At 44.9% G+C, this 144,179-nt stretch overlaps 1 protein-coding gene and 1 long non-coding RNA gene across 4 annotated transcripts; both read right to left on the bottom strand.

The window, feature by feature from the left end:
* Nucleotides 1-29,642: 29,642 nt before the first annotated feature.
* On the bottom strand, nt 29,643-87,201 carry LOC143768231 (uncharacterized). Its single transcript, XM_077256924.1, has 10 exons — nt 87,149-87,201; nt 66,958-67,107; nt 66,651-66,830; nt 49,579-49,728; nt 49,270-49,449; nt 38,859-38,904; nt 32,134-32,262; nt 31,162-31,428; nt 29,993-30,058; nt 29,643-29,668 (listed from the first exon to the last, which is right to left on the bottom strand). Exons 1-10 carry the CDS (start codon nt 87,173-87,175, stop codon nt 29,643-29,645), a joined length of 1,221 nt encoding a protein of 406 aa, XP_077113039.1. The 5' UTR covers nt 87,176-87,201.
* LOC143766555 (uncharacterized) lies at nt 76,342-82,029 on the bottom strand. 3 transcript variants are annotated; one of them, XR_013213591.1, is made up of 4 exons: nt 81,894-82,029; nt 78,983-79,085; nt 78,780-78,890; nt 76,342-78,604 (listed from the first exon to the last, which is right to left on the bottom strand). It is a non-coding gene; the product is annotated as an uncharacterized LOC143766555 (long non-coding RNA). The 3 variants fall into 3 exon arrangements; XR_013213592.1 differs by lacking the exon at nt 81,894-82,029 and having other exon boundaries at nt 76,342-77,674; nt 77,869-78,604; nt 78,983-79,276; XR_013213590.1 differs by lacking the exon at nt 81,894-82,029 and having other exon boundaries at nt 78,983-79,276.
* Nucleotides 87,202-144,179: the final 56,978 nt, after the last annotated feature.

Below are 144,179 nucleotides of genomic sequence, written 5' to 3'. Positions count from 1 at the left end.
AGCTCTGGTGGTGGTGAGGCGGCAGCTCGGGTGGTGGTGAGGCGGCAGAATGGTTATTGTAGGCTGTAAGCTATCCTGAAGAGATGGGTTTTCAGGTTCTATTTGAATGACCCCAGGGTGGTGGATAATCGGACTTGCTGAGGCGTGGAATTCCAGAGGATGGGGGATATTTGGGACAAATCTTGGAGGCAGTTGTGTGAGGATCAAATAAGTGTGGAGGAGAGTAGGTGGTCTTGGGAGGATCAAAGATTACGTGAGGGAAGATATTGGGAGATTAGTTAAGAGATATAGGGAGGGGACAGGTTGTGGATGGCTTTGTAGCTCAGTGTTAGTAGTTTGAACTGAATTCTTTGGGGAATTGGGAGCCAGTGGAGGGATTTTCAGAGGAGAGAAACAGGGGAGTAGCTAGGAGAGAGGTGGATTAGTTTGATAGTAAAGTTGAGGACAGACTGGAGTGGTGCAAGAGAGTTGGCGGGGAGGCCACAGATGAGGGTGTTGCAGTAATCGAGGCGGGAGATGATGAAAGCATGCACAAGAATTTTAGTAGATTGAGGGCTGAGGAAGGGAAGGATTCTGGAAATATTTATGAGTTGGAGGGGACAGGAGGTGGCAAGAGTTTGGATGTGTGGTTTGAAGGACAGGGTAGAGTCGAGAGTTACTCTGAGGCAGTGGATTTCAGGTGCGGAAGAGAGAGTGATGACGTTTACCATAATAGATAGATCGGGTAGGGAAGAAAAATGAGATGGAGGGAAGATGATGAGATGAGTTTTGCCTACATTGAGTTTTACGAAGCGAGAGGTGAAGGTGGATATGGCTGATAGACACTCCAGGATTCTGGACAGCAGAGAGGTGACATCTGGGCCAGAGAGGTAGATCTGAGTGTCGCCCGCATACAGGTGGTACTGGAAGTCATGGGACTTTATGAGTTGTCCTAGGCCAAGGGTATAGATGGAAAAAAGTAGGGGCCCCAGGACAGAGCCTTGAGGGACTTCAACAGAGAGAGAGCAGGATGAGGAGGTAGTGTGGGAGTGGGAAATGCTAAATGTGTGGTCAGAAAGGTAAGAGGCGATCCAGGACAGGGCAAGGTCTTTGATGTCAAGGGAAGAATCTGTAGCAGTAGGCAGTGGTCGACTGTGTCAAAGGCAGAGGACAGTTCGAGGAGGAGGAGGATGATGGAGAACGGTCTGTTAGCTTTGGCTGTAAGTCATTAGTAATTTTAGTCAGGGCAGTTTCAGTGGAGTGGTGGGGGCAGAAGCCAGATTGGAGGTTGTCAAGGAGAGAGTTAGATGAGAGGTGGGAGGAAAGTTGAGCATGGACATGCTGCTCAAGGAATTGGTAGCAATTAGGCTAGGTTCACATTGCTTGTGCAGTGCTTTAGTGCAGTCCGTTCAACTCATACGCTGACGGACTGCGCTAACGCAAGTGCCGACTTTGGCACAGCACTAGCGGAGATGGAGCATCTGCTAGCTCCATCTGCGCTAGCAGTGATGGACCCAGAAACGCTACAGCCCGAGTCTCTGGTCCGTCACTCAATGACGGCACATCGCCTAGCGCACGCCCATTTTTTGTGAAAAAAACGCACCTAAACCTGCGTTTTTGGTGAAGCTTCTTTCCTGCCAAGAAGATCAGGTTTTGCTGTGTGAACTTACCCTTAGATGTAATAAAAAGTGGAGAGAATAAGAGTGATAGTTGCATTAGATGCAGAGAAGGAGTTTGATAAGGTAAAGTGGAACAGGTACTAGACAAAGTAGGTATGACAAGTAATTTCAGAAACTTTGTAAGAGTCTTGTATATAAATCCGACGGTAAAAATTAAAACCTCTGAACCTCTAGGAGTGTCCTTTGTGAATGTTTATATTTGATTTAACACTTGAACCCTTGGCACACTACTTGGAACAACAGAGAGAATTTGAAGGGATAAGAGGAGAGATTTGTCAGAAGTATTAGATCTCTTAGAAATTTATGTTAGATTTTCAGGCTTCACCTTCAATAAAAGTAAATTTAGAAAATTCTACAATTGTCAGAAAAAGATAGAAATGAGTGCTAGAAGGCTGTGTGGTACTCTTGTAGGGTGCTCAAATAGGGTTCCACTCCATAAATAGAAAAAAGGGAATTTGGCACTCCAGCAAGAGATGCTGAAATCATAAATTTTATTTTTATTTATTTTTTATGTAGCACTAACATATTCCGCAGCGCTTTACAGTTTTGCACACATTGTCATCGCTGTCCCCAATGGGGCTCACAATCTAAATTCCCTATCAGAATGTCTTTGGAATGTGGGAGGAAACCAGAGTGCCCGGAGGAAACCCACGCAAACACGGAGAGAACATACAAATTCTTTGCAGATGTAGTCCTTGGTGGGGTTTGAACCCTTACCCAGGACTCCAGCGCTGCAAGGCTGCAGTGCTAACCACTGAGCCAATATAAATTTATTGCACATAAAAAAATAATCCACTTATGTAATTGACGTTTCGCCCTATAAAATTATATATATATATATATATATATATATATATATATATATATATATATATAGTTATAAGGGTGCATACAATATAAACTAATCTCATATGCGATATACTATAGAGGTAGAAAAATTGGAGAACCTAGGAGATAATTATATAGTACATAGCAGAAAGTAGCAGGCAAAATAGATTATCAGTGCAACTCCAGATCGATCGTCAACATTGTAAATACGTAGAGGATACAATTAAAATTACGTCACGGCTTGCTGTGATCGGTCGCGTCGCGGCCACATGGGCAGCACGCGAGCAATCACAAGCCATGACGTCACGGGAGGCTGGAAACGCGCGCATTTTAAGCAAAGAACGCTGCCGGTTCCCTCGGTGAGGTCCAGGCTGCGTCGGAGAGGTGAGTATAGCAACATTTTTTATTTTAATTCTTTATTTTACACATTAATGTTGTTTCGATACCGATACCCGATACCACAAAAGTATCGGATCTCGGTATCGGAATTCCGATACCCGCAAGTATCGGCCGATACCCGATACTTGCAGTATCGGAATGCTCAACACTAATGGTGACCTAAACAATGGTGAGTATCGCCCTTAGGTATCATACTAGTGAGAGACCAGAACGAACAAGTATAGTAAGATCACATGAGCGATCTTTCGCAATGTTCATTTTTGTTATTTTCTGTAAAGTAGTTAAAAATGATATACATTTCTCTTCATGTTTTGAATTAGAAAACAGTGTGCAATGTTCCCAATGCTGGAAATCAAAACTAGTATGAAGATTTTGTGATTAACTCATGTTTTTGAACACACTGCTATTATTTTCAACACTACTGTATTGAGGTCATATGATAGGCAAATAGAGGGAGAGGAAATTGGGGGAAAAATCCTAGTAGCGTGGAAGGTAGTACAGAAGAACATTTTCAGTGAGGTTTGGAGGGACGCATAGTTTAGGATCATGCATAGAGTAATCCTGGCCTTTAATATACCAATATACAAAAATACGAGAAATCTTCTGACACATTGTCCATAATACCGCAGCAAACACGCGATCAAAAACACACCCAAGAGAATTTGTTATATTAATAAATATAAAAAGACTTTATTTAGAAAATTGTCAGGATAGGAGACATAGGGGAAGCAAGGCTCATACCGTTTCACACATGTTTGGAAACGCAAGGGTGCACGCCATGAAAATGGCATTGAATATGCAGAGGAATACAAAGTAATTCATGCTCGAAGTATATGCAGACAATATGATCCTCTACGCTGTCACAGGCAACTATACTAACATTTCCTGAATAGTTGTAAAACATATAATATACAATTTACCTGGACCACGCAGGAATCAATCCCACCACAGCGTGCACCCGCCCCGACGCGCGTTTCGGCGTGATGGCCTTTTTCAAGGGGTAATGTGATAGGGGAACGGGGTAAGTATAAAAAGAGACCAACCACCAATAATAAGTTACCATGTGGTCACATGATCATTCTGCACCAATCATGATAGATCAACAAATCACGCCTATGTTTGCTGCCCGCGTACGTAATATATAGATCATGTGATGTATCTACATCACATCCTAGCGACACGCCGTCTGCTTAATGTGACGCGTGCGTAGCTACGGTGGCCTAAGACACAAGTCGGCGCCGGCGTCACGCGCACGGCGTGAGAACACCATGGCAACTGAGACGCCGGAAGCCGACAAGCGTACAGGGGCCTGTAGCACGCATGCGTACAAGCTAGATGCAGTGCCGCAATGTAGAGAAAGGATAATATGGCAGCTGCGCGACGATCATAAATCAGATGAAAAAAGCAAATCTGGTAAGTATATGCAGCAATACAAGGCAATAAAAAGAATACAAATATCTTCATGGTGATCATAAGAAATGGCACAAAACAATTTAGTCAATATAGTATAAGCTGAACTACAGGGGTGGGACATATAACATAAGCATTCGAAACAATTGATATGCATAATAAAACATCAATGATAAGAAATTACCAACGGACACTGACAAGAAAAAGAAAACATCATAATAAGAAATATAATATAACATATTTAATACTAAAATAAGTCCATATGAAATAGTAATAGGCTATATTATTCCCAACAGGTGAATATATGATGATTCATCAGCATCCGATTTCTTGTAGTCCTAAAATGCCAGATGGAAGAGAAAAATTCATATGTCCAGAATTCCCATCATCCAGGAAAACTACCAGTGGAAAAACAACAAAAGGTGGTGGGTACTGGGTAAGAAGAATAAAATAATATTAAAACCATAGAAAGTGACAAACATGTGTAAATGAATAATCATTGAGAAACGAGAAAGACCAGTTCCACTACAAGAATGGAACAAAACTGATTGTTTCGTTTAGCCCTTTTGGATAGACGGTGTCCAATGCCCAGATCCATCTTGTCTCACAGCATGATAATTTTTGTTTCAGGCCACCCCCCGAATATTCGGGGTGATCATATCAATTCCCCTTATCAGCAAAGAGCTGTCACACCCATGGAATTGTTTGAAATGCTGTGGTAATGTCCTAAGCGTGGTTACATCATCATGATCGGCCGCCTCCTGGATCCCCAACACGTGCTCGCGAATACGCACCTTCAATTGGCGAGAAGTCATCCCAATGTAGATCAATTTACATGGACATAAAGCAAAGTAAACTACATATCGGGACGTGCATGTAATATGTTTTCTGATCTCATAAGTTCTCGTCTCTGCTGAATTGAAGAATGTCGTAGTGTGAGCCACGCTGGGGCAGGCGACGCACCGACCACAAGGAGTGCAACCACGCCTAGGACGCCCGCTATCAAGGAAGGTAGGCCTAGGTTCATAATGGTAATGGCTGTGTACAAGATGGTCTCTGAGATTTTTGGCCCGTCTGATGGTAATATTAGGTGTAGGGGAGAGTAATTGACTTAAAACAGAATCATATAATCTTGTAAAAAGCACAAAGTTTATTAAAGAGCTAAAATTACAGGCATATAACCATGGTGTACAAAGAAGGGGGGCACAAACACACCCACTACATACTAACACCCATAACAATGCATAGCCACGGGATTCATATGGCAAAGAGTAGATGGCACATATGTAAATAATCAAAGCGTATCCAGGGATGGACACAAACAGTAGAAAGGTACAAAAGACTGCTCAAATACTAATACCCCCCTGGATGAAGCGCCCTAAGTGTAACATATTATCCCTACACACCATATCCAGCTAAGCTGGAGAACACCATAATATAATAATAAATGTCCGGTAAAATTACCTATATAAAGTGCGGTGCAGGTATCACCAATACCCGTGGTGCCACGTGCGCCCCGACGCGCGTTTCGGTCTCCTTTTTCAAGGGGCCGCACCATATACACGCTGTCCCCAGATTTTATAGTTGCCGGCTGCTGCAGAAAGCCGCGCAACCGGAAGTGACGTACCACGCCCCCGGAAGTGACGCGTGCTGTTGCCCAGTCAACAACAACGCCAGCTGGCATCGGCGTCACAGAGAGGCGGAGCACCTCCTTCTCACTACAGACGCCGAGAGCCAACAGGCGTGGCAGCAAGTGGACAACACACGCGTCAGGGGCAGGAACAAAGAGGCAATCCGTACGCATACACGCCCCCAATGTGACTAATATAACAACACAGGAATAGATTACCATACGGCAAGTATAATACATACAAAGGAATCCCAGAAACAAAGTAACACAGATGTAGTAATTAGAAAACATGCATTGTAAGCTTTACAACAAAAGGGATATATAAAGATGGTATATCTTCCAGATCACTTTGTTCTCTCCATTGTTATTCCATACACTTGCCGGTTGGAACACCATATATATGAAACGAAACAACTAGAAATAAAAATAAAAATAGAAATAAAGATAACAGTTAAAAACACACACATAAAACTGCAATAATGGGCAGTAGTAACAAGTGGGATTATACATTTGGGCAGCAGTTACAGGAATGGAGCATAGCTAATATATTCATTGAGTCCAGATGGATGGACTGTTCCCAACGTCCATATCCACCTGGACTCTAATTGGGCTAGCCTCTTCGTCATATTTCCTCCCCGAATATCCATATCCAGCATATCGATCCCCTTACATCTAAGTAGATCCCCATTACAACCGTGGTATTGTCTAAAGTGCCGTGGGATCGTTTTTAATGCTGTAATATCTTCTGCTGTTGCCGCCGCCACAATACCCAGAACGTGCTCCCGAATCCTAATTTTTAGCGGTCTAGTGGTCATGCCCACATAGATTTTCCGACATGGGCATATCGCATAGTAAATCACGTATCTACTATTGCACGTAATCCGTTTTTTAATCAAAAATGTACGTGACCCTTCTTGATTCTCAAACCTATCAGCCCGGTCAATATTAGTACAAGCCACACATCGGTTGCACGGAAAACAACCGTTAGGTGGTTTGACCTGATCCAAGAATGTGCTACCAGGCACCCCGGTGTAATGGCTTCGGACCAAGTGATCTCTTAAATTCCTAGATCTCCTGGCAGCAATAGCTGCCCTATCAGGTATGAATCTTGAGATCACCGGGTCCGCTTTGAGAATATGCCATGACTTATTGAGTATACCCCGCATTAGACCAAACTGTGAATGGTAATCCGTCACAAATCTCACCAAATCCTGATTTTTTTCTTTTGATTGTTTTGGACCATATAGCAATGCATCTCGAGATGCATATTTAGCCCTATTAAAGACTTTCTTAATCCTGCGGTTACTAAACCCGCGTTCACGCAATCTCTGCTTGAGGTCATCGGCTTGTACATGAAATTCCTCATCGCTTGAGCACAATCTGCGCAGACGGAGGAATTGCCCGGTGGGGACGGACTGGATCATGTGGCCCGGATGGGAGGAGGCCGCATGCAACAGCATGTTCGTAGAGGTCGGCTTGCGATAAATGTTTGTTTGTACCTCCCCCTTCTCATCCTTCCGCAGTAGCACATCCAAAAATTCAATGGCCGTTGAATCATATTTGTATGTAATAAAGATATTCAATTGATTATCATTAAGAGACGACATAAATGTTTCAAGGTCATCCCTTGTTCCCTGCCAGATTAGCAAAATGTCGTCGATGTACCGTGCCCAGGACAGGACACGGCACACCGGCGACGGCTGATCTGGCAGGGGGAGGTCCCTCTCCCACAGCCCCAGGAACAGGTTGGCGTAAGCCGGGGCAAAGGATGCCCCCATCTCTGTTCCCTGGAGCTGCAGGAAAAAGGACCCCTTAAATACAAAAAAGTTATGTGTTAAGGTAAATCTTAACAATTCAACGACCAATTTCTGAATGTCCACCGGGAGATTGGACATGCTAAGGAAAACCTCAGTGGCATGGATCCCGTCATCATGGCGAATGCTCGTATACAGGGATTCCACGTCCCCAGTTACAAATATCATGTCATCCTCAAGCTGTAGACCGTCTACTCTCCTCAGCAGTTCACCCGTATCCTTCAAAAATGACGGCAGCCCCTCCACAATCGGTTGCAACTTGGAATCGATCCAGCGATTCACGTGTTCTAGATAATTCCCCCTCCCTGAAATAATTGGGCGTCCGGGGGGAGTCTGCGCGTCCTTGTGGATTTTTGGTAACAGGTAAAATGTAGGGATAGTGGGTTCTGACACAATTAACGCAGTTGCCAGTTCCTTAGTTATAGTACCCAATTCCCTCGCCTGATTGATAATTAGATGCAGTTGTGTGGTAAAGGAGGACAATGGGTTAAATGTTAGTTTTTTGTAACATATGCTGTTGTTCAATTGCCGAAAGGCCTCCTTTTCATAGAGTGCCTTAGGCCAAATAACCACATTGCCCCTCTTATCTGCAGGATTATATACCACATCCACTATATCCCGTAGGGCGCGCAGACGCCCCCTCTCCTCCCTTGTGAGATTGTCTCTATATATATGTAGAGGGATCTCCATAAATCCCTTAGAGACGATCTGCACAAACAGATCTACATTTGAACAAGATGATAGGGGGGGAAATCTCTTAGATTTAGCACGTATAGATGATGGTACTATGTCCAATGCCCAGATCCATCTTGTCTCACAGCATGATAATTTTTGTTTCAGGCCACCCCCCGAATATTCGGGGTGATCATATCAATTCCCCTTATCAGCAAAGAGCTGTCACACCCATGGAATTGTTTGAAATGCTGTGGTAATGTCCTAAGCGTGGTTACATCATCATGATCGGCATGTGGTGGAACCGCACATTTCTGGACAAATACCTGACTAAAAAAATGATCCCTAGAGGTCTTCGTGTAAGGGTAGTTCCAACTTTCCCGGTGGAGGACGAGGGTTTTGTGGCCCGGTGGGAGGCGGCCTGCAACGGATGTTCACAGATATTTATGCAATTGCTAAGTGAGCATAATAACAGCATAATATCGCAATTGGACATAAACATTGGGAAAATTGAGGAGGAGCTGAAATCTATTGGTACGGTGGAGAAATTAAATACCTTTCATAGCCAATTGGATAAGACATTGGAGTCTGTAGTCAAAAAGATCCAGACTACCCAACTTAATAAATTAAGTAGGGATCGGAAAGACTATGAAAATCAGGCCGTTTATATGTGGCGTACATCAAATGTGCATGGCCGTCGGCTGACACGTCCCCCGTCGCAGACTTCTATGTCATCGTCAAGTGACGTCTCTGAGATATCTGGGCCATCTACAGCCACTAGATCGGGATCCATAAGACGTAATCAGAATGACTATACATTTCATCCTTATAAACGTTATGACCGATCCCCTGTGGCGACCAGATATAAGAACAAGGTAATTAATCTGAGTAAACACACCTTTTCAGAAGTTGACCTATGTATATTAGAGAAGGGCCTGTCTTTTTCCCCAGCAGCTAGCTTTGATGCATTTTCAGCGGTCAAGGATTTACATTTATTTGCCCGTTCTTTAATTTTTAAGAAATATTTTTTTGATGGCAACCTCTCCCAACTTTTTCCCACAGAAGAAGAGCAAGTAGCTCTACGTGTCCTGGAGGAATTAGCTATCGAGCATGATACCCCAGAAGGAGGTATAGTACCATCATCTATACGTGCTAAATCTAAGAGATTTCCCCCCCTATCATCTTGTTCAAATGTAGATCTGTTTGTGCAGATCGTCTCTAAGGGATTTATGGAGATCCCTCTACATATATATAGAGACAATCTCACAAGGGAGGAGAGGGGGCGTCTGCGCGCCCTACGGGATATAGTGGATGTGGTATATAAACCTGCAGATAAGGGGGGCAATGTGGTTATTTGGCCTAAGGCACTCTATGAAAAGGAGGCCTTTCGGCAATTGAACAACAGCATATGTTACAAAAAACTAACATTTAACCCATTGTCCTCCTTTACCACACAACTGCATCTAATTATCAATCAGGCGAGGGAATTGGGTACTATAACTAAGGAACTGGCAACTGCGTTAATTGTGTCAGAACCCACTATCCCTACATTTTACCTGTTACCAAAAATCCACAAGGACGCGCAGACTCCCCCCGGACGCCCAATTATTTCAGGGAGGGGGAATTATCTAGAACACGTGAATCGCTGGATCGATTCCAAGTTGCAACCGATTGTGGAGGGGCTGCCGTCATTTTTGAAGGATACGGGTGAACTGCTGAGGAGAGTAGACGGTCTACAGCTTGAGGATGACATGATATTTGTAACTGGGGACGTGGAATCCCTGTATACGAGCATTCGCCATGATGACGGGATCCATGCCACTGAGGTTTTCCTTAGCATGTCCAATCTCCCGGTGGACATTCAGAAATTGGTCGTTGAATTGTTAAGATTTACCTTAACACATAACTTTTTTGTATTTAAGGGGTCCTTTTTCCTGCAGCTCCAGGGAACAGAGATGGGGGCATCCTTTGCCCCGGCTTACGCCAACCTGTTCCTGGGGCTGTGGGAGAGGGACCTCCCCCTGCCAGATCAGCCGTCGCCGGTGTGCCGTGTCCTGTCCTGGGCACGGTACATCGACGACATTTTGCTAATCTGGCAGGGAACAAGGGATGACCTTGAAACATTTATGTCGTCTCTTAATGATAATCAATTGAATATCTTTATTACATACAAATATGATTCAACGGCCATTGAATTTTTGGATGTGCTACTGCGGAAGGATGAGAAGGGGGAGGTACAAACAAACATTTATCGCAAGCCGACCTCTACGAACATGCTGTTGCATGCGGCCTCCTCCCATCCGGGCCACATGATCCAGTCCGTCCCCACCGGGCAATTCCTCCGTCTGCGCAGATTGTGCTCAAGCGATGAGGAATTTCATGTACAAGCCGATGACCTCAAGCAGAGATTGCGTGAACGCGGGTTTAGTAACCGCAGGATTAAGAAAGCCTTTAATAGGGCTAAATATGCATCTCGAGATGCATTGCTATATGGTCCAAAACAATCAAAAGAAAAAAATCAGGATTTGGTGAGATTTGTGACGGATTACCATTCACAGTTTGGTCTAATGCGGGGTATACTCAATAAGTCATGGCATATTCTCAAAGCGGACCCGGTGATCTCAAGATTCATACCTGATAGGGCAGCTATTGCTGCCAGGAGATCTAGGAATTTAAGAGATCACTTGGTCCGAAGCCATTACACCGGGGTGCCTGGTAGCACATTCTTGGATCAGGTCAAACCACCTAACGGTTGTTTTCCGTGCAACCGATGTGTGGCTTGTACTAATATTGACCGGGCTGATAGGTTTGAGAATCAAGAAGGGTCACGTACATTTTTGATTAAAAAACGGATTACGTGCAATAGTAGATACGTGATTTACTATGCGATATGCCCATGTCGGAAAATCTATGTGGGCATGACCACTAGACCGCTAAAAATTAGGATTCGGGAGCACATTCTGGGTATTGTGGCGGCGGCAACAGCAGAAGATATTACAGCATTAAAAACGATCCCACGGCACTTTAGACAATACCACGGTTGTAATGGGGATCTACTTAGATGTAAGGGGATCGATATGCTGGATATGGATATTCGGGGAGGAAATATGACGAAGAGGCTAGCCCAATTAGAGTCCAGGTGGATATGGACGTTGGGAACAGTCCATCCATCTGGACTCAATGAATATATTAGCTATGCTCCATTCCTGTAACTGCTGCCCAAATGTATAATCCCACTTGTTACTACTGCCCATTATTGCAGTTTTATGTGTGTGTTTTTAACTGTTATCTTTATTTCTATTTTTATTTTTATTTCTAGTTGTTTCGTTTCATATATATGGTGTTCCAACCGGCAAGTGTATGGAATAACAATGGAGAGAACAAAGTGATCTGGAAGATATGCCATCTTTATATATCCCTTTTGTTGTAAAGCTTACAATGCATGTTTTCTAATTACTACATCTGTGTTACTTTGTTTCTGGGATTCCTTTGTATGTATTATACTTGCCGTATGGTAATCTATTCCTGTGTTGTTATATTAGTCACATTGGGGGCGTGTATGCGTACGGATTGCCTCTTTGTTCCTGCCCCTGACGCGTGTGTTGTCCACTTGCTGCCACGCCTGTTGGCTCTCGGCGTCTGTAGTGAGAAGGAGGTGCTCCGCCTCTCTGTGACGCCGATGCCAGCTGGCGTTGTTGTTGACTGGGCAACAGCACGCGTCACTTCCGGGGGCGTGGTACGTCACTTCCGGTTGCGCGGCTTTCTGCAGCAGCCGGCAACTATAAAATCTGGGGACAGCGTGTATATGGTGCGGCCCCTTGAAAAAGGAGACCGAAACGCGCGTCGGGGCGCACGTGGCACCACGGGTATTGGTGATACCTGCACCGCACTTTATATAGGTAATTTTACCGGACATTTATTATTATATTATGGTGTTCTCCAGCTTAGCTGGATATGGTGTGTAGGGATAATATGTTACACTTAGGGCGCTTCATCCAGGGGGGTATTAGTATTTGAGCAGTCTTTTGTACCTTTCTACTGTTTGTGTCCATCCCTGGATACGCTTTGATTATTTACATATGTGCCATCTACTCTTTGCCATATGAATCCCGTGGCTATGCATTGTTATGGGTGTTAGTATGTAGTGGGTGTGTTTGTGCCCCCCTTCTTTGTACACCATGGTTATATGCCTGTAATTTTAGCTCTTTAATAAACTTTGTGCTTTTTACAAGATTATATGGCCTTTTGATCATCGTTTTTTGGTTTTCTTTATATGATAGTTGGTGATAGGCTTTCAGTCCTATTATTGATAACATGGTATAGTTACACTTTATATATTTATGAATTAACATCAGGTTGTTATATTTACCATGTTGTGTTGTCATATTTATCTCTATTTAAAACAGAATCAGTCTGAAGGATGGGCATGCCCTCTGGAGGCAACTTTTCATCCGGGAGAATTGGGCATGATAATTAGTAATAAATCTTATTTTGTCACTTTTACGGACCTTCTGTTTATATAGTAAGGATTGACGTGACGAATACCTCGCTCTATTAAAAGCTCTTTTAACCACTCTGCCACTATACCCCCTTTCACGGAATCTCTCACAAAGATCCCATGCATTCCGTTGAAATTCATCATCGCTGGAACAGATTCTGTGAAGACGCAGAAACTGGCCAACGGGGATAGAGTCAATCAGAGGCTTGGGGTGGGCGGAGGAGGCGTGGAGCAACATATTGGTGGACGTTTCCTTTCTGAAGATTGTTGTCTGTAAGATATCATCCTGACCTCTCCATACTTTATCATCAAGGAAATCAACCGCATTATCATCACAATGGTAAGTGATATGAATATTCCTATCATTCTGGTTGATCTCCTCCATGAATTCCCTTAGTTGTCCCAAGTTCCCCTGCCAGATCAGGAAAATGTCGTCGATGTACCGCACCCAAAAGGGGATGCGGTCCATCGACACACTCCGATCTGACAGGGGGAGGTCCCTCTCCCACAGCCCCAGGAACAAGTTGGCATAGGACGGGGCAAAAGAAGCCCCCATCGCTGTGCCCTGGAGCTGCAGGAAGGACCCCTTAAAGGTAAAAAAGTTATGGGTAAGGGAAAATAAAAGGAGCTCCAGGATGAGTTCAACAATCCCCAGAGGTAGATTGGACATACTCAAAAAATATTTAGTCGCTGCCAAACCATCCGTATGTTTAATGTTGGTGTACAGGGATTCAACATCACCTGTCACCAACATAGTCTCAGGTTCAATCTGAAGGCCATCCACCCTCTTCAGGAACTCCCCCGTATCCAGGAGAAACGAAGGAAGGCCTTCAACTAAAGGTTGTAACTTGGAGTCAATCCAACAATTGACTTTTACGAGGTAATTGCCTGAGCCAGAGATGATCGGACGTCCCGGGGGGGCCTCGATGTTTTTATGTATCTTGGGGAGAAGATACTTGGTGGAAATAGTGGGTTCTTGTACTTGTAGTGCTGAAGCCAATTCCCTTGTAATTATCTCATTATGAACAGCAACATTCAGAATTTTGGATAATTGACCCTGTTGTGGATTCTGTTTGTGGGCTCCCTCTGGTGGTTACTGCTGGTACTGGGTGACTTTGGTGGGTTGCGGCCTCTGGTTTCCACCTGTCCATCAGAGGCTGGGTGTTTCCTATTTTACCTGGCCTTTCTGTCATTCCCTTGCCGGCTATCAATGTATTCAGATGTGCTCTGTTTGGTTCCTGACTGCCTGCTCCCAGATCTTTCAGGATAAGCTAAGTGTTGATTTTCAGTTGTTTGGTTTTTTGTCCAGCTTGCTTATTATGACTCTATGCTAGCTGGTAGCTCTAGTGGGCTGAGGTTCTCCCCATGTGCCATGAGTTGGCACATGGGTTCTTGTAATCTCAGGATGGTTTTTGATTAGGGTTTTTTGCTGACCGCTCAGACCCCTTTTGTATCATTCTGCTTTCTAGTTACAGCGGGCCTCAATTTGCTAAACCTATATTCATCTCTATGTGCGTGCCTTCCTCTCATTTCACCGTCAATACATGTGGGGGGCAACTATACCTTTTGGGGTTCATTCCTCTGGAGGCAAGTGAGGTCTTTATTTCCTCTGCAGTGCTAGTTAGCTCTTAGGCTGGTGCGTGGCGTCTAGAACCAACGTAGGCACGCTCCCTGGCTATCTCTAGTTGTGTTTGTCAGGAGTAGGGCAGCGGTCAGCCCAGGTTCCATCACCCTAGAGCTCGTCCGTTATTTTGCATTACTTTGCTTGTCCCTTGCTATCCCTAGCCATTGGGATTCATGACAGTATAGCCGGCCCACAAAGTGTTAATTGTTTGGGCTGAAGCAGGAGAAAAAGAAGTGTTTAAGGGAATTTTTTTTTTTTTTTTTTTTCCTTCAGAGTTTTGCTGCCTAGCCCTTAATTGCTGTCTAGCTGCTTCTTACCTCCTCTTAACCCTTGAATGGCTCTGATCTTAGCTGTTTAACATGGATGTCCAGAGTTTGGCCTCCAGCCTGAGTAATCTCACTGTAAAAGTTCAAAACATACAGGATTTTGTTGTTCACACTCCCATGTCTGAACCTAGAATTCCTATTCCAGAGTTCTTTTCTGGAGATAGATCTACCTTCCTGAATTTCAGGAACAATTGTAAATTGTTTCTTTCTTTAAAATCTCGCTCCTCTGGAGACCCTGCTCAACAAGTCAAGATTGTAATATCTTTCCTGCGGGGCGACCCTCAGAATTGGGCATTTGCATTGGCACCAGGGGATCCTGCATTGCTCAGTGTGGATGCGTTTTTTCTGGCACTGGGATTGCTTTATGAGGAACCTAACCTGGAGATTCAGGCTGAAAAGGCTTTATTAGCCCTCTCTCAGGGGCATGATGAAGCGGAAATATATTGTCAAAAATTTCGGAAATGGTCGGTGCTTACTCAGTGGAATGAGTGCGCCCTGGCTGCAAACTTCAGAAATGGTCTTTCTGAGGCCATTAAGGATATTATGGTGGGGTTCCCTGCGCCTACAGGTCTGAATGAGTCTATGGCTATGGCCATTCAGATTGATCGGCGTTTACGGGAGCGCAAACCTGTGCACCAGTTGGCGGTGTCTTCTGAACAGGCACCTGAGACTATGCAATGTGATAGAATTCAGTCCAGAAGTGAACGGCAAAATTATAGGCGGAAAAATGGATTGTGTTTTTATTGTGGTGATTCAGCTCATGTTATATCAGCATGCTCTAAACGCACAAAAAGGGTTGATAAATCTTTTGCCATTGGTACTCTGCAGCCTAAGTTCATTTTGTCTGTGACTCTGATTTGTTCACTGTCTTCCATTTCCGTCGATGCCTATGTGGATTCGGGCGCTGCCCTGAGTCTTATGGATTGGTCATTTGCTAAACGCTGTGGTTTTAGTCTGGAGCCTCTGGAAGTTCCTATTCCTCTGAAGGGAATTGACTCTACACCATTGGCTATGAATAAACCGCAGTATTGGACACAAGTGACCATGCGCATGACTCCCGTTCATCAGGAGGTGATTCGCTTCCTTGTACTGTATAATTTACATGATGTACTAGTGCTTGGTCTGCCATGGTTACAAACTCATAATCCTGTCCTGGATTGGAAAACAATGTCTGTGTTAAGCTGGGGATGTCAGGGGGTTCATGATAATGCACCTCTGATTTCAATCGCTTCATCTACTCCTTCTGAGATCCCTGCGTTTTTGTCTGACTATAGGGATGTTTTTGAGGAGCCTAAGCTCAATTCGCTCCCTCCTCATAGAGATTGTGACTGTGCTATAGAATTAATTCCTGGCAGTAAGTTCCCTAAGGGTCGTTTATTTAATCTGTCACTGCCAGAGCATACTGCTATGCGGAATTATATTAAGGAGTCCTTGGAAAAGGGACATATTCGTCCATCTTCGTCCCCTCTGGGAGCAGGTTTTTTCTTCGTGGCAAAAAAAGATGGTTCCCTGAGGCCTTGTATAGATTATCGCCTTCTGAATAAGATTACAGTCAAATATCAGTATCCATTGCCATTATTGACTGATTTGTTTGCTTGCATTAAGGGGGCTAGGTGGTTCACTAAGATAGATCTTCGCGGTGCGTATAATCTTGTGCGGATAAAACAGGGTGATGAGTGGAAAACCGCATTTAATACGCCTGAGGGCCATTTTGAGTATTTGGTAATGCCTTTTGGACTCTCCAATGCTCCGTCAGTCTTTCAGTCCTTTATGCACAATATTTTCCGTGAATATCTGGATAAGTTTATGATTGTGTATTTGGATGATATTTTGGTGTTTTCTGATGACTGGGAGTCTCATGTTCTACAGGTCAGGAAGGTGTTTCAGGTTCTGCGGGCCAATTCTCTGTTTGTGAAGGGCTCAAAGTGTCTCTTCGGAGTCCAGAAGATTTCTTTTTTGGGGTACATTTTTTCTCCTTCTACTATTGAGATGGATTCCGTCAAGGTTCAGGCGATTTGTGACTGGACACAACCTACATCTGTTAAGAGTCTTCAGAAGTTCTTGGGGTTTGCTAATTTTTATCGTCGGTTCATTGCTAATTTTTCCAGTATTGTTAAACCTTTGACTGATTTGACTAAAAAGGGTGCTGATGTTGCTAATTGGTCTCCTGAGGCTGTGGAGGCCTTTCAGGAACTTAAGCGCCGGTTTTCTTCTGCTCCTGTGTTGTGTCAACCAGATGTTTCACTTCCTTTTCAGGTTGAGGTTGATGCTTCCGAGATTGGAGCGGGGGCGGTTTTGTCACAGAGAAGTTCTAATGGCTCGGTGATGAAGCCATGTGCATTCTTCTCTAGAAAATTCTCGCCCGCCGAGCGCAATTATGATGTGGGTAATCGGGAGCTTTTGGCCATGAAGTGGGCATTTGAGGAGTGGCGTCATTGGCTTGAGGGTGCTAGACATCGTGTGGTGGTCTTGACTGATCACAAGAATCTCATTTACCTTGAGTCTGCCAGGCGTTTGAATCCTAGACGGGCTCGTTGGTCGTTGTTTTTTTCTCGTTTCAATTTTGTGGTTTCATACCTGCCAGGTTCAAAGAATGTGAAGGCAGATGCTCTTTCCAGGAGTTTTGTGCCTGACTCTCCTGGAGACTCTGGGCCTACTGGTATCCTTAGGGATGGGGTAATATTGTCCGCCGTATCCCCAGACTTGCGACGTGCATTGCAGGAGTTTCAGGCGGATAAACCTGATCGTTGTCCACCAGAAAGACTGTTTGTTCCGGATGATTGGACCAGTAGAGTCATCTCCGAGGTCCATTCTTCTGTGTTGGCTGGTCATCCTGGAATATTTGGTACTAGAGACTTGGTGGCCAGGTCTTTTTGGTGGCCTTCCTTGTCTAGGGATGTGCGCACCTTTGTGCAGTCTTGTGAAGTGTGTGCTCGGGCTAAGCCTTGCTGTTCTCGGGCCAGTGGGTTGTTGTTATCCTTGCCCATCCCGAAGAGGCCTTGGACGCACATTTCCATGGATTTTATTTCTGATCTCCCGGTTTCACAGAAAATGTCCGTTATCTGGGTTGTGTGTGACCGCTTTTCTAAGATGGTTCATTTGGTGCCCTTGCCTAAGTTGCCTTCCTCCTCTGAGTTGGTCCCTTTATTTTTTCAGAACGTGGTTCGTTTGCATGGGATTCCGGAGAATATCGTTTCTGACAGGGGATCCCAGTTTGTGTCTAGATTTTGGCGGACGTTTTGTGCCAAGATGGGCATTGATTTGTCTTTCTCGTCTGCATTCCATCCTCAGACGAATGGCCAGACGGAGCGAACTAATCAGACCTTGGAAACTTATTTGAGGTGTTTTGTTTCTGCTGATCAAGATGACTGGGTTGCTTTTTTGCCACTGGCCGAATTTGCCCTTAATAATCGGGCTAGTTCTGCCACTTTAGTCTCTCCTTTTTTTTGTAATTCGGGGTTTCATCCTCGTTTTTCCTCTGGTCAGGTGGAGTCTTCGGATTGTCCTGGAGTGGACGTGGTGGTGGACAGGCTACATCAGATTTGGAATCAGGTGGTGGACAATTTGAAGTTATCTCAGGAGAAGACTCAGCAGTTTGCTAATCGCCGTCGCCGCGTGGGTCCCCGACTTCTTGTTGGGGATTTGGTGTGGTTATCTTCTCGTTTTGTCCCTATGAAGGTCTCTTCTCCTAAGTTCAAGCCTCGGTTCATCGGTCCTTATAGGATCTCGGAGATTCTTAACCCTGTATCTTTTCGTTTGGATCTCCCAGCATCGTTTGCTATTCATAATGTGTTCCATCGGTCGTTGTTGCGGAGGTATGAGGTGCCCGTTGTTCCTTCGGTTGAGCCTCCTGCTCCGGTGCTGGTGGAGGGAGAATTGGAGTATGTTGTTGAGAAGATCTTGGATTCTCATGTTTCCAGACGTAAACTCCAGTATTTGGTTAAGTGGAAGGGTTATGGTCAGGAGGATAATTCCTGGGTGGTCGCCTCCGATGTTCATGCGACTGATTTGGTCCGCGCCTTCCATAGAGCTCATCCTGATCGCCCTGGGGGTTCTCGTGAGGGTTCGGTGACCCCTCCTCAAGGGGGGGTACTGTTGTGGATTCTGTTTGTGGGCTCCCTCTGGTGGTTACTGCTGGTACTGGGTGACTTTGGTGGGTTGCGGCCTCTGGTTTCCACCTGTCCATCAGAGGCTGGGTGTTTCCTATTTTACCTGGCCTTTCTGTCATTCCCTTGCCGGCTATCAATGTATTCAGATGTGCTCTGTTTGGTTCCTGACTGCCTGCTCCCAGATCTTTCAGGATAAGCTAAGTGCTGATTTTCAGTTGTTTGGTTTTTTGTCCAGCTTGCTTATTATGACTCTATGCTAGCTGGTAGCTCTAGTGGGCTGAGGTTCTCCCCATGTGCCATGAATTGGCACATGGGTTCTTGTAATCTCAGGATGGTTTTTGATTAGGGTTTTTTGCTGACCGCTCAGACCCCTTTTGTATCATTCTGCTTTCTAGTTACAGCGGGCCTCAATTTGCTAAACCTATATTCATCTCTATGTGCGTGCCTTCCTCTCATTTCACCGTCAATACATGTGGGGGGCAACTATACCTTTTGGGGTTCATTCCTCTGGAGGCAAGTGAGGTCTTTATTTCCTCTGCAGTGCTAGTTAGCTCTTAGGCTGGTGCGTGGCGTCTAGAACCAACGTAGGCACGCTCCCTGGCTATCTCTAGTTGTGTTTGTCAGGAGTAGGGCAGCGGTCAGCCCAGGTTCCATCACCCTAGAGCTCGTCCGTTATTTTGCATTACTTTGCTTGTCCCTTGCTATCCCTAGCCATTGGGATTCATGACAGTATAGCCGGCCCACAAAGTGTTAATTGTTTGGGCTGAAGCAGGAGAAAAAGAAGTGTTTAAGGGAATTTTTTTTTTTTTTTTTTTTCCTTCAGAGTTTTGCTGCCTAGCCCTTAATTGCTGTCTAGCTGCTTCTTACCTCCTCTTAACCCTTGAATGGCTCTGATCTTAGCTGTTTAACATGGATGTCCAGAGTTTGGCCTCCAGCCTGAGTAATCTCACTGTAAAAGTTCAAAACATACAGGATTTTGTTGTTCACACTCCCATGTCTGAACCTAGAATTCCTATTCCAGAGTTCTTTTCTGGAGATAGATCTACCTTCCTGAATTTCAGGAACAATTGTAAATTGTTTCTTTCTTTAAAATCTCGCTCCTCTGGAGACCCTGCTCAACAAGTCAAGATTGTAATATCTTTCCTGCGGGGCGACCCTCAGAATTGGGCATTTGCATTGGCACCAGGGGATCCTGCATTGCTCAGTGTGGATGCGTTTTTTCTGGCACTGGGATTGCTTTATGAGGAACCTAACCTGGAGATTCAGGCTGAAAAGGCTTTATTAGCCCTCTCTCAGGGGCATGATGAAGCGGAAATATATTGTCAAAAATTTCGGAAATGGTCGGTGCTTACTCAGTGGAATGAGTGCGCCCTGGCTGCAAACTTCAGAAATGGTCTTTCTGAGGCCATTAAGGATATTATGGTGGGGTTCCCTGCGCCTACAGGTCTGAATGAGTCTATGGCTATGGCCATTCAGATTGATCGGCGTTTACGGGAGCGCAAACCTGTGCACCAGTTGGCGGTGTCTTCTGAACAGGCACCTGAGACTATGCAATGTGATAGAATTCAGTCCAGAAGTGAACGGCAAAATTATAGGCGGAAAAATGGATTGTGTTTTTATTGTGGTGATTCAGCTCATGTTATATCAGCATGCTCTAAACGCACAAAAAGGGTTGATAAATCTTTTGCCATTGGTACTCTGCAGCCTAAGTTCATTTTGTCTGTGACTCTGATTTGTTCACTGTCTTCCATTTCCGTCGATGCCTATGTGGATTCGGGCGCTGCCCTGAGTCTTATGGATTGGTCATTTGCTAAACGCTGCGGTTTTAGTCTGGAGCCTCTGGAAGTTCCTATTCCTCTGAAGGGAATTGACTCTACACCATTGGCTATGAATAAACCGCAGTATTGGACACAAGTGACCATGCGCATGACTCCCGTTCATCAGGAGGTGATTCGCTTCCTTGTACTGTATAATTTACATGATGTACTAGTGCTTGGTCTGCCATGGTTACAAACTCATAATCCTGTCCTGGATTGGAAAACAATGTCTGTGTTAAGCTGGGGATGTCAGGGGGTTCATGATAATGCACCTCTGATTTCAATCGCTTCATCTACTCCTTCTGAGATCCCTGCGTTTTTGTCTGACTATAGGGATGTTTTTGAGGAGCCTAAGCTCAATTCGCTCCCTCCTCATAGAGATTGTGACTGTGCTATAGAATTAATTCCTGGCAGTAAGTTCCCTAAGGGTCGTTTATTTAATCTGTCACTGCCAGAGCATACTGCTATGCGGAATTATATTAAGGAGTCCTTGGAAAAGGGACATATTCGTCCATCTTCGTCCCCTCTGGGAGCAGGTTTTTTCTTCGTGGCAAAAAAAGATGGTTCCCTGAGGCCTTGTATAGATTATCGCCTTCTGAATAAGATTACAGTCAAATATCAGTATCCATTGCCATTATTGACTGATTTGTTTGCTTGCATTAAGGGGGCTAGGTGGTTCACTAAGATAGATCTTCGCGGTGCGTATAATCTTGTGCGGATAAAACAGGGTGATGAGTGGAAAACCGCATTTAATACGCCTGAGGGCCATTTTGAGTATTTGGTAATGCCTTTTGGACTCTCCAATGCTCCGTCAGTCTTTCAGTCCTTTATGCACAATATTTTCCGTGAATATCTGGATAAGTTTATGATTGTGTATTTGGATGATATTTTGGTGTTTTCTGATGACTGGGAGTCTCATGTTCTACAGGTCAGGAAGGTGTTTCAGGTTCTGCGGGCCAATTCTCTGTTTGTGAAGGGCTCAAAGTGTCTCTTCGGAGTCCAGAAGATTTCTTTTTTGGGGTACATTTTTTCTCCTTCTACTATTGAGATGGATTCCGTCAAGGTTCAGGCGATTTGTGACTGGACACAACCTACATCTGTTAAGAGTCTTCAGAAGTTCTTGGGGTTTGCTAATTTTTATCGTTGGTTCATTGCTAATTTTTCCAGTATTGTTAAACCTTTGACTGATTTGACTAAAAAGGGTGCTGATGTTGCTAATTGGTCTCCTGCGGCTGTGGAGGCCTTTCAGGAACTTAAGCGCCGGTTTTCTTCTGCTCCTGTGTTGTGTCAACCAGATGTTTCACTTCCTTTTCAGGTTGAGGTTGATGCTTCCGAGATTGGAGCGGGGGCGGTTTTGTCACAGAGAAGTTCTAATGGCTCGGTGATGAAGCCATGTGCATTCTTCTCTAGAAAATTCTCGCCCGCCGAGCGCAATTATGATGTGGGTAATCGGGAGCTTTTGGCCATGAAGTGGGCATTTGAGGAGTGGCGTCATTGGCTTGAGGGTGCTAGACATCGTGTGGTGGTCTTGACTGATCACAAGAATCTCATTTACCTTGAGTCTGCCAGGCGTTTGAATCCTAGACGGGCTCGTTGGTCGTTGTTTTTTTCTCGTTTCAATTTTGTGGTTTCATACCTGCCAGGTTCAAAGAATGTGAAGGCAGATGCTCTTTCCAGGAGTTTTGTGCCTGACTCTCCTGGAGACTCTGGGCCTACTGGTATCCTTAGGGATGGGGTAATATTGTCCGCCGTATCCCCAGACTTGCGACGTGCATTGCAGGAGTTTCAGGCGGATAAACCTGATCGTTGTCCACCAGAAAGACTGTTTGTTCCGGATGATTGGACCAGTAGAGTCATCTCCGAGGTCCATTCTTCTGTGTTGGCTGGTCATCCTGGAATATTTGGTACTAGAGACTTGGTGGCCAGGTCTTTTTGGTGGCCTTCCTTGTCTAGGGATGTGCGCACCTTTGTGCAGTCTTGTGAAGTGTGTGCTCGGGCTAAGCCTTGCTGTTCTCGGGCCAGTGGGTTGTTGTTATCCTTGCCCATCCCGAAGAGGCCTTGGACGCACATTTCCATGGATTTTATTTCTGATCTCCCGGTTTCACAGAAAATGTCCGTTATCTGGGTTGTGTGTGACCGCTTTTCTAAGATGGTTCATTTGGTGCCCTTGCCTAAGTTGCCTTCCTCCTCTGAGTTGGTCCCTTTATTTTTTCAGAACGTGGTTCGTTTGCATGGGATTCCGGAGAATATCGTTTCTGACAGGGGATCCCAGTTTGTGTCTAGATTTTGGTGGACGTTTTGTGCCAAGATGGGCATTGATTTGTCTTTCTCGTCTGCATTCCATCCTCAGACGAATGGCCAGACGGAGCGAACTAATCAGACCTTGGAAACTTATTTGAGGTGTTTTGTTTCTGCTGATCAAGATGACTGGGTTGCTTTTTTGCCACTGGCCGAATTTGCCCTTAATAATCGGGCTAGTTCTGCCACTTTAGAGTCTCCTTTTTTTTGTAATTCGGGGTTTCATCCTCGTTTTTCCTCTGGTCAGGTGGAGTCTTCGGATTGTCCTGGAGTGGACGTGGTGGTGGACAGGCTACATCAGATTTGGAATCAGGTGGTGGACAATTTGAAGTTATCTCAGGAGAAGACTCAGCAGTTTGCTAATCGCCGTCGCCGCGTGGGTCCCCGACTTCTTGTTGGGGATTTGGTGTGGTTATCTTCTCGTTTTGTCCCTATGAAGGTCTCTTCTCCTAAGTTCAAGCCTCGGTTCATCGGTCCTTATAGGATCTCGGAGATTCTTAACCCTGTATCTTTTCGTTTGGATCTCCCAGCATCGTTTGCTATTCATAATGTGTTCCATCGGTCGTTGTTGCGGAGGTATGAGGTGCCCGTTGTTCCTTCGGTTGAGCCTCCTGCTCCGGTGCTGGTGGAGGGAGAATTGGAGTATGTTGTTGAGAAGATCTTGGATTCTCGTGTTTCCAGACGTAAACTCCAGTATTTGGTTAAGTGGAAGGGTTATGGTCAGGAGGATAATTCCTGGGTGGTCGCCTCCGATGTTCATGCGACTGATTTGGTCCGCGCCTTCCATAGAGCTCATCCTGATCGCCCTGGGGGTTCTCGTGAGGGTTCGGTGACCCCTCCTCAAGGGGGGGTACTGTTGTGGATTCTGTTTGTGGGCTCCCTCTGGTGGTTACTGCTGGTACTGGGTGACTTTGGTGGGTTGCGGCCTCTGGTTTCCACCTGTCCATCAGAGGCTGGGTGTTTCCTATTTTACCTGGCCTTTCTGTCATTCCCTTGCCGGCTATCAATGTATTCAGATGTGCTCTGTTTGGTTCCTGACTGCCTGCTCCCAGATCTTTCAGGATAAGCTAAGTGCTGATTTTCAGTTGTTTGGTTTTTTGTCCAGCTTGCTTATTATGACTCTATGCTAGCTGGTAGCTCTAGTGGGCTGAGGTTCTCCCCATGTGCCATGAATTGGCACATGGGTTCTTGTAATCTCAGGATGGTTTTTGATTAGGGTTTTTTGCTGACCGCTCAGACCCCTTTTGTATCATTCTGCTTTCTAGTTACAGCGGGCCTCAATTTGCTAAACCTATATTCATCTCTATGTGCGTGCCTTCCTCTCATTTCACCGTCAATACATGTGGGGGGCAACTATACCTTTTGGGGTTCATTCCTCTGGAGGCAAGTGAGGTCTTTATTTCCTCTGCAGTGCTAGTTAGCTCTTAGGCTGGTGCGTGGCGTCTAGAACCAACGTAGGCACGCTCCCTGGCTATCTCTAGTTGTGTTTGTCAGGAGTAGGGCAGCGGTCAGCCCAGGTTCCATCACCCTAGAGCTCGTCCGTTATTTTGCATTACTTTGCTTGTCCCTTGCTATCCCTAGCCATTGGGATTCATGACAGTATAGCCGGCCCACAAAGTGTTAATTGTTTGGGCTGAAGCAGGAGAAAAAGAAGTGTTTAAGGGAATTTTTTTTTTTTTTTTCCTTCAGAGTTTTGCTGCCTAGCCCTTAATTGCTGTCTAGCTGCTTCTTACCTCCTCTTAACCCTTGAATGGCTCTGATCTTAGCTGTTTAACATGGATGTCCAGAGTTTGGCCTCCAGCCTGAGTAATCTCACTGTAAAAGTTCAAAACATACAGGATTTTGTTGTTCACACTCCCATGTCTGAACCTAGAATTCCTATTCCAGAGTTCTTTTCTGGAGATAGATCTACCTTCCTGAATTTCAGGAACAATTGTAAATTGTTTCTTTCTTTAAAATCTCGCTCCTCTGGAGACCCTGCTCAACAAGTCAAGATTGTAATATCTTTCCTGCGGGGCGACCCTCAGAATTGGGCATTTGCATTGGCACCAGGGGATCCTGCATTGCTCAGTGTGGATGCGTTTTTTCTGGCACTGGGATTGCTTTAGGAGGAACCTAACCTGGAGATTCAGGCTGAAAAGGCTTTATTAGCCCTCTCTCAGGGGCATGATGAAGCGGAAATATATTGTCAAAAATTTCGGAAATGGTCGGTGCTTACTCAGTGGAATGAGTGCGCCCTGGCTGCAAACTTCAGAAATGGTCTTTCTGAGGCCATTAAGGATATTATGGTGGGGTTCCCTGCGCCTACAGGTCTGAATGAGTCTATGGCTTTGGCCATTCAGATTGATCAGCGTTTACGGGAGCGCAAACCTGTGCACCAGTTGGCGGTGTCTTCTGAACCGGCACCTGAGACTATGCAATGTGATAGAATTCAGTCCAGAAGTGAACGGCAAAATTATAGGCGGAAAAATGGATTGTGTTTTTATTGTGGTGATTCAGCTCATGTTATATCAGCATGCTCTAAACGCACAAAAAGGGTTGATAAATCTTTTGCCATTGGTACTCTGCAGGCTAAGTTCATTTTGTCTGTGACTCTGATTTGTTCACTGTCTTCCATTTCCGTCGATGCCTATGTGGATTCGGGCGCTGCCCTGAGTCTTATGGATTGGTCATTTGCTAAACGCTGCGGTTTTAGTCTGGAGCCTCTGGAAGTTCCTATTCCTCTGAAGGGAATTGACTCTACACCATTGGCTATGAATAAACCGCAGTATTGGACACAAGTGACCATGCGCATGACTCCCGTTCATCAGGAGGTGATTCGCTTCCTTGTACTGTATAATTTACATGATGTACTAGTGCTTGGTCTGCCATGGTTACAAACTCATAATCCTGTCCTGGATTGGAAAACAATGTCTGTGTTAAGCTGGGGATGTCAGGGGGTTCATGATAATGCACCTCTGATTTCAATCGCTTCATCTACTCCTTCTGAGATCCCTGCGTTTTTGTCTGACTATAGGGATGTTTTTGAGGAGCCTAAGCTCAATTCGCTCCCTCCTCATAGAGATTGTGACTGTGCTATAGAATTAATTCCTGGCAGTAAGTTCCCTAAGGGTCGTTTATTTAATCTGTCACTGCCAGAGCATACTGCTATGCGGAATTATATTAAGGAGTCCTTGGAAAAGGGACATATTCGTCCATCTTCGTCCCCTCTGGGAGCAGGTTTTTTCTTCGTGGCAAAAAAAGATGGTTCCCTGAGGCCTTGTATAGATTATCGCCTTCTGAATAAGATTACAGTCAAATATCAGTATCCATTGCCATTATTGACTGATTTGTTTGCTTGCATTAAGGGGGCTAGGTGGTTCACTAAGATAGATCTTCGCGGTGCGTATAATCTTGTGCGGATAAAACAGGGTGATGAGTGGAAAACCGCATTTAATACGCCTGAGGGCCATTTTGAGTATTTGGTAATGCCTTTTGGACTCTCCAATGCTCCGTCAGTCTTTCAGTCCTTTATGCACAATATTTTCCGTGAATATCTGGATAAGTTTATGATTGTGTATTTGGATGATATTTTGGTGTTTTCTGATGACTGGGAGTCTCATGTTCTACAGGTCAGGAAGGTGTTTCAGGTTCTGCGGGCCAATTCTCTGTTTGTGAAGGGCTCAAAGTGTCTCTTCGGAGTCCAGAAGATTTCTTTTTTGGGGTACATTTTTTCTCCTTCTACTATTGAGATGGATTCCGTCAAGGTTCAGGCGATTTGTGACTGGACACAACCTACATCTGTTAAGAGTCTTCAGAAGTTCTTGGGGTTTGCTAATTTTTATCGTCGGTTCATTGCTAATTTTTCCAGTATTGTTAAACCTTTGACTGATTTGACTAAAAAGGGTGCTGATGTTGCTAATTGGTCTCCTGCGGCTGTGGAGGCCTTTCAGGAACTTAAGCGCCGGTTTTCTTCTGCTCCTGTGTTGTGTCAACCAGATGTTTCACTTCCTTTTCAGGTTGAGGTTGATGCTTCCGAGATTGGAGCGGGGGCGGTTTTGTCACAGAGAAGTTCTAATGGCTCGGTGATGAAGCCATGTGCATTCTTCTCTAGAAAATTCTCGCCCGCCGAGCGCAATTATGATGTGGGTAATCGGGAGCTTTTGGCCATGAAGTGGGCATTTGAGGAGTGGCGTCATTGGCTTGAGGGTGCTAGACATCGTGTGGTGGTCTTGACTGATCACAAGAATCTCATTTACCTTGAGTCTGCCAGGCGTTTGAATCCTAGACGGGCTCGTTGGTCGTTGTTTTTTTCTCGTTTCAATTTTGTGGTTTCATACCTGCCAGGTTCAAAGAATGTGAAGGCAGATGCTCTTTCCAGGAGTTTTGTGCCTGACTCTCCTGGAGACTCTGGGCCTACTGGTATCCTTAGGGATGGGGTAATATTGTCCGCCGTATCCCCAGACTTGCGACGTGCATTGCAGGAGTTTCAGGCGGATAAACCTGATCGTTGTCCACCAGAAAGACTGTTTGTTCCGGATGATTGGACCAGTAGAGTCATCTCCGAGGTCCATTCTTCTGTGTTGGCTGGTCATCCTGGAATATTTGGTACTAGAGACTTGGTGGCCAGGTCTTTTTGGTGGCCTTCCTTGTCTAGGGATGTGCGCACCTTTGTGCAGTCTTGTGAAGTGTGTGCTCGGGCTAAGCCTTGCTGTTCTCGGGCCAGTGGGTTGTTGTTATCCTTGCCCATCCCGAAGAGGCCTTGGACGCACATTTCCATGGATTTTATTTCTGATCTCCCGGTTTCACAGAAAATGTCCGTTATCTGGGTTGTGTGTGACCGCTTTTCTAAGATGGTTCATTTGGTGCCCTTGCCTAAGTTGCCTTCCTCCTCTGAGTTGGTCCCTTTATTTTTTCAGAACGTGGTTCGTTTGCATGGGATTCCGGAGAATATCGTTTCTGACAGGGGATCCCAGTTTGTGTCTAGATTTTGGCGGACGTTTTGTGCCAAGATGGGCATTGATTTGTCTTTCTCGTCTGCATTCCATCCTCAGACGAATGGCCAGACGGAGCGAACTAATCAGACCTTGGAAACTTATTTGAGGTGTTTGGTTTCTGCTGATCAAGATGACTGGGTTGCTTTTTTGCCACTGGCCGAATTTGCCCTTAATAATCGGGCTAGTTCTGCCACTTTAGTCTCTCCTTTTTTTTGTAATTCGGGGTTTCATCCTCGTTTTTCCTCTGGTCAGGTGGAGTCTTCGGATTGTCCTGGAGTGGACGTGGTGGTGGACAGGCTACATCAGATTTGGAATCAGGTGGTGGACAATTTGAAGTTATCTCAGGAGAAGACTCAGCAGTTTGCTAATCGCCGTCGCCGCGTGGGTCCCCGACTTCTTGTTGGGGATTTGGTGTGGTTATCTTCTCGTTTTGTCCCTATGAAGGTCTCTTCTCCTAAGTTCAAGCCTCGGTTCATCGGTCCTTATAGGATCTCGGAGATTCTTAACCCTGTATCTTTTCGTTTGGATCTCCCAGCATCGTTTGCTATTCATAATGTGTTCCATCGGTCGTTGTTGCGGAGGTATGAGGTGCCCGTTGTTCCTTCGGTTGAGCCTCCTGCTCCGGTGCTGGTGGAGGGAGAATTGGAGTATGTTGTTGAGAAGATCTTGGATTCTCGTGTTTCCAGACGTAAACTCCAGTATTTGGTTAAGTGGAAGGGTTATGGTCAGGAGGATAATTCCTGGGTGGTCGCCTCCGATGTTCATGCGACTGATTTGGTCCGCGCCTTCCATAGAGCTCATCCTGATCGCCCTGGGGGTTCTCGTGAGGGTTCGGTGACCCCTCCTCAAGGGGGGGGTACTGTTGTGGATTCTGTTTGTGGGCTCCCTCTGGTGGTTACTGCTGGTACTGGGTGACTTTGGTGGGTTGCGGCCTCTGGTTTCCACCTGTCCATCAGAGGCTGGGTGTTTCCTATTTTACCTGGCCTTTCTGTCATTCCCTTGCCGGCTATCAATGTATTCAGATGTGCTCTGTTTGGTTCCTGACTGCCTGCTCCCAGATCTTTCAGGATAAGCTAAGTGCTGATTTTCAGTTGTTTGGTTTTTTGTCCAGCTTGCTTATTATGACTCTATGCTAGCTGGTAGCTCTAGTGGGCTGAGGTTCTCCCCATGTGCCATGAGTTGGCACATGGGTTCTTGTAATCTCAGGATGGTTTTTGATTAGGGTTTTTTGCTGACCGCTCAGACCCCTTTTGTATCATTCTGCTTTCTAGTTACAGCGGGCCTCAATTTGCTAAACCTATATTCATCTCTATGTGCGTGCCTTCCTCTCATTTCACCGTCAATACATGTGGGGGGCAACTATACCTTTTGGGGTTCATTCCTCTGGAGGCAAGTGAGGTCTTTATTTCCTCTGCAGTGCTAGTTAGCTCTTAGGCTGGTGCGTGGCGTCTAGAACCAACGTAGGCACGCTCCCTGGCTATCTCTAGTTGTGTTTGTCAGGAGTAGGGCAGCGGTCAGCCCAGATTCCATCACCCTAGAGCTCGTCCGTTATTTTGCATTACTTTGCTTGTCCCTTGCTATCCCTAGCCATTGGGATTCATGACATGACCTATAAAGGATGAAAATGGGTTAAAAGTCAAACGTCTATAACATACTTTATTGTTTAGCTGTCTAAAAGCTTCTTTTTCATAAAGGGACGTAGGCCAGATCACAATATTGCCTCCTTTATCGGCTGGCTTCAGCACTACATCCGGAAGCCCCCGCAGGACCTCCAATCTCTCCCGCTCAGCTCTTGTAAGGTTGTCTCTGGTGACACCCCTCGGGATATTCATAAAATCCCTAGTCACAACCTGTACAAACATGTCAATTGGTGCACATATTGATAATGGGGGAAATTTTTTGGATTTAACTCTTATTGATGAAGGAATCTTACCTCCTTCACCAAGTCTGTGCTCCATAGCCAATTCCTCCAAATCTTGAAGTGCTAATTGTTCCTCCTCTGTGGGGAATAAATTTTGCAAGTGAGGATCAAAAAAATGTCTCTTAAACAAGAGGTTTCTGGCAAATAAGTGCAATTCGTTAATTGCCGTGAAGGTATCGAAACCTGATGTCGGTGAAAACGAGAGACCTCTACTTAGCAACGACAAATCAGTATCGGTTAGAACATGGGAACTCAAATTAATTACCTGATTATTCTTTTTACGTTCGGGTAACCTAGCTGGAGTCCGCTTATAAGGATGGAAATTGGTGTCTCTATTCCTCTTAGGCCTTGCTCCGGACCTTGTCATCATTGAGGAGGTTGACCACTCAGATGAATCGCTCATATTGGAGAGTGAACTTTCTGACGGTGCCCCTACCAGTCTGGGGCCCTGAGAGTTATTCTTCCTCCAAAAGTATACACTCTTATTGGCAAAATCAGTTGTATCCCTTTTAAAATTTGGATCAAAAAAATCCGGCACTCAAATTGTCTGCAATTAAGATTTATTTAAATGCAATCCAAAATTCATGACGTTTCGGTCAATGACTTTGACCTTCTTCAGACGGATTGCTGTACTGGAAAGAGAATCAGCTGTGAACGGCGCGTGGTAAAGGATATGCTCCTGTAGAAAGTACTACTTTCTACAGGAGCATATCCTTTACCACGCGCCGTTCACAGCTGATTCTCTTTCCAGTACAGCAATCCGTCTGAGGAAGGTCAAAGTCATTGACCGAAACGTCATGAATTTTGGATTGCATTTAAATAAATCTTAATTGCAGACAATTTGAGTGCCGGATTTTTTTGATTTATATGGAAAAGGGAGTGGTATCCCTCTCCGAGCACCACCCGGTTACAGAGTGACGTGCATTATATTTTTTTATTTTTTTTAAATTTGGAAGCCTGAGTATCATGGATTCTTTTAACACATGAATCCAAACTCTTCTCAATTTTGGATTCATAGCCCCCGATTTTTTCTGCTGGGCATTTGGCCTTAAAGTTCTGTTCTACTTCATCAATCCTTTTATCCAAATCTAAAATAGACTTGGTATTAAGATCCACCAATAGTTGCATCAAAGTAAACGAGCATGTACCACACGCCTCCTCCCATTTTGAAATAAAATCACCATCCTCCACAGGGAAGGCCGGGATAACCCGGACCCTCAAGCCTCTAGGAATGAGTCTATTAGAGATGTATCTCTCCAGAAATGCACGGTTCCACCAAAGTCTGGTTCGATTGATCAATAGTCTCTCAATATCAAGGGCCTGATTTTCCACAGTTTGGTCTACTGATGGTTGTGACCCTGCTTCACCAACTCCGAATACCTGATCAATTTGGCATAGCCAAGCCTTGTCTTTGGCCCGGAAATCCATGTCCCAGAAGAACAAAAAGCCTGTGCAAAACACAGCAAGAATACAACATAACACCTTCACAAGACACATGCCCACATCAAATTCATTACCTATAATAGAAAATACTATATTGTATTGTGGGCCAACTAATAGGATGTTGTGGGGTAATCTCAACTTTATGATACAAAAAACCGCAGCAAACACGCGATCAAAAACACACCCACTACGACACAGCACTACGACATTCTTCAATTCAGCAGAGACGAGAACTTATGAGATCAGAAAACATATTACATGCACGTCCCGATATGTAGTTTACTTTGCTTTATGTCCATGTAAATTGATCTACATTGGGATGACTTCTCGCCAATTGAAGGTGCGTATTCGCGAGCACGTGTTTGGGATCCAGGAGGCGGCCGATCATGATGATGTAACCACGCTTAGGACATTACCACGGCATTTCAAACAATTCCATGGGTGTGACAGCTCTTTGCTGATAAGGGGAATTGATATGATCACCCCGAATATTCGGGGGGGTGGCCTGAAACAAAAATTATCATGCTGTGAGACAAGATGGATCTGGGCATTGGACACCGTCTATCCAAAAGGGCTAAACGAAACAATCAGTTTTGTTCCATTCTTGTAGTGGAACTGGTCTTTCTCGTTTCTCAATGATTATTCATTTACACATGTTTGTCACTTTCTATGGTTTTAATATTATTTTATTCTTCTTACCCAGTACCCACCACCTTTTGTTGTTTTTCCACTGGTAGTTTTCCTGGATGATGGGAATTCTGGACATATGAATTTTTCTCTTCCATCTGGCATTTTAGGACTACAAGAAATCGGATGCTGATGAATCATCATATATTCACCTGTTGGGAATAATATAGCCTATTACTATTTAATATGGACTTATTTTAGTATTAAATGTTATATTATATTTCTTATTATGATGTTTTCTTTTTCTTGTCAGTGTCCGTTGGTAATTTCTTATCATTGATGTTCTATTATGCATATCAATTGTTTCGAATGCTTATATGTCCCACCCCTGTAGTTCAGCTTATACTATATTGACTAAATTGTTTTGTGCCATTTCTTATGATCACCATGATGATATTTGTATTCTTTTTATTGCCTTGTATTGCTGCATATACTTACCAGATTTGCTTTTTTCATCTGATTTATGATCACCGCGCAGCTGCCATATTATCCTCTCTCTACATTGCGGCACTGCATCTAGCTTGTACGCATGCGTGCTACAGGCCCCTGTACGCTTGTCGGCTTCCCAGTTGCCATGGTGTTCTCACGCCGTGCGCGTGACGCCGGCGCCGACTTGTGTCTTAGGCCACCGTAGCTACGCACGCGTCACATTAAGCAGACGGCGTGTCGCTAGGATGTGATGTAGATACATCACATGATCTATATATTACGTACGCGGGCAGCAAACATAGGCGTGATTTGTTGATCTATCATGATTGGTGCAGAATGATCATGTGACCACATGGTAACTTATTATTGGTGGTTGGTCTCTTTTTATACTTACCCCGTTCCCCTATCACATTACCCCTTGAAAAAGGCCATCACGCCGAAACGCGCGTCGGGGCGGGTGCACGCTGTGGTGGGATTGATTCCTGCGTGGTCCAGGTAAATTGTATATTATATGTTTTACAACTATTCAGGAAATGTTAGTATAGTTGCCTGTGACATCAGCGTAGAGGATCATATTGTCTGCATATACTTCGAGCATGAATTACTTTGTATTCCTCTGCATATTCAATGCCATTTTCATGGCGTGCACCCTTGCGTTTCCAAACATGTGTGAAACGGTATGAGCCTTGCTTCCCCTATGTCTCCTATCCTGACAATTTTCTAAATAAAGTCTTTTTATATTTATTAATATAACAAATTCTCTTGGGTGTGTTATTGATCGCGTGTTTGCTGCGTTTTTTTGTATCATAAAGTTGCGATTACCCCACAACATCCTATTATTTGGCCCACAATACAATATAGTATTTTCTATTATATGTAATGAATTTGATGTGGGCATGTGTCTTGTGAAGGTGTTACATTGTCCAAAATGCAAACTTAAAGATTCCGACTTACTACATGGATTGTGGAGTTGCCCTTAAGTACAAGAATTCTGGAAAGACAAAGCGTATATTGGAAAATACGAGTGTTCTTCTATGTCTGTTACCATTTCTTTTCCATTACTGGAGAAGGAAAAACTAACCCCAATATTCCATACAATCTGTTTAATTGCCAAAAGAGGCTTCTTACAATATTAGTTTTCTGAATCTATTCCAAATTGGAGAGAGACAATCGGCCAAGTGACGGCGATATTCCATCTGGAAAGGATGAAAGCAGCCCGTGATAAGGAGAGATATGGAAAATTGCTTATGATAACTGAGTACAAAGTCTTTTCACTTTATTATAAAAAGGAGGAACTTCATAAAATCATGAGGCCCATTGACAGACCAGTTCGTATTTACTTTAAGACTTTTGTGGAACATTGGGGAACTTAAATATAATTGATCCAAATGTGGAGGGAAAAGGGGGGAGAGATACTGGCTAACAGAACATTGTATAGAGATTAAATAGGGAAGTGCAACATCCGAGGGGTTACTGTGGTCAAGAGAATGATAGGATAGAAGTGAACACTGGAAATATAAATAGTATAGCCTGCCTGTCTGGGTGGCGGGAGAAAGTTAGGGAATTATATGTTTGCTTATTTTATTTTTCAATTACTCCGTTTGGGATCCTTCCATTTTGAAAATGGAAGAAAGGAAACTAAATCTGAGAGTTTGTAAACTAAGTGTATATAATTTTATTATTTCATTATGGATGTTAAAAATCAATAATAAGCAATTTTGTTTAAAAAAATTGCTTTTTGTTCAGCAATGGAACCTTGAGTGGTGAGCCTGCATACAGACCATGGAGGTTGAGTGCATGCCTTACAGTTTTCTTTATAACAATTGTAGCTGCTCATTCCAGGTCTGTCTGTAGCTCTCCTCAGGTAATCCTTGGCTCTTGGAAAATATGTTGTCTAAAACCTGGTCATGGCCGGTTTATGGTAAATAATGTTCTTTCAATTACCAGACTACTGTCACAACAGTACTCACTAGAACCTTCAGTAGTTTAGAAATGTTTCTGTAACCAATCCCATGAGTATATTTTGCAAGAATAAGGTTGCAAAGGTCTTGAGACAGCTCACTGGTTTTACCCATCATGAGATTTTTTTGTGTGTGACATTCTGGTGAGGATTTCATGTCAATAGTATATTTCATGTCAAACAGAACTTAATATTTAGTACAGAAACCTTTGTTTGCAATTACAGAGGTCAGACGTTTCCCATAGTTATTGACCAAGTTTACACACACACTGCAGCAGGGATTTTGGCCCACTCCTCCATACAGATCTCCAGTTAGTTCAAGTTTCAGGGCTGTCACAGGGCAACATTGAAGGGAACCTGTCACCTGAATTTGGCGGGACAGGTTGTGGTCATATGGGCGGGGTTTTTGTTTCACTCTTTCCTTACCCCCTGGCTGCATGCTGGCCGCAATATTGGGTTGAAGTTCATGCTGTGTCCTCCGTAGTACACACCTGCGCAAGGCAAGTTTTTCTGGAGACTGGCTAGGCCACTCCAGGACTTTGAAATGCTTCTTACAAAGCCACTTTTAGTTGCCACGGCTGTGTGTTTGGGTTCAGTGTCGTGCTGGAAGATCCAGCCATGACCCACCTTCAATGCTTTTACTGAGGAAAAGAGGTTGTTCGCCACAATCTTATGATCCATGACCCCATTCATCCTCCCTTCAATATGGTGCAGTCATCGGATTTCTTTTGCAGAAAAGCACCATGAGGTTTGCCCTATCATGCTTCATGGTTGGCATGTACTCATTCTTCTCACTCAAAACATGGAGTGGAAGTTATACCACAAAGTTATATTTTGTTCTCATCTGACCACATGACCTTCTCCCCATGCTTCCTGTGTATCATCCACATGGTCACTGACAGGTTTCCAATGGGCCTGGAGTTGTGCCGGAGTGAGCAGGGGGAACTTGCGTGCCCTGCAGGATTTTAATCTATGACAGCATAGTATGTTACTGACAGTAAGTTTGAGACTGTAGTCCCAGCTCTTTTTAGGTCTTTGATCAGGTCCTGCTATTTAGTTCTGGGCTGATTCCTGACTTTTCTTAGAATCATACTTACCCTTTGAGATGAGATCTTGCACGGAGCCCCAAATAGAGGAAGATTGACAGTGATCTTGTGTTTCTTCTATTTTCTAATAATTGCACCAAGGGTTGTTGCCTTCTCACCAAGCAGCTTGCCTATCGTCCCATGCAAGTCTTGTGCAGGTCTACCCTGGAGCCCATCCCAGTCTTGTGCAGGTCTACAATTTTGTCCCTGGTGTCCTTAGACAGTTTTTTGTTCTTGGCCTTGGTGGAGAGCTTGGAGTGTGATTGAGTGTGGGGACAAGGGTCTTCTATACAGGTAATGATTTCAAACAGGTACAATTAATACAGGTAATGAGTGCAGAGTAGGAGAGCTTCTTAATGAAAAACTAACAGGTCTGTGAGAGAGAATTCTTGCTGGTTGGTAAGTGATCAAATACTTACCGTATTTTTCGGACTATAAGATGCACCTTTTCCTCCAAAAACGTGGAGGAAAATGGGGAGTGCGTATTATAGTCTGGATGTACCGACTCTGGTTGTGTTGGGGAGGTGGGTCACAGGAGGCTGGAGCCGGCTGCTGTGGCTAACTCCTGTGCGCACTGCTAAAGAGAAATGAATATTCACTGCATTCCACGCCCATGGATGTGGAGGGCAATGAATATTTACTCTTTAATAGTATCTTGGTATGATTGGCCCCCAACCCCGGTCTTGGTAAGCATGGCCCCCACCCCCATCTTGTCCTAGTATGCAAGGCCCCATCCTTATTCTGGTATTATTGGCCCCCCAGCCTGGTCCTGGTATGCATGGTCCCATCAGAAAACATAAAAAAACCCCAAATCATTACACTTACAGTCCCGGCACTCCCTGAAAGCATTTTGTTCCGATGCCAGCAGGTGCTTTATGCTTGTAAGCAGCGCAGCTTGCAAGCTAAAGGGCAGTTGCCGTAATACTCATTGCTCTGCACACCGGGACTATGTGTGTGTGGTGGGAAGTGAGTATTCATTGGTCTTCAGTAGCGTTCACAGTGTCAGCCGCCGGCTTCCAGCTGCTGCCGGGCAGCCACGTGTGCCACTAAAGAGAAATGTATACTCACCTCTCTCCACGCCCAGAGAAGTGAATATTCATTTATCTTAAGCAGCTGCACATGTGACCACGGGCAGCTGCAGGAAGGCTCTGGCTGACACTGCACTACTGAAGAGCAATAAATACTCACTGCTCTCTGCGCACACAGTCTCGGCGTGCAAAGCAGTGAGTATTCTGGCAGCTGTGCTCTGCTTATGAGCTCCCTGACATGCGCTGCTTACAAGCATAAAGCAGCTGCTGGCACCGGAACAAGATGCGGCGAGGGGGCGCAGGGAATGTAAGTGAAATTATTTATTTTTTTATGTTTTATGATGGGGCCATTCATACCAGGATGGGGGTGGGGCCAATCATAACAATAATAATATTTATTTATATAGCTTCAACATATTCCGCAACGCTTTACAGTTTAACAGTTTCAAACACAACAGTCATAAGAAACAATGTTAACAATACAATAATTAAAGCAAAATAAGACGACCCTACTCATGAGAGCTTACAATCTACAATGAGGTGGGGGAGATACAAAGTACAGGTGTGTACTTACAATGATGTATTTACAAGGATGGTCCAAACATCTTCAGGGGGTGGGAGATAGATGGAAGTAGTGAATGGGCTACCCACACACACACATAAAATGACTGATTAGTGAACATGATAGGCCGCTCTGAACAAATGTGTTTTGAGGGAGCGCCTAAAACTATGCAAATTGCAGAAGGTCCTAATATCTAGCATTCCAGAGGATTGGCGCAGGAATCGGAGGTACGGATCAGTGCAGAGGTTAGTCGAAAGTCGTTTGCAGAGCTCAGTGGTCGGTTAGGCCGATAGACCAAAATGAGGGAGGAGATGTAAGGGGGTGCTGCACTGTGGAGAGCTTTTGTGGGTCAGAACAAGTACTTTGAGTTGGATTCTATAATGTATTGGCAGCCAGTGTAATGACTGGCGGAGCGGACACGCCTGAATACCGATTAGCTAGATGGACAACCCTGGCTGCTGCATTAAGGATAGACTGGGACCATGCATACCAGAATAAGGTTGGGGACATGCATACTAGGATGAGATGGGGGCCCTGCAAACCAGAATAGGGGTGGGGCCATACATAATAGGACGAGATGGGGGCTCTGCATAACAGGATAGGAATTGGGGCCATGAATACTAGGACAAGATAGAACCCCGAATACCAGGATAGGGATTAGGCCATGCATACTAGGAGGAGATTGGGGCCCTGCATACCAGGATAGAAATGAGGATGATCATTCCTGCCAGGATAGGGATGAGAGATCCATGCATACCAAGATAGGGACGAGAGGGCCATGCATACCAGAGTAGGGATGAGGGGATCATGTGTGTCACGGTTCCCACCGTGCTGCCAACAATATGTCACGGATCCCAACAATATGTCAGGCATCCCGGATACCTTGATAACAAGGGGGTTGTTTGATTTCCCCTGGTTCCTTCTGAAGGGGATTTAGCTACATCCCACTTCCCAGTTCCGGTTTGGAACTTGCAGCTCTCGGGCGCCCCCTTTATCTTCAGGTCAGATCAGGTACTGCACCCAGGGTAATTAGTCGCCAGAAAGGCTGCCTGCTATGTACTGGCTATTGGGCACACTGCAGCGAGGACGATATAACTACTCCCACTCAGGCTGGAACAATAATTATCAATGCCGCTGTTCACTGCAAAGACGCCCAATTGCACAGAACAAGGTCGCTGCAACTAGCTCCGATTTTCACCAAAGGTTAACGGGTCTGGAGCCAACCTAAATCAGTAGCGTTCTTCACCTCAGAGGACACACAGTCGTATAGAGCATGAAGAGACAAGCTAGTAAAATTATATATTTTACTCCATAAAAGATAGGCAGTATTTACAAAAATATTAAAAAGATATTATAAAGAAGACGAATCATGTGTATATCACAATTACAAATAAAAAGTGATTAACGGTGAAAATTGACATACAATTCTTTTATATCATTCAATGGTATGCCATATGCTGGCAGGGGGAGGGGACCTTCCCCACTTATTCTCACGTCAGATTGCACAGCCTGTTGTAGCTGAATCCCCAGCAAAAGACACTGCAAGAATCCTGCTTTACACAGATATTCCCTGCCTAAAGCCCAGGCACTCCCCCCTGTGGTGACATACTTAGGGGCTGAAACCTCCCCTTTTCTTACAATATGAAAACTATTTTTTATACATAATTTGCTGTGTGAACCTCACATAAGTATGACACGATGCTCATGATGTTTCCCACTTCAGAGGCGTTCTGTTAAGTGTAAATAAAGAGCCATTACATGAACTGCTTAAGGAGAAATCCACACTTTGCACTCATTGCGCCTAGCTGCTTGCGCTTTAAGTGGCCGATAGTCCGGATGTCCATCGGTAGACCTATGTAATTTGTATAGTTCCAGCCCAAATCGGTGCCGCGATATGTAACTTTAATAGAACAAAGAAACTCATGTCTTACACCAGTTCCAACTAGTACTAGATGGGAGGAGGGAGGAGTGAGCAGCCTTCGCAGAAACTGCTATTTGCCGGGGGCAATAAAAATTCTTCACACACACAGGCAACCAGCAGAGAAAAGAGGGGGGGGGGGGTCAGCATAACCCGCAGCGTGTGTCTTGTAAAGCTAGGCAGACTCAAACATGGCATATTCAGATTATCGTGACAATGTATATCAGGATGTGGATGAGGGGACCATATACCAGGATAGGAGATATTAAGCACAAAATTTACCATATTTTTTGCTTCAGTTTTCAGTTTTTATTTCCCTAATTTCCTCCTTTAAAACCTAGGTGAATCTTATGGTCCGGTGCGTATTATAGTCCGAAAAATACAGTATTTCTTGCAATAAAATGCAATTTAACCCCTTCATGACCCAGCCTATTTTGACCTTAATGACCAGGCAGTTTTTTGCAATTCTGACCAGTGTCCCTTTATGAGGTAATAACTCAGGAACCCTTCAACGGATCCTAGCGGTTCTGAGATTTTTTTTTTCATGACATATTGGGCTTCATGTTAGTGGTAAATTTAGGTTGATAATTTTTGCGTTTGTGAAAAAAATGGAAATTTGGCTAAAATTTTGAAAATTTCACAATTTTCAAATTTTGAATTTTTATTCTGTTAAATTATGTGACACAAAATAGTCAATAAACAACATTACTCACATGTCTACCTTACATCAGCACAATTTTGGAAACAAAATTGTTTTTTGCTAGGAAGTTATAAGGGTTAAAATTTGACCAGCGATTTCTCATTTTTACAACGAAATTTACAAAACCATTTTTTTAGGGACCTCCTCACATTTGAAGTCAGTTTGAGAGGTCTATATGGCTGAAAATACCCAAAAGTGACACCATTCTAAAAACTGCACCCCTCAAGGTGCTCAAAACCACATTCAAGAAGTTTGACAGTTCTGGTGCTTCACAGCAGCAGAAGCAACATGGAAGGAAAAAATGAACATTTAACTTTTTAGTCACAAAAATAATATTTTAGCAACAATTTTTTTATTTTCCCAAGGGTAAAAAGAGAAACTGGACTCCAAATGTTATTGTACAATTTGTCCTGAGTACGCCGATACCCCATACGTGGGGGGAACCACTGTTTGGGCACACGACAGGGCTCAGAAGGGAAGGAGCTTTATTTGACTTTTTCAATGAAAAATTGGCTCCAATCTTTAGCGGACACCATGTCGCGTTTGGAGAGCCCCTGTGTGCCTAAACATTCGAGCTCCCCCACAAGTGACCCCATTTTGGAAACTAGACCCCCCAAGGAGCTTATCTAGATGCATAGTGAGCACTTTGAACCCGCAGGTGCTTCACAAATTGATCTGTAAAAATGAAAAAGTACTTTTTTTTTCACAAAAAAATTTCTTTTAGCCTCAATTTTTTTCATTTTCACATGGGCAAAAGGAAAAAAAGGATCTTAAAATGTGTTGGGCAATTTCTCCTGAGTACACCGATACCTCATATGTGGTCACAAACCACTGTTTGGGCACACGGTAGGGCTTGGAAGGGAAGGAGCACCATTTGACTTTTTGAATGAAAAATTAGCTCCAATCGTTAGCGAACACCATGTCGCGTTTCGAGAGCCCCTGTGTGCCTAAACATTGGAGCTCCCCCACAAGTGACCCCATTTTGGAAACTAGACCCCCCAAGGAACTTATCTAGATATGTGGTGAGCACTTTGAACCCCCAAGTGCTTCACAGAAGTTTACAATGCAGAGCTGTGAAAATAAAAAATCATTTTTCTTTCCTAAAAATTATGTTTTAGCAAGCAATTTTTTATTTTCACAAGGGTAACAGCAGAAATTGGACCCCAATATTTGTTGCCCAGTTTGTCTTGAGTACGCTGATACCCCATATGTGGGGGTAAACCACTGTTTGGGCACATGTCAGGGCTCGGAAGGGAGGAAGTACCATTTGACTTTTTGAACGCAAGATTGGCTGGAATCAATGGTGGCGCCATGTTGCGTTTGGAGACCCCTGATGTGCCTAAACAGTGGAAACCCCTCAATTCTAACTCCAACACACCCCTAACCCCAACTCTAGCCATAACCCTAATCACAACCCTAACCCCAACACACCCCTAACCCTAATCCCAACCCTAACCGCAACCCTAACCCCAACACACCCCTAAGCCTAACCATCACCCTAACTACAAGCCTTATCTTAACCCTATTTCCAACCCTAGCCCTAATTCCAACCCTAAGGCTATGTGGCCACGTTGCGAATTTGTGTTAGATTTTGAAGTACCACCCCCCTGTCCCTGCAGATCGGGTGAAATTGGAGTTAACCCTTTCACCCGATTTGCAGGGACGCGATCCCTCCATTACGCCACATAGGCATCACAAGTCGGATTGGCACTGACTTTCATGACGCCTACGTGGCGTCAGGTCAGGAAGGGGTTAATTATGCAAAAATCATACAATGTTATTTCCTGGCTTTTATTTTTAGATTCTGTCTCTTACAGTTGAAGTGTACCTACAAAATAAAAAAATTACAGACTTCATTCCTTGTAGCTGCAAAAATCTGTATATTATCCAATAGTTATTTTCCCCAGTGTATATATTTTCTCCATGTCAGAGCTATTTTTGACAGTCAAGAAAATACAATTTTCAAGTAATTCATTCTTTACACTCTAGGTATGATAATGACTTCTCGCTGTGTGGGATTTTTTTGTTTAAAAGGGTTGTTCTCTACTTGGACAATCCCTTCTCAAGCCTTATGTTTGATCCTGTTAAAATAAAAATAATTATTCAAACCTTCCATGCCGATGCAGTTCCAGCAGTGTCAGCACTTGCGGTCATGAAGCTCATGTGAGTGTCACGTCATGTGAGCCCTGCGGCCAATCAGCGCTGCTGTCACTGTCCCCAACTTCAAATCAAACAAAAGGAGGAAGTAGAGAGCAGTCGCAGCTCTGGTTTCCTGTTTATGTTCAATACTTCCGAAGGCAGGGACAGTGAAGATGGCACCGATTGGGCGCAGGGCTTGTGTACTGTAAGGCTAGGTTCACACTGCATTAGTGTGATCCGTTAAACGGACTACGTTACACCGCGGCATAACGCAGTCTGTTAACGCCGCCATTACTTCCTATGGGCAGATGCATCGCTAGCGCACGTCCACAATGGGCGTGCGCTAGCGATGTGCCGTCATTGAGTGACGGACCCGAGACGCGGGCTGCAGCGTTTCCGGGTCCGTCACTGCTAGCGCAGATGGAGCTAGCATATGCTCCATCTGCGCTAGCGCTGTGCCAAAGTCAGCACTTGCGTTAGCGCAGTCCGTTAGTGCAGTCTTTTCAGCGCATACGCTAACGCAATGTGAACCTAGCCTAACAACCTCACATGAATCCTGACACCGCAGAATTGGAGCTGTCAAGGGAGCTGTGTATGAGTATTTTTGTTTTAATGAGGCCAAACATAAGGATTGACAAGGTGTTGTCCTAGTAGTAAGACAACTGTTTAAGAAGTTACAATTTTTGGTTAAATATTTCCAACATTCTGAACATGAAAAAGGCTTCTCCCCTGTGCAACTTCTCTGATGTTTATTAACCTCTTTCTGACCTCGGACGGGACAGTACGTCCGAGGTCAGATACCGAGCTTTGATGCAGGGCTCCGGCGGTGAGCCCGCATCAAAGTCGGGACATGTCAGCTGTTTTGAACAGCTGACATGTGCCCGCAATAGCGGAGGGTGAAATCGCAATTCACCCGCCGCTATTAACTAATTAAATGCCACTGTCAAACGCAGACAGCGGCATTTAACCGGCGCTTCCGGCCGGAAATGAGCGCATCGCTGACCCCCGTCACATGATCGGGGGTCAGCGATGCTTCTGAATAGTAACCATAGAGGTCCTTGAGACCTCTATGGTTACTGATCACCGGTAGCTGTGTCATAGCACACCTGCATTTCTGCTGCATAGCAGCGATCTGATGATCACTGCTATGTAGCACAGACGATCGCGAGGTGCCAGCTTCTAGCCTCCTATGGAGGCTATTAAAGCATGGCAAAAGTAAAAAAAAAAAAAAAAAAGGTAAAAAAAAAAATGTAAAAAAAAGATAAAAAAAGATAAAAAGTTTAAATCACCTCCCTTTTCGCCCCATTCAAATAAATCAAAGAAAAAATTAATCAAACCTACACATATTTGATATCGCCACGTTCAGAATCGCCCAATCTATCAATACAAAAAAGCATTAGGCTGATCGCTAAACAGGGTAGCGAGAAAAAAATTCGAAAACGCCAGAATTACGGTTTTTTGGTCGCCGCGACATTGCATTAAAATGCAATAACGAGCGATCAAAAGTATCTGCACCGAAATGGTATCATTAAAAATGCCAGCTCGGCACACAAAAAATTAGCCCTCACCCGACCCCAGATCATGAACAATGGAGACGCTACAGGTATCGGAAAATGGCCAATTTTTTTCTTTTTTCTAGCAAAGTTTGGAATTTTTTTTCACCACTTAGATAAAAAATAACCTAGTCATGTTAGGTGTCTATGAACTCGTAATGACCTGGAGAATCATAATGGCAGGTCAGTTTTAGCATTTAGTGAACCTAGCAAAAAAGCCAAACAAAAAAAAAGTGTGGGACTGCACTTTTTTTACAATTTCACCGCACTTGGAATTTTTTTCCCGTTTTCTAGTACACGACATGCTAAAACCAATGATGTTGTTCAAAAGTACAACTTGTTTCGCAAAAAATAAGCCCTGACATGGCCATATTGACGGAAAAATAAAAAAGTTATGGCTCTGGGAAGGAGGGGAGCAAAAAACGAACACGGAAAAACGGAAAATCCCAAGGTCATGAAGGGCTTAAAGAGATGAATTCAATGTAAAACATTTCCCACATTAGGAACAGGAAAAAGGCTTCTCCCCTGTGTGAATTTTTTGGTGTCTATCAAGATTCCCTTTCTGATTAAGACATTTCCCACATTCTGAACATGAAAAAGGCTTCTCTCCTGTGTGTAATCTCTGGTGGCTATCAAGATTCACTTTCCGATTAAAACATTTCCCACATTCTGAACATGAAAAAGGCTTCTCACCTGTGTGAGTTCTCTGGTGCTTAACCAAATCTGATTTGTGTTTAAAACATTTCCCACATTCTAAACAGGAAAAAGGCTTCACTTCTGAGTGAGTTCTCTGGTGCCTAACCAAATCTGATTTGTGGTTAAAACATTTCCCACATTCTGAACAGGAAAAAGGCTTCTCTCCTGTGTGGGTTTTCTTGTGTGCAACCAAAGATGATTTCTGACTAAAACATTTCCCACATTCTGAACATGAAAAAGGTTTCTCACCTGTGTGAGTTCTCTGGTGCTTAACCAAATCTGATTTGTGGTTAAAACATTTCCCACATTCTAAACAGGAAAAAGGCTTCACTCCTGAGTGAGTTCTCTGGTGCGTAACCAAATTTGATTTGTGGTTAAAACATTTCCCACATTCTAAACAGGAAAAAGGCTTCTCTTCTGTGTGGGTTTTCTTGTGTGCAACCAAAGCAGATTTCTCTTTAAAACATTTCCCACATTCTGAACATGAAAAAGGCTTCTCACCTGTGTGAGTTCTCTGGTGCTTAACCAAATCTGATTTGTGTTTAAAACATTTCCCACATTCTGAACATGAAAAAGGCTTCTCTCCTGTGTGTAATCTCTGGTGGCTATCAAGATTCACTTTCTGATTAAAACATTTCCCACATTCTGAACAGGAAAAAGGCTTCTCACCTGTGTGAGTTCTCTGGTGTGTAACCAAAGCGGATTTCTGTTTAAAACATTTCCCACATTCTGAACATGAAAAAGGCTTCTCTCCTGTGTGTAATCTCTGGTGGCTATCAAGATTCACTTTCCGATTAAAACATTTCCCACATTCTGAACATGAAAAAGGCTTCTCACCTGTGCGAGTTCGCTGGTGCTTAACCAAATCTGATTTGTGGTTAAAACATTTCCCACATTCTGAACATGAAAAAGGCTTCTCACCTGTGTGAGTTCTCTGGTGCTTAACCAAATCTGATTTTTGGTTAAAACATTTCCCACACTCTGAACAGGAAAAAGGCTTCTCCCCTGTGTGAATTCTTTGGTGTATAACAAGATTCCACTTCTGGTTAAAACATCTCCCACACTTGGAACAAGAAAATCTATTCTCTGCCGTGTGAATTTTTTGATGCTTAAGAAAAGATTCTTGGAGGGGAAAATGATTTCCATATTCTAAAAGTGAAAATGGTTTCTTTACTTCAGGACCAATTTGTTTTTTAATGCTTATTTTGTGACTTTGATTTTCCTTAGTAGTCGGTAATGAATCAGAAGACAGGACCTGTTTCAAAAGATCAGACGACAGATCTTTGCTGTGAAGGGATGATGGTATATCTGGAGTAATGGCATTCACTTCAATTGTATCCTGTGGGATCTCAAGATTATCTGATTTAAAAACTGAAGATGTCAGCTGCCCCTCTGATTGCCTGGTGCAGTCATCTGTTAAAAATAAAACCAATTAGTTTTCATTAAAAAATCCTTGAATTTTACATATTTTAACATTTGTACGTAAACTATCCACAACATGACAAGTTATGTTGAATACGTAATTATTCACTAAGACAATGACAGCTCACAGTCTAATAGAAAACCTCATAGGATTAACCAGTAGAGCGTTGTGTTCAACTGATTGTCCATTCTGCCTCCGAAATATAGAGTAAAAAGTCACAAAACAATGTTATGTTGAGGAAAATTACACCAATAAACCTTCTACTCATCTCCCAAAAAAACAATTCCATACTCAGGTCCATAATCTGTCAGTGAAAAACAGGTTTCTACATTACAAGTGGCTCAAAGGCTCTTGAAAAGCACCATGGCTTCAATACACCAATCCAGCAATATCCGCTCTCCCAAAGTCAAATTTTCCCCTCGCTTCTGAGCCTTGCAGTGTGCCCAAACCATATTTAGCATCCATGTATAAAGCACGTGTAAAGCGCCATGGAATAAATGGCACTATAAAAATTAATAATGATAATAAATAATAAATTGCTATAGTGATAAGAATCCACTTAATTTACAATGTGTGTGTCTCCTGGAGCACAATCTGGGCACTGTGTGTGGGGTAATAAAATGGCATATTTGCAATTTTCACTCTCCAACATCCACTGCGTGCTAATTTCTGGAAAGTGGCTCTGGGGTCAACATAGTCACTACTACAATACATTAATCCCCTGAGGGTTATAATTCCCAAAATGAAGTCAATTTATGGGGATTTCTACTGCTCTGGTTTTCTGCCATTTTCTCATATTAGGGCTTCTGCATATGGTATGTCCTATCTCCTCTGGGATCTGCTGCTTTGATGTCTGGTTCTGTTACCAGGCATGACCTTATTCATTCTACAGGAGGCACTGGTAAATAGAGGAGACATCAAAACCAGAAGCTCTGGGCGACGCAGGCTCTGCCCTGCCACAAAGATTAGGGTACCTGGGATTTGTAGTGCCATCCAATCTGGCAGTACGGATGTGTGTTGTCCAGCTCCCTGCTCCAGCCAGTTGGAAAGCACCACACCCTCCTAAAGCTCGAAGCATATTGCTGGACGCTGTCAGATACAGCCTTCTCCTCTGGTTAATTCCTCTTCGCTCCTCTCCAGGCTTGTTTATTTGTTTCCTGTTGTGACCTCGGCTCGCTTACTGACTACTCTTGTGTCTTCTGATTTTGTATTTTCTCTGCTCTCCTGGTACTGACCCGGTTACCTGACTATTCTTGCTACATCTCACATCACATAACATAAGGTAACACCATGGCCAAAGCCTAGGGGTCTCTGTCTGGCTAAGATCAGACCCAAGTAGAAGGGTTAAAGTATGATGAACAAGGCAATCCCTGGGATCTGTAAAATGGAGTAGATAGCGCCAAGTCCTTTCATGGTGGACATCTTTTGAGCTGCCAGGTGACCACGAACAGTGCCCCCAATGCATCGTATACGCAAACTATTTCTGCAAGATCTGCAGTCAAATAGCTAAATAGCTTCTTAACCCAGCCATATGCCCAGACAGTAGTGTACAACTGTATATAGGGTACTGTCACATTCAAGAGAAATTGGAAAATAATCTGTAAGGTCCATTTGTTTCCTATTATCCTTTGTGAAGAATTCCAAAGTTATCACTACAAAGTGACACACATCAGGTTCGAAAAATTGGGTCCTGATTAGGAACAAAAAAAGACTGCGGGAAGTGGTTAAGTCAAAGGATTTGAGCAGTAACTACTGTAGTCAAAAACTGTGACTAAAGACAATAACACATTTACTGAAATAATCAAACTCAACAGTCTTCATCAGTAATAAATGAGTAACTAGTGGTGAAACCTCTGGGGTAATTAGAGTATGGGGCTCTTTCAAGCTAAACTATTATAAGGACCAATGGTAGATGTCACATCAGTTTCAAGAAGAAATACTAGACCTTCAAATACTTTTTTTATAACAGTTTAGAGATGTGTCAAAGTTTGGATGGAGGAGAATGTTGAGGTCTAGAGGCAAAATGGTAATCACACGATTGTGATACAACCGGGCTATACAACTGATAAAGCAGCCATAGCTGGTGACTAAGAAGAATCTGTGACTTCTCTGCATTTAGTGGATACTACTTACCTGGGTAGTCATATGTAGGAATCTCCTCTTTACACCGCTCATCACCCCTCATATATGTCTCTGTAGTATTAATAAAGGTCAGATCTTCACCCTGAAACAAATATTGTAAAAGTCACAGACAGATGAAAAGAAAAGATAGTCACATCTATCATCAGCTCTAATCCTGCCATTAGTTCCGCCATCAGAGCATTACGGTCCTTACTGGCGAATAGGGCCTGGCGAGCAGAGGGGACCCGCAGCAGGTCGCCTCTTCTCTTTGGGCCCCAGAGGCTCAACTGATCATGCATCGTCAGACGCACGGCAAGTTAAAATCTGTTGCCTTGCGGGAGATCATAAGCTGGCAGCTGATGTCAGAGGGCACGTTGCCGGCGTATAATGACACTCACATATGATGGTACACACCTCAGATGTATCAGGTGGAGGACACCGCTGGACCTCAGCCAGGTCAGGATAAACTTTTTTTTTTGTAAAACTGCAATATGACGCTGCATTTTACTACTATGGGGGTGCATTATACTACTATGGGGGTGCATTATACTATGAAGTGCATCATACCACTATGGGAGGGCATTATACTATGAGATGCATTATACTACTATGGAGGTCCATTATACTACTATGGGGGTGCATTATACTATGAAGTGCATCATACCACTATGGGAGGGCATTATACTATGAGATGCATTATACTACTATGGAGGTGCATTATACTACTATGGGGGTGCATTATACTATTATGGGGGTGCATTATACTATTATGGGGGTGCATTATACTATTATGGGGGTGCATTATAGTACTATAGAGGTGCATTATATTCCTAAGGGGATGCATTATTCAACTATATATGACTATGGGATGCATTATACAGATGCAGAGTTTTTCTATGAGTGGGCAGTGGTACTGTGGAAGGTTCGAGAGTTGAAGGCGGAGCTGGGGGAGGGGTGTAGCCTGGGCAGAGTCCCAAGTGGGCCCGAAAGTTTTGCCAGTATGGGACACCGAAATTCCTGGTGGCAGCCCTGCCTGCCATCTGCACCGTTCTCATTACACAAGTATAAAACATATAATACTGGTGAATAAAACAAGACCGAGCACAAGACCTTCACAGCCGTCTACACATCAGAGGGGAGATCTCATGACACCTTCTCTCCATCTACCTGATGATCCTGAGGAACATTGGGATCTTCTTGTTTATAGTCCTGTGGAAGAAGAGGATTGGGACATCTCTCTGGTGTTGTCCTCCTACTGGATAGAACTGGAGGAAGCACATACAGGGACTGAATTCATTCTTTACCTACAGATAATTATAGGCCGTATGTATTTAGTCCTGTCTATTACCTGGTGATGTGAGGGGCTGGGGAACCTCCATTATGATGTCCTTGTATACATCTTTGTGTCCTGCTAAATACTCCCACTCCTCCATGGAGAAATAGACGGCGACATCCTGACACCTTATAGGAACCTGACACACACAATGATACCGTTATCCCCTGAAACCTTCACAGTGTTACTGTATAATGTCCCAGCAGTGTCACCTCTCCAGTCAGCAGCTCAATCATCTTGTAGGTGAGTTCTAGGATCTTCTGGTCATTGATGGCCTCATGTATCAGGGGGTGAGGTGGAGGCACCGTGATTGGGCTCTGGGGTCTTCCCCATCCCTCAGACACAGGGTCCTGACAGCGCTCACTAGAGGTCTTCTTCACTACTGTGTAATCCTGGTTATGGAGAGACACATTAATAAATCTCACTACAGACATTTCCAGAGTCCTCACCTCTCCAGTTCTGCCCATCTGTTATTCCCATAGATAAGAATGATGTAATGTGATGTCATCAGAGTCTCTCACCTCTCCAGTAAGCCGGAGGAGGATCTCTAGGGTGAGGTGTAGTATCCTCTCCGCCATCTTGTCTCTGTCCATATCCATCCTTAATGGGTAAATCAGGAAAATTCTCTTATATAGAAGATCTTCACTGAGAGGATCCGATATTGTAGAGACCTGATTGAGAAGATAAGCCGATGTAACATCATAAGAATCCTGTGTAATAATACAATTACTGGAGATAATAAGGGAAACACACGAGTGATTATTTTACAGTATTTAGTTTTCTTCTTTACATCTACTAATAAAACCTATATACACGGCTCAAAATAATAAAGGGAACACTAAAATACCACATCCTAGATATCACTGAATGAAATATTTCAGTTGCAAATTTTTATGCGTTACATAGTGGAATGTGTTGAGAACAATAAAACATAAAAATGATCAATGTAAATCAAAATGAATATCCCATGGAGGTCTGGATTTGGAATGATACTCAAAATCAAAGTGGAAAATCAAATTACAGGCTGATCCAACTTCAGTGGAAATGCCTCAAGACAAGAAAATGATGTTCAGTTTTGTGTGTGTTGCCTCCTTGTGCCTGTATGACCTCCTTACAAGCCTGGGCATGCTCCTGATGAGGCGGCGGATGGTTTCCTGAGGGATCTCCTCCCAGACCTGGACTAAAGCATCCGCCAACTCCTGAACAGTCTGTTGTGCAACGTGACGTTGATAGATGGTGCGAGACATGATGTCCCAGGTGTGTTCAATCGGATTCAGGTCTGGGGAACGGGCAGGCCAATCCATAGCTTCAATGCCTTCATCTTGCAGGAACTGCTGACACACTCCAGCCACATGAGGTCTGGCAATGTCCTGCATTAGGACGAACCCAGGCCCAACTGCACCAGCATATGGTCTCACAAGGGGTCTGAGGATCTCATCTCGGTACCTAATGACAGTCAGGCTACCTCTGGCAAGCACATGGAGGGCTATGTGGCCCTCCAAAGGGATGCCACCCCACACCATTACTGACCCACTGCCAAACCGGTCATGCTGAAGGATGTTGCAGGCAGCAGATCGCTCTCCACGGCGGCTCTACACTCCGTCACGTCTGTCACATGTGCTCAGTGTGAACCTGCTTTCATCTGTGAAGAGCACAGGGCACCAGTGGCGAATTTGCCAATCCTGGTCTACTGTGGCAAACGCCAATCTTCCTGCACTGTGTTGGGCTGTGAGCACAACCCATGAGGAAATCACAGCTAGGATCTGTTTATACCAAGGAAGGTGACGGGCACAAGGGGGCATTCTTTGCGTCTGGAGGAGAGAAGGTTTTTCCACCAACATAGAAAAAGATTCTTTACTGTTAGGGCAGTGAGAATCTGGAATTGCTTGACTGAGGAGGTGGTGATGGCGAACTCAGTGGAGGGGTTCAAGAGAGGCCTGGATGTCTTCCTGGAGCAGAACAATATTGTATCATACGATTATTAGGTTCTGTAGAATGACGTAGATCTGGGGATTTATGATGGAATATAGGCTGAACTGGATGGACAAATGTCTTTTTTCGGCCTTACTAACTATGTTACAGCTAGAATAAGATTGTTCCTGTACAGAAAAATTGAACAAAGAAATTCACCGTGTAAAAACTGTACTTAAAAAATTACCTTTAATAACGTCTTAACGCAGTAAGGTGATAACAAGGACCACTACCACCATTTTAAAGATACCAGGAGGTGCCTGTACCCATCACTAAACTGAACTGTTCCTACCTACCAGCGGAGGTTGGCACCCTACACCTGTGCAATGGCACCCCCGATCACTGGCGACTGTCCCTCCTACCCCTATCCAGCCCCGTGGGATGGGGAAAGGAATAGGAGTAGAGATATTGAAATGAGAGTTTGTTTGGACAGTATACCACAATTATAGTGACTGAAGAAATTGCAAAGACCGGCACAATAGCAACATGGATGAACATGCACCGTATCATGTAGCACACTATGAAGGGGTATCGTTTCCTTATGTGCTTGAACTCTGAACCCTGCTATTGTGCCGGTCATAGCAATTTCTTCAGCAGCTAAGTAGTTTGTGTGTTTCAGAGCTCTGAGGTTTGTTTGTTTTTTTTCATAACTTCTTGATTTGATGACATGTACCTGTTCTTTAACATGCAGCTGAGCCTTATCTGGTTTTGAATATTTCTGGGCTTATTGCTTAACCCCTTTCTGCCATCGGACGTACTGTCCCGTCCATGTGACCTGGGACTTAAAGGGACTGTCCTCCATAGTACACGCCTGCGTAAGGCAAGATTGCCTTGTGCAGGCATGTACTACAGAGGACAGAGAATGAACTTCAATCCAATATTGCAGCCAGCATGCAGCCAGCGGGTAAGGAAAGGGTGAATCAAACACCCAAAAACCCCGCCCCTATGGCTGAAGATTGTTCCCTCCAAATTCAGGTGACAGAGTCCCTTTAATTCCCATGGACGGGATAGTATGTCATACCCGATCAGCCGCGCTCACAGGGGGAGCACGGTTGATCACAGCCGAGTGTCAGCCGATTATCACAGCTGACATCCGGCACTGTGACCGCTCCTGGCACTTTAACCCCCGAAACACTGCGATTAAACATGATCACAGCGTTCCGGTGGCATAGGGAAGCATCGCGCAGGGATGGGGCTCCCTGCGTGCTTCCCTGAGACCCTCAGAACAATGCGATGTGATCGCGCTGTTCCAAGGGTCTTCTTCGTAATACTCACTGCAGACTCCGGATCCAAGATGGCCGAGGGGGTCCTTCCGGGTCCTGCAGGGAGGTTGGCTTGTGAGCAAAGTGGCAGATCAGCGATCTGATAATATATAGTGATGTCCCCCCATGGGGCAAAGTAAAAAAGGTTTAAAAAAAAAAATTACACAGAAATATTTAAAAAAAAAAATCCTAAATAAAGAAAAAAAAATATTGTTCCAATAAATACATTTCTTTATGTAAATAAAAAATAAATAAAAGTACACCAGTATCGCCACTTCTGTAACGACCCGACCTATAAAACTGTCCCACTAGTTAACCCCTTCAGTGAACACCGTAAAAAAAAAAAAAAAAAAAAAAAACAAACCACACGTGGCAAAACACGATGCTTTATCATACCGCCGAACAAAAAGTGGAAAAACACGCGGTCAAAAAGACAGATATAAATAAACATAGTACCGCTGAAAACGTCATCTTGTCCTGCCAAAAATCGAGCCACCATACAGCGTCATTAGCGAAACAAATAAAAAGTTATAGCCCTCAGAATAAAGTGATGCAAAAATTATTTTTTATATAAAATTGTTTTTATTGTATAAAAGCGCCAAAACATAAAAAAAAGATATAAATGAGATATCGCTGTAATCGTACTGACCCGAAGAATAAAACTGCTTTATCAATTTTACCAAACGCAGAACGGTAGGCACCCCTCCAAAAAAGAAATTCATGAATTGCTGGTTTTTGTTCATGCTGCCTCACAAAAATCGGAATAAAAAGCGATCAAAAAAGTCACGTGCCCGAAAATTGGTACCAATAAAAACATCAACTTGTTCAGCAAAAAACAAGACTTCACGTGACTCTGTTGACCAAAATATGGAAAAATTATAGCTTCCAAAATGTGGTGACGCAAAAACTATTTTTTGCAATAAAAAGCGTCTTTTAGTGTGTGACAGCTGCCAAATATAAAAACCCGCTATAAATAGTAAATCAAACCCCCCCTTTATCATCACCTTAGTTAGGGAAAAATAATAAAATAAAAAAAATGTATTAATTTTCCCATTAAGGTTAGGGCTAAAGTTAGGGTTGGGATTACATTTACGGTTGGGATTAGGGGTGTGTCAGGGTTAGGTGTGCTTAGGATTATGGTTAGGGGTGTGTTGGGAGTTAGGGGTGTGGTTAGAGTTGGGATTAGGGTTAGGGGTGTGTTGGGGTTAAGGGTGTATTGGGGTTAGGGGTGTGGTTAGGGTTGGGATTAGGGGTGTGTTCGGGTTAGGGTTGGAGTTAGAATTGGGAGGTTTCCTCTGTTTAGACACATCAGGGGCTCTCCAAAAGCAACATGGCATCCAATCTCAATTCCAGCCAATTCTGCGTTGAAAAAGTAAAACAATGCTCCTTCCCTTCCAAGCTCTCTTGTAGGCCCAAACAGGGGTTTATCCCAACATATGGGGTAGCAGCATATTCAGGACAACTTGGACAACAACTATTGGGGTCCAATTTCTCTAGTTACCCTTAGGAAAATAAAAATTTGGGGGCTAAAATTCATTTTTGTGGGAAAATTTTTTTTTTTTATTTTCATGGCTCTGCATTATAAACTGTAGTGAAAAACTTGGGGGCTCAAAGTTCTCACAACACATCTAGATAAGTTCCTTTGGGGGTCTAGTTTCCAATATGGGGTTACTTGTGGGGGGTTTCTACTGTTTAGGTACATGAGGGGCTCTGCAAACGCAATGTGACGCCTGCAGACCATGCCATCAAAGTATGCATTCCAAATGGCGCTCCTTCCCTTCTGAGCTCTGCCATACGCCCAACAGTAGTTTACCCCCACACATGGAGTATCAGCGTACTCAGGACAAATTGTACAACTTTTGGGGTCCAATTTCTGCTGTTACCCTTGGTAAAATAAAACAAATTGGATCTGAAGTAAATTTTGTGTGAAAAAGTGAAATGTTCATTTTTTTTTTTTTTTTTTTTAAAACATTCCAAATATTCCTGTGAAACACCTGAAGGGTTAATAAACTTCTTGAATGTGGTTTTGAGCATCTTGAGGAGTGCAGTTGTTTAGAATGGTGTCATGGATCGCCCCAAAGCAGATTTCTCTTTAAAACATTTCCCACATTCTGAACATGAAAAAGGCTTCTCACCTGTGTGAGTTCTCTGGTGCTTAACCAAATCTGATTTGTGGTTAAAACATTTCCCACATTCTGAACAGGAAAAAGGCTTCTCTCCTGTGTGTAATCTCTGGTGGCTATTGTGAAGAAACCAGATTGTATCTTAATTACCTAGACAGCTACGTTTTTGCGAACTAATAAGAACTGACTTTTCATCTGTATATTGGCTTGTGCATTTAAGTGTTTATGTCTGGTGGTTCAAGAATACAGACTTGCAAACTGATACCATTTAACATACAATGTAAGTCTGTAATAGTGACTTGTACATAGTGTGCGTTTAAGCTTTGTTTATTGATGTGTGCTGATATGCTAATTGTGCATTGAATTCCAGAACTAGCTTGGTCACTTCTAAGGGTACCGTCACACAGTGCAATTTTGATCGCTACAACGGCACGATTCGTGACGTTCCAGCGATGCATTTACGATATCGCTGTGTCTGACACGCTACTGCGATCCGGATCCCCGCTGAGAATCGTACGTCGTAGCAGATCGTTTGAAACTTTCTTTCGTCATCTAGTGTCCCGCTGTGGCGGCATGATCGCATTGTGTGACACAGGTTGTATACGATGTGCGCACAGTAACCAACGGCTTCTACATCGCAAATACGTCATGAAATTATCGCTCCAGCGCCGTGTATTGCAACGTGTGACCGCAGTATACGACGCTGGAGCGATACTTATACGACGCTGCAACGTCACGAATCGTGCCGTCGTAGCGATGAAAATGGCACTGTGTGACGGTACCCTAAAGCAGAGAAGGAAAGATTGTGCAAATAGATTGAATGGTCAAGTAGTACTAGGTAATCTCATCACCATTGTTTGCCATATCTTGATGTTCAACTAAAGGACACTGGGTATAAAAAAAAAAACGACTCGGAGTTCTCAACTAGGGAGTCTGAAGTAATACAGAGCTACCAGCCGGACATTCTGCTAAACCACACTACAGAGAGAAGAAAGGACTGCAGCCAATTCATCATGGCACCATCACGAGGGACACTGATCTAGGATTCTATAACATACAACCTAGGGGTTTTCGGCTCGGGTTGGAAGGACACAGATCTGATCCAGTGACTATCTCTGCACCATGGATATGTTTGGAGAAAGCCAGGGTGGGGACCCGCTGGTCGCCTGGTTCCATGGAGATGGTCAGATAAGCCAGGTGGTGACTGTCGTGGCAACAGGCTTTGGTCCTTGTATGGACTATGGACAGTTCCTGGTCATCTCCCTATGCTTGTCGTTACCCCTTCTCTGTGCGTTCATCCACAGATGGAGTAGTGACCCTGGGAGCTCTGACATGTCAACTGGCTTTGGTCCTTGTATGGACTCTATGGACAGTTCCTGGTCATCTCCCTATGCTTGTCGTTACCCCTTCTCTGTGCGTTCATCCACAGATGGAGTAGCGACCCTGGGAGCTCTGACATCATGTCATACTGGAAATACATGGAGACGCAGTGATCTTTTATATGCGCCCATGTGACCCTGGGAGCTCTGACATCGTGTCATACTGGAAAGACGTGGAGACGCAGTGATATTTTATATGCGCCCATGTAACCGAACAATTCCAGCCATGGGGGGATTGTTCTGTTTGCTATTGTGTGTTGTGGTTCAATAAAGTATTGCCACACTGTTTTACCTTAACCCTGTGTTGTCTGTGTAGTGTATTGCCCACGGGGAGATAGAGCGGGCGTTCAGTGGTATGAGCCGTGGTCCATGCAGTCTTGCTAAAGACAGCCGGGTCAGCGGACGAGAGCACCCACTGACCCCGTTCTGTTACAGCTATCAAGATACACTTTCCGATTAAAACATTTCCCACATTCTGAACATGAAAAAGGCTTCTCCCCTGTGTGAGTTCTTTGGTGCGTAACCAAAGCTGATTTCTCATGAAAACATTTCCCACATTCTGAACACGAAAAAGGCTTCTCCCCTGTGTGAGTTCTTTGGTGTACAACAAGATTCCACTTCTGGTTAAAACATCTCCCACACTTGGAACAAGAAAATCTATTCTCTGCTGTGTGAATTTTTTGATGCTTAAGAAAAGATTCTTGGAGGGGAAAATTATTTCCATATTCTAAAAGTGAAAATGGTTTCTTTACTTTAGGACCAATTTGTTTTTTAATGCTTATTTTGTAACTTTGATTTTCCTTAGTAGTCGGTAATGAATCAGAAGACAGGACCTGTTTCAAAAGATCAGACGACAGATCTTTGCTGTGAAGGAATGATGGTATATCTGGAGTAATGGCATTCACTTCAATTGTATCCTGTGGGATCTCAAGATTATCTGATTTAAAAACTGAAGATGTCAGCTGCCCCTCTGATTGCCTGGTGCAGTCATCTGTTAAAAATAAAACCAATTAGTTTTCATAAAAAAATCCTTGAATTTTACATTATTTTAACATTTGTACGTAAACTATCCACAACATGACAAGTTATGTTGAATACGTAATTATTCACTAAGACAATGACAGCTCACAGTCTAATAGAAAACCTCATAGGATGAACCAGTAGAGCGTGGTGTTCAACTGTTTGTCCATTCTGCCTCCGAAATATAGAGTAAAAAGTCACCAAATAATGTTATGTTGAGGAAAATTACACCAATAAACCTTCTACTCATCTCCCAAAAAAACAATTCCATACTCAGGTCCATAATCTGTCAGTGAAAAACAGGTTTCTACATTACAAGTGGCTCAAAGGCTCTTGAAAAGCACCATGGCTTCAATACACCAATCCAGCAATATCCGCTCTCCCAAAGTCAAATTTTCCCCTCGCTTCTGAGCCTTGCAGTGTGCCCAAACCATATTTAGCATCCATGTATAAAGCACGTGTAAAGCGCCATGGAATAAATGGCGCTATAAAAATTAATAATGATAATAAATAATAAATTGCTATAATGATAAGAATCCACTTAATTTACAATGCGTGTGTCTCCTGGAGCACAATCTGGGCACTGTGTGTGGAGTAATAAAATGGCATATTTGCAATTTTCACTCTCCAACATCCACTGCGTGCTAATTTCTGGAAAGTGGCTCTGGGGTCAACATAGTCACTACTACAATACATTAATCCCCTGAGGGTTATAATTTCCAAAATGAAGTCAATTTATGGGGATTTCTACAGCTCTGGTTTTCTGCCATTTTCTCATATTAGGGCTTCTGCATATGGTATGTCCTATCTCCTCTGGGATCTGCTGCTGTGATGTCTGGTTCTGTTACCAGGCACGACCTTATTCATTCTACAGGAGGCACTGGTAATGGAGCAGACATCGAAACCAGAAACTCTGGGCGACGCAGGCTCTGCCCTGCCACTAAGATTAGGGTACCTGGGATTTGTAGTGCCATCCAATCTGGCAGTATGGATGTGTGTTGTCCAGCTCCCTGCTCCAGCCAGTTGGAAAGCACCACACCCTCCTAAAGCTCGAAGCATATTGCTGGACGCTGTCAGATACAGCCTTCTCCTCTGGTTAATTCCTCTGTGCTCCTCTCCAGGCTTGTTTATTTGTTTCCTGTTGTGACCTCAGCTCGCTTACTGACTACTCTTGTGTCTTCTGATTTTGTATTTTCTCTGCTCTCCTGGTACTGACCCGGTTACCTGACTATTCTTGCTACATCTCACATCACATAACATAAGGTAACACCATGGCCAAAGCCTAGGGGTCTCTGTCTGGCTAAGATCAGACCCAAGTAGAAGGGTTAAAGTATGATGAACAAGGCAATCCCTGGGATCTGTAAAATGGAGTAGATAGCGCCAAGTCCTTTCATGGTGGACATCTTTTGAGCTGCCAGGTGACCACGAACAGTGCCCCTAATGCATCGTATCTGCAAACTATTTCTGCAAGATCTGCAGTCAAATAGCTAAATAGCTTCTTAACCCTGCCATGTGCCCAGACAGTAGTGTACAATTGTATATAGGGTACTGTCAGATTCAAGAGAAATTGGAAAATAATCTGTAAGGTCCATTTGTTTCCTATTATCCTTTGTGACGAATTCCAAAGTTATCACTACAAAGTGACACACATCAGGTTCGAAAAATTGGGTCCTGATTAGGAACAAAAAAGGACTGCAGGAAGTGGTTAAGTCAAAGGATTTGAGCAGTAACTACTGTAGTCAAAAACTGTGACTAAAGACAATAACACATTTACTGAAATAATCAAACTCAACAGTCTTCATCAGTAATAAATGAGTAACTAGTGGTGAAACCTCTGGGGTAATTAGAGTATGGGGCTCTTTCAAGCTAAACTATTATAAGGACCAATGGTAGATGTCACATCAGTTTCAAGAAGAAATATTAGACATTCAAATACTTTTTTTATAACAGTTTAGAGCTGATGTGTCAAAGTTTGGATGGAGGAGAATGTTGAGGTCTAGAGGCAAAATGGTGATCACACGATTGTGATACAACCGGGCTATACAACCGATAAAGCAGCCATAGCCGGTGACTAAGAAGAATCTGTGACTTCTCTGCATTTAGTGGATACTACTTACCTGGGTAGTCATATGTAGGAATCTCCTCTTTACACCGCTCATCACCCCTCATATATGTCTCTGTAGTATTAATATAGGTCAGATCTTCACCCTGAAACAAATATTGTAAAAGTCACAGACCGACGAATAGAAAAGATAGTCACATCTATGATCAGCTCTAATCCTGCCATTAGTTCCGCCATCAGAGCATTACAGCCCTTACTGGCGAATAGGGCCTGGCGAGCAGAGGGGACCCGCAGCAGGTCGCCTCTTCTCTTTGGGCCCCAGAGGCTCAACTGATCAAGAAAGGCCATACGGGCCCCTGGGCCATCAAGGGAGGCTGCCATGACGGGGTCACATGGGAACAGCCAGCGTCACAGGGGGGGGGGGTAATAAGCATTATGGGGTTAACACGGGCTGCGTGGTGAGTTTTTTTTTAATTTGGGAAGGGGAGGGATCAAACAGGGGAGAATAGGAGGAGCTGTGGGGGTGGTGAGCTTGTCGGGCGGGAAAAGAGATAACCGCCTATTACACCTCGGTCACTTCACCGGATCGTTCACTCACCTGCCTGTTTGTGAGAGAACGAAGCTTCGGTCTGCCGACATGGAGGTGGACGCACTCCTGCAGAGCCTCCGAGACGCGGCCAGCACGCAGAGTACTGCGTGGCTGCAGCAAAACGTGAGCAGCCTTCTCCAGGGGGTGGCGGCTGGATCTCCCCAGGTCCCCACCGGAGGGCGCCGGCTGCGGCGGTCCCGGCCGCCGGCACGCCTAAGCCCTGACGTCCCCCCTCGGGCCCGACGTCGAATTAGGAGCCCCTCCGGGGACCCTCCAGCTAGTGGCGCGCGCCGCGGGATCACAGGGTCCCGAGGGCAAGCTGGGAGGAATCCTGGCACCCAGCGGGGTCCGCAACAGGGGGAGGCGTCGGCCTCCTCCTCAACATCAGGAACGCGCAGGGTGGCGGGACCAGGAACGGCCGGAGCCTCTGTGTCAGGTGAGCCGGCTCGGTGAGTGGCAGACAGGAGACGCCCGATACGGGGGCCCGCTCCACAGGCGCCTCAGCGGGGGTGCATCGCGGGCGGCTGTCAGCCGGCTCTAGCAGCGCCGTGGTTCCGGCTGCAGTGAGGGACAACAGAGGGTAGAGTGTAGCGCATGTCCTGGGGCCACCGGTCTGTGCTGCGCAGACATCAACCCCCCCTTCCACAAGCAGTGACCATCAGCGGCGGCAGCCCCCGGATAATGCAGGCTCCTACTCCCCGGCACAGACTGTCGCAGGTCCTCTGGGAGCGTCAAGGAGAGCGTCTATCAACAGCTTTCACATGGATCATGGAACATCAGACCACGGAAGGATGACGGAGGACGGGAGATTACATCAGGCTACTGGATCGTCGGCTGCCGGGTCCACAGCGCTTGGGCAGCTTGGTGAGGACACTTCTTTATATTATCCCCCTTTGTTGACTTTGCCTGGGAGTGGTAGTCAGGATGGGGTTCCTGGGGGGGTCAGCGGGGGGTTAAATATGCTTTTCCACGGGCTGAGAGAGTTAGCTTTCCTGTGGGGTTCTGGGGGTGGTCAGGTTGTTGCCTCCCCATCTACTGCTTGGTTGGGTGGTACGGGTAGGATCTCTGGGCAAGGGGGCACGTTTGGGGAGGTCTCTAATGTGCCGGCTAGGGATGTATCATCGGGAAGTTTAAGGAACGAGGGTGGGGGGGCCGATAAGGCCATTTCCTCAGCTACGGTATCGGCGCCTAGCCATGCAGGTGACACGGAAAAAGATGATACAGTGAGGTTAGATGATACAGCACGCGGTGAGGTCTACGTTTGTTTCGAAGGCCCTTTAGGCGCTCATCTTAAAAGCGAGATTAGGGAAAAAATATGGAAAGGGGAGTACGTGGAAATTTTTTCTTTGTTGCCCCTGGAACGGTTTAACTTAGACAGGCCGAGAAGAGATGAGTCAAAGAAAGAGGATGAAGAAAAGAGGAGGTACAGATTGATTCCGAGAACTTTTACAAATTGGCTTCAGGCATTTGCCATGTTGGCCAGTGTAATAGGTGAAAAGGCTCCCGAAAATTGTTCAGGATTATTTTGCTATATGGACGCTGTAGGTGAGGCTTACCGGAGTGTATGGTGGTTTAGGGTGGTTGAGATATGACGAACAGTTTAGTCAGAGGAAGGCAGTCAGGCCTAGCATTCGGTGGGACCATAAGGAAATAGCACTTTGGATGCGGGTGATGGTACCATCCAGAACAGGGAATAGCACTCAGTCCTTTCCCGGGAGCGCGGGGGGCTATAGCCAGTGAGGACATCCAACGGCCATGCAGAAGGGTTTGTGCTTCGCATTCAACGAGGGGTCTTGTAGATTTTCCGCAAAGTGCAATTTTAAACACGAGTGCACAATCTGCGGTGGCACACACGGATCATCGAAATGTTTCAGGGGAGGCAGACAGAGAGGAGCGGAGGGAGTTGAAAAAAGGGGTGACGCCAATTCGGCTGGGAGAGGTGGTGCATTATCTAAATAAATACCCAGATAGGATGGCGGCGAGGTTGTTGGAAGACTGTTTCAGGGACGGTTTTCGAATCCCATCTGTTAATGCGGCAGCAAATTTTTCTAAAAAGAATTTAAAATCGGCTAAACAGTTTCCTGAGGTTGTGACGGAGAAGTTAGAAAAAGAAGTCAGTCTGGGCAGGATGGCAGGTACGTTTGATTGTCCTCCCCTACAGAATTTGAAGGTATCGCCACTAGGTATAGTTCCAAAGAAAGAACCCAATAAATTTAGGATGATACATCATTTGTCCTTTCCTAGGGGATTGTCCGTGAATGACGGCATTGATCCGGAATTGTGCTCGGTGGTTTACACTTTTGATGCAGCTATGCATTGGGTTCGGATGTGCGGTCAGGGAGCCAAGTTAGCGAAGACAGATATTGAAGCAGCCTTCAGGCTTCTACCTGTCCATCCATCCTGATCGTATGCATTTGTTAGGGTGCTATTGGAATGGAGGTTATTTTGTTGACCGTTGTCTTCCCATGGGGTGTTCCCTATCTTGAGCGTATTTTTAAACCTTCAGCACCTTTTTGGAATGGGTGGTAAAAGACGTGTCAGGTTTAAATGCATGTATACATTACCTGGACGATTTTTTTGTTCATAGGGGAGGCTCAGACTGCTGACTGTTCAATGCTATTGCATTCAATGGAAAAGTTTGCTAAGAGTTTTGGGGTCCCATTAGCTGCAGATAAGACAGTGGGCCCAGTCACTGTTTTGAGTTTCTTAGGTATCGAAATTGATTTGTTGGAAATGGTTTGTAGATAACCAGCGAAAAAAATTGGCGAGTTGCGTGAAGAAGTGTTGAGGTCGCACAAGGCGAGGAAATTGAGATTACGTGAGGTACAGTCGTTGTTAGGCAAGTTAAACTTCGCTTATTGGATCATGACGATGGGCTGAGCATTTTGCAGGAGGCTATCATTGTCAACAACAGGTGTAAAATCTCCCGTTCATTTTATTAGATTGAGAAAAGAGTTACGAGATGATCTGGCAGTTTGGGCGAGATTTTTGGAGGATTACAATGGTAAGTCCATTTGGATTGAGCCGGTAATAGATGCTTTGGATCTGTTTGTCGCAGTGGTCAACGGATGCGGTTTCGGATTGTTTTTTCAGGGTTCTTGGTTGTTGGCCGAATGGCCTGTTTTTTGGAAGGAACACGGGTGGTCAGCAAATCGTGTGCTGACGCACTGGTTTCCCATTTTGGTGGCCTTGTCGTTATGGGGCAAGGTTATCATGAACAAAAAGATACGTTTCCCATGTAGGTCAGAAAGCGAGGCGAGGGTGATAAATTAATTGTCAGCGGATTCCCCATTAGTGGTTAAAATTTTTCAACATATGGTCTTTTTGGGTTTATCGTATAACTTGTGGATCGTAGCCAAAGTCAGGTCATTGGAGAGTAACCCAGTTGTTGTCGCTCTTTCTGATCTCCAGGAGGAACGTCTTCGAGAGATGGTGCCTCAAGTGAAAGCAGCGGGCATGGAGTGTCCGGTAGAGTTGTGGAATCTGCCTGGCGGGCATTAGATGGTTTATTGGTGAACTCTCTATCTGTCAGGACCTGGAAGCAATATGATCATGCATGGAAGGTCTGGGAAGATTGGAACGGTTGTATAGGGAAGTGTTTACAGGATGAACCCAGATTGCTTTTGTTGATTGGACACCTAAAAGAAAAGGGTTGGTCCGTTTCTAAATTGAATAAGATGCTAGCAGGGCTAGCTTTTGGTTTTAAGGCAAGGGGTGTCAAAGATGTGACAAAATCGTTTTTGGTGTGTCAGGCGTTAAAAGGGTGGAAAAAGGGTTGGAAAGTCGAGGACTCGAGACGTCCGGTTTCGTATGAGGTGCTTCTGGTTTTAGGCGCACAGTTGCCGACGGTATGCTTATCGCAATGGGAAATTGACCTTTTCAGAGTAGCTTTTGCATTAGCCTTTTTTGGTGCATTTCGCCTCGTGGAGTTGGTCAGCCCCTCCAAATTAATGAAAGGGGGTGTACGGAGGGAAGATGTTAATGTGTTTGGTGACAGGGTAGAGATTTTACTGCGATCTTCTAAGACTGATGTTTGGGGTAGAGGGTGCAAAGTGTCTTTGTTTGCGGTTCCAGGTTCCATTATGTGTCCAGTATTGTGCGCAAATAATTTCATTAAACGCGAGGGCGTTTTATCCAACCCCTTTCTGATACACGAAGATGGGTCCTTTTTGTCGTGATTCCAGTTTATCGCAGTGTTTAAACGGTGTTTGGCAGCTGGGGGTATTTCGTCCACAAATTACAGTGGACACTCGTTTAGGATTGGGGCGGCGACTGAGGCGGCCAGAAGAGGTCTAGGTGAAGAAGTGGTCAAGAGAATTGGTCGGTGGGAACCAATCAGATTCAGATCTTACGTCCGCCCGGATTTAGTGGATTAGGGTTTATATGCGTTGTGAAGGAATTTTTCTTAATTACGTTTTTTGTTGTTTGTTTTAGGCAATACATCCCGTTTGGTCTGGATTTTAGGACATTCTTTTGTGTTCTGGGCGGCATTGAGGGCAGAGGTTCGGCCCGACGGGCGGCAGCTGGGGTTCCAGAGAGATTCCGCAACGTTGCGTTGGATCGGGAAGCGCGGGATGGTCTGGAGTCAATTCTTGCCGGAAATTCACCGATTTGTACGTTTAGACCGGGCCCCGGATTCGGTGGTGGTGCATTTGGGTGGAAATGATTTGGGGAAAAGACCTTGCCGGGAACTGATAAAAGACATATCGGCACGTTAATTTGGAATCCGGAAAAGGGGAATATTGGAGGTCGGATGGGGTTCACTTGAATGCGGTGGGGACGGACATGTGGTGCTTGGCCATTCAAGAGGGCATTGAAACCGGACTGAAAGCTTGGAGGGACATAAATGTTTGAGGTGTCAGAACATTTATGTTGGTGGCGGGGGAGGGAGGTCCTCGGAGTTGGTGGAAAGGGCGTTGGAGGATTGCAGGGGGGGGGGGGGGGAATCTATATTGGTCCTGGACTCCCCCGGAGTGGATTATGAGTGGATGTGGCCGATCAGTCGGTGGAACGGATAATTATGGGACTTGGTATTGGTTTTGGCCGGGCTGGTCATTAGCTGCCTCCGAGCTGGTGCTTTGCGGCTGGGGGTAAGACTAAGCCTGGAGGCCAAAAGGAATATTAAAGGTGAACTTTGGAAATCCTTAATTTGGCGCTTCGAGGACCATCCCTTCCGAGTTTGGGTTGTTGTTTTATTTTTGTAATTGTATGTTAATAAAAAAGGCTGCTGTGGCCATTTAATCCAAGATTTGGTGTTATGTCATTTTTGGGTATTTTATTTAATGTTATTATAGGTTGGGGGGGTGGAATAGTTAAAAGTTGTGGGAAATAGGGTATAAGGTACCGTCACACTAAACGATATCGCTAGCGATCCGTGACGTTGCAGCGTCCTGACTAGCGATATCGTTTAGTTTGACACGCAGCAGCGATCAGGATCCTGCTGTGATGTCGCTGAATAAAGTTCAGAACTTTATTTGGTCGTCCGATCGCCGTGTATCGTTGTTTGACAGCAAAAGCAATGATACCAGCGATATTTTACACTGGTAACCAGGGTAAACATCGGGTTACTAAGCGCAGGGCCGCGCTTAGTAACCCGATGTTTACCCTGGTTACCAGCGTAAAATGTAAAAAAAACAAACAGTACATACTTACATGCGTCCCCCGGCGTCCGCTTCCCACACTGAATGAGCACCGCAAAGTGAAAGTACAGCACAGCGGTGACGTCACCGCTGTGCCCTGCTACTGCCGGCGCTCACACAGTGCAGGAAGCGGACGCCGGGGGATGCATGTAAGTATGTACTGTTTGTTTTTTTTACATTTTACGCTGGTAACCAGGGTAAACATCGGGTTACTAAGCGCGGCCCTGCGCTTAGCAACCCGGTTTACCCTGGTTACCCGGGGACCTCGGCATCGTTGGTCGCTGGAGAGCGGTCTGTGTGACAGCTCTCCAGCGACCAAACAGCGACGCTGCAGCGATCGACATCGTTGTCGCTATCGCTGCAGCGTCGCTTAATGTGACGGTACCTTTAGTCATCACAGGCGCTTGTGAGTCAAGTGTACCCCACACGTCATGCATCGTCAGACGCACGGCAAGTTAAAATCTGTTGCCTTGCGGGAGATCATAAGCTGGCAGCTGATGTCAGAGGGCACGTTGCCAGCGTATAATGACACTCACATATGATGGTACACACCTCAGATATATCAGGTGGAGGACACCGCTGGACCTCAGCCAGGTCAGGTTAAACTTTTTTTTTTGTAAAGCTGCAGTATGACGCTGCATTATACTACTATGGGGGTGCATTATACTATGAAGTGCATCATATCACTATGGGAGGGCATTATACTATGAGGTGCATTATACTATGAGGTGCATTATACTATGAAGTGCATTATACCACTATGGGAGGGCATTATACTATTATGGGGGTGCATTATAGTACTATAGAGGTGCATTATATTGCTAAGGGGATGCATTATTCAACTATATATGACTATGGGATGCATTATACAGATGCAGAGTTTTTCTATGAGTGGGCAGTGGTACTGTGGAAGGTTCGAGAGATGTAGACGGAGCTGGGGGGGGGGGGGTGTAGCCTGGGCAGAGTCCCAAGTGGGCCCGAAAGTTTTGCCAGTATGGGACACCGAAATTCCTGGTGGCAGCCCTGCCTGCCATCTGCACCGTTCTCATTACACAAGTATAAAACATATAATACTGGTGAATAAAACAAGACCGAGCACAAGACCTTCACAGCCGTCTACACATCAGAGGGGAGATCTCATGACACCTTCTCTCCATCTACCTGATGATCCTGAGGAACATTGGGATCTTCTTGTTTATAGTCCTGTGGAAGAAGAGGATTGGGACATCTCTCTGGTGTTGTCCTCCTACTGGATAGAACTGGAGGAAGCACATACAGGGACTGAATTCATTCTTTACCTACAGATAATTATAGGCCATATGTATTTAGTCCTGTCTATTACCTGGTGATGTGAGGGGCTGGGGAACCTCCATTATGATGTCCTTGTATACATCTTTGTGTCCTGCTAAATACTCCCACTCCTCCATGGAGAAATAGACGGCGACATCCTGACACCTTATAGGAACCTGACACACACAATGATACCGTTATCCCCAAAAACCTTCACAGTGTTACTGTATAATGTCCCAGCATTCCCAGCAGTGTCACCTGTCCAGTCAGCAGCTCAATCATCTTGTAGGTGAGTTCTAGGATCTTCTGGTCATTGATGTCCTCATGTATCAGGGGGTGAGGTGGAGGTCCAGTGATTGGGCTCAGGGGTCTTCCCAATCCCTCAGACACAGGGTCCTGACAGCGTTCACTAGAGGTCTTCTTCACTACTGTGTAATCCTGGTTATGGAGAGACATTAATAAATCTCACTACAGACATTTCCAGAGTCCTCACCTCTCCAGTTCTGCCCATCTGTTATTCCCATAGATAAGAATGATGTAATGTGACGTCATCAGAGTCTCTCACCTCTCCAGTAAGCCGGAGGAGGATCTCTAGGGTGAGGTGTAGTATCATCTCCGCCATCTTGTCTCTGTCCATATCCATCCTTAATGGGTAAATCAGGAAAATTCTCTTATATAGAAGATCTTCACTGAGAGGATCCGATATTGTAGAGACCTGATTGAGAAGATAAGTCGATGTAACATCATAAGAATCCTGTGTAATAATACAATTACTGGAGATAATAAGGGAAACACACGAGTGATTATTTTACAGTATTTAGTTTTCTTCTTTACATCTACTAATAAAACCTATATACACGGCTCAAAATAATAAAGGGAACACTAAAATACCACATCCTAGATATCACTGAATGAAATATTTCAGTTGCAAATTTTTATGCGTTACATAGTGGAATGTGTTGAGAACAATAAAACATAAAAATGATCAATGTAAATCAAAATGAATATCCCATGGAGGTCTGGATTTGGAATGATACTCAAAATCAAAGTGGAAAATCAAATTACAGGCTGATCCAACTTCAGTGGAAATGCCTCAAGACAAGGAAATGATGTTCAGTTGTGTGTGAGTGTGTTGCCTCCTTGTGCCTGTATGACCTCCCTACAAGCCTGGGCATACTCCTGATGAGGCGGCGGATGGTCTCCTGAGGGATCTCCTCCCAGACCTGGACTAAAGCATCCGCCAACTCCTGAACAGTCTGTTGTGCAACGTGACGTTGATGGATCGTGCAAGACATGATGTCCCAGATGTGTTCAATCGGATTCAGGTCTGGGGAACGGGCAGGCCAGTCCATAGCTTCAATGCCTTCATCTTGCAGGAACTGCTGACACACTCCAGCCACATGAGGTCTGGCAATGTCCTGCATTAGGACGAACCCAGGGCCAACTGTACCAGCATATGGTCTCACAAGGGGTCTGAGGATCTCATCTTGGTACCTAATGACAGTCAGGCTACCTCTGGCGAGCACATAGAGGGCTATGTGGCCCTCCAAAGGAATGCCACCCCACACCATTACTGACCCACTGCCAAACCGGTCATGCTGAAGGATGTTGCAGGCAGCAGATCGCTCTCCACGGCGGCTCTACACTCCTTCACGTCTGTCACATGTGCTCAGTGTGAACCTGCTTTCATCTGTGAAGAGCACAGGGCACCAGTGGCGAATTTGCCAATCCTGGTGTTCTGTGGCAAACGCCAATCTTCCTGCACTGTGTTGGGCTGTGAGCACAACCCATGAGGAAATCACAGCTAGAATAAGATTGTTCCTGTACAGAAAAATTGAACAAAAATTCACCGTGTAAAAACTGTACTTAAAAAATTACCTTTAATTACGTCTTAACGCAGTAAGGTGATAACAAGGACCACTACCACCATTTTAAAGATACCAGGAGGTGCCTGTACCCATCACTAAACTGAACTGTTCCTAACCTACCAGCGGAGGTTGGCACCCTACACCTGTGCAATGGCACCCCCGATCACTGGCGACTGTCCCTCCTACCCCTATCCAGCCCTGTGGGATGGGGAAAGGAATAGGAGAGATATTGAAATGAGAGTTTGTTTGGACAGTATACCACAATTATAGTGATTGAAGAGATTGCTAAGACCGGCACAATAGCAACATGGATCAACATGCACCGTATCATGCAGCACACTATGAAGGGGTATCGATTCCTTATGTGTCTGAACTCCAAACCCTGCTATTGTGCCGGTCATAGCAATTTCTTCAGCAGCTAAGTAGTCTCTTTATACTATGTATACTTTATTCACTCCTGATGAACCTTGAAAGGGGAAATGAGTGTGTTTCAGAGCTCTGAGGTTTGTTTGTTTTTTTTCATAACTTCTTGATTTGATGACATGTACCTGTTCTTTAACATGCAGCTGATCCTTATCTGGTTTTGAATATTTTTGGGCTTATTGCCTAACCCCTTTCTGCCATCGGACGTACTGTCCCGTCCATGTGACCTGGGACTTAAAGGGACCGTCCTCCATAGTACACGCCTGCGTAAGGCAAGATTGCCTTGTGCAGGCATGTACTACAGAGGACAGAGAATAAACTTCAATCCAATATTGCAGCCAGTATGCAGCCAGCGGGTAAGGAAAGGGTGAATCAAACACCCAAAAACCCCGCCCCTATGGCTGAAGATTGTTCCCTCCAAATTCAGGTGACAGAGTCCCTTTAATTCCCATGGACGGGATAGTATGTCATACCCGATCAGCCGCGCTCACAGGGGGAGCACGGTTGATCACAGCCGAGTGTCAGCCGATTATCACAGCTGACATCCGGCACTGTGACCGCTCCTGGCACTTTAACCCCCGAAACACTGCGATCAAACATGATCACAGCGTTCCGGTGGCATAGGGAAGCATCGCGCAGGGATGGGGCTCCCTGCGTGCTTCCCTGAGACCCTCGGAACAATGCGATGTGATCGCGCTGTTCCAAGGGTCTCCTTCGTAATCCTCACTGCGGATCCAAGATGGCCGAGGGGGTCCTTCCGGGTCCTGCAGGGAGGTTGGCTTGTGAGCAAAGTGTCAGATCAGCGATCTGATAATATGTAGTGATGTCCCCGCGTGGGGCAAAGTAAAAAAAGTTTAAAAAAAAAACCGCCGAACAAAAAGTGGAAAAACACGCGGTCAAAAAGACAGATATAAATAAACATAGTACCGCTGAAAACGTCATCTTGTCCTGCCAAAAATCGAGCCACCATACAGCATCATTAGCGAAACAAATAAAAAGTTATAGCCCTCAGAATAAAGTGATGCAAAAATTATTTTTTATATAAAATTGTTGTTATTGTATAAAAGCGCCAAAACAAAAAAAATATATAAATGAGATATCGCTGTAATCCTACTGACCCGAAGAATAAAACTGCTTTATCAATTTTACCAAACGCAGAACGGTAGGCACCCCTCCAAAAAAGAAATTCATGAATTGCTGGTTTTTGTTCATGCTGCCTCACAAAAATCGGAATAAAAAGCGATCAAAAAAAAGTGGAAAAACACGCGGTCAAAAAGACAGATATAAATAAACATAGTACCGCTGAAAACGTCATCTTGTCCTGCCAAAAATCGAGCCACCATACAGCATCATTAGCGAAACAAATAAAAAGTTATAGCCCTCAGAATAAAGTGATGCAAAAATTATTTTTTATATAAAATTGTTGTTATTGTATAAAAGCGCCAAAACAAAAAAAATATATAAATGAGATATCGCTGTAATCCTACTGACCCGAAGAATAAAACTGCTTTATCAATTTTACCAAACGCAGAACGGTAGGCACCCCTCCAAAAAAGAAATTCATGAATTGCTGGTTTTTGTTCATGCTGCCTCACAAAAATCGGAATAAAAAGCGATCAAAAAAGTCACGTGCCTGAAAATTGGTACCAATAAAAACATCAACTTGTTCAGCAAAAAACAAGACCTCACGTGACTGTTGACCAAAATATGGAAAAATTATAGCTTCCAAAAGGTGACGCAAAAACTATTTTTTGCAATAAAAAGCGTCTTTTAGTGTGTAACAGCTGCCAAATATAAAAACCCGCTATAAATAGTAAATCAAACCCCCCTTTATCATCACCTTAGTTAGGGAAAAATAATAAAATAAAAAAAATGTATTAATTTTCCCATTAGGGTTAGGGCTAAAGTAAGGGTTGGGGCTAAAGTTAGGGTTGGGATTACATTTACGGTTGGGATTAGGGTTAGGGGTGTGTCAGGGTTAGGTGTGCTTAGGATTATGGTTGAGATTAGGGTTAGGGGTTTGTTGGGAGTTAGGGGTGTGGTTAGAGTTGGGATTAGGGTTTGGGGTGTGTTGGGGTTAAGGGTGTATTGGGGTTAAGGGTGTATTGGGGTTAGGGGTGTGGTTAGGGTTGGGATTAGGGTTAGGGGTGTGTTCGGGTTAGGGTTGGAGTTAGAATTGGGAGGTTTCCTCTGTTTAGACACATCAGGGGCTCTCCAAAAGCAACATGGCATCCGATTTCAATTCCAGCCAATTCTGCGTTGAAAAAGTAAAACAATGCTCCTTCCCTTCCGAGCTCTCTTGTAGGCCCCAAACAGGGGTTTATCCCAATATATGGGGTAGCAGCATATTCTGGACAACTTGGACAACAACTATTGGGGTCCAATTTCTCTAGTTACCCTTAGGAAAATAAAAATTTGGGGGCTAAAATTCATTTTTGTGGGAAAAAAGATTTTTTATTTTCATGGCTCTGCATTATAAACTGTAGTGAAAAACTTGGGGGTTCAAAGTTCTCACAACACATCTAGATAAGTTCCTTTGGGGGTCTAGTTTCCAATATGGGGTCACTTGTGGGGGGTTTCTACTGTTTAGGTACATGAGGGGCTCTGCAAACGCAACGTGACGCCTGCAGACCATGCCATCAAAGTCTGCATTCCAAACGGCGCTCCTTCCCTTCCGAGCTCTGCCATGCGCCCAACAGTAGTTTACCGCCACACATGGGGTATCAGCGTACTCAGGACAAATTGTACAACTTTTGGGGTCCAATTTCTGCTGTTACCCTTGGTAAAATAAAACAAATTGGGTCTGAAGTAAATTTTGTGTGAAAAAGTGAAATGTTCATTTTTTTTTAAAACATTCCAAATAATCCTGTGAAACACCTGAAGGGTTAATAAACTTCTTGAATGTGGTTTTGAGCATCTTGAGGAGTGCAGTTTTTTAGAATGGTGTCATGGATCGCCCCCAGGTGTAGGGCAGTGGGGTACTCGGTACCGGGTCCCTCTGTCTCGGTTCTGGGGATGTCACAGTGGCCCGACCCGGTCCGTGGCCCTGCTAAGGAGAGCCCAATTAAAGGTATAGTTTGTCAAGTGTTTGTGACGCCACCTGTGGTATTCGGTCAGGGTGACCGACGCTGCTAGGGGTCCGCTGGGGTGATGGAATGGCAGCTAGATGTTATACCTTCCCACAAGTGAAGTATGTCCCCAGGGCTTCCCTTGATGAGTAAGGTGGTAATGGTGGGTGTTGTAAGGCACGACGAGGACACAAAGGTTGCAGTCTCTTTACCTTTTACTGAAGACTTCAGCGTCCACAGTCCAGAGTACCGTTCACAGGGCTGGCTGAGTCTGGCCGGTCCGAAGGCACATCCAGATTTCCCTTTGCAGGTGGAAATCAGTAGCCTTCCTACTAGCGCCTGTGTGTTGTAGTACCTCCCTGCTGAGCACCACGGGATAGTCCTCACAACTGTCGTGTATATTTCTGTTTCTCTCCCCGTCCCCCAGATGGTATGGATAGGACGACCCGTATGATGGGGTAGGCCTGGAGCTATTTTATAGGGACCCTAGTGACGCCCCTCTCCCACAATTTGCCTCCGTTGTCTTCATTAGGTTAAAGGATGGGCAGCCAACTTGGAGTTAACTGTCCTGCCATTGTTTGAAGTAATGCGTAGAGCCAATTACTCCCTCGGTGTTCCGGCCACCGGCTACGCGCCTCAGAAGGATGTTGCCGATCTTAAGGCAGGACTCCTCCTGGTATTAACTCCTTGTGCTGTGATCTCGTTTCTCACTTCTCCACAATATACTTCGCTTCTTGTCCTTTGTTAGGATGCTGCCGCAATGAGGTGCAGGCGCAGCTCCGTAACGTTCTATCTCTTGCTATGTCTCTGTCAGGATCCCACCCGACAGGGACCTCTGTCTGCAGCTCAGATGTTCCTCCTTCTCTCCCTGTCTGCCTGACAGGTCTTCTCTGGGTCTCACCCAGGCAGCTTCTCTCTAACTTCCTATCCAACCCCCAGTTTTACCCGAGTGTGAGGAGTGGCCTAATAGATAGAACCCTTTGCTCCCCCTGGTGGTTGGAGTGTGAAGTGTAGTGTGTGACTGTGATACCTGGTCAGGTGAACTCCTTTAGTACCATCAGACGTAATATCACTCCCCCTGATGGAAGAGCGACATTACGGCAACGACCAGGACTCTGGGGCGCTGCATGTCACACTTGGGTATTTTCTATTATATCGATCCCTCAAAGTGACTTCAAATGTAATGTGGTCCCTAAAAAAAAAAATGGTGTTGTAAAAATGAGAAATTGCTGGTCAACCCTTATAACTCCCTAACAAAACAAAAAAAAATTTTGGTTCCAAAATTGTGCTGATGTAAAGTAGACATGTGGGAAATGTTACTTATTTTGTGTGACATATCTCTGTGATTTAAGGGCATGAAAATTCAAAGTTGGAAAAAAATTTTCCACAGATAAATGCAAGTAATGTTGAGGAAATTTTACCACTAACAAGAAGTACAATATGTCATGAGAAAACACTGTCAGAATCACCGGGATCCGTTGAAGCGTTCCAGAGTAATAACCTCATAAATGAACAGTGGTCAGAATTGTAAAAATTGGCCCGGTCATTAACATGCAAACCACCCTTGGGGTTAAGGGGTGAATGCCCTGGGATCATGCAATATTTATGCAGGCTATGATATTTATATATGACATTGGCTATCTGTTTAGTTCCTACTCAGACAGTATAACTATTTGCCCTATATGAGGAAGCGGAACTATATTGATCATTTATTAGTTTGAGCTCACTTGTATGTTAATTTTGGAGTCTAACATATCATTGCCATCATTGTTAGACTTCACCCCTTCACTGCCCCTCATATGGAAATTTCCTTATGGTCTTAGGGTTAGGAGGGACAGCCGTCTGGAGCGGGGGCACCAACAAAATCGTAAATATCATATAGGGTGCCAACCTCCGCTGATAGGCAGGAGATAGATAAGGGTAAGGCCCCTTCAATTCATTTTGACCCCTCATCAAGTCTATATTATCTTTTACAACTCCCTTTATCTTGGGTACGTGAAAATCTAAATATATTTTCACTCACGTGGTTTACTACCCCACATTAAAATTTTGGCAGTAATAATAAAAAAGTAAGATCAATCCCCCCCACTATAATTGTGGTATACTGTCCAAACAAATTCATTTCATTATCTCTCCTCCTATTTCTTTCCCCATCCCACAGGGCTGGATAGGGGTAGGAGGGACAGTCGATGGGGAGCGGGGATGCCATTGTGCAACTGTAGGATGCCAACCTCCGCTGGTAGGTAGAACAGTTCAGTTTAGTGGGTACAGGCACCTCCTGGTATCTTTTAAATCGTGGTAGTGGTCCTTAATATCACCTTACTGCGTTAAGACGTAATTAAAAGGTAATTTTTTTTTAATTACAGTTTTTACACAGTGAATTTTTTTCTGTGAGCACAACCCCCATCTTTGGACATCGGTCACTCAGACCATCTTCATGGAGTCGGTTTATAGCCGTTTGTGCAGACACATGCACATTTGTGGCCTGCTGGAGGTCATTTTGCAGGGCTCCTCCTGTTCCTCCTTGCACAAAGTCTGAGCCCCTTCCACATCTCCTGGTCTACTGGCCTGTCTTCTGCTAGAGCCTCCAGCCTCTGGACACTACGCTGAGACACAGCAAAACTTCTTGCCACAGCTCACATTGATGTGCAATCCTGGATGAGCTGCACTACCTGAGCCACTTATGTGGGTTGTAGAGTTTATCTCTTGCTACCATGAGTGTGTAAGCACAACCAACATTCAAAAGTGACCAAAACATCAGCCAGATAGCATTGGTACAGAGATGTGGTCTGTGGTCCCCACCTGCAGAACTACTCCTTTATTGAGTGTGTCTTGATAATTGCAAATAATGTCCAGCTGTTGTCTATTCTATTTGCACAACAGCATGTGAAATTGGTTGTCAAACAGTGTTGCTTCCCAAGTGGACAGTTTGATTTCACAGAAGTTTGATTTACCTGTAGTCTGTTGTTTAAGTGTTCCCTTTATTTTTTTGAGCAGTGTATTTTAGGCCGCAGACAACAAGCAGTTTCTTCCTAGGAGTCGGTAGCTGAATACGTTGCTTATAGACTCCTCTTCCATAACGCTAATTCTCATCTCATTTACCTAAACTGGAATCGGCATTAGCAATACTGCAGGAGATATTCATTACGTGACATGAGAAATAACTACTTCTTGATGAGAATGACATCATCTTCTACTACGGCTCTAGAAACATATTTGTCCAGAGTCCGTCACTGACCCCATCACCACCAGCCGTCTATATGAATGATTCCCGATTCCCCGCACTGTAATCTTCTAGCACATTAGATCTCATGTCTGAGTCACACACAGAACTTTGAGGCTTTTATAAAAAGTGTCATGCTGCTGCAGTGCAGTATAACGCAACCTCCACCAGAGAGAGCTTGAGAGGGAAGTGAGACTGCGTACACAGAGAAGCACTGCAGAGCAGCAGCATAGGCATCACCAAGTGCCGAGAGAGTGGTCCAACAAGCCGAGTCAAAAAACAACAATAGGCAGAAGTACTAAAGAGATCAGCAATACACGTGGTCAGGAACAAGCCAGGAGTTTCAGCAACGGTCAGAAGCGGATAAGACAGGAGGCAGAAGAGAGTCTGAATACAAGCCAAGTCAGAAACCAGAGTATCAAAACCGAAACGCTGGAAAAAGAGCAGACAGAGGGAGTCAGCAGACACGGGGCAAGTCAGGGATCACAGCAGGACAAACCAAGAGCTACCAGAGTCAGGTTCACACGCCGAAGGCAGACCTATAGCTGACACCGCCAGCAGGATACATGGGAGCTAAATAGCAAACCTCAACCCAGAATGAGGCAGAGCAAAGTTAACTTGACATGATCCCCCCGGAAAAAGGGCAGACAGGATTAAACCCTGGCACGGATCATGACAAAAAGCTTTTTTGTTTGCACAAACACAGCGGACAGAAATTATCTGATCCCAAAGTCTCCATGTACAGTGTTTTATGGGATTTATTTCTGGCCTTAGGCTTTCCTATATTACAGGGAAAAAAAAAAAACAGATACTAAAAATTATTTTTTTTGACACGCTAAACATTTGTTTTACTCCATTGGGCCCCAGAACATAGATTTACACTGCAGGGATTGCACAGGGGCGGCTACAACGAAGCCCTGGTAGTTTAACCACTTGCTGCTGCCAAAATCAAACATGGCATCTAAGAAGATGTGACGGAGTTTGGCTGAATGCCCTCTGACCCAAAGTACTCGATAGTATGGGGCGGCCTAGTTACTATGATACTTACATGCCTAATAATGGTGTCTGGGCCTGAAATGTATGACAGTCTATTAGGCCGGGCCAGAGGCAGCGTCCAATAGGACAACCCCTTCTTGATTAATATGTTTGGCCCCGATTATAATAATAAACCCTATACTCAACTCCCGTGCTGGAACCGTTTGTATTATTTAAATGTACCTGTAAATTCTAAATGTACCTGCATGGTTTGCTGAATTAAATAATAAAATACCTGTAGTAAAACACCCGTTAAAAGTTCCCTCAATAATACAATACACGTTTGCGGTGGCGGCGCTCAAAGAGACAAAGAAAACCCAGATATTGTGCAACGAAAGTAAACATTTATTTAACCAAAAAATAACTGTTTAGGATCGGGGTCTATCTGAGGGTGAGATGTGGTGGACCTTGGGGGTGTGGAGCTGAGGATTGGGTGGTAGTTGATGAAGGCGTTACAGGGGAAGGGGCAACAAATTAAAGGATTGAATCATGGATGGAACTGGACACATTGGGAGTAGACAACACAGTGGAATCATAGGAATGGATAGACAAACTGGAAGGGACAGACACAAGGGAAGGTAGTGACATTTGAGAACAAAGACACATTGGTAGGTGAGGGTGCAGGTGGTGGGTCCAATTTTAGCAGGGTTTTTTTGACTCCAGGTCTTCGTCCTGGTGGAAATGTTATTAGTTTTGGACCTTTGCTTTCTTGGCCAAGTGGGAGAGGTGGCCTCTGTAGCAGTCTTTCGGTGTGGTGCTGGACTGGGCAGCGTGGTGGATGCTGCTGACTGCAGGGGTAACATAGAAACATAGTTATTGAGGTTGAAGGAAGATTTTAAGCCCATCTAGTTCAAACCATAGCCTAACCTAACATGCCCTAACATGTTGATCCAGAGGAAGGGGAAAAAACCCATGTGGCAAAGAGTAAGCTCCACATTGGGTACAAAAATGTCTTCCCGACTCCACATACGGCAATCAGACTAGTTCCCTGGATCAACGCCCTATCAAGGAATCTAGTGTATATACCCTGTAACATTATACTTTTCAAGAAAGGTATCCAGTCCCCTCTTAAATTTAAGTAACGAATCACTCATTACATCATCATATGGCAAAGAGTTCCATAGTCTCACTGCTCTTACAGTAAAGAACCCGCATCCGTAATTATGCTTAAACCTTCTTTCCTCCAGACGTAGAGGCTGCCCCCTTGTCCCTGTCTCAGGTCTACAAGTAAAAAGGTCATCAGAAAGGTCTTTGTACTGTCCCCTCATATATTTATACATTAAAATAAGATCACCCTTTAGACTTCATTTTTCCAAACTAAATAACCCCAAGTGTAATAACCTATCTTGGTATTGCAGACCCCCCAGTCCTCTAATAACTGAACTTGGTAGCATGGTGGGTGCTGAACTTGGGAGCGTCGTAGATGCTGCTGGCCGCAGGGATGATGAAGTTGGCAGCGTGGTGGCTCTGTGAACTAGAGGCGGTGGAGGATAGTTCATCACTCTGGGAGTTTGAAAGTAGATGTTCGGCTGCTGGTAATATTTTCCGGTCTGTTGATTGTAACTTTGTGACTGCTGCGGCTGCAGCAATGCTTGGCTGTAAGCAGCCTGGCAGGCCTGCATGACGTTGATATGGAATTGAGGCGTAAAGTTTTGACACTTCCCGCTATATTGAAGAAAAAAATAAATAAAAAATGTCACGCCGGTCTCTCAAGGTCGGCTTCCAGGCGATCAAGGCGTTTGCTGACATCCTGTATAAGTGTGTTCACATGGGTAAATCCACTCTTCAGTCTGTCACCAAGCACCTTAATCCCATCCTGGAAGACCGAGCTTAAGTGCATAAACTCGGGCATGAGTTACCTCTACCAGGCCCTCTGCTGCTGATGAGAAGACCCAACAAAAGCAGCGGCAGAGGGCTGGGAGAGGGGAAAACCGGATGGATCGGCGGCTGCCTCTTCCTCAGCCTGTTAGGCCTGACAGGTTGCTACATCGCTGGTGGATGATTGGGATTGTGCTTGTTCATTGGCTGGTCGATGAGGGTCCGCTCCAACAGAGAACAATCCAGGATGTGTGGTGAAAAAAAAAATAAAATAAAATAAAAAAAACACATTAGTAAAACACCAAAAAAAGGTTAAATAGTAAGACAAAACAAAAGATACTCACATTCGGGTAGCAAGCGCAGGCATCAGAAAAGCAAGGTTCCGATGGTATTTGTATTTGCTGAGTATCCTTTGAGCAGCACCACTTTTAACCTGGTTCTCCTGTCTCATGTCCTTGTTGAAGAGATCCTTCCTCGAGCGCCAACGCACTCTTATTCTCTTCACTGTGGTGGGGAAAAAAAAGGAAAAAATTAATTGTAAAACAATGCACCTACATTTACAGTTTCACTGACGCATCACACCACATTCAAATACTTAACAAAATCATTTCTGATACTGGCGTGGCACGGTCCCGATCATGCAGCAGCGATCTGGCCAATTCTTCCCAGAGTCGTCGAATCACAGCAATGTCGGAGTGCTGACGAGCACGGATGTACCACAAGGTGAATTAGTTGCTCGTTTTCAATGTCCAGTTTGGCTTCTTCCCGTTGTGGAACCTATAGATCCAATAAAACAAAAAAATTTTAAGGAAAACTGAAACAAAAATCAATTACAACTCTGATGAAAAGAATACTTACACCACGTATTTGCTCATGAGACACATGAGCCCGAGGTACCTTTAAAGAAATTACACGATTTAACACAGGTATAGTATTGCCAGTCAATACATACCAATCAGTATAGCAAATGTGATTACATAATCGGTGTCATGTCCACCCTGGGAAGCAGTCACCTCTTCACTTGAAAACATGATTGAAGAGCAGGCAGCAGTCAAGTGGAGCACTACAGAAAAAAAATAAAACTAAATTTAAACTTGTTAAGAGCCAAACACAATGTTAGCCCCCCCCCCCCAAAAAAAGGACACCAATACTTACATTACAGGCAGTAGTCCAACAGCACAGCAGTCAGCACAGGACAGGGACAGGTGGCAGCACCAGGACAGATGCCAGCACCAGAGACAGCAGCACCAGGAGACAACTATTGAAAAAATAGGAGAATATGAGTCTTCATATATTAAAAACAATATTATTTATTAGTACCAAAAACATGATAAAAAAAATATATAAATAAATAAGTACAATTTCAATATTACATTCATATGGATAAGAATTTGATCCTAAAGGTGACAATATTAAGTGGCCGCCAACCTGGACACATATGATGCAGCACTGAAGATGATGTCCAAATGAACAGTATATATAGCCATTAAATTTTACTGTAAGGAAAATCGTAAGCACATACCCCACATATAGCGGGACAAAGGTAACATCGTAATTCAAGTCAGGTCATAAGGCTAATCTAGACTGAAAAGAGATCACATGTCTCACAATACAGCGCTGTACAGAGAAATGTAAAAAAACATAGAATAAATATAGAGTTAATAACCCATAATAGTATCTCTGATTCAGTCCAGTCCAGGGGGCGACCACTGACCCCGACGCGTGTTTTGCGAGCCTGACTGTCGCTTCCTCAATTGGGGGATATAGATCAGGAGATAACTAGTCTTGTGCTTCTGTCCAGAGTCTTGTGCTTCCGTCCAGAGTCTTAAGAGTAATGGACTACCTGTCTCCACACCCCCTTTTATACATCAGTGATTTTGCAGGTGGGAACAGTTTCCTGGACATGATTAGTGTGAAGTACGCATTGCGTTTCGAACGCATACGTACGCATGTCCTTCCGTACCAATGCGTTCCCATAGACTGTAATGGGTTTTTTTTTACGCAATAATCTGCAATCGTCCATATGCGGATGATTGCGCAATATTTGTCGCCTCCAAAAAGGCAACATGTTGCGTTCACCGCGCCCTGCTGCACACCGTGAAACTACGCATGCGTACTCAAAAGCATGTAAACCCATGTCCTTGTGTACACCATGTTAAATATATGTACGCATGACATGCGGATCTATGCGGATGAAATGCTGCGCGCACAGACGCAAATGTGAAGCCAGCCTAAGAGAGCATCATACTGTGGAGAGGGGAGCTGAACAGGGGGGAGACTCGGGACATTATTAAATGTTAAGTGGGCACTTATTGTTATAGGGGCACTCTGGTTATTGTGATTGTCAGAGGGGCACACAGGGAACATTATTACTTTCTACGTGAGAATAGGGCATTACTATATTCTAAAGGTTTGTTTTACCATCTAGAGCAGGGGTGGGCAATTAATTTCCCGGGAGGGGGGGCACATGAGAGACTGACCATTGTGAAGGGCCGAACCAATAGGCCGAAATTAATTCTGCTCAATATGAATACTGATATATTATAATTATATTATTGATAGTTTTATTAATATTCATTGTATAACTTAATATTGAGCAGAATTAAGAATGCTGACATCCCATTATATATCGTATGAGCCCCACACAGCCTTCCCTGTTATGATCCGGTGACCGTGGAGCCGCATGAGAGACTCTCAGGAGTAAGTGGTATCTGTACTGACCGCAAACCCTAAGCTGACACCGCAACTAGAAGTAGCCGTGGGGTGTGCCTAACCAGTCCTAGACACCTCGACACAGCCGGAGGACTAAATACCCCTATAGGTAGAAATGGGAGTACTATCTTGCCTCAGAGCAGAAAGGATAGGCAGCCCCCCACAAATATTGACTGTGTATAAGAGGAAAGACACACGCAGGCAGAAAAACAGAATTTAGCAAAATAAGCACTTCTAGCTAAATAGAAAGGATAGAACAGAATTCTAAGCGGTCAGTATTAAAATCCTAAAAATATCCACAGCAGAAAATACAAATATTCTACATCTAACTAAAGACATAGCAAGTATATCTGCAACTCCTGAGAATCCAGCATGACGGAAAAATCCAAACAAAGTCTAAGCTGGACATAAACACAATGAATTGCACTGAATTGCAAAGCACACTGCATGTGTGCACAGAGAAAAAAAAACAAAAACACTTATCTTAGCTGAATTGGCAGCAGAGCATGAGGAACCAGAGAGAGATGCAATCCCTCCAAGAACAATGGACAACTGGCCAGGAGAAATGGATCCTGCAAACCTAAATACCTAGTAGAGCTGCAATCAGCAGAAACACCTGCTCTGGATTACAACCCCAAGACAACTGCACTACCATTAACAACCACCGGAGGGAGCCCAAGAGCAGAATTCACAACACTTCCCCAAATGCGGCATGAGCTCCACACGGCCTCCCTATATACACTGCATGTCGCCCCCATGTGTGCAGCACCATGTCACTACCACATGTGTGCAGCACCATGTCACACCCCTATAGCCTCTCCATGCCCACCCAAACAACCCATACACGAGGAAAAAATAGCACACAAAAAAACCACATACTCACCTCGGTCCCGTTCCCTGGCGCTCTGCTTTTCTGGAAATGTGAGAAGTGAAATGTGTCTGGTGTAATCTCTGCAGATGAGTCCTGGCTGTAGAAGTTGTAGCGTCGGTCTGGGCCAGATGGAAAAGACGTCAGCTGTTCACCCGCAGAGCCGCACTCCACATAGAGAATAATGGAGCCTCCAGCACCGACCTCCACCCGCAGAGCCGCACTCCACATAGAGAATAATGGGGCCTCCAGCACCTACCTCCACCCGCAGAGCCGCACTCCACATAGAGAATAATGGAGCCTCCAGCAAAGACCTCCACCCGCAGAGCCGCACTCCACATAGAGAATAATGGGGCCTCCAGCACCTGTCATGTAGGATGCTGTTCAGACCAGGTCGTCCGACAGACAGCGGTAATTCCACTTTTGACCACTACTTACTCATTGGCGTCTGCTAGATTTTCTCTAGCTGTTCCGGGGTTAATTTACCTGATCCTCAGATTGGAAGTTGGGCCATTTCCATGGCCTTTAAATAGTTCTCCTGATCATTGGGCGTCGCCGATTATAGCTTCTGTCTTGCGTTGTTATCTCGGTCTGGAGTGGAGAGCTGGTGGTTGGAGATTCGTTGCTGGTGGTGAATATTCCTTCATCTTATTTACTCCTTCCTATATTTGTGTTTATTTTGCCCTGCACATTTATATTGTAATCCTGAGTGTCTGCGGCGTGGTGTATATTTTCCTTTATCCTTGTCTGTGCTAACTGTGGGTATTTAAGTATTACCTCTTCACTGGGTGGTGGGTGGAGGTTTCAGCCTTGGGCTGAGCTCAGGAGTTAGGGTGAGGTTCGAGGCCTGAACATGCACACCATCAGTGTAAACTTCAGGTAGAGTGTCAGCCCGGATTTCCCTAGTTTTAGGGAAATTGCAGGAGCCCGGGTTATTAGCTCTCGCTCACCTAGTCTCTCCCTGACATTATAATCGGCCCAACAACAACAAAGAAAAAAAAAAAAAGGGGGTTCTTTTTTTTTGTTGTCATGGATCCCATGACTTCCATAACCCGCCAGTTGGAGGCGCTGTCCCTACAGGTCACTGAGTTGAGGGGGGCAGTGCAGCAACAGGGACTAGCAGTGTCCAATGTGCAAGCTGGAGTGACAGGAAGAGTTACTGAGCCTAAATTTCCATTGCCTGAAAAATTTGCTGGGGAACGCAGTAAATTTGTTTCTTTTCGTGAAGCTTGCAAACTATATTTCCGTATGCGCCCGATATCTTCGGGTAATGAGGCTCAGCGTGTGGGCCTGGTGTTGTCATTGTTAAGTGGGGATCCCCAAGCATGGGCGTTTTCTTTGCCATCTGATCCTGCGGCATTTGTCTCTGTGGAGAGGTTTTTTTTCTTCTCTTGGGAAAATCTACGATGAACCTGACAGAATGGCTCTAGCAGAATCTAAGATATGCTCTATTCGCCAGGGGGAGCGAGTTGCAGAGGATTACTGTTCTGAATTTCGACGCTGGGCGATCGAAAAGCCCTTCTGATGCACGAGACTCCTACTTCTCTAGATTCCGCTATGAGTCTGGTTGTCCGCATTGATTGCCGTTTGCGTCAGGGGGAGCATGAGACACCGCCTATGGGAGAGGGTTTAGGTTCATGTGAGGTTGCTGCAGGTGAGCCCACGGAGCCTATGCAAATCGCAGGGGTGTCACATGTCAAGCATCGAGCCCCTGAGCTCAGGAAGCAGGGAGCCTGTTTTTACTGTGGTAAAACTGGTCATTTTATTAACATCTGTCCTCTGCTGTCTAAGAAAAACGCAACGTCGGAAAACTTCTGAGCTCAGAGGGTGTGGAGGAGACCAGTCTGAGCTTATGTATATCCTCCATGGTGGTTTCTCAGTGCATGCTCCCTGCTAAGGTTTTTGTTGCTGGCAGTGAGCTGCCAATTACTGTTTTTGTGGATAGTGGTTCAGCCACAAATCTCATTGATGAGGGGTTTGCGCGCACAGCAGGTTTTAGGATTGAAAAACTGCCTCATCCTATCCGCGTGGTCACCATCAATGCTGCTCCTCTCTCTGGGGGAGATTACTGAATTTGTGGCTGAGGTGAAACTCCACATTGGAGTTCTACATTCTGAGCGGGTTACATGTAAGGTGCTCAGGAATCTTCCTGCTCAGGTGGTTTTGGGTTTTCCTTGGTTGTCTATGCACAACCCGGTAATTGACTGGAAAACTCAGGACATAATTCGGTGGAGCGAGTTCTGCCAGGAGAATTGCCTGGCCACATGTGTGGCTGCGGTGACTTCAAGCGTTCCGGAGTCACTTCAGGATTTTGTGGATGTGTTCTCTGAGAAGGGTTGTTCAGAGTTGCCGCCACATCGTCCTTATGACTGTTCTATCAGGTTTAAACCAGGGGCCAAATTACCTAAAGCAAGGATGTTTAACATCTCCGGTCCGGAGAGACAAGCGTTAAAAGATCACATTGCGGAAAGCTTGAGCAAAGGGCACCTCAGGCCGTCATCCTCGCCGGTGGCAGCAGGGTTCTTCTTTGTGAAGAAGAAAGATGGCGGATTACGCCCGTGTTTGGATTTCAGGGAGTTGAACCAGATTACGGTTCGTGATCCATACCCTATGCCTCTGATACCAGATTTGTTCAACCAGGTGGCAGGTGCTAAGTGGTTCACCAAGCTTGACCTCAGAGGGGCGTACAACCTCATAAGAGTCCGTCAAGGTGATGAGTGGAAGACGGCTTTTAATACCCCTGAGGGTCATTTTGAAAATTTGGTGATGCCGTTAGGGTTGACTAACGCACCTGCAGTGTTCCAACATTTCATCAATGATGTGTTCTCGCATGTTTTGGGGAAATTCGTTATCGTGTACCTAGATGACATTCTCATATATTCTTGCGACCGTGAGGCTCATTTAGATCATGTCAGGCAGGTTTTACAGCTTCTCAGAGAGAATAAGCTGTATGCTAAACTTGAGAAATGTGTATTTTCTGTTCAAGAGTTGCCTTTCTTGGGTTATAATTGTGTCTGCTTCTGGTTTTAAAATGGACGCCGCTAAGGTACAGGCGGTGCTGCATTGGAAACGTCCTGATAACCTGAAAGCACTTCAGCGGTTCCTTGGGTTTTCTAACTACTATAGGAAATCTATCAAGGATTTTTCCATCATTGCTAAACCGCTAACTGACATGACTAAATAGTGTACCAATTTCTCTGTTTGGCATGAGGCTGCTGTGCGCGCATTTGAATTTCTTAAGAACAGTTTTGTTTCAGCCCCCATTCTTGTGCAGCCAGACGTATCTAAACCATTTGTTGTGGAAGTCGATGCGTCTGAGGTTGGTGTGGGGGCGGTACTATCTCAAGGCTCATCTTTGAGTGGTTTACGTCCGTGCGCCTATTTCTCCAAGAAACTGTCGTCCGCCGAACGTAACTACGATATCGGCAACAGGGAGTTGTTGGCAATTTACTTGGCCTTTAAGGAATGGCGACACTTCTTGGAGGGGTCGGTCCATCAGGTAACTTATTACCGATCATAAGAATCTGCTGTATTTGGTGTCAGCCAAGCGTCTGTCCCCCAGGCAGGCTCGCTGGGCATTGTTTTTCACGCGGTTCAATTTTGTGGTCACTTACAGACCGGGGTCTAAAAACACTAAGGCGGATGCTCTGTCCAGGTGTTTTCCGGGGGGAGAACCTCGGGAGGATCCAGTACCCATCCTCCAAAAGGGTGTTGTGGTTTCGGCTCTCACTACCGAGGTTGAGGCTGAGATTGCCGAGGCTCAGGAGGAGGTACCATCTGAGCTTCCCGTCAACAAATCTTTTGTTCCGCTTCATCTCCGCCTAAAGGTTTTGGCGGAGCATCATGATGCCGTCCTGGCTGGTCACCCAGGGGTTAGAGGTACCTTGGAGTTGATGTCACGTCGGTTTTGGTGGCCCAAGATCCGACAGGACGTGGTCTCATACGTGTCAGCTTGTACCACTTGCGCTAGGGCTAAGATGCCCCGCTCCGGTCCTGTTGGCACACTACTTCCTCTTGAGGTACCTAGTAAGCCATGGACGGAAATCTCCATGGATTTCATCACTGATTTGCCCTCATCAGCTGGAAACACGGTCATCTTGGTGATTGTTGATCGTTTTTCTAAAATGTCGCACTTTGTGTCTTTGCCTGCGTTGCCTAACGCTAAGACTCTGGCTCAGGTATTTGTGCAGGAGGTGGTCAGACTTCATGGGGTTCCGTCTGACATCGTGTCTGATAGGGGGTCTCAGTTTGTGGCAAAATTTTGGAGAGCGTTTTGCTCACGGCTGGGGATCAAGTTGTCTCATTCTTCGGCGTTTCATCCTCAGTCAAATGGTCAGACTGAGAGTATGAACCAAAATTTGGAACAGTACTTATGCTGCTTTATCTCTGATAACCAGGAGGAGTGGTCTACCTTTCTTCCATTGGCTGAGTTTGCCATCAATAATCACCGCCAGGAGTCGTCTGGGGAGTCTCCGTTTTTGTGTGTGTACGGGCTACATCCTCAATTTTGTACCTTGAGTCAGAGGGGCTCTTCCGGCGTTCCGGAGGAGGACCAGTTAGGAACACAATTGTCATCAGTCTGGAGGAGAGTTAAACAGCGCCTGTTGAGTGTGGGTGCTAGGTACAAACGTGTGGCTGACAGTAGGCGTGTGCCAGGTCCGGACATGAGTGTGGATGACTGGGTGTGGTTATCCACAAAAAAACATAAGACTCAAAATACCATCCCTTAAATTGGGTCCACGGTTTATTGGTCCATTTAGGGTCACCGCCGTCTTTAACCCAGTTGCGTACCGATTGGAGCTTCCTACGGTGTATAAGATACACAATGTGTTCCACAGGTCTCTTCTAAAGAAGGTGGTGAGTTCTGTGGACGTGGCGCCTATGCCACCTCCAGTCTTGGTGGATGGTAATTTGGAGTTTGAAGTCTCCAAGGTGGTTGACTCTCGTGTAGTGCGTCACACTTTACAGTACTTGGTACACTGGCGTGGTTATGGGCCTGAGGAGAGGTCCTGGGTACCAGCCTCGGACGTTCATGCTGACCGGCTGGTCAGGTTGTTTTACCGCCGTCATCCGGACAAGCTGGGTCCTATAAGCCGTGAGGGCCCTGGGGTCCCTCGTAGAAGGCGGGGTACTGTCATGTCGGACGCTGTTCAGACCAGGTCGTGCGACAGACAGCGGTAATTCCACTTTTGACCACTACTTACTCATTGGCGTCTACTAGATTTTCTCTAGCTGTTCCGGGGTTAATTTACCTGATCCTCAGATTGGAAGTTGGGCCATTTCCATGGCCTTTAAATAGTTCTCCTGATCATTGGGCGTCGCCGATTATAGCTTCTGTCTTGCGTTGTTATCTCGGTCTGGAGTGGAGAGCTGGTGGTTGGAGATTCGTTGCTGGTGGTGTATATTCCTTCGTCTTATTTACTCATTCCTATATTTGTGTTTATTTTGCCCTGCACATTTATAGTGTAATCCTGAGTGTCTGCGGCGTGGTGTATATTTTCCTTTATCCTTGTCTGTGCTAACTGTGGGTATTGGCGTATTACCTCTTCACTGGGTGGTAGGCCGAGGTTTCAGCCTAGGGCTGAGCTCAGGAGTTAGGGTAAGGTTCGAGGCCTGAACATGCACACCATGAGTGTAAACTTCAGGTAGAGGGTCAGTCAGGATTTCCCTAGTTTTAGGGAAGTTGCAGGAGCCCAGGTTATTAGCTCTCGCTCACCTAGCCTCTCCCTGACAGCACCTACCTCAACCCACAGAGCCGCACTCCACATAGAGAATAATGGAGCCTCCAGCACCGACCTCCACCCCCGACCTCCACCCGCAGAGCCGCTCTCCTATAGAGAATGGAGCCTCCAGCACCAACCTCCACCCGCAGAGCCGCACTCCACATAGAGAATAATGGAGCCTCCAGCACCGACCTCCACCCTCAGAGCCGCACTCCACATAGAGAATAATGGAGCCTCCAGCACCGACCTCCACCTGCAGAGCCGCACTCCACATAGAGAATAATGGGGCCTCCAGCACCAACCTCCACCTGCAGAGCCGCACTCCACGTAGAGAATAATGGAGCCTCCAGCACCTACCTCCACCCGCAGAGCTGCACTCCACATAGAGAATAATGGAGCCTCCAGCACCGACCTCCACCCGCAGAGCCGCACTCCACATAGAGAATAATGGAGCCTCCAGCACCAACCTCCACCTGCAGAGCCGCACTCCACATAGAGAATAATGGGGCCTCCAGCACCGACCTCCAACCGCAGAGCCGCACTCCACATAGAGAATAATGGAGCCTCCAGCACCGACCTCCACCCGCAGAGCCGTACTCCACGTAGAGAATAATGGAGCCTCCAGCACCTACCTCCACCCGCGGAGCCGCACTCCACATAGAGAATAATGGAGCCTCCAGCACCTACCTCCACCCTCAGAGCTGCACTCCACATTATTATTATTTATTGTTATAGCGCCATTTATTCCATGGCGCTTTACAAGTGAGGAGGGGTATACATAATAAAAACAAGTACAATAATCTTGAACAATACAAGTCATATCTGGTACAGGAGGAGAGAGGACCCTGCCCGCGAAGGCTCACAATCTACAAGGGATGGGTGAGGATACAGTAGGTGAGGGTAGAGCTGGTCATGCAGCAGTTCGGTCGATCGGTGGTTACTGCAGGTTGTAGGCTTGTCGGACATAGACATTGTCCACATAGAGAATAATGGAGCCTCCAGCACCTACCTCCACCCGCAGAGCCGCACTCCACATAGAGAATAATGGAGCCTCCAGCACCGACCTCCACCCGCAGAGCCGCACTCCACATAGAGAATAATGGGGCCTCCAGCACCGACCTCCACCCGCAGAGCCGCACTCCACATAGAGAATAATGGGGCCTCCAGCACCGACCTCCACCCGCAGAGCCGCACTCCACATAGAGAATAATGGAGCCTCCAGCACCGACCTCCACCCGCAGAGCCGCACTCCACATAGAGAATAATGGGGCCTCCAGCACCGACCTCCACCCGCAGAGCCGCACTCCACATATATGGCTGCTCTCGCTCTGTGCACACAGGACCTGTGATGAGGTCACAGGAGGGGAGGAGTCAGGGGTCACATGATCAGGGGCCTCAGTGTATGCCCGACTCTGCTGTGCTGGTTGTCATGGTGCTGGATGAGGGGAAGTTTATGTGTGGGGTCAGGAGGGGTTTACAGTGTGTACAGAGTGGAGCAGTGTCTGTACAAGGTGTATGGAGCGGAGCCGTATGTATGAGGTGTACAGAAGTCATTGAGCTGTAGGTTGGATTGCTGCTAAAGGGAAAAAAAAATCTCTAATTTATTCTTTGTTAGCGAGTGTGAACGAGCTGAGTGTCACCAGAGTGTAAAGGTACCTTCACACGAAGCGACGCTGCAGCGATAGCGACAACGATGCCGATCGCTGCAGCGTCGCTGTTTGATCGCTGGAGAGCTGTCATACAGACCGCTCTCCAGCGACCAACGATGCCGAGGTCCCCGGGTAACCAGGGTAAACATCGGGTTGCTAAGCGCAGGGCCGCGCTTAGTAACCCGATGTTTACCCTGGTTACCAGCGTAAAAGTAAAAAAAACAAACAGCACATACTCACCAGCGCGTCCCCCAGCGTCTGCTTCCTGACATTGACTGAGCTCCGGCCCTAACAGCACAGCGGTGACGTCACCGCTGTGCTTTCACTTTCATTTTAGGGCCGGCGCTCAGTAAGTGTCAGGAAGCAGACGCTGGGGGACGCGCAGGTGAGTATGTACTGTTTGTTTTTTTTACTTTTACGCTGGTAACCAGGGTAAACATCGGGTTACTAAGCGCGGCCCTGCGCTTAGTAACCCGATGTTTACCCTGGTTACCAGTGTAAAATATCGCTGGTATCGTTGCTTTTGCTTTCAAACACAACGATACACAGCGATCGGACGACCAAATAAAGTTCTGAACTTTATTTAGCGACCAGCGACATCACAGCAGGATCCTGATCGCTGCTGCGTGTCAAACGAAACGATATCGCTAGCGAGGACGCTGCAACGTCACGGATCGCTAGCGATGTCGTTTCGTGTGAAGGTACCTTAAGTGCGAACTGAAGTAAGTGTGTGACTTGTGATTTAGTGACTTTGGATTCAGGGAGTTTACAAGGGAGGAATTACTGAATTGCTTTTTGCATTTTATTAATATTCTAAATTTCTTTTTAACGTTTCTGTCTGGTGGAATCCCCATTAGGAAATGTGCTCCACTATTGTTAATGCCATCCAGTGTACATCTGGCCACATGTATGCAGTCCTTGATCAGCGGGTCGAGGGGGCATACTGCTGTGCGAGATGTGAGCACGTTGTGCATTTGGAAGCCCGGATTCTGGATCTAAATGTGCAGCTGGCAACTCTGAGATCCATAGACAATATGGAGAGGAGTCTGCTGCTCACTGAGTTCAATGGGACAGATGAGGGGGGATGGTAGGATGGAGCTGCAGGACAGTGAAGTAGCAAGCTGGGTGACAGAAGGCCGGGTAGAGGGAAGAGTGCCAGGGAGGCTAGTCCTGATCTGCACACCCCAATACGTTTGCTAAGTTGGCAGATGAGGGGGGTGCCAGTACAGGGGTAGCACTGCTGCAGCCAGGCATGTCGTCTGAAAGCCGGAGGAGTGTCTGCTCCAGTAAAGAGGGAAATAGGAGAGCAGGGCAGACCAGACAGGTGCTGGTAGTGGGGGACTCAATTATTAGAGGAGCAGATAAGGCAATCTGTCACAGACAGGGATCGTCGAACGGTGTACTGCCTACCTGGCGCTCGAGTCTAACACATCGCTAATCGGGTGGACCGATTACTGGGAGGGGCTGGTGAGGACCCAGTGGTCATGGTGCACATTGGCACAAATGACAAAGTTAGAGGTAGGTGGAAGGTCATTAAAGCAAGGACCTCCAAGGTGGTATTCTCAGAAATACTGACTGTACCACGTGCCACGCCAGAGGCAAAGGGAAATTAAGGAGATAAATAAGTGACTCAGGAATTAGTGTAGGAAGGAGGGGTTTGGGTTCCTGGAGAACTGGGCTAACTTCTTAGTTAGCTACAGGTTCTATGCTAGGGATGGGCTCAGTAGCGTAGCTACCAGGGGGGCAGAGGGGACCATCGCCCCAAGCTCGGTGCTCAGAGGGGGCCCACCTGGAGCTACGCTACTGTAACTGCACGCGCCAATACAATTACATTCTGCGGCAGAGCAGGGAGAATCTTTCTCCCTGCTCTGCCACTATGGGGCCCCTGAGCAGGCAGTGAGGGGCCCGTTGCCAGCAGTGGGCCTCCCACCCATCACCGCTAGGTCAGCTGTTTTGGCATTTAGCCAATACAGCTGACCGCATTGATGAAGGAATCATCTCCCTGTCAGCATCTGACATCGCCGACCTTGACAGCGGGCGCGATGACGTCACTACCCGGCGCCCACTGTCAGATGAGCGGGAGCTCGGAGCACCGCAGGAACAAGGAGGAAGAGGTTAGTATAGTTTTTTTATTGGGGCTGCCTTATTCTACAGGGTCTGCCTATGGGGGTGATCTTTATGCTACTGGGTCTGCCCATGGGGGTGCTGCCTTATACTACAGGGTCTGCCTATGGGGTGCTGCTTTATACTACAGGGTCTGCCTATGTAGGTGCTGCTATATACAACAGGGTCTGCCTATGGTGTGCTGCCTTATACTACAGCGTCTGCCTATGGCGGTGCTGCTGCCTTATACTACAGGGTCTGCCTATGGGTTTCTACCTTTTACTACAGGGTCTGCCTATGGGGTGCTGCCTTATACTACAGAGTCTGCCTATGGGGTGCTGCCTTTGACTACAGTTTCTGCCTATGGGGTGCTGCCGTATACTACAGGGTCTGCATATGGGGTGTTGCCTTGTGCTATTAGGTTTGCCTATGGGGTGCTGCCTTATACTACAGGGTCTGCCTATGGGGTGCTGCCTTATACTACAGAGTCTGCCTATGGGATGCTGCCTTATACTACAGAGTATGCCTATGGGGTGCTGCATTATACTACAGGGTCTGCCTATGGGGGTTGATGGGGAAATCAGGGACCACCTTAATACATTCATATAATTCATACACATTCATATATTTCTCTAACAGAATATGTCTGAATATGTCCAAGCTTTGCTAAGTTATTCTGCTGACTATTGATTACCAATTAGAATTGCTGACGAAGGTGAGGTTAATCAGATGAGACTTAGGACCTCTCTCACCACATACCTGTCCACAGTTTTCTCCTTATAAGGAATAAACTGATGAATTAAGAATGATCTCATATGTAATAAACAGCTGATTTGCGCACGAACATAATGTATACGCCTACTCAAAAGTGTATATAACTGACTGTCCGGAAGTATTAAATTTATGGCATCTGAACAGATTACGTCTGTCTGTCCATCAATGCTTAAGCATCCTCACATTTGGCAGCCATCCAATATCCCTGAGGGTCTGACTTGCAGACCAACCTAACATTTTGACGTCCCTTTGGGTGGGCTGGCCAAGACGGAAGACCGCCAATATCTGAAGCCCGCCAAGCCGCAGACCTGAGAGCAAGGCCACACAGACAATCCCGGGAAGGTTAGAACCATTAGTTTCTTACAAACTCTCTCTGTGTCTCCACCTGTCTCTTAATCTGCAGCCGAGCTCTAGGTATGTTATAGTCAGGTCTTTCTATAAAGGCCAGCCCATATTGTTTGGCAAAGAACCATAGAATATCCTAAGTGATACTCGAAAGGCATATTGGATTGGTCAATTTTATGTGCTGCTATCCTTGCTATATGTCCTGTTATATGTCTAGCATATGACTGAAGAGTGAGTGAGTGTGTGATTCACCCTTGAGGAGACGTCCTCTTGGGGAGTGATAGAGATACGGTGTAAAAAGCAAGTTGAATTGGGATAGGGCCTCTGCAGTTCCCTCCGGTGACCCTTCAGGGCATCCTGGGTCAGAGGTCAAGTCCGTCTGTGTCTATCTGTCCTTGTATACACAAGCTGCCCCTCTCCAGATGGTGCTAGTAGATCGGGAGATAATTTTGATCACATTAATCTGCCTGCTGTTAGCTAGTTTTGTTCTCTGGTTAATATATAGGGTTTCTGTGTATGCCATATTAAGTCTGAAGGAGGTGCCCTTGATTAGACCAGGAGGCCTGAGTGGGATTAGTGAGTGACGCTGCGGCGGTCACAAGGGGCCAAATCACTAATCATTATCCCCATAGTCGGCACACCTATTGGCGGAGTATTTAGCATAGGTTACCTCTGACCCACCTCTTCCGACAAGCCTACAACCTGCAGTAACCACCGATCGACCAAACCGCTGCATGACCAGCTCTACCCTCACCTACTGTATTCTCACCCATCCCTTGTAGATTGTGAGCCTTCGCGGGCAGGGTCCTCTCTCCTACTGTACCAGTTATGACTTGTATTGTTCAAGATTATTGTACTTGTTATTATGTATACCCCTCCTCACTTGTAAAGCGCCATGGAATAAATGGCGCTATAACAATAAATAATAATAATAATAGGTTACGAAAGCAAGCGGAAAGGGGACTTAGAAGTTAGCACGCCAGCACTGTGACGTAAGTGTAGGTTAGCAAGTTACTACGAGTTAGAGGCAGTGAGAAGTGGGCAGAATAGAGGCTACACATTAAGAGAACAGTGAAATATCAGTGTCAGTCAGGAAAACCAGAGAACACACAGAAGAAGAAAGAGAGAGAGCAGGCAGCAATGGGAAACATAGATAGCAAAGAGCACAGGGAGGGGTGCAGCGCCCATGAGATAGTGAAGAAAAGGAAAGGTAAAGTTGCTGTGAAGGACTCTAGAAAGTTGTTGAAAAGTTTGGGGATGAAAAATGACCCGCTAGATCCTTTCCTTTGGAACTCAGCTCTAACAGGGAGTATGGGATGGATCACAGATAATAAGTTGTTAATACAGTCAGATGTAGCAAAGGAGTTAAAGAGAGAAGGAGGTTGGGTTAAGGTAGAAACACCGCAAGGGATTAGATTCAGACAGAAAACAAAAATGCCTCCGCCATATCAACCCCATCTCACGGCTCCTGCTCCACCAAGTCCGGATGAATGTGTGTGTGTGTGTGGACAGCAAAACCCCGACTGGCGTGAACAATGTTCTGCCTGCGGGAGACCCTACGGGGCAACAGGACTTTATCCTGTCATCCACACTCACACTACGACACAAGACAATGGGCACAATGTGACAAAATCAGAAGACAGTCTAGGCGCACCCAACACACTAGATGACGGAGACTATCAACCAAATCTCCACACTATGGACGCAACCGGCGCTGCAGTAGCAACATCAACATTTACCCCCAGACGCTCGACTGCACCCATGACTACAACAACTGTCTCCCACCAAAACCATGGAGCCCAAAAGATCACATGACACTGGTCAATGACGCCCCTGACCCATATGACTTACCCATGGCCTTCTACAGATGGATGGTAGGACTGAATAATACCTACACATATACATGAGCAGACTTAGAGTCCGTCCTAAGAGGGAAAAATGGGGACGCACAAATGGAGTCAGTTCTGGAGGCAATAAAAAGGGCAGGGAGATCATATAGTTTAGAACGGGAGTTGGACGCACAGTATGTCAGAACTGTAGAGTCAGGGTTACACTTCCTACAAGGTCTACATGCATGGTGCCAGAAAAGGGTGGGGGAATCCACAATCTCCCTACTGGACATAGTACAAGGTCCTAATGACACCGTAGAACAGTTCTGGGGAAATTTGAAACGGAGACACGCAGATTTGGGTTATGAAAACATGGGAGAAGCAGGTAGGAAGCTTTTCCATGGGGCATTCATAGCAGGGCTTAAACAACAGCTCAGGCAGAAGGTCCAGGCAGCTAAGCCCGACTGGAGAATATGCCAGATAGAAGAATTGGTACGGGAGGCAAAAGGGGTGGAATTAGATCAGAAGACAAAGCCAGTACAGATACATTATGCTTCCAATGACGTTAAGGGGCACAGGACAACTTCTACCAGAAGGGACCGGCGGCAGATGGAGTGCTATAACTGTGGGAAAAGGGGGCACATCAGCCGCCAGTGCAGGGCACCCAGAAAAGAGACTCAGCCCAAGACGGACGCCTCAACCCAAAATCCACAATAGGAAACAGGCAACCCCGTAGCCATCTACCCCCTTAGGGCACGCACACACCCAAGCCCACAAAGGGTAGTCCCAGTACATCTCCCAGATGGTAGAAAAATCCCATTCCTGGTGGATACGGGGGCAGCCAAAACAGTAATCCGCCAGGAACATGTCAAATCATCAGACATATCAGACGATACCCTCTACACTCAAGGCTTTGAGGGATTGATCCAAGAATGCAAACTGACTAAACCACTGCCCCTCCGTTTAGTTGACCACACCTGCCTCGCATGGCTACTGATCAGTGACAAGTCACCTGTTAATTTGCTAGGTTCTGACTTCTTATAGGCAATACAAGCACATGTCATGTACGAACCTGACGGTACTGTTAAGCTGACAGCTGGAATTCCGGAATCCGCACTGTGCAAAGTGCTGGTGTGCCTGCACATCTCAGACTCCTTCTTCCCACCTGAAGAACATGAGTCACTAGCACAGGTCCCAGACGTGCTATGGACAAAGTCCAAGACTGATATCGGACAAATGCCAGTTCCTCCTGTAATGATTAACTTGAAGCCAGGAGCAAAGCTACCTCAAGTTAGACAGTACCCTTTAAGTGCTGCTCAGGAAGAAGCAATATGGAAGAATATCACAGATCTAATTGCTTCTGGGGCCATAAAACCTACAAAGTCTGTAGCAAACACTCCCTTATTTCCAGTAAAGAAGAACGGTAGGAAAGGGGAGCCGGTCACCTACAGAATGGTCCATGACCTTAGGGCTATAAATGCAGTCACTGAGTTACTCACTCCAGTGGTACCAAACCCACATACCATCATGTCACAAATCCCGATAACTGCAGCTTGTTTCACCTGCATTGACCTTGCAAATGCTTACTTCTCTGTGTCTTTACACCAGGACTGTCAATATCTTTTTGCTTTCACTTTCAGGGGCCAGCAGTATACGTGGATGGTGCTACCGCAGGGGGCTCACAACTCTCCAACCTTGTATACGGCTGCGTTGCAACTTGTTTTACAGGCTTGGATCATTCCACATGCTGAGGTAGTCCTACTCCAGTATGTGGATGACCTGCTCCTTTGTGCCCCAAACAGATGTATGCTGTGAAGCTACAATCTCACTGCTCCTGCATCTTGCTTCCAAAGGGTGTAAAGCTTCGAGAGAAAAGTTACAGTTTTGTCAATTAAAGGTTGCATTTCTGGGACATTCCATATCACAGGGAGCACGCCACCTGACTGAGGACAGGAAAAAGGCAATCCAACTGCTAACGCCTCCCACAGGTTTCCAACATCTACGCACTTTCTTGGGGTTTGCATCATATTGTAGGCCTTGGATTCGCTCTGCATCCATTCTCATGCAGCCACTCTATGAGTAATGAACTCAAACTCACAAGAAAAAAATGGGTCCCGTATAGTAGAGAGTAATGCCTAATTGGCTTAATATATACAGTGGGGCAAAAAAGTATTTAGTCAGTCAGCAATAGTGCAAGTTCCACCACTTAAAAATGAGAGGCGTCTGTAATTTACATCATAGGTAGACCTCAACTATGGGAGACAAACTGAGAAAAAAAAATCCAGAAAATCACATTGTCTGTTTTATCATTTTATTTGCATTTTATGGTGGAAAATAAGTATTTGGTCAGAAACAAAATTTCATCTCAATACTTTGTAATATATCCTTTGTTGGCAATGACAGAGGTCAAACGTTTTCTGTAAGTCTTCACAAGGTTGCCACACACTGTTGTTGGTATTTTGGCCTATTCCTCCATGTAGATCTCCTCTAGAGCAGTGATGTTTTTGGCTTTTCGCTTGGCAACACGGACTTTCAACTCCCTCCAAAGGTTTTCTTTAGGGTTGAGATCTGGAGACTGGCTAGGCCACTCCAGGACCTTGAAATGCTTCTTACGAAGCCACTCCTTCGTTGCCCTGGCGGTGTGCTTTGGATCATTGTCATGTTAAAAGACCCAGCCACGTTTCAACTTCAATGCCCTTGCTGATGGAAGGTGGTTTGCACTCAAAATCTCACGATACATGGCCCCATTCATTCTTTCATGTACCCGGATCAGTCGTCCTGGCCCCTTTGCAGAGAAACAGCCCCAAAGCATGATGTTTCCACCACCATGCTTTACAGTAGGTATGGTGTTTGATGGATGCAACTCAGTATTCTTATTCCTCCAAACACGACAAGTTGTGTTTCTATCAAACAGTTCCAGTTTGGTTTCATCAGACCATAATACATTCTCCCAAAACTCCTCTGGATCATCCAAATGCTCTCTAGCAAACTTCAGACGGGCCCGGACATGTACTGGCTTAAGCAGTGGGACACGTCTGGCACTGCAGGATCTGAGTCCATGGTGGCGTAGTGTGTTACTTATGGTAGGCCTTGTTACATTGGTCCCAGCTCTCTGCAGTTCATTCACTAGGTCCCCCCGCGTGGTTCTGGGATTTTTGCTCACCGTTCTTGTGATCATGCTGACCCCACAGGGTGAGATTTTGCGTGGAGCCCCAGATCGAGGGAGATTATCAGTGGTCTTGTATGTCTTCCATTTTCTAATTATTGCTCCCACTGTTGATTTCTTCACTCCAAGCTGGTTGGCTATTGCAGATTCAGTCTTCCCAGCCTGGTGCAGGGCTACAATTTTGTTTCTGGTGTCCTTTGACAGCTCTTTGGTCTTCACCATAGTGGAGTTTGGAGTCAGACTGTTTGAGGGTGTGCACAGGTGTCTTATTATACTGATAACAAGTTTAAACAGGTGCCATTACTACAGGTAATTAGTGGAGGAAAGAGGAGACTCTTAAAGAAGAAGTTACAGGTCTGTGAGAGCCAGAAATCTTGATTGTTTGTTTCTGACCAAATACTTATTTTCCACCATAAAATGCAAATAAAATGATAAAAAAAACATACAATGTGATTTTCTGGGTTTTTTTTTCTCAGTTTGTCTCCTATAGTTGAGGTCTACCTATGATGTAAATTACAGACGCCTCTCATCTTTTTAAGTGGTGGAACTTGCACTAGTGCTGACTGACTAAATACTTATTTGCCCCACTGTATGCCCATAAAGTAGCTGGATAGTAAATGTATACTCCCAATGCCCATTTAAACATAGAAAAAATAGAGTTCCATACATAGAATTTTAAAACTTGTATAAATGTATTAAAGATACTATTAGATACATTAGAACAACAAGAAAATCCAAAAAAAGACGAAAAAAAGCCCTAGTCTAGAAGCAATTAAGACCCCGGCACAATGAGTGTATTTGAGTGTGCCTAAATCATGGTACTAATACACCATCAGTAATGCTAATTATATAGCGCTCAATTGACCTGTTATCAATAGAAGTCAGAGCATCAGATGCCTGTAAGGCAGTGCACACCCCAAAGTGTCACAGTGACAAAAAAGCTCATATGGGGGAGAGCGGTAAATAGTTATTTTACCGACTACATTAACAGGAAGTCCCAGACATATGCACGAATACGCTCAGGACGCCATGACACATGTTCGGATATACAGCCTTCCAGATTTGCTTATTACAGTTACGTGCTTTCTACTTTGGAGGAGTGTGTTAATCAATCCCTCCGAGAATCCCCTTGATTTTAGCATTTGCCTTTCAAATTCCAGGCAGTCAGATGGAGATTGACCACCTGAGGGTGGAAAAACGGTTCCTGGAAGAGAAGATTGGGTATCGAGGGGAGGACCCAAGGATCTGAGATCGACATGGTCTGGAGACACGAGAACCATGGTCTTTTGAGCCAGAATGGAGCTATCAATATAATTCTTGCTCCTTCTCTGATTTTCCATATTATCTGAGGCAACAGTATTATTGGAGGAAAGGCGTATGCCAGACTGAATTGCCAAGGGGCTTGGAGAGCATCTAGAATGTCCGGATGATCTGATAAAGATAGGGAGGCAAATCTCCGGACCTGCCTGTTTTCCCTTGTGGCGAAGAGATCTATTTGAGGACGGCCCCATAGGGATACTATCTTTTGGAATATATGATGGTTTAGGCACCATTCCCCTTGCCTCAAGGTGTGTCGACTTAAGAAGTCTGCCTGCTGGTTGTTTTCCCCCCTTATGTGAAGCGCAGTAAGGGATAATAGATGTTTTTCTGTTAGATCCAAGATCTCCCCAGCTGAAGACATCAGAGTCTCTGATCGAGTTACTCCTTGTCTGTTTAGATATGCCACTGTGGTGGTGTTGTCGGAAAGGATTCTGACGTCTTTTCCCCGGAGCTGTGGCAGAAAATGATATAAGGCGTATTTTACTGCATCTAATTCTTTAAGGTTAGATGAGTTATGGCATTCTTTCGTGTTCCATAACCCTTGGAAAAATTTATTTCCCATATGGGCGCCCACCCGTGAGGGCTGGCATCGGTGGTTATAAAGTGAGATGGTGTTACTACCCATGGAACTCCATTTCTCAAATGGTTAGAGTCTAGCCACCACATTAAGGAAAATAAAACTTCCTGGGACAAAGTTATTTTTTCATTTATGTGGCCCAGTAATCGTTTTTCCTCTTGTAGGATCTGGTGTTGCAGTGTCCGGGTATTGTATTGTGCCCATTGGACTGCAGGGGTACATGAACTAAGAGATCCTAGTAATGACATGGCTCTTCTTAGGGACATGTGTGGGTTATCCATTGCAGCTGTGACTGTCTGATGAGTGATATTTTTACCTGAGGGAGAAGACATTTTTGGGCTATAGAGTCCAATGACAGTGGAATAAGTCTGGATTTGCTGAAATTGATGATCCAACCTAGATCCTGTAGAGATGAAATTGCATGAGCTAAACGGTCAGCACATTGAGAAACTGAATTTCCGATGACTAAGAAGTCATCTAAGTAGGGGACAATTAATGTCTCCTTTTGGCGAAGGAAGGCCATCACCTCTAGCATTAGTTTGGTGAAAATCCTTGGCGCTGTGGAGAGGCCAAAGGGCATAGCTGCATACTGGAAGAATTTCTGGTATCTGTCATGGATAGGGAGATGGTAGGAAGCATCTTTTAGATCAATGCCCCCCATCATACAGTTTGGAAAGAGTAATTTTATGGTGGCTCTAATGGACTCCATTTTAAACTTATTATTTTGAATAAATGGAGTTTTTTAAGGTTTATAATTGTACTAAATGAACCATCGGGTTTGGAAATCAAGAATAGGGGAGAGTAGAATCCCCTACCTTCCTGTCCTTCAGGGACTTGGACTAAAACTTGTTTTGTTAACAGAGTTTGAATTTCAACCTCAAGAGCCTCTTGTTGAATAGGCGAACTGAGGGATGTTATAATATATGATTCGTGGGGATAGCGAGAGAATTGTAACTTTAATCCATCTCTGACTATATTTAAAATCCACGAACTGGTTGTTATGTTTTCCCACTGGGTGGCGAAAAATTTAAGTCTGCCCCCTACTGGAATGGTTATTTCCTCAGTACTTCTTATCCTTTGGGGGGGTTGTTTCTTCTGAACATGGTACCTCTCTGTTTATCTTCTTTAGTGGCCCATGTTGATGATCTGTCTGTTTGCATTCTCTTGCCAAACGGCCTTCTCAAAGGCTCTCCTATAAAAGGGGATAGAAGAGTCAGGAAAAGCTTTTTTCCTGTCTTTAGCCTTTTTGAGTATATCGTCTAAGGTTTTTCCAAAGAGGAACTCACCCTCACATGGGATTGCGCATATTTTAGATTTTGATTGCGCATCCCCTTTCCAGCTCTTCATCCATAACGCCCGTCTTGCGTTGTTTACAAGACCTGCAGATCTTGCTGCCAAGCGGAGGGAATCCGCGGATGCATCCGCCATAAAGGCTGCCGCACCTCGTATTAAGGGGATAGCAGCCCGTAATTTTTCTCTTGAGGCTTTATTTTCAATCTGTCGGTCTAACTGATCGATCCAGATGAGCATTGATCTGGCGGTGCAAGTGCTTGCTACTGCCGGTTTAAATATGCCTGTAGTTGCCTCCCATGACCTTTTCAGGGAGGACTCAGCTTTGCGATCCAGAGGATCAGCAAGTAGTCCCGCATCTTCTACGGGTAAGGTTGACTGCTTAGAGGTAGAGGCAACGGCTGCGTCAACCTTAGGGACTTTAGTCCATGTAAGAAGCTCCTCGTCACTAAACGGGTATTTTCGTTTTGACGCTGAGGGTAGAAAGCTTCTCTGATCCTGCTTCTCCCACTCTCTTTTTACTAATGTTTTCACTGCCGAGTTGACTGGGAAACATCTACTTTTTCTCTCTGCTAACCCCACAAACATTATGTCTTGCGTGGTTTGTGCACCCTTTGTCTCCTCACACCCCATAGTGTCTCTTATCGACTAGATTGTCCACACTCTCTAAAGGGAAACAAGAACGTCCCTCGATTTCAGACAATGAAGATGATGGTGACGATGATGGGGAGACCTCTGAGAGTACAACTTGGTCACTATCAGAGTCTGACTCAGGTGTTGGCGTCTTAGATTTACTCTTGTGTGGCTTATCCTGGGACATAGCTTTTAGCTCCTCTCTAATAATGGCGCGTAAGTCCGTAATAGACACTGCCGCTCCCTGTGTTGCTTCAGTTATACAGTCCTTGCAAAGCTTTTTAGGGTATGAATCTGGTAAGGGCTGGCTACATAAGGCGCATTCCTTATGTTTAGTTTTTTGTCATTTTTTAGCCTGACCCGAGAGAAGGAACAAAAAGAGAGAGAGGAGCTTAAGCGTCAGCTTAATAGGCAGAGTTAAAAAGTCACCCAGTGAAGCTATTTAGTACCGGATCAGAAGGCCGAGGTCCTGTCCTGGATCCATCGCTTTTACGACCGGTATCAGAGGATCCTCTAGAGCGATCTTTGGTGGGGGTACTGGATCTCCTGCTGTAGGGTCCATGGCACCTGGGGATGACATCTTGCATTGCCGAATTACTGTGGCATACTGATTTAAATAGTGCGCCTTTTTTCTCTTTTTTTGCGGCACTGCGCATGCGCGAACCCGCGCTTCCCCCCGCCGCTGATGCTGGCCTGGACGCTCCGGAAGTTCACTATCTCCTTCCGGGGTACTTATGGCGGTCGGCGCATGCGCTGTCCGGGATTCCGGCATCAGACTGCAATGGGAACGCTGCCCTCACTCACCCAACTCCTGTCGGTCAGGGCTTCTCCCACACCGCTGCCGCAGGGTGATGCAGATGATGCCGGGCGACCCACCCCGGACCCGGCCGTCTGCGTGGTTCCCCAGACGAGGAGGGGGCTGTCTAGCAAAACTCCCCCTACGCTGCTTCCAGGCTGCAGCCCCTGCCGTTCCCGAGGATACTGCACAGGCGGCTTGCCTAGCCCAGGTATCTCTGTAGCTTCTTGAATCCCATCGTTCCCGCAGGAACAGGAAACCTAAAGTGAGGAGGAGAGGCGGACTGCCCCCCTTTATCTTTGTGTAGGTTTCCTGTTCCTGTGGGGTGGATCCCTCTCTCCAGTAGGGTGCTGTCATGGCGAAAGGGAAAAAATTCACATTCAGCAGGCAGGTGCCAGTGGGGGCGACTGCCATAGCATGTTAACATCTATAATGTCCTTTTAATTATTATATTTGACAATATAAACTTATTCAGAAAAAAAAAAATCTCTAAATTTTGTCGGCCGCACCTGTGCAGTAGCATCTATGGTCTGATGGATGTTACTACACAGGTGCTGACCCGTGCCATTTTGTTAGAGGAAAAAAAAATTGACTCCACCAAGATGGCACCGGCGGCGCCTCTGCCGTAACATCTATAAGATCGCAAATAGATGCCACTGCACAGGCGCGGCTGGGGCCATATGGAGAGATAATTTTTTTTTTTTTTTTTTTAATAAGTTTATATCACCAAATAAAATAATTAAATGGGTATTATAGATGTGACCGTGCTATGGCACAGTAGTTGCCACTGGCACCTACCTGCTGAATGTGAAACTATTTTTCTTCAAAACACATTACATTCAGTGTGTAAAATAGGGGGCAGGTCAGTGAGGGATCAGGTACAGGGACCTTACAACTAAGTAGCAGAAAACACACTGATTACTAAAGTTGCTTAGGTACCTCCCAATAATGGAGGGTGCCTTAACCTCTTCACGACGCCGGACGTAATAATACGTCCGGCGTCGGCTCCCCTGCTTTGATGTGCGCTCCGGCGGTGAGCGCACATCAAAGCCGGGACATGTCAGCTGTTTTGAACAGCTGACATGTGCCCGCAATAGGCGCGAGCAGAATTGCGATCTGCACGCGCCTATTAACTAGTTAAATGCCGCTGTCAAACGCAGACAGCGGCATTTAACTACCGCATCCTGCCGTGCGGCCGGAAATGACGTCATCGCCGACCCCCGTCACATGATCGGGGGTCGGCGATGTGTCAGGAAGGTAACCATAGAGGTCCTTGAGACCTCTATGGTTACTGATCCTCGGTAGCTGTGAGCGCCACCCTGTGGTCGGCGCTCACAGCACACCGGCATTTTTGCTGCATAGCAGCGATCTAATGATCGCTGCAATGTAGCAGAGCCGATCGGGTTGTGCCTGCTTCTAGCCTCCCATGGAGGCTATAGAAGCATGGCAAAAGTAAAAAAAAAAAAGTAAAAAAAAATGTGAAAAAAAATAAAAAAAATATAAAAGTTTAAATCACCCCCCTTTCGCCCCAATCAAAATAAGTCAATAAAAAAAAAAGCCCAACCTACACATATTTTGTATCGCCGCGTTCAGAATCACCCAATCAATAAAAAAAAAGCATTAACCTGATCGCTAAATGGCGTAATGAGAAAAAAAATCGAAACGCCAGATTTATGTTTTTTTGGTCGCCACGACATTGCATTAAAATGCAATAACGGGCGATCAAAAGAACGTATCTGCACCGAAATGCTATCATTAAAAACGCCTCTCGGCACGCAAAAAATAAGCCCTCACCTGACCCCAGATCACGAAAAATGGAAACGCTACAAGTATCGGAAAATGGCGCAATTTTGTTTTGTTTTGTTTTTTGCAAAGTTTGGAATTTTTTTTCACCACTTAGGCCGGCATCACACTGGCGAGTTTTACGGACGTAAGAGCGCAGAAACTACGTCCGTAAAACTCGCATAACATACGGCACAATTATTCTCAATGGGGCTGCTCCTATCAGCCGTATATTACGGTTCAGTATTATACGGCTTTCTACGGCCGTACAAAATCGCAGCATGCTGCGTTTGTCAGCGTATTGCGCAAAAAAAATCGCCAATGAAAGTCTATGGGGGCGAGAAAAATATGGATTCCACACGGACCAGCAGTGTGACTTGCGAGAAATACGCAGCGGTGTTAGTGAAAAGTCGGTAATTCAATTGCCGGCTTTTCATTTCTCCTGCACAAACCCGACAGGATATGAGACATGGTTTACATACAGTAAACCATCTCATATCCCCAATTTTTTTGCATATTCCACACTACTAATGTTAGTAGTGTGTATGTGCAAAATTTCAGCTCTGTAGCTGCTAAAATAAAGGGTTAAATGGCGGAAAAAATTGGCGTGGGCTCCCGCGCAATTTTCTCCGCCAGAATGGTAAAGCCAGTGACTGAGGGCAGATATTAATAGCCAGGAGAGGGTCCATGGTTATTGGCCCCCCCGTGGCTAAAAACATCTGCCCCCAGCCACCCCAGAAAAGGCACATCTGGAAGATGCGCCTATTCTGGCACTTGGCCACTCTCTTCCCACTCCCTGTAGTGGTGGGATATGGGGTAATGAAGGGTTAATGTCACCTTGCTATTGTAAGGTGACATTAAGCCAGATTAATAATGGAGAGGCGTCAATTATGTCACCTATCCATTATTAATCCAATTGTTTGAAAGGGTTAAAAAAAACACACACACATGATTTAAAAGTATTTTAATGAAATAAACACAGCGGTTGCTGTAATAATTTATTGCTCTCTCAATCCATTTCCAGGCCCTCGCTTGGCAAAATAATAAACGCACAAGATACATACCTTCTGCTGACCCGTCACGTCCCACGAAGTAATCCATCTGAAGGGGTTAACTAATATTACAGGCACGAGCTGCGATAAACCACTCGCTCGTGCCTGTAATCCCCGGGTGCTGAAAGGAAAGCAGAGTGATCTGTACTTACATTCAGTTGCGGTGATGCGCCCCTGCTGGATGTTCTCATGAACTGCAGCCTGGGAACTTTTTCCCACGCTCCAGGTCATATGAGGACATCCACCAGGGGGCGCATCACCGCGACTGAAGGAAATGTAGGTCAATGACCTACATTTCATTCATTCGCCGGGGATTACAGGCACGGAGCACAGCTGCATTTGCAGGGCTCCTGCCTGTAAAATAATTAACCCCTTCAGATGGATTACTTCGTGGGACGTGACGGTTCAGCTGAGGGTATGTATCTTGTGCGTTTATTATTTTGCCAAGCGAGGGCCTGGAAATGGATTGAGAGAGCAATAAATTATTAAAACAACCGCTGTGTTTATTTCATTAAAATACTTTTAAATCATGTGTGTGTTTTAACCCTTTCGTACTATTGGATTAATAATGGATAGGTGTCATAATTGACGCCTCTCCATTATTAATCTGGCTTAATGTCACCTTACAATAGCAAGGTGGCATTAACCCTTCATTACCCCATATCCCACCGCTACAGGGAATGGGAAGAGAGTGGCCAAGTGCCAGAATAGGCGCATCTTCCAGATGTGCCTTTTCTGGGGTGGCTGGGGGCAGATGTTTTTAGTCACGGGGGGGCCAATAACCGTGGACCCTCTCCTGGCTATTAATATCTGCCCTCAGTCACTGGCTTTACCATTCTGGCGGAGAAAATTGCGCGGGAGCCCACGCCAATTTTTTCCGCCATTTAACCCTTTATTTTAGCAGCTACAGCGCTGAAATTTTGCACATACACACTACTAACATTAGTAGTGTGGAATATGCAAAAAAAATGGGGATATGAGATGGTTTACTGTATGTAATCATGTCTCATATCATGTCAGGTTTGTGCAGGAGAAATGAAAAGCCGGCAATTGAATTACCGGCTGTTCACAGATATCGCGCTGAATGAAATCTAAATACAGAATATATATATATGTGTCTCAATGACATATATATATATATATATATATATATATATACTGTATATATGTTTTCCCAAACATTTGAGCACATAAATCCATTAGATGTCGGTTTTGCAAGCCTGCGCGAAAATCTCGCAGTACGGATGCCATACGGATTACATACGGAGGATGCCATGCGCAAAATACGCTGACACACCCTGACTACGGATCAATATTTTGGGAACATTTCTCCGTATTACGGCCGTAGTACGGACGTATAATACGTGGCGTATTGTCTTACGCCAAGTGTGACGCCGGCCTTAGGTGAAAAATAACCTAGACATGTTAGGTGTCTATGAACTCGTACTGACCTGGAGAATCATAATGGCAGGTCAGTTTTAGCATTTAGTGAACCTAGCAAAATAGCGAAGCAAAAAACAAGTGTGGGATTGCACTTTTTTTGCAATTTCACTGCACTTGGAATTTTTTTCCTGTTTTCTAGTACACGACATGCTAAAACCAATGATGTCGTTCAAAAGTACAACTCGTCCCGCAAAAAATAAGCCCTCACATGGCCAAATTGACTGAAAAATAAAAAAGTTATGGCTCTGGGAAGGAGGGGAGCGAAAAACGAAAACGGAAAAAGCTCCGGGGGTGAAGGGGTTAAATATCAAAAGTCTCTGTCATGCAACGTGAAGGAAAGGCTAAGCGCAACATGAAGGGATAAGGGAAAGGGAACCAAACACTAGGGAAGGGGGAAATGAAGACCCCTAGACAGATCTAACGTCACCCTGTCTGCCCTATTGTCTCTACATAGGTTCCGCACCTATCGCCGAGCAGGATACATAATTGTTGCCTGATCCTGGCGATAAGTCCTGCAACGGGAAGGACAGGATAGCGCTAGTCACTCCCCACTACTGCTAAAGACAGCTAGGATACACAAAACAAGGGGAAACTTAGCTTGAGTAGACGCAGAGAGAAACACCGTCGTCCTTCAAACTCCACAGAGGACGCTAGGTGACTGCTGCAGCTCCAGGCCTCAACAGGGACGTGCAAATAGAAAATATCACCACGCTTGCCAGCAGCAAGTATATCAACACACAGGTCCAGGTGTGGCCATTAGCACTTGGGGAGGTGGCCACTCGTCTGCAAAGCAAACTATTGAGACCTTCTGCATGGATGCAGTGTAACGGTCTGCGGCCTCTGACACATCCGGCTATTGGCTGGGGATGTTTGCAGAAGTGCAGGTGCTGCCCCTGTGATAGGCCGGAGCGCGCCCGGAGCACACTGCCAGGAGACCTGCGTCACACAACCGACAAGAAATCATCTCCGCATCCATCTATAAAATGGAGAAGATTATTTCACTGCGAACAATGTAGAGGAAAGAGCGGCTCCACCACCTAACACCAGAACTATAGATGGAGGCGCACGGCTCAGTCAGCACTAGGACTGCCCGGAATCCAGCGCTCTGGAAACTCCCGTCTGTAATATCACTGAGGGCTCAGGGGAGAGAAAGTATCACAGACTTGGAAGGTAATTGGGGTTAATGTACCGTGGGGCACAAGAAAGTGACCGAGGCCCGAGATCCGCACCTCCAGAGATCTGCAGGATCCAATCACTTACTGCAGGAGACTTCTGCCAAACGTTACCTGATCTTAAAGGGCAACTCCAGCAGAGGAGCTGAATGGCTGCACTGTGCGCACAGGACCTGTGATGAGGTCACAGGAGGGGAGGAGTCAGGGGTCACATGATCAGGGGCCTCAGTGTATGCAGGACTCTGCTGTGCTGGTTGTCAGAGAAAAATATCAAGAACGCCGTTTTTCCCCATAATTTACAGATTCCTGTAAATAATCTGATCGCTGCGTTGTGCGGGTCCTTACGATTATATTGACACAAACATGTCCGTGTTATTTCCTGATTTGTGATGCTTATTATTTAACCACTTAACCCCCGGAGGTTTTTTCGTTTTTCGCTCCCCTCCTTCCCAGAGCCATAACTTTTTTATTTTTCCATCAATTTGACCATGTGAGGGCTTATTTTTTTGTGGGACGAGTTGTATTTTTGAACGATACCATTGGTTTTGCCATGACGTGTAACAGAAAACGGGAAAAAAATTCCAAGTGCGATGAAATTGCAAAAAATAGTGCAGTCCCACACTTGTTTTTTTGTTTGGCTTTTTTGCTAGGTTCACTAAATGCTAAAACTGACCTGATATTCTGATTCTCCAGGTCATTACGAGTTCATAGACACCAAACATGTCTAGGTTTTTTTTTATCTATGTGGTGAAAATTTTTTCCCAAAATTGCTAAAAAAAACAACAAATTGCGCAATTTTCCGATACCTGTAGCGTCTCCATTTTTCGTGATCTGGGGTCGGGTGAAGGCTCAGTTTTTGTGTGCTGAGCTGTTTTTAATGACACCACTTTTGTGCAGATATGTTCTTTTGATCGCCCGTTATTACATTTTAATGTAAAAGCAAAATGTACAAAAAAGCAAAAAAAAAAATATAATAAAAGTGATTATACCACAAAAAAGTGAAAATGAGTGCATAAGACTATGGACCAAATATAGTATGATTAATACATATAAAAAAATCAATCATCAATTAATCATACAATAAAAGACTAATGTGCGTGCGTGCAAAGAGTCACAAATTAAAGGCAAAATAATGTGCAAAAATGCATAGCTCTACAGTACTAACAGGTACATACAAAAGATATAGTGAGATATATGTCCAATACCTGGGAAAAACCTTAAAGTGCAACAGTGCAAAAGGCCACACATTTAGGGCCAGACGGTGTGCAAAATATCCAAAGATCACAATAAAAACAAAAGCACACAAATTACATATAATGGCACAGTAAAGTTTATGTCCTATACCTGAGGGGTAAGCTGGGTTCTGTCTCTGTGCACCCCGACGCGCGTTTCGGAAAACTCCTTCGTCAGGGGGAGGCTATTACGGGTGTAGGAGAAGTTTATATAGTGTGTGTATTCCAACTGCCGTGACCCGGGTATGATCAGCGCATGCGCAGTCAGGAGGACCCGGAAGTTCCGGTTACCGAGTCACATGATCGGCCGCACAGGAATGGAGTACCTGGCGTAACCAAGGATACATGGACGCAGAGAGCCGGGACTCCAGGACACGGACTGAGCATACGCACAGCCAGGGGCACAGCGTGGGAGAAGAGCGGAGTATGAAGTGTGTTGTGGTCATATAAAGTGACCACAGGCTATATTGTGCATAGTGCTGGACACATGGAAAGAAGATGTCATTACTAAGCAAGTAAAGATCTATGCTGGGCATCTTTGGAGATAGACGCCATGCAATTACTAATACCCCCGAATAAATGAAATACGGGGGAAGACAAGTGGTATATATATGTATATGTGCGCAGCAATTATAATTAGAGAATATATATATATAAAAAAACTACATAGATCACTATAGTTTATCCCTTGTATAGGTAGAAGTATAGACTTGCATGATTGACTACAAACGGAAAATCTAATTAAATATAGAACGGTGAATTACACATTCAATAAATGGAAAAATAAAAAGGTGCAAAATTTGCATATGACGTCATGGTGCTGGATGAGGGGAGGTTTATGTGTGGGGTCAGGAGGGGCTTACAGTGTGGATGTAGCAGAGCCGTGTGTGTATGAGGTGTACGGAGCGGAGCCGTGTGTACGGAGCGGAGCCGTGTGTTTACGAGGTGTGTGGAGCGGAGCCGTGTGTACGGAGCGGAGCCGTGTGTGTATGAGGTGTAAGGAGCGGACCATATATAATACATGACCACTATAAGTAAAGCGCTGCGGAATATGTTGGCGCTATATAAATAAAATTATTATTATTATTATTATCGTGATGTTTGGGTGTAATGACCTTTCTGAGACACTCGCTGGATGGGGGCGCTGTGGGCAGGAATATCTTATAGGACGCTGCACAATTTATAAGGTAATTTCTGGAGAATGAGGCAACCCCCAGAATGTGGCAGGAGATCTCGCGGCTCCGGAGGGAAGGATCACTGTTTGGTTTTTGGATTTTACATTTGCCTGGAATAATGCGCAGCTGCCAGAACAGCGAACCCCCCTCCTCCCCCAAAGTGACCCCATTACAGATCCACAGTCCTCAGGGAATCCATCTGGGTGTGGGGGGAATGTTCTTCCCACCATTACATCATAGATTTTATATTTCTGGGTCATGGAAAAATAATTTTTTTCCACTAAAATGTTTTAGATCTAAATTTTTCAATTTCACAGATTAAAATGGAGCCACAATTTATACGGAAATTTCTCCCAAACCTGAGGCCAGAAATGACTGCACACGGCCGGGCTCCAGTGGGGAGAGTCACTGTTTTGCTTTTGGAGCAGTAATTTGGCAGTCCTCGCTTGTGGGGGCCAATTACAAAGCCCCCGAGGTGTGTGAAGACATACAACCCCCTAAAGTGACCCCATTTCGGACACTGTACCCACCAGGGAAGTCATCTCAGGGGGTAATGGGCATTTTTATCCCACCGGTGTCACTGATTTCTTTACCAGTTGGCTGTGAAGATAATATTACATTTGTTCTGAGGCGCAGCTCAGGGGGAAACATCTGAGTGGGCTCCTAACCAGGTGTCACGGTGGTACCTCACCTGCCCTCTCAGCGCCTCCCTACTCACTATGGTCACCACACGGCTTCTCCGCATGTTGCTTCCATTAGGGGGGATTGGCCGGTCTCTACAGGAATATAACCCTGCTGTGTCCTTCAGAGATTAGGTTCCCCAGCCTATCCCCTGCCGGCAGGTCCTATATTAGGCAGCTCCACCCACCGCTCTGCTGACTGTTAGTTCCTAGGCAGTTCATTCTGCTTGTGTCCAGTTGGGGGTTCCTGTTGTTCCTCACACTTGTGTCTCTGACCCCTGATCAGCTGCTGCAGTCCTGGGGACTACCCTGGAGTAGTACCTGGTGTCTACCTGCTGTCCAGCCTGTCCTCTCCACCAGTAGCTGTAGTGAAGACCTGGTGGACACCTAGTTACACCCCTCCAGGGTAAGCCTGGCCCGTAGTGCAGGGGGTCCACATCCACCAGTGTTACACCAAGTAATTGTGCACATGTCCCAAATTTTGAAGCACAGAGCATGCGGCGCACATAGCAGCAAATTTTGTCCACACCCCAATCCACGCCCATTTACCACTTCTTTCTGCCCTGACAGGAGGAGTTGTCAGAGGGGCGCTGGTAGTGAGGGAAATTCAGCAGACCCCTGAGACTGCAGGGCGTAGACCCAAATTCCAGACAGTCCGCTGTATCCGGGACAGTTGGGACTAGAGAGGAGCAGGATGTAGTGAGTGGGGAGGCGCTGAGAGTGTATGTGAGTAATATCAAGAGTTTCCCTTTATCCTGACTTTTCAATTTCTTTTAAAACCAACTAACTTCAAGAAGGATTGTGATAAACTACATAAAACACATTACACCTGTGCCATGATATATCTGTAAAGGTACCTTCACACGAAACGACTTTGTAACGATATCGCTAGCGATCCGTGACGTTGCAGCGTCCTCGCTAGCGATATCGTTTCGTTTGACACGCAGCAGCGATCAGGATCCTGCTGTGATATCGCTGGTCGCTGGATAAAGTTCAGAACTTTATTTGGTCGTCCGATCGCCGTGTATCGTTGTGTTTGACAGCAAAAGCAACGATACCAGCAATGTTTTTACACTGGTAGGGCGCCAGCCCTAAAGTGAAAGTGAAAGCACAGCGGTGACGTCACCGCTGTGCTGTTAGGGCCGGGGCTCAGTCAGTGTCAGGAAGCAGACGCTGGGGGACGCGCAGGTGAGTATGTACTGTTTGTTTTTTTTACTTTTACGCTGGTAACCAGGGTAAACATCGGGTTACTAAGCGCGGCCCTGCACTTAGTAACCCGATGTTTACCCTGGTTACCCGGGGACCTCGGCATCGTTGGTCGCTGGAGAGCGGTCTGTATGACAGCTCTCCAGCGACGCTGCAGCGATCGGCATCGTTGTCGCTATCACTGCAGCATCGCTTCGTGTGAAGGTACCTTAAGCTGTGTGTGTCTGATGGCTGTAATATACATTTATTCACGCCTGCAGGAGATATGTTGGCTCTGGATTCGTGGATTCACTCCATGTCATAAATTCCATTATGTTTTAATTCCTAAGGAATTCAGATTACTGCACAATCTCTCCTGAAATGGGGAGCACTAATACTTTCTCTACTCTTATCTTTGACTATCTAATATTTCTTCTTGAAGAACCACCAAGCCCATTCTGTAACTACTCCAGAGTGGTTTCACCACTATTTTATCATTTTTTACTATTGAAGTTTGTTGAGTTTGATCATTTCATTAGATGTGTTATTGTCTATAGTCAGTTTTTGACTATAGAAGTTAGTGTCCAAAATACTCTGATAACCAGTTCCTGCCACCAGTTTTGTGTTCCTAATCAGGGCCCATTTTTCAAATCTGACGTGTGTCACTTTATTTGGTGATAATATTAGAACTCTTCACAAAATATAAGCCCCAATTTTTTCACTTTCATAAAGTGGAATAGCATAAAGATGGACCTCACAAATTATTTTACATCTTCTATTGAATCCGACAATACCCTATATATGGTTGGACATTACTGTCTGGGCACATTTCAGGGTTGAGACAGGAAGGAACGCCATTTAGCTATTTGAATTCAGACCTTACAGTAATAGTTTGCAGACACAATGTATTGGGAGCAGTGTTTGTGACCACCTGGAAGCTCAAAAGATGGCCACCACGAACAGGCTTGGCACTATTTACTCCATTTTCCTGATCCCAGAGATTGTTTTGCTCATCACCCAAGTAACACCTCTACATGGATCTGGGCTTGGAAACAGGAACACATGGGCTACTTGCACAGTGAACAAATCTGTAGGAACATGTTCACACACCACCAAGAAACTTGAAGACACAAAAGAGCATAGTAGAACCAAAAACACTCAGTTTCAAAAAATCTTTTTACTAGCACTTGCGGATTAGTTTGATTTTTTGAAACTGAGTGTTTTTTGTTCTACTAAGCTCTTTTGTGTCTTCCAAGTTTCTTGGTGGTGTGTGAACATGTTCCTACAGACTTGTTCAGTGTGCAAGTAGCCCATGTGTTCCTGTTTCCATAATTGTTCTCTTGTGTCTACAAGATTAGGGAGTTACCCACCACTCCTCTTGGGCTATCTGCACAAAAGCTGTTCCACTCAGCGTGTCTACATGGACTTTTCATCTCTGAACCCTGTTCACACAGGTTATATACAGATGATCAGGTTTTTAAATACATCAGATAGGGATTGCATACATCATTTAGATCTGCTCCGATATGGGTATACCTTGACGTTTTGTGGAGCAGCTTAAGTATACATTTTTTGCAAAAAACGTATCAACCAAATACCCAGTTTTTTACATCTTTCTACAAGCACTTGCGGATTACTGTGATTTTTTTTGAAACTGAGTGTTTTTGGTTCTACTATGCTCTTTTGTGTCTTCATGGATCTGGGCTTACATAGAGACTCCCCCAGGCTTGGACCATAGTGTTACCTGTTGTTTGGTGGTGTAAAATGGAAAGAACAATAGTTAGGTAGCCGGGTCATAACCAGTAAGGCAGAGAAAATACAAACCCAGATGATGCAATAGTAGTCAACAAACAGGCTAGGATCACAACAGGAATCAAATACACAAGCCGGGAGGTGAGCATAGAGAACTGAACCAGAGGAGAACAAGGCTGTATCTGGCAGCTTCTTTCAATATGCTTCGAGCTTTCGTAGAATATGGTGCTATCCAATTGGCCGAATCAGGGAGCAGATTACTTCAGCTGGACAGCACATACACCCATACTGCCAGACTGGATTGCACTACTTGCCCCAGGCACCCTAATTTTAGTGGCTGAACTGAGCCTACATCGTCCAGAGCTTCGGATTCCAACGTGCACTCCATAACCAGCCCCACCTGCCATGTGAATAAGGATACGCCTGGACATCATAGGAGAAGATCTCAGAAAAGATGTGATACCATCTGCAGAAGCCCTGATATGAAAAAAATTCAGAAAACCAGAGCAGTAGAAATCCCCATAAAGTGACTCTGTTTTAGAAATTATAACCCTCAGATAATTAATCTATTGGAGTAGTGACTATTTTTGATTCCACAGGCACTTTTCAGAAGTTAGCACGCGGTGGATGTGGAAGAAAAAAAATTGAAATATGCCATTTTATTACCCAACACATAGTGCCCAGATTGTGCTCCAGTAGACACACACATCATAAATTTAAGTGGGTTCTTCTCAATATAGTAACACCAAATACATGGATGCTAAATGTGGTTTGAGCACACTGCAAGGCTCAGAAGCGAGAGGGATATTTGACTTTGGGAGAGTGGATATTGATGGATTGGTTAATGGAAGCCATGTTACTTTTCAAGAGCCTTTGAGCAACTAATAATGTGGAAACCTCTGTTTTTCCTGAGGGGGACTTTGTTTTTTGTGAGATGAATAGAAGTTTTTATTGGTTTTATGCTCATCAATATAACATTTATTTGTAGATTTTTATTTCATATTTGGGAGGCAGAATGAACAGATAAACACCACGCTCTACTGGTTAATCCTATGAGATTATTAGGCTAAGTAAACACGTTGCAGAATTGCCGCGGAAATTCCCCAACTCCTGCCATGGATATATCGCATGCGGAATTGGCATGCGTATTCCTTCTAAACACTAGTGTTTTGCAAGCATAATTAGCTTGCAGAATGCTAGCGTCTTCCAAGGGAAATGTAGCATCGCTTGGAAAACTGATTGACAGGTTGGTCTCACTTGTCAAATTTAGTGCTTGACAAGTGTGACCAACTTTTTACTATTGATTGCCAAGGAAATTTCCGCGGCAATTCTGCAACGTGTGCACTTGGCCTTATAGCGAAAAAACATGAACATGTGCACATAGCCTGACAGTTCACAGTCTAAGGCTATGTTCCATCGATGCGGGGTGTAGCATTTCCGCAGCATTTTTTCCATGTGGAAATGCTCCAAAAATGCAATGGATTACTTAGGAATGTCATTGATTAACATTGCTTAAGTGTTGTGCACATGATCCAGAAATATCTTTGCAGCGTTTTATTTTCTGCAGCATGTCAATTCTTTTTGCAGATCTGCAGGATTTCTGCACCCATTGACTTCCATTACGTCAGTCAAATCCGTAGCAAAAATGCAGGTGTAAAAAAAGTTTGCTTATTTGCTGCCAAAAACGCTGCAAATTGTCAAAGGGAAATGTCAGAAGGAGGAAGTGTGTGGGCGGAGAATGTGTGTGTGTGTGTGTGTGTGTGTGTGTGTGTGTGTGTGTGTGTGTGTGTGTGTGTGTGTGTGTGTGTGTGTGTGGTTTGTCTCCTATAACAGAGACAGCATGAGCTGATGATGGGAGAATAGTCTCATCAGCCTGTGTTCAATTGTAAATCAAAACCTATATATATTCACATACTCACCGAACGCCTAATCTCCGATGCCCGCGTCTCCTGCAAACAGTCAAAAATAATAAACCAACATATACTCACCTTTCCACCGTAGTCCATTTAATACCAAGTATCCCACGTCGATCTCACCCGGCCGCCGGCGATACACTGCGGGAGCGATTACCTCCTGTCAATGTATCACTGAGCCGCCATGAGAGTTCACTGGAGTTCATCTGCTGATCAGCTCCGGTGCTCTCATTGCACTGCTGGTGGGAATCACAGCGGTGTTGTATGTGAGCGCATCGGAGATGATGAACTCCGGTGAACTCTCACAATGGGGATACACTGCGGAAGCGATTACCTCCTGTGAGTGTATTGCCGGAGGCCGGGTAGAGCGGTCACATCTCCGGATGTGACTGTTCTACATGTGAGATTGTGGTGGGATACTCGGTATTAAATGGACTACGTCACACAGCATAGTATTATATGTTAGTTTATTATATTTTTGGATTGTTTGCAGGTGATGAGGGTGTCAGAGATTAGGTGTTCAGTAAGTATGGTAAATTTGGATTCATTAAAGGAGTCTGTGTGATTATTTCAAATAAAGGACTTTATTCTGGCTGTGTCTTTATTTACCATGTAACTGTAGGATTAGTAATGGATAGGTGTCTTATAGACGCCTCTCCATTACTAACCTGTAGGCTTGATGTCACCTGACATTACAAAGGTGACATCAACCCCACAAATATGAACCCCATTGCCACCGCTGTGTTTGGGCTGAGAATATGTGCATGTTTGTGTATGGGCGGAGAATATGTGTGTGGGCAGAGAATATTTGTATGTGTGTGTGATTTGAATGTGTGTGTGGAGAATATGTGAGTGTGTGTGTGTGTGTACACCCAGGCGTCGCCTGATGGGACTATTACTCCCCATCTGGCTTTGTTTTTTGTCTCATATAACAGAGACAGTATGAGGGGAAATCACCTGCATTCAAAAACTGGCAGCGCCTCGGACACAGCGGACATGTGCTGCGTCCAAAGCGCTGCCAATTGCTGACCGTGGGGGCATAGCCTCACAGTTGCTGTTTTGTTACAGCATATGTAGGGTAATTATGTTAATGCTCCTACAGAGGCTGGTGTGTGTTTCTCTTTATTTACTATTAATGAGGGTATCTGGCTGAAGAGATTGAACAAGGAAATGACATCACAATTTTTTTTATTTTTTTTCACCAGTATATCTTTATTTAGCTCTATTGATTTACAAAAACGCATGAAAAACTGCATCAAAAATGCATAAAAACTGCACAGATTTTCCACTGTTCTGCCAAGAGTTGAAGAAACCTTGCAGAAATTTCTGCAAGCAAATCCACAACGTGCGCACATAGCCTCATTGTCTTGGTGAAGAATTCAATATTTTTACATAACTTGCCATTGTTACAGACCGTTTAAGTAGAAATGTTAAATGACATTCAAAGATATTTTATTCAAAAATAATAATTGGTTTATTTCTTGGCAGATGACTGTACCAGGAGATCAGAGGGACAGCTGACATCTTCAATTTTTAAATCAGATGATTTTGAGATCCCACTAGATACAATTGAAGTGACTGCCGTTACTCCAGATATACCATCATCTCTTCACAGCAAAGATCTCTCATCTGATCCTTTGAAACAGCTCCTGTCTTCTGATTCATTAGTGAAAACTAAGGAAAATCAGAGTCACAAAATAAGCATTAAACACAGAAATACTCCTAAATCAAAGAAGCCTTTTTCCTGTTCAGAATGTGGGAAACGTGTTAACCAGAAATGGAATCTTGTTACACACCAAAGAACCCACACAGGGGAGAAGCCTTTTTCCTGTTCAGAATGTGGGAAATGTTTTACACAGAAATCAGATATGGTTAAGCACCAGAGAACACACACAGGGGAGAAGCCTTTTTCTTGTTCAGAATGTGGGATATGTTTTAACCAGAAATACAAACTTGTTATACACCAAAGAACCCACACAGGGGAGAAACCTTTTTCATGTTCAGAATGTGGGAAATGTTTTAACGAGAAATCGTCTTTGGTTAAGCACCAGAGAACTCACATAGGGAAGAAGCCGTTTTCCTGTTCAGAATGTGGGAAATGTTTTAGCAAGAAATGGAATCTTATTATACACCAAAGAACCCACACAGGGGAGAAGGCTTTTTCATGATCAGAATGTGGGAAATGTTTTACACAGAAATCAGCTTTGGTTACGCACCAGAGAACTCACACAGGTGAGAAGCCATTTTCCTGTTCAGAATGTGGGAAATGTTTTAACCAGAAATGGAATCTTGTTACACACCAAAGAACCCACACAGGGGAGAAGCCTTTTTCCTGGTCAGAATGTGGGAAATGTTTTGCACAGAAATCAGATTTGGTTAAGCACCAAAGAACCCACACAGTGGAGAAGTCTTTTTTTTCATGTTCATAATGTAGGAAAGGTTTTACACTAAAATCAACTCTTTAACATCAGAGAAGTCACAAAGGGGAGAAGCCTTTTTTCATGTTCAGAATGCTGGAAATGTAACCAAAAATTGTATTTCTTAAGCCGGCCTCACACTAGCGAGTTTTACGGACGTATGAGCACAGAAAATACATCCGTAAAATACGCATAACACACGGCCCAATGATCTCAATGCCCAGCTACTATCAGCCGTATTTTACGGACCCGTATTATACGGTCTTCTACGGCCGTAGAAAATCGCAGCATGTTGCGCTTGTCACCGTATTGCGCAAAAAAATCGCCAATGAAAGTCTATGGGGGCGAGAAAAATACGGATTACACACAGACCAGCAGTATGACTTGCGAGAAATTCGCAGCGGTGTTCTATAGAAAAGCCGGTAATTCAATTGTCGGCTTTTCATTTCTCCTTTACAAACCCGACAGGATATGAGACATGGTTTACATACAGTAAACCATCTCATATCCCCCTTTTTTTTTTTTTTTTCATATTCCGCACTACTAATGTTAGTAGTGTGTATGTGCAAAATTTGGGCGCTGTAGCTTGTAAAATAAAGGGTTAAATCGCGGAAAAAATTGGCGTGGGCTCCCGCGCAATTTTCTCCGCCAGAGTGGTAAAGCCAGTGACTGAGGGCAGAAATTAATAGCCTAGGGAGGGACCATGGTTATTGGCCCCCCTGGCTAAAAACACCTGCCTTCAGCCACCCCAGAAAAGGCACCTCTGAAAGATGCGCCTATTCTGGCACTTGACCTCTCGGTACAAAATTTTGTTTGAATGCAGATTGCACATTTTCTGTTAGTACAATAAACCTCATTTCAAGGCAGAAACATTACTGTGTCCAACAGTTATTAGATATATGAAACTGAAATAGCTGTTGCAAAAAAAAAAACAATTTTTATAAAACATTAAGCTTAAGATTAATAGGGGTGCCCAAACTTTTTCATATAACAGTATATGGTAGACTTATATAGATCTGTCTATAGACCCTATATATAATTCCTTGTTAACCTGTTTAAAAAAAGGATTGGCAGTGTTGGGCGCATAAACGTTTATGAGGCAGTATTCCCGCTGTTCAATAAGGATTCTAACTAGTATATATCATCCCACTTTATTTCTCACCACATTTTGTATAGAGTATTTGAGATCTTTATGAAACAAAATGGCCACCCCACGCTTTTTCCATGAAAAAGATGACTCCAAGCACTCCAAATAATGTCTGTTATGGTGCGCTGGGTGACCCCTGCAAAGCCAGTGAGTTTCCTGTAGAAAAACGATATGCGGATGATATGGTCTAACACCTTCCCACGCTTTACCGGCGAATTTAGACCAGCGACATTCCAAGAAAGAAGTTTGAGAGAGTCTACATTGATATGAGAAGCTACATCATTAAATGTAGCTATGTTATCCTATCCCACATGGAGGCCAGGAATTATAGATAATAAGAAAAGAATATTTAGGCAAAGGTTTGTCCCAGGGAGCAAACCCTAATATCCAAAGTAACCAAAAAGACGGAGTACAGTGTGTGACCGAGGCAGTAGAACGCACCCCCACACCCAATCCCCAGACAAACTGAGAAATAACATGTATGGTGTATTTTCTTTTAAATATGTAATCAACTTTGCCCCCCTTTGTATGACACCTGATGAAGACAGCGCAGTGCTGTCGAAACGCGTTGTGGATAATTGTGGATAACAAAGGTTTGTGCCTTTTAACTTATATTGTCTGGATCTAATCTCAGCCTTAGCGCTCCTCACAAGACCGCGTTGTTTTCTTTGCCCCTTCACTTATCCCTCCCTGAGTGTGCAGGGCAGGAGCTGCTCTGGGCGAGACATTCCTAAAATCCTAACACCGACCATAGCCACAGGGCCTGGGGTAGTGCGGTCACATGTGTTCAGGACCTATCATCACGTGACTTCCAGTGTGCAACACAGGAGGACCTTACGCCGGTAGTGTTTCTCTCCGCTGTGTCTCAAACAGACTAGACCATGCTTCACTCGGTGCTACAGCCCTCCGCTCTTCACTGTTTACCGGGGTTTTGCAGGGGTGCATAACCCTAGAAGGTTAGTGGCCTATTGGCTCAGCTACTAGCACTCGCCATTATTTTAAATGGTCCTACTCATGTGGTCTCTTGTTATATTTTGCAATAATCAAGTAGGAGTATACTTAAATCTTTAGTGAGGCATTCTGCCATGTGACCAGTGTTCAAAAACCTTTTTTGTTTGAAATGTGTATAATTCTTTTCATACATCACCCCCTATCTTATATTTGCAATCTTGTCTGAGAAGTCCCAATTGAGGTTGCATCATTTTAAAAATAATTCTTCCAAATAAAGCTGAATGAAATATTTTTATCAACACCCTGGTTTGTGAGCTGGATCCATTTTCACACTGTTCAAGTCATAAAAGTTTTATCTCTAAAAAATAACGGCAATCGCCAAAGTCATACACCAGCGACTTTCACTACTAACTATAGTCCACAGTTTAATATAATTGTTAAAATTATTAAAAAACATGTACCGATGTTATATCAGGAGAGGAAACTAGCTGATATTATAAAAAAAACTCTGGATTGCATTTTTCTGCCAAAAAAAAGGCACCCATGTTGGGTGGAGCTCTCTCTCCTTCCTTTTTTTCTCTAAATAAAAATACAAATACATACAAAACATGGCTAGATGTCAAATCTTATAAATGTGATTGACATCCATGTAAAATTTGGACCCATATGAATAAAACCACCACCTTTTCCTCCAAATCCTCAGGTTCTACCTTTCCCATTAAAAGTTATATGAGCCACAATACAGAAGGTGCCGTCTGCCTAAGGCTAGTTTCACATTTGCGGTAGAATCCGCAGGGTTTAATCCGCAACCTGAAACGCACGATAAACCACGTGCAAACGCAGCGTTTTTTAGACGCATAATGTAACGTATGCGTTTAAAAAAATGCTGCGTTTCCATGCTCTTTCATGCGTTTGCGTTTTCTGTGCGCATGGTGGAAAATTTAACAGGAGAAAAATCTAGATAAACAGACCACCAATGGGACTACAGTGGGCGTGTATTATGGGACATCTTTATATAGACCCTTGGACTGCTGAAATCTACAGATTTTGCTACTGTATCCTGTGTCATTATGGATCTTCCCATGGAGAGCTTTTATTTCAACCTGGATTTAAGTATCAAGCTGTTTCTCGCCTGTACATTTGCTTGGGAGCAACAAAGAAACAGAGAATGACAGAGAGGGACATGGCGTAGGTGTTTTTGGAGACACGCCATTATTGAACTCCGGGAGAGCCAAGGAGCCTATCACACGCTATATGGCAAGCTTAATGCCAACCTGGAAAAATTCCCGGAATATACCAGGATGTCTCAAGAGTCTTTTCAGGATTTGCTTGCTCGTGTCCAAGGAGCAATCCGGAGACAGGACACCCAGCTCCGTAGAGCAATTCCTACAGAGGAACGTGTCCTGGTCACACTAAAGTATGTAATAATTCTAAACAAATGGCAGTCATAATTATTGTTGGTCTGCCATGTATTATTTGTATTTTCCTTTATGTATTTAGCTAAACACCAGCATAAATAGAATTGATTGTAATTTTATTTTTTTATTTTATTTCAGATTCCTGGCTACCGGAGAGAGCTTATTATCGCTCCACTTTCAGTACTGGCTTGGAATTTCCACCATGTCTGGAATAGTTGTGGACACCTGCTGGGCTTTGTAGAACATTCTCCTGGATGAATTTATCCCCCTACCCACCGCAGACATATGGATGGAAATTGCAGAAAAATTCTGGAGTGTGTGTGATTTCCCCAACTGTTTGGGAGCGGTGGATGGAAAGCACATATGCATTATCGAACGCGCCAGAACTGGATCGGAGTCCTTCAACTACAAAAAATACTTTTCTGTAGTGCTCATGGCAATAGCAGAGGCGGACTGTCGCTTCATCTCCGTGGATATTGGAGCTTTTGGCCGTGGCAATGACTCACAGACTTTCAAGAACTCTGATATGGGCGGACGTGTGTATGGCAAAAATTTTAATTTTCCCCTGCCACGACCTCTCCCCAACACTCAAGGCCCACCAATGCCATTTGTTATGGTTGGGGATGAGGCCTTTCCGATGTGTGAAAACCTACTGAAGCCATATTGCAGTTGTGACTTGAACCACACTAAAAGGATTTATAACTACAGACTGACTGGGTCCCGAAGAACAGTAGAGTGTACCTTTGGGATTCTTGTCTCAAAATGATGCATTCTTGGGACAGCCATTAATCTAAAAATATAGACAGTCGATGAGGTGGTCAAAGCCTGTGTGGTTCTCCACAATTACATAATGGCTAAGGAGCGACCCAACATTGAACTGGATGAACCAGTTGCAAACCCAGTGCCAGATTACCAGCATCACCAGCTGCGGTCAACTATTGAAGTTGGCCACATGCGGGACCAATTTGCTTCCTATTTTGATTCTGATATTGGACGTGTGGCATGGCAAGATAATATTGTGTAAAATGTGCTGTTCCGTTTGAGTCTGTACCAGTTACGTTTTGAATGTTACTAATATTTTTTGTTAATAAACAACGTGTTTTGATCTCTTTACTGAGTCTCCTATGTATTTCCTCTAAAAAACACTTTGGTTGCTAGTGGTAAGGTAGTTGACGTCATTACATCTTGATTCTGTTCTGCAGTATCTATTGGACGCAGACTGAAGAGATGATGTAGGTATAATACAAAGCAGATCTATACTCATCAGGTCAGGTGTCAGAAATAATGAATTCATGATGCGCAAAACACAGGCTCATGAATTTACTATTTCTGACATCTGTCCAGGTGAGTATATATATGCCTTGTATGACCTCAATTGTCTCTTCAGTTTGTGTGAAATAGATTACGTAGAATGAAGAGAAAATGGAGGTTATACAAGGCAGTTCTCTACTCATCAGGTCAGGTGTAATAAATAATGAGTTTTTTGACTCATGACTTGTTGAGTATAGTTCTGCTTTGTATTACCACCATTGTCTCTTCAGTCTACAACACAGATTAAGCAGACTGAATAGATTATGGAGAAAATACAAGTAATATTTTTTGCCACCTCATAGCTCTATACCAAACACACAAAGCTGCAGTGTTGTACTTACTAACTACTGGAGCTATGAGGTGGCAAAAAATAAAGTGTACGGCACAGTGTGTTTATTCGGTGCATGGTGTGTGTTGCCGGGAAAGCAATACACAAATAACCAAACAGTATTGGGGGCAAAAAACATATATATATTTTTTTTGTTAAACTGCGCCTGCTTTGGGTCGAGTGACGGAACTGGGGTGTGTGTAGCTGTGAAGCCTGGCTAACTGTGGACGACGCAGGGGTTGCAGGAGAAGGGGCAATTAAAGTAGTGGGGTCTGGGAGTTCAGGGATGGTGCTTGACGCATGAGAGGGCAGAGACACACTGGAAGGGTGAGACAAACCTGACATTACAGACACATTGGGAGGTGAGGGGGAGGAATTGAGATAGTCCTTTGCTTTTTATTTTTTTCCCTTTTTTGGGATAGACGCGAAAGTCTGGGGAGCCTCGGTGGGCTCATTTCTTGCGGCCTGGTCATGGTGACTGACCTGTTAGGGTCCGTGTGCCGCTGCTGCATGGTTGAGGTAATGGGGAAAGCCATGCCAGGGTCCAGCTGCTGCTGCTGTTGCATGGTAGTGGTGGGAAGGCCATGCAAGAGTCCGGTTGCTGCTGCTGCTGCATGGTAGTGGTGGGGAAGGCCATGCCAGTGTCCGGCTGCTGCTGCTGCATGGTTGTGGTGGGGAAGGCCATGCCAGGGTCCTGCTGCTGCATGGTTGTGATGCGGAAGGCCATGCCAGGGTCCTGCTGCTGCATGGTGGTGGCAGTGGAGGAGGTCCAAGCAGGAGCAGCAGTTGGCATGGTGGTGGTGGTGGGCTGTCCAACAGCACTCGGCATGGTGGTGGTGCTGTAGTGGTGTCCGGCAGTGCTTGGAAAGGTGGTGGTCATGCAATGGTATGCAGCAGAGCTCGGCATTGAGGTTAAGCGTGACAGTGTTGGCGCAGGTGTAAATGCCACCACTGGCTGCTGAAAATACCGACTCTGCTGCATAGCCTGCACGTAAGCAGCATTGCAGGCCTGCATGACACTAAGCTGGAGATCAGGAGTAAGGTTTTCCAACAGGCCCTTCTCTATTTGATTGAAAAAAATTATGTGCTGGCCTCTGGAGGTAGGCTTTCACTTGGTCAAGGCTTCTGGTGACATCCTGGTCATATGTTTATGGCACTATCCAGTCTGTCACCCATCGCCTTGAGTCCATCATGAAAGACCGAGCTCAAGTGCAAAAACTCTGGCATGAGTGACCTGTCCGAGGCCCTCTGCTGCTGCCAGGTAGAGCCCCCCAAAAAAGAGGCAGAGGACTGGGACAGGGGGAATACCTGATGGACCAGCTTCCTGGTCTCCAGACTGTGTGGTAGGCCCACTTGCTGCAGCGCTGCTGGATGGCTGGGAAGGGTCCGTGGCTGTTTGATGAAGGACCGCTCCAGAACCTGAGTGCTGCTCCATGTGCTGTGAAAAAAACAAACAAAAACAAAACATTAGTACCAAACATTTACAATAGTAAAGAGCTAACTCCTGTGGAATAGAAAAATTGAGATTAGGCAATACAACACAACTAGTGTTGAGAATTCCGATACCGCAAGTATCGGGTATTGGCCGATATTTGCTGTATCGGAATTCCGATACCGAGTTCCAATATTTTTGCGATATCAGGAATCGGGATCGGGATGCATATTCATGTGTAAAATAAAGAATAAAAATAAAAAATAGGGATATACTCACCCTCGGACGCACCCTGGTTGTAACCGCTGCAACCGGCAGCCTCCGTTCCTAAGAATGAGCGAGTGAAGGACCTGCGATGACATCGCGGTCTTGTGATTGGTCGCGTAACCGCTCACGTGACCGTGACATCATCGAAGGTCCTTCACTCGCTCATTCTTAGGAACGTAGGCTGCTGGTTGCAGCGGTTACAAACAGGGCGCGTCCGAGGGTGAGTATATCCCTATTTATTTTTTTTATTCTTTATTTTACACATGAATATGGATCCCAGGGCCTGAAGGAGAGTTTCCTCTCCTTCAGACCCTGGGAACCATCCAGGATCACTTCTGATATTTGTGTCCCATTGACTTGTATTGGTATGGGGTAGCGGTATCGGCGATATCCGATATTTTTCGGATATCGGCCGATACAATCCGATACCGATACTTTCAAATATCGGAAGGTATCGCTCAACACTAAACCCAACCCAATACACCACAAAAAATACTTACGTTCTCTGGGCAAGGACCGGTCTCAAAAATGCAAGGATGCGGTTATATTTATATTTCTTCTTGCCACTCTTCCATAAAGGCCAGATTTGTGCAGTGTACGACTGATTGTTGTCCTATGGACAGACTGTACCACCTCAGCTGTAGATCTCTGCAGTTCATCCAGATTGATCATGGGCCTCTTGGCAGCATCACTGATCAGTCTTCTCCTTGTTTGAGATGAAAGTTTAGAGGGACGGCTGAGTCTTGGTAGATTTGCAGTGGTATGATCCTTCCATTTCAATATGATCGCTTGCACAGTGCTCCTTTGGATGTTTGTCATGGTTCTCAATGGCAAGAGACCGTAGTAAAGCATACAAAAGGACTAGCTCTTGGAAGATGGGAACTCGAGCTGACTGTGAGCTAAACCTACCGCACAACTAACAGTGGCCGGGTAGCGTGCCTACGTTTTATCCCTAGACGCCCAGCGCCAGCCGGAGGACTGACTGACCCTAGCAGAGGAAAATACAGACCTGGCTTACCTCTAGAGAAATTTTCCCCAAAAGGCAGACAGTAGCCCCCACATATATTGTCGGTGATTTTAGAGGAAATTGACATACGAAGTATGAAGATAGGTTTAGCAAATTGAGGTCCGCTTACTAGATAGTAGGAAGACAGAAAAGGGAACTTCACAGTCAGCTGAAAACCCTTTCAAAACACCATCCTGAAATTACTTTAAGACTCTAATATCAACTCATGACACCAGAGTGGCAATTTCAGCTCACAAGAGCTTCCAGCCTCAGAAATATTCAAACACAGAGAACTGGAACAAAAATGCAAAACAATCTTAGGACTACAAGTCCAACTTAGCTGATAGTAGTCTAGGAGCAGGAACATGCAACAGAAAGGCTTCTGGTAACATTGTTGGCCGGCATAGAAATGACTGAGGAGCAAGGCTAAATAGAAACTCCCACATCCTGATGGAAACAGGTGAACAGAGGAGATGAAGCACACAGGTTCAGTACCACCAGTAACCACCGGGGGAGCCCAGAAACCAAATTCACAACAGTACCCCCCCCCTCAAGGAGGGGGCACCGAACCCTCACCAGAACCACCAGGGCGATCAGGATGAGCCCTATGAAAGGCACGGACCAAATCGGAGGCATGAACATCAGAGGCTGTCACCCAAGAATTATCCTCCTGACCGTAGCCCTTCCACTTGACCAAATACTGAAGTCTCCGTCTGGAAACACGGGAGTCCAAGATCTTCTCGACAACGTACTCCAACTCACCCTCAACCAACACCGGAGCAGGAGGCTCAACGGAAGGCACAACCAGTACCTCATACCTGCGCAACAATGACCGATGGAAGACATTATGAATAGAAAAAGATGCAGGGAGGTCCAAACGAAAGGACACAGGGTTAAGAATCTCCAATATCTTGTACGGGCCGATGAACCGAGGCTTAAACTTAGGAGAAGAAACCTTCATAGGGACAAAACGAGAAGACAACCACACCAAGTCCCCAACACAAAGACGAGGACCAGCACGACGACGGCGGTTGGCAAACTGCTGAGTCTTCTCCTGGGACAACTTCAAATTGTCCACCACATGCCCCCAAATCTGATGCAACCTCTCCACCACAGCATCCACTCCAGGACAATCCGAAGACTCCACCTGACCGGAAGAGAAACGAGGATGAAACCCCGAATTACAGAAGAAAGGAGAAACCAAGGTGGCAGAACTAGCCCGGTTATTGAGGGCAAACTCCGCCAAGGGCAAAAAGGCAACCCAATCATCCTGATCCGCAGACACAAAACACCTCAAATAAGTCTCCAAGGTCTTATTAGTTCGCTCGGTCTGGCCATTAGTCTGAGGATGGAAAGCAGACGAAAAAGACAAATCAATGCCCATCCTAGCACAGAACGCTCGCCAAAATCTAGACACGAATTGGGTTCCCCTGTCAGAAACGATATTCTCCGGAATACCATGCAAGCGAACCACATTTTGAAAAAACAGAGGAACCAGCTCGGATGAGGAAGGCAATTTAGGCAAGGGGACCAAATGGACCATCTTAGAGAAACGGTCACACACCACCCAGATGACAGACATCTTCTGAGAAACAGGGAGATCAGAAATAAAATCCATGGAGATGTGAGTCCAAGGCCTCTTCGGAATAGGCAAAGATAACAACAATCCACTAGCCCGAGAACAACAAGGCTTGGCCCGAGCACAAACATCACAAGACTGCACAAAACCTCGCACATCTCGCGACAGGGAAGGCCACCAGAAGGACCTAGCCACCAAATCCCTGGTACCAAAGATTCCAGGATGACCAGCTAATGCAGAAGAATGGACCTCCGAGATGACTCTACTGGTCCAATCATCCGGAACAAACAGTCTACCAGGCGGGCAACGATCAGGTCTATCCGCCTGAAACTCCTGCAAGACCCGTCGCAAGTCTGGGGAAACAGCAGATAATATCACTCCATCCCTAAGGATACCTGTAGGTTCAGAATTACCAGGGGAATCAGGCTCAAAACTCCTAGAAAGGGCATCCGCCTTCACATTTTTAGAACCCGGTAGGTAAGAAACCACAAAATTAAACCAAGAGAAAAATAACGACCAGCGCGCCTGTCTAGGATTCAGGCGCCTGGCAGACTCAAGATAAATCAAATTCTTGTGGTCGGTCAATACCACCACCTGATGTCTAGCCCCCTCAAGCCAATGACGCCACTCCTCAAAAGCCCACTTCATAGCCAAGAGCTCCCGATTACCAATATCATAATTTCGCTCAGCGGGCGAAAATTTACGAGAAAAGAACGCGCAAGGTCTCATCACGGAGCAGTCGGAACTTTTCTGTGACAAAACCGCCCCAGCTCCGATTTCTGAAGCGTCGACCTCAACCTGAAAAGGAAGAGTAACATCAGGCTGACGCAATACAGGGGCGGAAGAAAAGCGGCGCTTAAGCTCCCGAAAGGCCTCCACAGCAGCAGGGGACCAATCAGCAACATCAGCACCCTTCTTAGTCAAATCAGTCAACGGCTTAGCAACATCAGAAAAACCAGTTATAAATCGACAATAAAAATTAGCAAAGCCCAAAAACTTCTGAAGGCTCTTAAGAGAAGAGGGTTGCGTCCAATCACAAATAGCCTGAACCTTGACAGGGTCCATCTCAATGGAAGAGGGGGAAAAAAATGTACCCCAAAAACGAAATCTTTTGAACCCCAAAAACACACTTAGAACCCTTTACACACAAGGAATTAGAGCGCAAAACCTGAAAAACCCTCCTGACCTGTTGGACATGAGAGTCCCAGTCATCCGAAAAAATCAAAATATCATCCAGATACACAATCATAAATTTATCCAAATATTCACGGAAAATGTCATGCATAAAAGACTGAAAGACTGAAGGGGCATTTGAAAGACCAAAAGGCATTACTAAATACTCAAAATGGCCCTCAGGCGTATTAAATGCGGTTTTCCACTCATCCCCCTGCTTAATTCGCACTAAATTATACGCCCCACGAAGATCAATCTTAGAGAACCACTTGGCCCCCTTTATTCGAGCAAACAAATCAGTAAGCAATGGCAAAGGATACTGATATTTAACCGTGATTTTATTCAAAAGCCGATAATCAATACACGGCCTCAAAGAGCCATCTTTTTTAGATACAAAGAAAAAAACGGCTCCTAAGGGAGATGACGAAGGACGAATATGTCCCTTTTCCAAGGACTCCTTAATATATTCCCGCATAGCAGCATGTTCAGGCACAGATAGATTAAATAAACGACCCTTTGGAAACTTATTGCCCGGAATCAGATCTATAGTACAATCGCAATCTCTGTGCGGAGGTAGTGAACCAAGTTTAGGCTCCTCAAAAACGTCACGATAATCAGATAAAAATTCCGGAATCTCAGAGGGAATTGATGACGAAATGGAAACCAAAGGTACGTCCCCATGAGTCCCCTGACATCCCCAGCTTAACACAGACATTGCTTTCCAGTCGAGGACTGGGTTATGAGATTGCAGCCATGGCAATCCAAGCACCAACACATCATGTAGATTATACAACACAAGGAAGCGAATAATCTCCTGGTGATCCGGATTAATACGCATAGTTACTTGTGTCCAGTATTGTGGTTTATTACTAGCCAATGGCGTGGAGTCAATACCCTTCAGAGGTATAGGAACTTCCAGAGGCTCTAAATTAAACCCACAGCGTTTGGCAAAGGACCAATCCATAAGACTCAAAGCGGCGCCAGAGTCAACATAGGCGTCCGCGGTAATAGACGATAAAGAGCAAATCAGGGTCACAGATAGAATAAACTTAGACTGTAAAGTGCCAATTGAAACAGACTTATCAACCTTCTTAGTACGTTTAGAGCATGCTGATATAACATGAGTTGAATCACCACAATAGAAGCATAACCCATTTTTTCGCCTAAAATTCTGTCGTTCGCTTCTGGACAGAATTCTATCACATTGCATAATCTCTGGCGCCTTCTCAGTAGACACCGCCAAATGGTGCACAGGTTTGCGCTCCCGCAAACGCCGATCAATCTGAATAGCCATTGTCATGGACTCATTCAGACCTGTAGGCACAGGGAACCCCACCATAACATCTTTAATGGCATCAGAGAGACCCTCTCTGAAATTCGCCGCCAGGGCGCACTCATTCCACTGAGTAAGCACAGACCACTTACGAAATTTTTGGCAGTATATTTCAGCCTCATCTTGCCCTTGAGACAGGGCCATCAAGGCTTTTTCAGCCTGAATCTCTAAATGAGGTTCCTCATAAAGCAACCCCAAAGCCAGGAAAAACGCATCCACATTGAGCAACGCAGGATCCCCTGGTGCCAAAGCAAATGCCCAATCCTGAGGGTCGCCCCGGAGCAAGGAAATTACAATCCTGACCTGCTGTGCAGGATCTCCAGCGGAGCGAGATCTCAGAGACAAAAATAATTTACAATTATGTTTGAAATTCTGGAAGCGAGATCTATCCCCGGAGAAAAATTCAGGTAAAGGAATTCTAGGTTCAGATATAGGAGCATGAATTACAAAATCCTGTAAACTTTGAACCTTCATAGCGAGATTATCCAAACCTGTAGCTAAACTCTGAGGATCCATTTTAATCAGGTGAAATCAGAACCATTCAAGGATTAGAAGGAGAGAGAGACGAAGGCTGCAGTAAGCAGAGATGCAAGTGAAGCAACTAATGAGCAAACTCAGAAAAAAAAAAAAAAAAATTCTCTGCAGACTTCTTTTCTCTCCTTTCTTCTGCCAATTATTTTAACCCTTGGCCGGCCAAACTGTCATGGTTCTCAATGGCAAGAGACCGTAGTAAAGCATACAAAAGGACTAGCTCTTGGAAGATGGGAACTCGAGCTGACTGTGAGCTAAACCTACCGCACAACTAACAGTGGCCGGGTAGCGTGCCTACGTTTTATCCCTAGACGCCCAGCGCCAGCCGGAGGACTGACTGACCCTAGCAGAGGAAAATACAGACCTGGCTTACCTCTAGAGAAATTTTCCCCAAAAGGCAGACAGTAGCCCCCACATATATTGTCGGTGATTTTAGAGGAAATTGACATACGAAGTATGAAGATAGGTTTAGCAAATTGAGGTCCGCTTACTAGATAGTAGGAAGACAGAAAAGGGAACTTCACAGTCAGCTGAAAACCCTTTCAAAACACCATCCTGAAATTACTTTAAGACTCTAATATCAACTCATGACACCAGAGTGGCAATTTCAGCTCACAAGAGCTTCCAGCCTCAGAAATATTCAAACACAGAGAACTGGAACAAAAATGCAAAACAATCTTAGGACTACAAGTCCAACTTAGCTGATAGTAGTCTAGGAGCAGGAACATGCAACAGAAAGGCTTCTGGTAACATTGTTGGCCGGCATAGAAATGACTGAGGAGCAAGGCTAAATAGAAACTCCCACATCCTGATGGAAACAGGTGAACAGAGGAGATGAAGCACACAGGTTCAGTACCACCAGTAACCACTGGGGGAGCCCAGAAACCAAATTCACAACAGATGTTTAAAGTTTTGGAAATCATTTTGTATCCAAATCCGGCTTTAAACTTCTCCACAACAGTATCACGGACCTGCCTGTGGTGTTCCTTGGTCTTCATGATGCTCTCTGTGCTTCAAACAGAACCCTGAGACTATCACAGAGCAGGTGCATTTATGCAGAGACTTGATTACACACAGGTGGATTAAATTTATCATCATTAGTAGTGTTGAGCATTCCGATACTGTAAGTATCGGAATTCCGATACCGAGTTCCGATACTTTTGTGGTATCGGGAATCGGTATCGGAACCATATTCATGTGTAAAATAAAGAATTAAAATAAAAAAATATGGATATACTCACCTCTCCGGTGGCCCCTGGATCTTACCGCTGTAACCGGGAGCCTCCGTTCCTAAGAATGAGCGCGTGAAGGGCCTTCGATGACGTCGTGGCTCCTGATTGGTCGCATGACCGCTCATGTGACCGCTCACGCGACCAATCAGAAGCCACGACGTCATCGAAGGTCCTTCACGGGCTCATTCTTAGGAACGGAGGCTCCCGGTTTCAGCGGTAAAATCCAGGGGCCACCGGAGAGGTGAGTATATCCATATATATCCATCCATGAAGGACCTTCGATGATGTCGCAGCTGATGTCACGGCTTCTGATTGGTCGCGTGAGCGGTCACATGAGCGGTCACGCGACCAATCAGAAGCCACGACGTCATCGAAGGCCCTTCACGCGCTCATTCTTAGGATCAGAGGCTGCCGGTTACAACCAGGGCGCGTCAGAGGGTGAGTATATCCCTAATTTTTATTTTTATTCTTTATTTTACACATGAATATGGATCCCAGGGCCTGAAGGAGAGTTTCCTCTCCTTCAGACCCTGGGAACCTGTTATGATCCTGGTGGAAAGGATAACCAAACTGACCTGATAAGTAACCAGAATATCGGACTAGCTCTGGGGATGTGGGAACTATACTGACCGCAACCCTGATCCTATCCACACACACTAAAGGCAGCCGTGGAGCGTTTCCTAAAAACTTAGACGCCTCTTCACAGCCTGAGAAACTAGCTACCCCTAGAGAGAAAGCAAGCCTCACTTGCCTCAGAGAAAACCCCAAAGTTGAGACAGCCCCCCCACAAATAATAACGGTGAGTGAAGGGGAAAACACAAACGTAGAAATGAAACAGGTTTTAGCAAATGAGGCCCGCTAATACTAAATAGTCAGAAGATAGCAAGGGATCTGTGCGGTCAGTACAAAAGCTATCAAAAATATCCACGCAGAGAATACAAGAACCCCCACACCGACTCACGATGTGAGGGGCGCACTCTGCACCCCAGAGCTTCCAGCAAGCAAGAAAATCACATATAAGCAAGCCGGACTGAACTCATCATATAGTGAGAAACATGTTCAGGGACACAATGAGCAAACATGAACAAGCAAGACTTAGCTTCTCCAGGAGGAGACAGGTCACAAGGGAAGTCCAAGAGAGATCAAACCAGGACTGAATACACAGACAGCTGGCAAAAAGTAAAGGTCCAGGTGGCGTTAAATAGGAGCCAGAGTGGCAGAAAACCAGGCAGCTGGAACCCAGATACAGACCAGCCGTATCGCTAAAGGCCACCAGAGGGAGCCCAAGAACAGAACTCATACAGTACCACTCATGACTAGTGTTGAGCATTCCGATACTGCAAGTATCGGGTATCGGCCGATACTTGCTGTATCGGAATTCCGATACCGAGATCCGATATTTTTGTGATATCGGGTATCGGTATCGAAACAACATTAATGTAAAAATGTGTAAAAGAGAGAATCAAAATAAAAAATATTGCTATACTCACCTCTCCGACGCAGCCTGCACCTTACCGAGGGAAGCGGCAGCGTTCTTTGTTTAAAATTCGCGCTTTTCTTTCCTTTACGTGAGTCCCGGCTTGTGATTGGTTGCGTGCCGCCCATGTGACCGGGACGCAACCAATCACAGCAAGCCGTGACGTAATTTCAGGTCCTTCAGGATTTTAAAATTACGTTCCGGCGTTGTGATTGGTTGCGTCGCAGTCACATGGGCGACGCAACCAATCACAGCAAGCCGTGACGTAATTTCAGGTCCTTAAGGATTTTAAAATTACGTCCCGGCTTTGTGATTGGTTGCGTCGCAGTCACATGGGAGACGCAACCAATCACAAGCCGTGACGTCACGGGAGGCTGGACACGCGCGCATTTTAAAATGGGCGCGTGTCCAGCCTCCCGTGACGTCCCGGCTTGTGATTGGTTGCGCCGCGGTCAACCAATCACAAGCCGGGAGGCTGGACACGCGCGCATTTTAAAATTTTGCGCGCGTGTCCAGCCTCCCGGCTTGTGATTGGTTGACCGCGGCGCAACCAATGACAAGCCGGGACGTCACGGGAGGCTGGACACGCGCCCATTTTAAAAAGCGCGCGTGTCCAGCCTCCCGTGACGTCACGGCTTGTGATTGGTTAATGGCGGCCATGTTGCCGGGACGCGGACCAATCACAGCAAGCCGTGACGTAATTTCGTCACGGCTTGCTGTGATTGGTCCGCGTCCCGGCAACATGGCGCCGTGACAAATCATAAGCCGGGACGTCACTGGAGGCTGGACACGCGCCCATTTTAAAAAGCGCGCGTGTCCAGCCTCCCGTGACGTCACGGCTTGTGATTGGTTAATGGCGGCCATGTTGCCGGGACGCGGACCAATCACAGCAAGCCGTGACGTAATTTCGTCACGGCTTGCTGTGATTGGTCCGCGTCCCGGCAACATGGCCGCCCTGACCAATCACAAGCCGGGACTTCACGTAACCAAGTAAAAGCGCAAATTTTAAACAAACAACGCTGCCGGTTCCCTCGCTGAGGTCCAGGCTGCGTCGGACAGGTGAGTATAGCGATATTTTTTATTTTAATTCTTTCTTTTACACATTTATATGGATCCCAGGGCCTGAAGGAGAGTTTCCTCTCCTTCAGACCCTGGGAACCATCAGGAATACCGTCCGATACTTGAGTCCCATTGACTTGTATTGGTATCGGGTATCGGTATCGGATTGGATCCGATACTTTGCCGGTATCGGCCGATACTTTCCGATACCGATACTTTCAAGTATCGGACGGTATCGCTCAACACTACTCATGACCACAGGAGGGAGCCCGGAAACGGAATTCACAACAGGAACCATTCCGATACTTTGCGTCCCATTGAAATGCATTGGTATCGGTATCGGCGATATCCGATATTTTTCGGGTATCGGCCGATACTATCCGATACCGATACTTTCAAGTATCGGACGGTATCGCTCAACACTAATCATTAGGCATTTAGGACAACATTGAATCATTCAGAGATCCACAATGAACTTCTGGAGTGAGTTTGCTGCACTGAAAGGAAAGCGGACGAATAATATTGCACGCTCCACTTTTCAGTTTTTGAATTTCCACAAAAATTTAATATAACCAATAAATTTCGTTCAGCTTCACAATTGTGTTCCTCTTGTTGATTCTTCACCAAAAATTTACATTTGGTATCTTTATGTTTGAAGCATGATATGTGGGAAGAGGTTGAAAAGTTCCAGGGGACCGAATACTTTCGCAAGGCAATGTATGAGAAGAAAACTATTACAGTATTTTTCCAGACTAGAAGACGCACCGGACCATAAGTTGCACCCCGAATTTTGGGGTGTAAAATAGCAGAAAAAATAATTTTATAAGATAGAGGTCTGTATTATTGTCTGAATTTAACCCCTTTCTGCCATCTGACGTACTATCCCGTTGAGGTGACATGGGACTTAATTCCCAGGGATGAGATAGTACGTCATAGGCAATCAGCCATGCTCACGGGGGGAGCGCAGCAGATCGTGGCCGGGTGTCAGCTGATTATTACAGCTGACATCCGGCACTATGTCACAGACCGCACCCGGGACTTTAACCCCCGGAACACTGCGATCAAACATGATCGCAGCGTTCCAGTGGCATAGGGAAGTATCGCGCAGGGAGGGGGCTCCCTGCGTGCTTCCCTGAGACCCTCGGAACAACGCGGTTGCTCCGAGCGTCTCCTCCATCCTTCTCCCTGCAGGCCCCAAGATGGCCCCGGGGGTCCTTCTGGGTCCTGCAGGGAGGTGGCTGAAATCAGGCGCCGGCAAGCCTCCTGCACTGCCTGTCAGATCGCTGATATGACTCAGTGCTTTGCAAAGTGTCAGATCAGCGATCTGACACTATACTATTATGTCCTACCCTGGGACAAAGTAAAAAAGTTAAAAAAATATTAACATGTGTAAAAAAAATAATTCCTAAATAAAGAAAAAAAATATTGTTCCAATAAATACATTTCTTTATGTAAATAAAAAAAATGAAAGTACACATATTTAGTATCGCCGCATCCGTAACAACCCGACCTATAAAACTGTCCCACTAGTTATCCCCTTCAGTGAACAACATAAAAAAAAGAAAAAAAACGAGGCAAAAAACAATGCTTTATCATCATACCGCCGAAAAAAAAGTGGAATAACACGCGATCAAAAAGACAGATATAAATAAACACGGTACCGCTGAAAACGTCATCTTGTCCCGCAAAAAATGAGCCACCATACAGCATCATCAGCGAAAAATTAAAAAAGTTATAGTCCTCAGAATAAAGCAATGCAAAAATAATTATTTTTTCTATTAAATAGTTTTTATTGTATAAAAGCACCAAAACATAAAAAAAAAATATAAATGAGATTCATGAATTGCTGGTTTTGTTCATTCTGCCTAACAAAAATCGGAATAAAAAGCGATTAAAAAATGTCATGTGCCCAAAAATGGTACAAATAAAAATGTCAACTCGTCCCGCAAAAATCAAGACCTCATATGACTGTGGACCAAAATATGGAAAAATTATAGCTCTCAAAATGTGGTAATGCAAAAACTATTTTATGCAATAAAAACCATCTTTTAGTGTGTGACAGCTGCCAAACATGAAAACCAGCTATAAAAACCCGCTATAAATATTAAATCAAACCCCCCTTTAACACCGCCTTAGTTAGGGAAAAATAATAAAATTAAAAAAATGTATTTATTTCTATTTTCCCATTAGGGTTATGGTTAGGGCTACAGTTAGGGTTAGGGCTAAAATTAGGGTTAGGGTTGGGGCTGGGGCTAAATTTAGGGTTAGGGTTGGGGCTAAAGTTAGGGTTAGGGTTGGGGCTAAAGTTTTTTAGGGTTTGGATTACATTTACGGTTGGGATTAGGGTTAGTGGTGTGCAGGATTAGGGTTATGGTTGGGATTAGGGTTAGGGATGTGTTGGAGTTAGGGGTGTGGTTAGGGTTGGGATTAGGGTTAGGGGTGTGTTGGGGTTAGGGGCGTGTTCGGGTTAGGGGTGTGGATAGGGTTATAGTTAGGTTTGGGATTAGGGTTAGGGGTGTGTTGGGGTTAGGGGTGGAGGTAGAATTTAGGGGTTTCCACTGTTTAGGCACATCAGGGTCTCTCCAAATGCAACATGGCATCCGACCTCAATTCCAGCCAATTATGTGTTGAAAAAGATTTGGGGACTAAAAAATGATTTTTGTGGAAAAAAAAGATTGTTTACTTTCACGGCTCTGCGTTATAAACTGTAAAACACTTGGGGGTTCAAAGTTCTCACAACACATCTAGATAAGTTCCTTGGGGGTCTAGTATCTAATATGGGGTCACTCGTGGGGGGTTTCTACAGTTTAGGTACATCAGGGGCTCTGCAAATGCAACGTGACGCTGCAGACCATTCCATCTAAGTCTGCATTCCAAATGGCGCTGCTTCCCTTCCGAGCTCTGCCATGTGCCCAAATCGGTGGTTCCCCCCCACATATGGGGTATCAGGATACTCAGGACAAATTGGACAACAATCTTTGGGGTCCAATTTCTCCTGCTACCCTTGGGAAAATACAAAACTGGGGGCTAAAAAATTTTTGTGGAGAAAGAAAGATTTTTTATTTTCACGGCTCTGCGTTATAAACTGCATTGAAACACTTGGGGGTTAAAAGTTCTCACAACACATCTAGATAGGTTCCTTAGGGGGTCTACTTTCCAAAATGGTGTCAGTTGTGGGGGGTTTCCACTGTTTAGGCCCATCAGGGGCTCTCCAAACGCGACATGGCATCCGATCTCAATTCCTGCCAATTTTGCAATGAAAAGTCAAACACGCTCCTTCCTTTCGAACTCTGCCATACGCCCAAACAGTGGTTTACCCCAACATATGGGGTATCGACATACTTAGGACAAATTTCACAACAACATTTGATGTCCAATTTCTCCTACTATCCTTGGAAAAATAAAAAATTGGGGACGAAAAGATCATTTTTGTGAAAAAATATGATTTTTTATTTTTATGAGTCTATATTATAAACTCCTGTGAAGCACTTGGGGGTTCAAAGTGCTCACCACACATCTAGATAAGTTCCATAGGGAGTCTACTTTCCAAAATGGTGTCAATTGTGGGGGGATTAACTGTTTAGGCACATCAGGGGCTCTCCAAACGCGACATGGCTTCCTATCTCAATTCCAGTCAATTTTGCATTGAAAAGTCACACGGCGCTCCTTCCCTTCCAAGCTCTGCTATGGGCCCAAACAGTGAGTGATTTACACCCACATATGGGGTATCAGCGTACTCAGGACAAATTGCACAACAACTTTTGGGTCCAATTTCTTCTGTTACCCTTGAGAAAATAAAAAATTGGGGGTGAAAAATATCACCATTTTTGTGAAAAAAATATGATTTTTGATTTTTATGGCTCTACATTATAAACTTCTGTATAACCAACAGATGAGTACAGAGCACTCACAGACTCCAAAGTCTAAAATCAATAAAGTTTATTGAACATTAATTAATAAAAAGTTACATCATATCATGTGAGGATCTCAAATGATCAAGCAAAAAAATCATGTGCAGTGGTGGTAAAATATATAGTGTACATGGATTACCCAATTCCCGTATAAGCTTCACTATCCATCCTATAAGGTTACAATCACACATCAAATAAATACCCGGATGAAGGAAGTTTTGACAATAAAGATGTATAGTCAATGCTTACCCATATTAACTTGTAGCCACCACGCTCAGAACGCCCCGACGCGCGTTTCGCCCACGTGCTTTCTCAAGGGGAGTGTGTCACTTGCTCCCACCCATCCTCCTTAAATACCCCAGTCCAACCAATGAAAGAATCGCGCATGCGAAGACGCCCCCCATACTCACAATAGCACCGATTCCGGCACTCATTTCCGGCACATGTCAGAGGAGGAAATGCCTCCGTGACGTCATTTGACGCATACCGGAAGTTAAAGAGGCCTTTATCAGTGCAGGAGCATTGGGCGGACGACCGCGCATGCGCTGACGGGCGCCATCTCCAAGAAGTCCTATAGAAGGTGCCATCTTTGCTGTCTCCCTCCGTGTACATATGAGTGCCATTTTCACGTAGTCCAAATAGAAGCAAGTGCGCACGCGCACATCAGCATAATCACTCAGAGAAACTTACGGGGATATCATCTCTCCCGATAAACGGTAAGGATAAGTGCGCATGTACGTTATGGGTACCATCTTTATCTTTTCAAGTATTAGAGTACTAAAAATTACTTCCATCATCCAGGTACTTATTATTAAAAGAAAAAGACATTACAAATCATGCCCCAATAGATAAATGTCAAATACTGCCATTTCTAAATCCACAAGGGCAAATATGTTGCTAATAAAAATTCAATTAGTGCAAAATAAAGTATACTGGGATCTATGCAATAACATCAATAAATACAATATATAAATAAATACTATAATCAATAATACAAATGACATACATAAATATAGTGAAAATAATAAAATTAATATATGAATAATATAATTAATAATAATAATAGTGATTATTAACATTTCAATCAATAATTGTGATTACTAAAAAAATGATGGAAGAATAATCAATAGATAATCGAACACAAGAAATCTTAAAAAGAACTTCAAGGAGAAAATATAATAGGCCAATATCTCATTAGAGTCCATCTCCATATGATTGGTAGTTATTCCCGTAGTTGATGTCCTTCAAGGGATAAGGAAAGAGGAATAGGGGGAAGGGGTTCTTCTTTCAATGTAGGATTTGGAACAAACATCATCCAAGTTCACACATGCCGAACATTAAATCACCCTATGACTATTTAAAAAAGAAGAAAAATTTGAAACACACAAAATAAATTTAAAAAGCAGGTATTCACAGAAACGGTACAAAACTGACTTTTTCATTCAGTCCCTCTGGGGATGTGGTCCCTAACTCCACTATCCACTTTGATTCAAGTTGTGCCAAGACCTGTTTGGTATTTCCTCCCCTAATACCACAGTGAACCCTGTCTATTCCCCTAACTTTAAATCCTGTGAATACCTGCTTTTTAAATTTATTTTATGTGTGTTTCTAATTTTTCTTCTTTTTTAAATAGTCATAGGGTGATTTAATGTTCGGCATGTGTGAACTTGGATGATGTTTGTTCCAAATCCTACATTGAAAGAAGAACCCCTTCCCCCTATTCCTCTTTCCTTATCCCTTGAAGGACATCAACTACGGGAATAACTACCAATCATATGGAGATGGACTCTAATGAGATATTGGCCTATTATATTTTCTCCTTGAAGTTCTTTTTAAGATTTCTTGTGTTCGATTATCTATTGATTATTCTTCCATCATTTTTTTAGTAATCACAATTATTGATTGAAATGTTAATAATCACTATTATTATTATTAATTATATTATTCATATATTAATTTTATTATTTTCACTATATTTATGTATGTCATTTGTATTATTGATTATAGTATTTATTTATATATTGTATTTATTGAAGTTATTGCATAGATCCCAGTATACTTTATTTTGCACTAATTGAATTTTTATTAGCAACATATTTGCCCTTGGGGATTTAGAAATGGCAGTATTTGACATTTATCTATTGGGGCATGATTTGTAATGTCTTTTTCTTTTAATAATAAGTACCTGGATGATGGAAGTAATTTTTAGTACTCTAATACTTGAAAAGATAAAGATGGTACCCATAACGTACATGCGCACTTATCCTTACCGTTTATCGGGAGAGATGATATCCCCGTAAGTTTCTCTGAGTGATTATGCTGATGTGCGCGTGCGCACTTACTTCTATTTGGACTACGTGAAAATGGCACTCATATGTACACGGAGGGAGACGATATTCTCTATTGTAGATTACGGTGGTAGGCGCATGCGCACTTATTTGGGAGACAGCAAAGATGGCACCTTCTATAGGACTTCTTGGAGATGGCGCCCGTCAGCGCATGCGCGGTCGTCCGCCCAATGCTCCTGCACTGATAAAGGCCTCTTTAACTTCCGGTATGCGTCAAATGACGTCACGGAGGCATTTCCTCCTCTGACGTGTGCCGGAAATGAGTGCCGGAATCGGTGCTATTGTGAGTATGGGGGGCGTCTTCGCATGCGCGATTCTTTCATTGGTTGGACTGGGGTATTTAAGGAGGATGGGTGGGAGCAAGTGACACACTCCCCTTGAGAAAGCACGTGGGCGAAACGCGCGTCGGGGCGTTCTGTGCGTGGTGGCTACAAGTTAATATGGGTAAGCATTGACTATACATCTTTATTGTCAAAACTTCCTTCATCCGGGTATTTATTTGATGTGTGATTGTAACCTTATAGGATGGATAGTGAAGCTTATACGGGAATTGGGTAATCCATGTACACTATACAATGCTATATGTTTTACCACCACTGCACATGATTTTTTTGCTTGATCATTTGAGATCCTCACATGATATGATGTAACTTTTTAATAATTAATGTTCAATAAACTTTATTGATTTTAGACTTTGGAGTATTATAGTGGTCTGTGAGTGCTCTGTACTCATCTTTTGGTTATACGATTTAATTGTCCACTATTGTTTGATTTGTTGAATCAATTAATGGAGAAGCAAGCATGGTAATGCTTCTAGCCGGTGGTATTTTTGCATGCTATTGGAATCTTTATTCTATTATAAACTTCTGTGAAGCACTTGTTGGGTCAAAGTGCTCACCACACATCTAGATAAGTTCCTTAGGGGTTTGCCTCCTGACGAAGGGACGAAATGTGCGTTGGGGTGCTAGGGGACAACCACACACAACGGACCACCCCAAATGTAAGTGTTATCAGCTAATAGATTTTTCTACGGTCTCATGAGCATGTAGTTTACAGCTGAGAAAGGACATTCTATGGGACCATGTGATAAGATGGCACTAAGCACTGACTACATAGGGTGTAGGTCAGGTTGATGTTGGTACATTTCCCCACTATAGGTTAAGTAGTTACCTGATCTGTGATATTGATTGATTTTTTTATTTATTTTGAATTATTTAAGTATAAACTCTGTTTGGTTTGGCTCAGAAACAGAGGAGTACTCTGCACCACATGATCATCGCGCTCCCACAGTGGCGTAGCCCACTCCGACGCCCTGTCCGACAGAAGGGAAATAATGAATCCCACCTTTGCCCGCTCTGTGGGAAAACGTGGAGCCAGGAGCTCACGGTGTATAGCGCACTGGCTCACGAATCCCCTACATGACTTGCTATCACCAGAGTATTTATCTGGCAGCGGGAGGCGGGATAAGGTCAGAAAAGGGATGGCAGTGGACAATCTTGCTGCAGCCACGCTAGCAGCCTGAACAGCTACTGCGGTAACATCCACAGCTGAGGTTGTACGCTCGAGAGCCGCCAACCTGCCCTCCAGCTGCTGGATGTACCGTTGTAGATGCTGATCGTCTGCCATTACTAGCCAGACACTGGCGCTAGTATATTGTTAGGGCTGGCGGAACGCACCGAGTAAATATAACGATAGTATAGGTGCGTTCACAGCCCGGGGTCCACCGTGCAAGAGTGGGACCTGCTGCTAGTTAATGGCGGCACTATATGGTGGTACAATGCCAGAATAGACACACACGAGTTCCGTCACTTGGTCTGATTAGGAATGAATCCTGTTGCTTCACAGAGTCATAAGAATACTAGTGGGAATAATACCCTAACTAGGGTTGTGCTTGCTCTGTAACTCTTTCGTGCTAACTGCACACATGAAGGAAACAGATGCTAAGCCAAGTGGCTAATTGCCCCCACTGATGCTAGCTGCCTGCCTGAGTGAACATTCCCAAGGCTAGACGGACACACACCACATGAACACAGAGTGGTAGCGTATCCACTGGCGACAATCACATACGCAAATGATACTAGCACATGGCCAAACCTTTTATAGATGTAGCACTTCAGTACCTTCCCAGTGGACCAATAGAAGCTGCTACAGGACCTGAGCGTGTGACCCCCGACCTCCAATGAGAGGTCTTCCCTTGGGCATGCTCAGAAGGAGAAAAGCAGAACTTAGTCCCAGGAGCGCTTGCTCGCCGCTGAACAGTACTGGCTATAATGGCTGAACGTGGATGGGCAGCAGTAACTAAACATGCAGTTTCTGTCTGAGCTAGACGCTGGGACCGACATCTCTGCTGAGCAGGTTCCACTGCAGTCTCCCATTCTCTTCTGGCCGCAATGGAACCTGCTCAGCATCCGAACCGCAGTGGAGGTGGTTCAAGATTCCCCCTGTGCAGTGGCGGGAACTCGACACTTAACATTTATACTTATTGAATGTGATTTTGAGTACCTTGAGGGGTGCAGTTTTTAGAAAGATGTCATACTTGGGTATTTTCTATCATCAAAATGACTTCAAATATGATGTGGTCCTTAAAAAAAATAGTGTTGTAAAAATGAGAAATTGCTGGTAAAGTTTTAACCCTTATGACTCCCTAATGAAAAAAATTTTGGTTCCAAAATTGTACTGATGTAAAGTAGACATGTGGGAAATGTTACTTATTAAGTATTTTGCGTGACATATGTCTGTGATTTAAGGGCATAAAAATTCAAAGTTGGAAAATTGCAAAATTTTCAAAATTTTTGCCAAATTTCATTTTTTTTTGCAAATAAACGCATGTAATGTCAAGGAAATTTCACCACTATCATGAAGTACAATATGTCACGAGAAAACAGTGTCAGAATCACCAGGATCCTTGCAAGAGTTCCAGAGTTATAACCTCATAAAGGGACAGTTGTCATAATTGTAAAAATTGGCCTGGACATTAACATGCAAACCACCCTTGGGAGTTAAGGGGTTAAGGTAGCTTACCTGAGGGCCAGCGGTGGTACAGCGGGGTCACAGAATCAGGAAGCCGGCGGCGACAGAAGTGGGGCAATGCTGCAGTCCCTGGGTGCGATGCTGCGGGTCCAGTGCCGGCTGTGAGGCAGAGGATGGAGCAGGGTCCCTTCCTCAGTATGCCGGAAGTAGAAATGTGGTCATGCCGCAGCCTGGTGTCCACGCCGCAGCCCGATATCCAAGGCGAGCAGAGCAGAGTGCATCACCGGTTTCCCCGCGGCCTTCTTCCTGAAGCAATGTGCCACCGGAGGCTTCAGGAAAATGGCCACCGGAGGCTGTGCATATGCAGACTGAGATCTCGGCGGCCATTTTCCTGAAGCTGAGTGCCAGAATCTGGGTGCCTGAGACCCCTTCAGCGTAGGCCCCCTCCAGAGTCCAGAGGGCCTGTGTTGCAGTTTTATTTTACTCCTTGGTGGTCTTTGGCCCGGAGCAACAGACCTCTCCCATCTGGGGGGTCTGGCAGTGCCCCGTCCGTCTGCACGTCTGCACTGGTCAAAGATCCCAGCAGTTCTGAGGAAGCACACATACAAGTACATCACTTGGGTACATGGGAAGTGCATAGGGGGTCACATGGCAGAAGGAGGGGGTGCAACGGAGGGGACCGGCCATCTCCTTAGATATATTTCTGCTGCCGACATCCTGAGGAAGGGACCCTGCTCAGATGCACTCCACACCACCCACCGCAGCAGCATCGCCACACCTCTGTCTCCGCCGTTTCCGCTGCTGCACCACTGCGGCAACCCTCCGGTAAGCCTGTGTTCGCACTATAAGCCGCACCCCACATTTTCCTCACAAATTTTTTGTTGAAAAAGTGTGTCTTATAGTCTGAAAAATACTGTAAATAGGGAGTCGTACTGGATATTCAAACTACAGACAAGGATTCCACAAGGTCTGAACATGCGACAAAATCCCATACTTCACTACAATCTATAATTCTTTTTTTCTGCTTAATGTGTTTTTTTCTGTGATTGACTTTTATCAGTTTGAATATTCATTGGAATAACAGTCTGCCTCATCCATGGTATTAGTAATTTTGTGGTTGCATAATTTTTTTTTTTTTTGCTTAGTTTTTCTTTTCCATAATTGCTTTCCTATCAGTATGAACATGCATTGGAATAAGAGTCTGTCTCATCCTTGGTATTAATTATCTTGTGTTTGCATATAATTTTTTTTTCCCCTGATGTCTGATTTCTTATCAGTCTGGATATGCATT

This window comes from Ranitomeya variabilis, chromosome 4 (genome assembly GCF_051348905.1).
Source record: "Ranitomeya variabilis isolate aRanVar5 chromosome 4, aRanVar5.hap1, whole genome shotgun sequence".
NCBI classification, from domain to species: Eukaryota; Metazoa; Chordata; class Amphibia; order Anura; family Dendrobatidae; genus Ranitomeya; species Ranitomeya variabilis.
This window is presented reverse-complemented; position numbering and strand designations above follow the sequence as displayed.

Bases quoted from the DNA above. Each gene is read 5' to 3' on its own strand.
- LOC143768231 (XM_077256924.1), bottom strand. From the start codon at position 87,175: ATGTGGAGTGCGGCTCTGTGGGTTGAG. The intron at 67,108-87,148 runs GTAGGTGCTGTC...CTTCTCAATCAG, and splicing joins GTGCGGCTCTGTGGGTTGAG to GTCTCTACAATATCGGATCC. The intron at 30,059-31,161 runs GTGATTTTATTT...TATTCCCCACAG, and splicing joins GGCCTTCCCTGTGGAGGATG to AGGAGGAACAATTAGCACTT.